This window comes from Papio anubis, chromosome 14, assembly GCF_008728515.1.
Source record: "Papio anubis isolate 15944 chromosome 14, Panubis1.0, whole genome shotgun sequence".
Taxonomy (NCBI): domain Eukaryota; kingdom Metazoa; phylum Chordata; class Mammalia; order Primates; family Cercopithecidae; genus Papio; species Papio anubis.
In genome coordinates this window covers 100,011,510-100,133,405 of record NC_044989.1, presented here as the reverse complement: position 1 = coordinate 100,133,405, position 121,896 = coordinate 100,011,510, and the positions used below count along the sequence as shown (strand labels likewise).

At 40.2% G+C, this 121,896-nt stretch overlaps 2 protein-coding genes across 8 annotated transcripts; one reads left to right on the top strand and one right to left on the bottom strand.

Annotated features, from left to right (window-relative positions):
- Window positions 1-3,129: 3,129 nt before the first annotated feature.
- MFSD9 (major facilitator superfamily domain containing 9) lies at window positions 3,130-25,120 on the bottom strand. 5 transcript variants are annotated; one of them, XR_002516896.2, is made up of 7 exons: window positions 24,894-25,120; window positions 20,520-20,607; window positions 19,249-19,292; window positions 15,092-15,221; window positions 11,959-12,168; window positions 5,194-7,381; window positions 3,130-4,535 (listed from the first exon to the last, which is right to left on the bottom strand). XR_002516896.2 is itself a non-coding variant. In XM_003909065.4 (6 exons), exons 1-6 carry the CDS (start codon window positions 25,056-25,058, stop codon window positions 6,594-6,596), a joined length of 1,425 nt encoding a protein of 474 aa, XP_003909114.1. In that variant the 5' UTR covers window positions 25,059-25,120; the 3' UTR covers window positions 3,130-6,593. The 5 variants fall into 5 exon arrangements, 4 of the variants coding, with proteins under 4 accessions (XP_003909114.1, XP_009183126.1, XP_009183125.1 ...); XM_003909065.4 differs by having other exon boundaries at window positions 3,130-7,381; XM_009184862.4 differs by having other exon boundaries at window positions 3,130-7,381; window positions 20,520-20,624; window positions 24,894-25,091.
- Window positions 25,121-25,166: 46 nt separating this feature from the next.
- Window positions 25,167-108,414, top strand: TMEM182 (transmembrane protein 182). 3 transcript variants are annotated; one of them, XM_003909067.3, is made up of 5 exons: window positions 25,167-25,268; window positions 51,765-51,864; window positions 53,500-53,598; window positions 88,982-89,119; window positions 105,496-108,414. In XM_003909067.3, exons 1-5 carry the CDS (start codon window positions 25,266-25,268, stop codon window positions 105,714-105,716), a joined length of 561 nt encoding a protein of 186 aa, XP_003909116.1. In that variant the 5' UTR covers window positions 25,167-25,265; the 3' UTR covers window positions 105,717-108,414. The 3 variants fall into 3 exon arrangements, with proteins under 3 accessions (XP_003909116.1, XP_009183129.1, XP_003909117.1); XM_009184865.4 differs by lacking the exon at window positions 25,167-25,268 and adding an exon at window positions 51,130-51,499; XM_003909068.5 differs by lacking the exon at window positions 25,167-25,268 and adding an exon at window positions 51,139-51,526.
- The last annotated feature ends 13,482 nt before the right edge of the window (window positions 108,415-121,896 follow it).

The window sequence follows — 121,896 nt, the reverse complement described above, 5'->3', positions numbered from 1 at the left end:
GAGGGTACAGAAATGTCACTGCATGAGATGCCCAGCAGACACAATACCGACACAGAGGCTGTGATTTTTCTGATTTCTGGAACAAAACATCTTGAATTAAAAATTCAAATATTTTTATCCTTTTTTTATGTTATTGGCTCCTGTTGATTCATAAGTATGACTGGAGACTAAATTTCTAATTTAGATGAAGCTGTTTGTATCCAGTTAGGATAACCTTGCTTACCAAACGAATTTTGTATATGTACATGGACGAAGGAAATTTTTCCTTGTTTCTATGAAAAATCTTACCAAAGTTTAAATATTAAATCACATGTGGCCGGGCGCGGTGGCTCAAGCCTGTAATCCCAGCACTTTGGGAGGCCGAGACGGGTGGATCACGAGGTCAGGAGATCGAGACCATCCTGGCTGACACGGTGAAACCCCGTCTCTACTAAAAAATACAAAAAACTAGCCGGGCGTGGTGGCAGCACCTGCAGTCCCAGCTGCTCGGGAGGCTGAGGCAGGAGAATGGCGTGAACCCGGGAGGCGGAGCTTGCAGTGAGCTGAGATCCGGCCACTGCACTCCAGCCTGGGCGACAGAGCGAGACTCTGTCTCAAAAAAAAAAAAAAAAAAAAATCACATGTAAACCTTTAATCACTTATGGAGAAAATGGTACATACGTGAAAACAGAACCATCCCAGTTTTTATATTTGTGTATGAAACCACTCTCATTTGTGTTGAATGGGATTGTGATGGCTAAAATTCTTGAAAGGTAAGAGCTTCAGAGTGTTGAAAATTTCAATTCTTTTAATTCCAAATGCATATATCTCAGACTAGGCTAACTCTATTACAGTGTAACAGAACCTGATTAGAGGAATAAACATTTTAATTGGTTCATTAATTGTTATATCTAAAAAGGCTCTACAAAAGGGCTCAAAGATGGTATATGCTTTTAAACATTAAATACGGCCTTCCCATGCAAACGTAAAGAAAAAAGTTAATTCCAATTATTGCCTTACCAAGTAATTTTTAAAGATTATGCAAAAGACATGTATTAACACATCAAATTTTAGGTTTCCATGAATAGTTTGGCATCTGACTAATAAACAGTGGATTTCCTACCATAACCATATCTTACTATTGAACCTTTAGTTTAAGTCCTTTTTACAATAAAGTAAGCTAGAGAAAAAGTGTTAAGAAAAAGAGAAAGAATATTATGAAGTGGAAATGGAATCATAAGGGTCTTCATCCTTGTCACCTTCATTCTGAGTAGGCTGAAGGGGAGGATTTTTAGCTAGAAAGTTATTTTGAATGGCAGTTACAGTTCATTCATTTCAGTGTTCCAGTTCATTCCAGAGAGATACACAGTGAAGGTACTTTGAAGGTGACCCAAGGAAAATGCTCACCCTTGTCAGTGATGTCACAGTCTGGGCCTGACAGATGTTAGGCTTTGTGATGGCCAGGCCTGTGCTTCAGCCCCACAGAACAGACAACTTAAGGCAAACGCCTACCTAGTCACGTACATACAGACCCACAAGGGTCCAGCCCCAGAGTCAGCGGCGGAACACCTTTATTAGGTTTGCCTTGGATATTTTATGTGGTTTCAATTTCATTAAGCAAACTTGGGACAGGTGTAGGTAGGTAAGCTCCCACACCAAAAACTAGTTCTCAGTCTGGACAAGAGGCTGCGTCTCAACTACTCAAAATGGCATGGGGATTCTTTGGTAAGCCTGAAGGAAGACTGTCTTCTATCCATGTTATAAGTTGCAATCATTAATAGGTATTTTAAGCATTTTCTTCCTCTACAGTGGACGCTTTGAAAAAAGAACTGTATCAAGATGTAGAACTGATCAAAATACAATGCTTTGTTCAAACAAGATCATTACAGTTCATTCTTATGCTGTGTGAGTTATCAGCAATAATTAACACTCCTTCCTTAATGTTTATAATTAATTATCTTCTCCCTGGAAGGAAAAATACAAGCTGTGTGAAGTCACTTTTAAAAATAAGAATCAGTGGCCAGGAACCGTTGCTCATGCCTGTAACCCTAGCACTCTGGGAGGCAGGCAGAGGTGGGTAGATCGCCTGAGGTCAGGAGTTTGAGACCAGCCTGGCCAACATAGTGAAACCGTCTCCACTAAAAATACAAAAATTACCCGGGCGTGGTGGCAGGTGCCTGTAGTCCCAGCAACTCGGGAGGCTGAGGCAGGAGAATTGCTTGAACCCAGCAGCAGGGGTTGCAGTGAGCCAAGATCGTGCCATTGCACTCCCGCCTAAGCGACAGAGTGAGACTCCATCTCATAAATAAATAAGAATCAGTAACGTTCCTTATATTGAATCAGGAAAACAGAAGTTTTGCTTTTATTGTTTTAGTAGACAGCTATCTATAAAATGGTGTTCAGATGCCTGCTTGGGAAAAATAAGAGACCTAAGTATTTGTGCATCTACTTAACTAGAAATAAATCCTATTGTGAGACATTACCTTAAAACTACAGTTAACCCTTCAACAACAGATTTGAACTATACAGGTCCACTTAAATGGGGATTTTCTTCCACCTCTGCCACCTCTAACACAGCAAGATCAACCCCTTCTTCTCCTCCTCCCCTTCAGCCTACTCAAAATGAAGGTGACAAGGATGAAGACCCTTATGATTCCACTTCCACTTAATAATATTCTTTCTCTTTTTCTTAACACTTTTTCTCTAGCTTACTTTATTGTAAAAATATAGTATATAATACATGTAACATAAGAATACATGTTAACTGACTATTAATGTTGTTGGTAGGGCTTCACGTCAACAGTAAGCTATTAGTAGTAAATTTTTAGAGAGTCAAAAGTTACACTCAAATTTTCTACTGTTTTGGGGGCTTGGCACTCCTAACCCCTGCGTCGTCCAAGGATTAACTGTCCTCTATTTACTGGCCCTCAGTATAAATGTCAGATTACGTATATATTTGGTATCTGCATAATGGTTTTAAAAGCCAAAGCCTTGTTTTTACTGTTATGATGTGTTCTAGCATACTGGAGATTACATTTTTCAAAGCACTTCTGGATCCTGAATTGAAATACGTGGCAAGATACATCAGTAACTTCTAAAAATACAACTTATAAGAAGAAATGATAGTACCTCATTACAATTATAAAGGAGTTTTTTTTTTGAAGAGAATTATCATGTGACTGGCAAATTCAAGAACAAATAATTAGGGCTGAAAAAAAAAATTATTTTAATTCACCAACCCGTCCCAAGAAAAGCTGTGTCACACATCATCCTGGCTAAATCTGTGGTAACTGTCTTAGAGACTTCATGAAGGCTATTATGAAGTTAGGTTTGGGGTGCAAAGAGGCATGGAGATTCAGTCTCATGGCTTTTACTCCAAAAAAATGGTTTTCTGAATACAGTTGCCCAAATGCCTACAATTTTCTGACTTGGCTGATTCTCACTCTTGATAGATTTCTAAATATCTTACAGAAGTGTCTTCAGGAAAAGATGCCAAGCAACGAAATTCCTCAAAGCTGCACACTCAGCATCTGGGAATCACTCAAAGCCTCTCCTGCAGTTTCCCTGAGGGCCACAACCTCTGCCTGCTGTCCCTGTCCTCACAACCAGCTCTCCCTTAGGGACCCCCTAAAGTTACTGCCCCAGAGTCCAGACTGCTCCTTGGGCCCCCAGTGAATCCACCTTGCTGTGGCTGGAGAGCTCTTTCTAAAACGTGTGTCTTCAGAGCACTCTACCGCAGGAATTCTTCCATCGTTCCCCTTCATCCGTCCAATCAATCTCAACCCCTGAGCATGGCAGCCGAATTCATTCTGAACTCAGTGATTTCCAACTCCAGATGTTCACAGAAACACCTGGGGTGCTTCAGAGTCTGGTTCCCGTGGTCTAAGGCATGCAGCCAGGATACAGAACTAGTGATTCCAGCTCCTTCTGTTGGCCCCAGGTGCAACTCTTGCAAAATTCACTCCCCAAGGGGCCATCCAGCCTGAGTTTGGAGCCTTGCAGGTGACTCCTGTGACCAGGCACACCCTGTACCTTTTCAGAATTTTATTCATCCCTCTAGACATGAGGGCAGAGGCACACTTTCCGCTCTATGGAACCCAAATCCCAGAGACCTGTTCCCAAGCAGTTATGGCTCGCAGAATGTTGGAAAGGGTGCCATTTCCTTCACAGACATTTCAGGAAAGTTCAATACTTCTAACACAAGATCCCATAGAATAGTAAGTTGAACCCTATGAAGATATTTGTGACTTACAAAAATAGCGACTTCATGTGGCTCAACCTGACACTTTGGAAAGGGCTACAGAAGTGATTGAAGAGAATTTAAAAAACGAAACACCACAAATGTTAATTGAGCAGATTTAATTTCCCTGAGATAAATATTCCATAAGTGATACAAATGCTACCCATTAGACCAGGGGTTTTCAAAGTTTACTGCGCAAAAAATCAGCTAGGTATCTTATTAAAATGGTCCCCAACACGTCTGAGCTGGAGCTTCAGCGTTCATAGGTCTCACAAGCTCCCAAGTGATGCTGATGCTCCTGGTCTCCGGGTCTACACTTTAAAGTAAAAGGAGTCATGAGAAAAGGTGTACCTAAAAAACAGCACCTAACAAAATACTAAAGTCACTAGTGGAGAATAACAAACATGTCTCTCTATTCTATATTCTAAGATCAGTCTTTGGTTTTCAATATTTCCATGTGTCTGATTATAAAGACTCATTACGTTTATGGGCTTTTTAAACTTCAGAAATAAAGTGCTACGATTTTTAAAATACAAACACGGCTATAAGGGCTTTTAAGAAACTTGCCTATTTCTAAGAGTGAGGGACAATCTTTGAGATCCAAACTCTTCTGAAATTCTATTTCATTGCATAAACCCTTGATCATTTATTGCCTTTTGAGTCTAATCTTCATGACATTTAGTTTGCTCCTTAAGGGCAAGGCCATTTTGTATATTAATAATAGTTTGGTCGCCTCAAAAGCACCTAACATTTACATAAAAGTTCACAATTGTAAAACCTAATCAGAAGTCCCATTTTTCCTTGAAGTAAGATAGGTAAAAGGACAATCTTCAAACTAAAACATACTTGCAATTATTTATCATAAATATTTGATTTTACTCCATGACTTCTAAAATACAGAAATGTTTACTGCTTTACAAAAACAATAAATATTAAAGACATGACAAATTACTGTAGTGTACTAAAATACTTACATTATGCATGTGTCAAGTTGAAGACAGGCATAACATCCTAGTGGACTAGTTGAGAAAAGTAATGTGAACTTCAACTGTCTGAGAGGAAGCCCTTAAGTAACTCTGATTAATACTTGATGTAATCCCAGTGGTCGTCCTGCCTGGCGCATGTCTCCCTGCAAGGCTGTGTTCACCTTCTCTCTGGCCCTCTGCCTCTCATGGCCCCCTGGGCGCTGTATATGAAATTCCAGTTTAGACAAGAAATGGCGCATCCAAATATTTCCCTGTTGATCAACAGAGTGCTTGTGTTTGCAAGCATAAAACTGAAAATAAAATAAAGGAAATGATTCTTAACACAAGACACGGTAGCATCAAGTTCTTCTGGTCTGGCATGCCACCTGACCCTTATTCTGCATAAACTGTTCATTTTAAAAGCATTCCTGTGCTTTGGCTTCACCACTGGGTTCTGTCAGCACCACAAGCAACCCGACTGGAATGCAGGCTTCCAGGAGCAGGCTGGCATGCCCAGCATCCAGGTGGTTTAGTCCAACTTCAGAGCAAGCTGGCAGAGGCCGGGAGCACAGGGAACAGGCCCAGGGGCCTGCTGCTCCATCATGCAGTACAACTGCTGAGAGCTGGGAAAGGGGTAACACACTGTGATTATGAACACAATTTTAAGAGTTCCAATTTAGTTAGCTGTGTAAAAACAGCCAAGCCTATGTACTTTAATCAAAATCAGTGCAGTCTCAGTGTGGTCCTTTTTACCGCCATGAGAAATCGCCAGCGGTGCTTACGAAACACCACGGATTTCTTGGCCCCACCCAGGCCCACTGAATCATCTCTAGGGGGGAGGTCAGTATCTGATTTTTAAGCAGCTTTGAAAAGCGAAAGCCTGGTTCTAATAAACCAGCTTCTTCAATCTGCAGGATTTTGATAGAAAACTCCCTCCTAGTGTATGGAATTTAACTGGAAACTCCAGTTCCAGTTGATCAGAATTTGACTGACATGTCACCCTGTTTTTTAGTAGGGAAATGCTTGTGGTTTCTTCCCTTCCTCCATGTATCATGTTCTCTTATTCCACCACCACTTCCCTACCCTGTAGCTGGTAGTTTTTTTACCCTTGAAAAGTGTAACCTCATTAGCCCAGGTGGGAAGAAGAGACTTTCAGGTAAACGTTGAATATATGTTCGCCTTGGAAAAGCTTCGCTCCAGTCTTAACCTTCCCATGAGTTGCCGTGACTTCTGATCATCCTGCAGGCCTACCTGCGTGGCCAAGGGCTGACCTGGAAGCCCAAGAGCTCACACCCACCCAGAAATATTTCCCTTCCACCCCAACCCTTCCCAAAGTGACCTTCTCCTCATGGCCGCTGGCCCTCATTCAACCACCTCAGATTTTGTTGCTTTACGTTATCCAAATCCATCTACTCACTTTTTAATTTACCATTCCTATCACCACTAGAGTGTGGTCTGTTTAGAGACATTATGAAAATGGCCACTAAGGCTAACGCAGCGCCCAGACTTGGGGGGCCGCAAGGGCTGACCTCCTGGGCGACCCCCGAGAGGAGAGGGGCAATGACGCGGCCCACCGCAGTCACAGACTGCCCCACACCAATGAGGGTGCCGCTGGCCTGGGCCCCGCCCACGGTCAGCTGGAGGTCCGTGATGCACGTCCTGCCGATGGCAGTGGAGAAGGACAGGAGAGTGGAGGAGAGGACAACTGCACCCATGGTGGGGGCCAAGGAGTAGAGCAGCAGCAGTGCGCAGGTGAGCATGCTGGAATGCAGCAGCAGTACCTGCGAGTTGTGCTTGTACAGCCGCAGGATTGGCCCCAGGGCGAGGCCGGCCACGGCCCCCAGCATGCTGCTGTAACTGATGAGGTAGCCTGTCACCTTGGGCCGCACCCCAAAGCGCTCCTCCAGGGCCAGGACAAAGTTACTGTAGTACAGCATGACTGCCACGGCCATCAGCAGGCGCACCAGAAATATGTCCCACATTTCGGAAAAGAGCAGGTTCTTCATGTTCCGCAAGGCCAACCCCACTTCGACCCAGGGCCGGGCAGCCTTCTTGCTGGCCCTGGCTCCGCAGTTGGTGGCTGCCTCCTGCACTGCGTCATGGCTCCTTCCCAACAGCACGTGGGTCTTTCGCAATGGCAAGCCCTTGTCTGTACTGCCCGGTTTTGCTTCCCTCCACGGAAAGAACCAAACGAGACCTGTTAAAACGGCACGAGACCCGTTAAAGCACTGAATGCACTGAACCCAAAAACCACCTCCTTGGGGAAGGGACAATTATTTGTGTTAGATTACTAACCTATATTTTGATACTAAATTTACTAGTCTGTATTTTTGTATCTAGTCTTTCACCATTCCTATGGCTTTATTCTGACGTCAGGATTCTGGCAAAAGACTCTTCGCCTTTAAAAAAGAACATCACGATACCTACAAAATACTCACTGCTTTCTCCCAGCTCAAAAGCCTCCCTATGATAGTTTTCTACATTTCATCATTTCATATCTAAATTGTTATAAATTTAAATTCTTCCCTTATTAACTTTCTAATTATCTGCCTATTCATTGTTTGTCTGTCCGCCTAACATCCATCCATCTATCCAACCATCTAGACATCCAGTATTCTTGGAGTGCTTCTTAAGTGCTAAACACAGAAATGTATTAACAAAGACAAGGCCTCTGAAAACACTGTACTCAAGACACTAAAACTTAAAAAGGGGTTCAGATAAGAAAAGAGGCAACCAGATTGCGATACAAGGGCCATGCTGGGGCAAGTGTAGGCTGCTACATATGTGACGGCCTGCCTTGGCTTGACCGACGGACAGGGACAGCTTGGCCAACTCTCCCTGGGAAGCACCTGCTTGGATCTGCTCCAAGTCAGGGTTACCTAGTGCTTGTGCAGGTCACACCTGCAAAACCTCAGGGGGCACCATTTTCACAGACCACAACATATACAACCTTACGCAGCGGCTCTAACCACCACTCAGATGATCCCACCTCTGTCCTCATAGGACTAGCACATTCTTGCCTGTTGATCTCTTGCCAATCCATGCCCAAAAGTATTCTTAAAACTGAATTCAAACTTGCCACTCTAGGACATCCTTCCAAACTCTACCCTACTGTTTTTTCAGTTCTTTAGCACTTAAAAGTTCCACTCAGACCAGTGGCTATTCAGAGCCGCTTCATGTTGTTTCCAGCAACTTCATTTGTGTGTCATTTCTCCAAATATCGTGAAAGTGCTTCAGCCACAGACAAATTTACGACGGAAATCCAAACACATGAGAACGTGGATGTGGACTTTTGATAATTCAATCTTAAAAGGGCCCTTGAACATTACACAGAATATTGATAAAAATGTGAAAGAATTATTGCTGATGGACTAAAAAAGTAGAATTAAAATAATAAAAAGGATGATGATGACGGCAACTAACTTCTGTTGAGTGCTTACTATAAGCAATCCACCCACCTACCCATCCATCTGTCCAATCTTCCAATATTCATGGAGTTCTTAAGTGTGAAACGCTAAGAAAATATTAACAAGACAAGGTCTATGAAATCCTACCTCAGGCACTGGGGTAAGCTGCTTGTATTCAGAACCTCTTACAGTTCTCATAACAAGGCTATGTGTTTTGTTATCCCATTTTATAGATGAAAAAGTGGGAGACAATTTGCCCAAGGGTCACATTAAAAGCTGGCAAAGCAGGGATTTGAACCTGAGTCTGTCGGACTCCAGAGTTTTGAGTTCTTAACCATAAGAACAGAAATCACGATGAAAAGGCTTTCTCAGGCAAAGTGGCAGACCAGAGGAGGATATAAGAAACTAACGGGTGCAGCACACCAACATGGCACATGTATACATATGTAACAAACCTGCACATTGTGCACATGTACCCTAGAACTTATACAACAAAAAATAATTAAAAAAAAAAAAGCGAACGGAGTAAAAGCGTTGAGGAAAACAGCTATAGTCACTGGGGGGTAAAGGATGGCAAGACTGGGATGAGAAAGCAGCACAATATTATGTTCATTGCACTGAATGGTCAAAGCCCTAAGTGGGACACTGTGTGCTGCCTAGCCAGGTCCTCCTCCCTCTCCTCCTCTGCTATTCTATTGGCCCCAGCCTGCCTATCCTCAAGTTTCTTACTTTGGCCCCAGCCTGCCTATCCTCAAGTTTCTTATTTGGGAAAAACAAGTTCCTCTTCCTTGAAGCCACTGTGGTTGGGAACACTTGCAGCAGAACCTTTTCCTAACTGCTTAGAGCCATTTACAGGCTTAAGATAGGGCAACGTATTAAATGGCACTGTTGTTGAAGGATCCAAAATAGAAATCCATAACCAATTTTTTTGTTATATGCGGACTTTCAATTTTGAGTGATACCACATTCATGTACCTTCCTTTATATGTGAAGATACCTGGTCACATCAATGAAGCACGTGTTTGAGACTGTTTTATCTAGGTTTATGTGAATCCATTAGGCCTCCCCTCCTGATTCAAGTTACAGGTTAAGTAAATTCCTGGCAAAAAATCATAATGTATTTCTGTGAGGATGGAGAATAAGCTCATGAACTTTGCTTCCTGAGTCTGACATCCTAACCCAACATGGAAGGCATCATGCAAAACAGAACCCTGAATATGAAGATTCAAAAAGCTGCAGTAAAGTACGATATCATTAAATGTAAGGAAAACTGCCTAGCATGAATTCTCGTTTATGAAGTCATTTATCCAAGGGCCAGCCATGCACCACTCTCTAAGCGAAGAAGATGAAAGACATTTTAAGCAACTAGCCCTGCATCCAATATGCATCCATATATGTATGTATTTATGTGAGACAAGATCTCACTCTGTCACCCAGGCTGGAATGCTGTGGTGTGATCACGGCTCACTGTAGTTTTGACCTCCTGGACTCAAACAATCCTCCTGCCTCAGTCTCTCAAGGATTTGGGACTACAGGTATGTGCCACCATGCCTAGCTAATTAAAAAAAAAATTTTGTAGACTCTATCTTTCCCAGGCTGGTCTTGAACTCCTGGGCTCAAGCAATCCTCCCACTTCAGCCTCCCAGAGTGCTAGGATTACAGGCATGAGCCACTGAACCCGGCCCAAAGTGTATTCTGCACAGGGGTGATAACAGTGAGTAAATAGGACAAAATCTCTTCCTTCATGGGGTCTGCCTACTGATTTGGGGGGACAAACAGAATGTAAGCAGTAAAACAAATTAATAACATAATTTCAGGAATGCTGTGAAGAAAATTAAGCTATTTTAGGCAGAATGGTCAGAGAAGGCCTAAGGGAGCAGATATTTCCGTCTTGAATGATGAAAAGAGAGAGTCGATAACAGATGTGGGATGAATGTGGCAGGTAGAGGACTGGTCTGGTACAAGGCCCTCCTATGGGAATGAGCCTGGCATGCATATGGTTGATCAGAAAGCCAGCGTGGCCAGAATATATGGAGGGAGGCAGAGACAGGGGCAGGGTCTGCCCATCACCTACCACTGTGCCAGCTGTGAGGCATGTGCACCATTGTGATGGAAGCCACTGGGGGTCTGTAGCAGGAGACGGCATAGTCTTTCTTTCTTATTTCCATAATTACATTTAAATTTACATTAAATACATTAAAAATAAAAGATTTCCCTTTTAAATTGCAATTAAAACATGTATCATGCAGAAGAATAAAATTAATCCCTTCCTCACACATGACAAAAATCAACTTAAATGGATTAAAGATAAAAATCAACTCAAAATGGATTAAAGACAAACATAAGACCTGAAACTGTAAAACAGAAGGTAGAAGCTTCTTGAATTGGCCTTGGCAATAATTTCTTAGCTATAACAACAAAACCAATCCAAAAATAGACAAATGGAACTACCTGAAACTAAAACACTTCTGCACAGCAATGGAAACAAATCAGCAAAGTGAAAAGACAACCTGGAAACAATCCGTAAAGCCAAAAGTAACCTGCACCGTGGACATGATTTGCAAATCATTCAACTGATAATGAGTTAATATCCAAACTATGCAAGGTACTTCTTCAACTCAACAGGAAAGAAAAAAAAAAACAACAAAAAAACTCAGTTTAAAAATGGGCAAAAAATCTGAATAGACATTTCTCCAAGATGTGGCCAATGGGAAAACAAAAGGTGTTCAATGTCGCTGATCATCAGGGAAATTCAAATCTAAACCACAATGAAAAATCACCTCGCACATGTTAGGAGGGCAAATACAGACACATTTTTAAAAGATAAGTGTTAATGAGGATGCGGAGAAAAGAGAACTCTTGGGCTGGGTGCGGTGGCTCATGCCTGTAATCCCAGCACTTTGGGAGGCTGAGGCGGCAGATCACATGAGGTCGGGAGTTTGAGACCAACCTGACCAACATGGAGAAACCCGGTCTCTACTAAAAATACAAAATTAACCAGGTATGGTGGCGCATGCCTGTAATCCCAGCTACTCAGGAGGCTGAGGCAGGAGAATCGCTTGAACCTGGGAGGGGGAGGTTGCGGTGAGCTGAGATCACGCCATTGCACTCCAGCCTGGGCAACAAGAGCAAAACTCCATCTCAAAAAAGAAAAAAAAGAAAGAAAAGAGAACACTGGCACACTTGGGAATGTAAACTGGTACCGGCCACTACGGAAAACACTAGGAGGGTTCCTCAAAATGACTTTCGCTTTTAGACGGTGAGTCTGTTCATTCTGATAAAAACTAATTGCAAAGAAATAAGAGAAAAGTAGGTAGATTGGTCAGTATGAATACACAAAACAATCTTCTCATGACTGTCAACTTACCGGCATTGAGAATGAAGACCAAAAAGCAGATGAAGGCTGTGAGATAAAACCCATCCTCCAATTCAGTGAGATAACCACCGACCACGGGGCCCAGGATGAAGCCCACACCGGAGGCTGTGTTGAAGTGTCCGATTACAAGCGGCCGTTCCTTCTCTGGAACCACATCAGAAAGTAGAGCCCTCGAAATGGACAGTGTGTGTTTAAAAATACCTGCAAGGGGATGGGAAGCAGTCTCTGTAACTTTGTCCAGACCACAAGTATCTCACTTATGATCCTGTGCTTAACCTTTATCCCGATGGAGTTCTGATCTCCGGTTTCTTTGGAAGGCAGCTATGCTCACCACTTTACAACCAAGGCATCTGATCTTTCCTTTGAACCTCTGAGGTCCGCTGGTTCCATCCCACCATAATTGGACTCCTGGCCTAGCACTCTGATCCTAGTCGGTCACCTTATCTCTGGCAACCAAGTCCCTTAGCCCTCAGCTTGCCCACCTCCTGTCATGACCTCCCAGGTGTCTCCCAGTTACCCAACTGCATTTCACGGTGGCTTCCATAAAGCGAGTTTTCCTTCTTTACACATTAACTCATTGAGCCAATATTTACTGCATGCCTACTGTATGGCCAGCCCTAATCTTGACCCTGAGGATAAACCAAGGAACAGAGAAACGGAGCTGGGGAGAGGACAAGGAGTGAGGAGAAATCTGATAGCACCATCACTGAACCAATACCAATGGATTTTCTACCAGTAAGAGGCCTGTGAATTTGTTGAACAAATTGAATGCTGTGATACAACCTCTAATAAGAAATAAAAGTGACTGACAACTATACTCCTCATATCTCTGCAGATGGGATTTGACTCCTATGTCCCCAGACCCCCATGTGCAGAACAACCATACTTGCAAACATGCTGACAGACTCTGGTAACCAGCAGCCCACTATTTTGATCAACACATAGTAGAAACTGAATAAATGCGGCTGGCGGATCTGCGTGAATCACTCAAGTGTGATGTGACACAGCGTTTCTCCGTGATCTCCCGTGGGCAGTCCCACTCTGCACATCACTGTGCTGCCGCCTAGTGCTTCAACACACTCGTCCTACTAATCTATTCCCAGCTCTGCCTCAAAAGTAGTGTGGTTGTGTGCCTGATAGCCAGACTCTTTGGAAAGCAAATATGTAAATCTCTTTTGGAATTAGGTAGATGGACTCTCCCTAGACCTGTTTTCGTAAACATCAGAGAGGACTGGGCCAGAACGTGATTTCGATAGGTCTTGCAGGAATTCTATGATTCTTTTTGAAATTGTATTGATGTCAGGTTCACTTTACATACATGCGGTAAGAGTCTCCCACAAGCAACCCAGCCTCAGCTTCTCTTGTCTTTCAGAGGTTGGGGTGGTGGACAGAGTGGAATGGAAAATGAGGTGTCCAACTCAGGCACTTAAAACTCAGGCACTGACTCGAAGTCAGTGGCTCATTTTTAGGACACCAGGATCTGAATCCACAACTGACTTTGTGAAGCAGAACCCTGTGAAGCCCCCCATGGCTTGCTCCTGTTCACAGACCACTAAACACTGTGGAGGTTACATGGGCAAGGAGGAGTTTTTATGTATAGCGCTCATTGGTGAAGATTATAGTGACAGTTCGTATAAGAGAACTCTCACTACTTAAGCCCAGGCTCATTTCCTATTAAACAAAACATTTTAATCCTCCCCATAAATCTCAATGCATTTTGTAACAACTCTAGGTTCTTCTTCATCTTCCCCATCTGCTTCTTTAGAATTATCAACAGTATACACCACGTAATGGTGGAGTGTGTTACACTGCAGAAAGGCACGCTGCCCACCAAGAACAATAAACTCAACACCAGATGCACGTACAATGGCTATCACTTGGATTTTGTGTGTGGTACTGGGGTTTGTAAAGACAACTGACCACATTCAAGCAAAGACCTTCATAAAGCATTTATCTAGTCAACAAAAAGGCATGGTTAAGAACTTTGGGGGCTGAACTCTGCAGACTTTCAGAGTAAATGAAAAAAGTATATATTCCACAGAAATGGTGTGGAAATCCCAGGTGAGCCAGCTGATCATCACATCTATGTTAAAATGAGTTATCTGATGCTCTATTTATTCGGGGAGTCAATTAAAAGCGAGCAGTTTAACAAAACTCGGGATGGTGCCCAGTGCCCTGACTTGTCGAGCAGGGTAGCAAAGCCTGCCAGTGCTCTGACAGGTACAGTGAGAGAGACATTGAAACTCCTCTCATTGCTAAGAATGGCAAAGAGAGAACAAAGAGCTTCTACGGGAATAATCTACCCACCAAGCACTACTCGGCATTCACAGGAGGTGTTTCAAAAAATGGACAAAATAAAAGCTAGTTCAAAATGTTAAAAACAGCCCAGACCAGTCTAGAAGTAGCAAACTCACCCATGAGCTGTTGTATCATAATCCCAGTGTCCCCCCTAACTGACGGTCAGACAGAAGAAGGCCACAGGAAAGCTAAAGAGGTGAATCCCAATTTGATGTGAGGAAGCCCAGTTACAAAACTACAGGCTCACCAAGGGAGAGAACGGGACCCTCAGTGCTGGCCAAAGACACTTCATAAATTCTTACTGACTTGATGTAAAGCAAGATCAACAGGAAGGAGACAAGTCCCAGTACAGCAGTGTGATCATCCACGCTGACAGGCTCTGAGGGGCAAGGGGCTCCGTCAAGTACAACTCCAGGTTTGGTCAAGATAGCGGAGTGCCTGGTCCGTGCTAAATGTTCAATGGCCAGCAGCTGCTGGTGTCACTTATAGCCACAATTGCCATTGTAATGAGCACTTTATGTAAGTGCTAATCAAAGAGGCAATGTCCAGCAGGAACAGGCTTTAGAGAGAGACACACACACACACACACACACACACACACACACACACACATATACACACGGCCAGCATTTCTGCCTCTTAGAAGTCCCACATTTGGGAAGCCTCAAAGACTTGCCAGGCACGGCTCCCTTCTGAACACTCTTTATGCAAGGAAGGATGTTGAGCATGACCACAGAGGCGGCCCAGGAGGAAGCCTGCCATTTCACATATTGAGGTTTTGGAGGAAGCTATGTTTGGGGGGAAAAAAAAAAAAAAAGTCACTCACCTACCGGGACTCTAGCCAGGACAAACAGGAACATGTTGGTGGCTGCTCCGAGAAGGAGATAGCCCAGGGCACTGAGTAGAATGCAAGTCAGCAAGGAAGACCGTTTTCCCACCACATCGCTCCAGCAGCCCTGAGGAAAGCAAGAAAAAGCCCTTTGACCCCATCCGCAGTAACAACTACTACCATGCAAATGACCAAAACAAAGTGACCAGTGGAAACCATTAGAAGACGCAGTGTCAGATCCTCAAATGCTCAGTTCCATGATGCCATTTGTCAGAGTAAGTTATTTTCTCTGATCTTCACACACAGTGAATGGAAAAACACAATGTATTTTTCTTTGTCCAAAAACAAACAAACAAAAAAGTCTGATGATCTGGTAGCTAAGAAAGGCAGGAGAGATGATAAAGTATAATTTATAAAGCCTCATTCTCTTCACTCTCATTACTTTACACAACTATGCTCTTCAGACACCATGTACATTTTTAAAAAATTTAGAAAATACTGAAAAACAAAATGAAGAATATAAACATACCTCATAATCCCAAATGCACCTATATTTTAACAAAATGGTCATACAATATGCTCTATTTTGTAACGTGCTTTTTCACTTAATATGACTTAAGCATCATTCCATGTTATTAAAACTTTGCCTTTGTTACCATTCTAATTATATTCCTTATTCCACTACATACCAATATTTATTTAACAAACTGTTTTGTTAGATTTTTGCTCTTTAAAAATTTGTCAAAAATATAAATAATGCTACAATAAGCATCTTCACAGCAAACTCTCCACAGATACCCTTAAAAATTCCCTTGGAACAAACCCCTAGAATTAGAGTTGCTCCAATTCTATGCAGGCATTTTTTTTTTAGGCATTTGCCATATACTGACCAATTACTCTCTGGAAAGATTTGTAATCCCATATATACTGTAATTAGAACAGTAACAGTCTCCAATCCCCCTTATTTCAACCAGCACTGTTACTGTCAATGTTGAAAATCTACAGATTGGTTAAGCAGCATCTTTTAAAATTATGTTTGCCTATTTTCTTGATAATTTTTTAAAAGGTTGTGTACTATTTGCATTTTCTCTCGAGAGAAGCACATAAGGCAGCATTTCTGCTCCTTAGAATTCCCACATTTGGGAAGCCTCAGAAACTTGCCCGGCAGAGCTCCCTTCTGAACACTCTATGCAAGTAAGGATGCTGAGCAAGGCCACAGCGGTGGCCCAGGAGGACGCCTGCCATTTCACATACTGACGTTCTGAGTGAAGCTGTGTTTGAAAAAAAAAGTCACTGCCTTAAAACAACAATTACCAAACAGTATACTATCAATGGAGCACGGTGTAAAAGGGTTAAGAACAGGGTCCCTCCAGCTGTATGAAACCCTGGATGACCCCCAGTTCCAGTACAATGGGCTGGTCTCCATTAGTCCCGGCTGGGAGGCGACTGAGGCTGGCTCCTGCGTCCCTCCTTCCTCAGCGATGTTCCACAACCATTCCTCACCCTCTCCACTAACCGTGGAAGGAATCTCAGCAGGCCACTCCTCCATGCTAACTGCCAAGTGTACCTATTCATGGCCTCTCCCCATTTTTATTGATATGTTCATCTTTTTCTTAAGGACCCGAAAGATCACTTCACATAAGGATGTAAACTTCTTCTATAAAGTATTTTTAAGGTAAATCTTCCAAAATACTGTCATCCTCCTACAGGTGTCTTCAATCCTAATCCCCAATTTTCATTTCAACGAATTTTAGAAATTCCCCACACTCCTTTGATCTGGGGAAGGGGTCACCAGCCTCCTTGTATTCACAGGGCAGTGGGATAATCTGGGAGTTACACCCTGGACCCCGAGCCTGGCTGCCTGGGCTCAACGCTGAACTCATCATTCCTTCCACCATGACCTCGGACACAGGAGCTAACCTCTCTATGCCTCAGTCTCTCTACCTGTAAAACAAGAATAATAATATCTGCCTCAGAGATTACCTTCTCCACTCAATACTTTCTATACACTTAATATAAAATGAGTCACTAAAGAACCACAACCACCCTCTGAGGCTGGTTATTATAAGGATTAGAGGAAATAAAGTTCTCAAAACAGGGCCTGACACATAGGTACTTAATAAATGGATCATTTTTTATTAAAATACATTTATTTAAAAACATTAGACAAATCTGACAGAACATACTTTTTCTTTATAGAGATTTGTTCTCAAAATTAAAATGTTTTTAGTAAAATTTATAATTAAAATACGTGCTTACAAAAGTATGGGTTAAAAAGGAAATTTTAACTGGACATTTCTGTATCTTAAGGCTTTCTAAGAAAGGTATTCATTGAATTTCAGCTAAAAGACATATGAAATGTTCCATGTAAGTACAAACATAAAACAACAAAGGAAAATCTGAAAAAAAGGGCAGAGTCATAGTTAGCAATAAAAATTCACATTCATAAAGTGCTAACTATTGCCAGGTGCTCTGATAAGAGTACAAAAAAAATTGAGCAAGTAAGCCTGGTCTGTATCTCAGAAAGACCAGAGTTCAGAAGGAGAAACCATTTAAAGAATTAACATACGCTATGGCCTAATAGCTCTAACAGACACACACATCAGCTTTTTTGGGAGCGAGTTTATAAATAAAGAGAAAAGGTGTTTACTAAGATGTAACTCAAACTTTTCTCTCACAAGAAAGAACATGAAATAGGACATTCTGCTTGACAAGCAAGCATACTGCTCTCTTGTACAACCTGATAACTCGTTACCTATTTACCATTTTATTACCATTAAGGCAATGACAGATGACTCCTAGAAAAAAAATAATATGGGCTTAGAGTCCACATACTGAGATTAGGTGGCTTAGTCAAATTAACCTATGTGGGTCTTAATTGGTCTTAATTTCCTCCTATATAAAAGGAATATACCTAACTACTTTGCTGGGTTACTATAAAGTGTAAATGAGGCTGAAACTATTATTGTTATGGAAATCTAATATAAGAAAGACTTCAATAAAAGATAAATCAGGAAGTAGTTGTTTACTTATTTAAGAATTTATTATGGAATCTGACTGAATTTCTTTTAAAAATGTATTTTACAAGGAAGCAACTCTTGTAAGTACACTTTGTGTTCTTTAAATATGAGACCCCCAGGTCAGCTATTGAGACCAAAGTCACTACTGAACAATTGTGAGACTAAACAGGCTATTCTACTGAACTGCCTGAACCACTGGACACTGAGGTCTCCAGACCAGAGGGATCACAGTAGACTGCACAGGGAGAGGGAAGGGGACGATCAGGTAAGGCCTCTGAAATTCAAACAACTGAGTGGTCAGAAGTAGGGCAGTGACAAGGTCACCACTGAATCTGTGTTTCTTTCTTATTTCTTAGAAACAGGGTATTACTATGTTGCCCAGGCTAGACTTGAATTCCTGGGCTCAAGCGATCCTCTGACCTTAGCCTCCCGAGTAGCTGGGACTGCAGGTGCCGGCCACCATGCCTGGCCACCTCTGGATCTTTCTACTCCATGCTGCAGATATACAATCAGCCAATCCAAATGTCCCCTTCTGTCTATACACTTAAGTCTTATACAAAAGCTTTTACTGAGTTCAAACTACACAACTTTAAATGGAATAGCAGAAATATAAATGGATTTGATTACTGTCAATGAAGTGAAATAAATAACAAAATTGATAATAACTTTTGTTTTGAGACAGAGTCTTGCTCTGTCGGCCACACTGGAACACAGTGGTGCGATCTCCCGGGTTCACACCATTCTCCTGCCTCCGCCTCCTGAGTAGCTGGGACTACAGGTGCCTGCCACCACGCCTGGCTAATTTTTTTGTATTTTTTTTTAGTAGAGACGGGGTTTCACCGTGTTAGCCAGGATGGTCTCAGTCTCCTGACCTCGTGATCTACCCACCTCGGCCTCCAGAAGTGCTGGGATTACAGGCGTGAGCCATCGCGCCCGGCCTAAAATTGGTAACAACTTTTGTTTACATTCTTTTTGCCCGTAAAATGTAGGGAATTATAGGAAGAACATATTACAATTTAAAGGTGTTCTCATCCCAAATCTATCACTTTTTGCTAAACTTCAAGTCCCCAATTTTACTACATCTGTGATGGATGAGACACGTGATTATGTTTCACCCAATGGAAGATAACTTACCACGAACGTGCTAGAAAAGAGTTGCAAAACGCCATAGGAGGAGCCTGTAAAAACATATCAGTAACAATAAAATCAGCTAGACCTATCACAAAAATGGATTAATGTGATAACAATTACACAGAAACCAACAGAAGAACATTACGATAAGAGACCTTTTTGTGTTAAATTATCTCACGTCTTTTTTTTTCTACATGGAAAAATGGAAGTAATACAATTTCTAATAAAAGGTTTTCAAAAAATTGAGGGTAAACAGAAGAGAGAACAAAGGCAAAAGGTGACCTTATGGACGCTCTATGATTGTCTTTCCATCATATGAGATTGTGTAGCTTCAACTTATGAAACAGCATAGAGAGTACTCAGGGGAATAGAAACGTAAATTCTGGAAAAATCCTACTAAGCCTTAAAATCTTAACATTGTCTCTTATGTTTCTAATGTTTAACAGTTTTATAAAATGATTTAATTTTATAAAGAACTTACATTTTTTTTTACAGAGTTCTTTTACCCCCATTATCATGCAACATGCCCCATCTGCTTTTCCCAAAAAACTTCACACTGCCGGGTGGTTCAGTGTAATTACAAATACATTTGTCAAGGGAAATACAAATCATGGCTTGGACCACGATTTAACAAATATTATGTACAAGACCATCTACAAACACTTGCTCGTGTGGCTTGTGAAAGATCAAGAGCTGTTAGTCTCAATAGTTTCTCATTAGTTAGCATAGTCCGAAGCCCTGCTATCTCTTGCCTTTTTGGTAGATCAATGACTTCTGCATAGAATTTTTATGCTGCACAGGCAGAGAAACCCTACAGTCTCTATGATGTGTTGGTGATGGTGTGAGAAGCTTGCAACTAATTGGCTAATGTTCACCCAAACCCTTTCCCACAGGATATAATTTCTGCAGATTATGTTTTCCTGGTCTCTCACATTAGTTTAAGGGTTCCTGTAGGCAGGAGTCCACATACACCTACCCTTTTACACACATAGCCAGTTCCTTGCAGAGGCTCCATAAGTACCTGTTGCCACTAGTGGCATGGGACTTGGTTATAGTGCTCAAACCTCAAAATCTCTCTGAACATAGGTCGTCTAGAAAAAAAGGAATTGCATTTGCTATAGGGTACTATTTTAAAATATTCTGGAAATTTGTTTTATCTCATTTCCCACTTACCTTTGGATAAAATTTGGCTACATGACTGAACTGTTTTCAGGTACTTGGTTCAGAGGATTTAAAATTCAGCGCTCTAAAAATGAGCCGTATCGACCACTCACCTACTATTCCAGCAACGGTTGGACTTGCTCCAAGGGACTTGACATGAAGACTCAATACAGGCACAACCATGCTGACACCAAACAAATCCTAAAACAAAATAAATGCTGATGGACTCAAATTAGTATTTTTCAAACTAGGAAACCTAAAATTTTAAACTAATTTAAAAATTAAAACCAGTATCTAAAATTTTTAAGAAATCATAATTGGATACCATAGCATGCCATACAAATCCGCTGCCACTTGCAAATGCCTGGATTAGTCTGACCTGGGATCCATTTTAACTTTACAATCGAGGAGGATATGCTACAGAAGTTCCTCAAACAAAACAGATAAAAAAAAAAACAAAAAACCCCCATATTTTCTGTGGATAAGTCATAAGAAAAAATGCAGTCATAATTTGTATTTATTGGTGAACTAGTACTTCCTTAAAAATATGTTTCGTTCTGGAGTTGGTGAAAGTGGCTAATGTCCTAGGACCTGTGGTTTATAAGCTTATAAAAGAATACCTGCGAAGAAAGGCTCAGTAAAGCAGGAAGGAAAAAGTTGGTGCACTGGGGAAAGGCCAACGTTTTGCAGCTAAGTCACAGAAAGTGAATGGGCTTTGGGGTCAGGCAGACAGTTCCCAATTCCAGCTCCATCACTTACTAAACATCTGTCTTTGGAAAGTTACTTAAAGTTATCAAGCTTCCGTGTTGTCATCTGCAAAGGGTAGAACAGTAATACCTGCCTGGTAGAAGTATGATGAGCATTAAGTGGCATAATGCTTGAGAAAGGCCTGATAAAACAGTGTAAGCTCAAACACGTCTTCTGCCTTCTTCAGTTCTGGTGATAAGTACAGGTCCTTTTTGCTAGGTATTCTGAGTTAATAGACAGACTATTAACTTTTCCTTTAATTTTGTTCTTATTCTCACTTCACTAGGTTACCTGCTACAGTTGGTTTAGTGCGAGAAAAAACATTGCACACACACAGTTTTCATTATACTTGACCTGAATTCCTTCTTTCGTAAACCTGGTTAGTTGGAAAGAAAGAACTCACATGAAATGTGTATTTTCCTTGAGCTCAGAGTTAATCTTTTGTTCCCCCTTTCCTGTCCTGGTAGCTGTGCGTTCATATAACTATAGATATATAAATTTCCACATACTCTTTTCAGTGGGCCTTTTCCACGGTTACATCTTTAGATGACCCTGTTATCTAATATCAAGTGACTATAATTAGCTCTTAAAATTACATTACCAGAGTGATGGTTTATTATTTCAATATTGTGATTACTTAAAATTTCCTTTGGGTCTGAGCCAGTTTCTTTTGGGCTTTGCTGTCAGTTGCATCTCATCAGCCCACTGATGTTTATACATTTAAAAGACTCAAAATGTAGCAGCCAGAATCTTCTGGATCTTTCAGAAAAGGAAACTCGATTGTCCAATAACATTTTTTTCCAAAAAAAAAAAAAAAAAAAAAAGTCCCAGTACAACATATCATTTAATAAAATGGTTATCCTGAATAAGAGATGGAGAGAAATACTTAGTTCAAGAGGCTGAGATCTATGAAAGGTAAGTATGAAAATACAGATACAAAAGCAATAACTGATAGTTGGTATTACTTTAGCATGTGGTAAGTCTGAAAAATACTATATTCTTCCAAGGAGACCTCCCACTGAATCTTTCCTCTCAGGAAGTTCTGTTCTAAAATTGTCTTCTCCTTTACTATAAAAGACCACTCCTTTCTGCTTCTGAATCCACAGCTTCTTCAAAATCACTGCATTTGGCAGCTGGTCATGTGCATGTCACCACTTCATAAAAAGATCATGTCAGAAGGGGCCGCTTAAACTTTCACTGAACATGAACATTTTTCAGTAAAAATTGATGAATATGTACACTCAAAAGTTTCAGGACTCTTTTCAGGGTAGGAACCCCAGTAATTATTGATGACTGGACTATCTCAACAAAAACGAATTATCACCTGAATGAAGCTGATGGGATGGAAAACAAATCTCACCAAGTATCTGGAGGGAAAAAAGTGGTTGAAATAATAGATCTCATCACCATCTAAGCATCCTAAACAAAATGGGCCTCAAGGGTCATCTTGGTCTTCCCTCCTAAACAAATTAAAGCCCGGAAGGACACACACTGCTAAAACAGAACAATTTGGCAAATGACTTCTCTAATCTTGTTCCCTTCCTTTCCCATTCGGAACCCATTTGTCCAAGAATCTTAGAGGTCTCTACATCCCTAAATACGTCAAAAAAACCACTAAATTATGTATAATATTCCTTAGATGTCACCTAACAATTACCTGTTAGGTAGCTTTACGTGACTTTCATATAAAGCTTCATATATTTTAATTGTTTACAATATTTTCCATTAAAAAAATCCCTACTCTCTCAACTTTTGGAAAACCATAAACTTTTCCCGTAAGATATGAGACACCTAACGCTTCCCTTGAATATATTATTAAAGTTATTAAAACTCTGTATCAGGCTTGCTAGATTAGACTTGCCAAGTGCACAGCATAAACATTTGAGAAACTGTGAATATTCAAATCTGTATTGGAAAGTAGACCTTAACAGATGATCTGTGAATTGCTTTTTTTATTCTAATACTAAAACCATTTTGAATTCTAAGTCACGTTCATTTCCAAATTCTCTGAACCCTAGTCTGGACTTTCCAGGTAAGGGCTCGAATGTTTTCATCTGGCTGAACCAGTCCAAGTCCCTTCTGAGATAGGACAGCAGTAGCTTGGGACCCATATCTAAAAAGGCAGGATGTCAGCCAACTCCTCTCCAAGAACCACCCATACTTACCGGTTGTGAATTCTAGGTGCCTAGACTGAAAAGTGGAATTAAGCATCCCCATACCGAGAATGAACTAATAGATTCAAGGATAGTGGACAGAAGGAGTGCCAGTCTCTGAAGTTAAAGGCAAGGAGCTGGAGGGTGGGTCCTGCAATGGCCCTAGAGGCAGAGAAATCCTCTCTAAAAAGCCACCCTCCCTGAAGGCCTTGTGCTTCTGGGCTTGCAGCAATTTGGTGAAAATGCTTTCATGATGGTCTTAACTATTAACATTAACTATTATCAACACACAGTTGTTACCAACGGTTGAACACGTTGCATGGAGGTGGGGGGCATGGAGACTGCATGAGACTGGGAGAAGTGGTGGTCTTGACCTGCATCTGGGCAGAAAACGACTCCTCCTCGCCAGGGTCCAGTGCCAGATACTATCTTCACGGCCTCAAAGGTAGCCTTCTCCCATTGACACTTATCTCAGCTCCCTTGTCCTCAAGATACTGGATTAGCTCACACCCAGGGTTACTGAATTAGGCCTAGCCTTGGAAAGGGAGGAGTGCAGAGGTGGATCTAGGGTTCTTGCAGATAATGGCCCAGAAACTACCAACATCAGCTTACTTGTAAGACTAAATTCTTTGGTGGCAGAACTGTGGATTACAACAGTGGAGCTCCACAGCACCTACCACATGGCAGGTGTTCAGAAATGCCATGAATCAGCTTACTGAACTTTCCATTCTACGTAGGAAATTAGCACTCAGGGAGCAAACCAGGACACGCGCGTGCACACACGCACGCACACACACATGCACACACACACTCTCACCATGATGAAACCAAACCTACATTGTGCAATGCACACCTACTGTCCAAAGGTAGATGGATACAATTCACTCTGATTTGCGTGTTTAAACATTCAAGTCAACCAAGAGCTCTAGTGAAAATGCACCCAATTCTGTACAAGTGGGGTCATCAACAGCGGCTTCCCCAGCCTGTTCTGGTAAAAAAGCAAACCACACGCACACACGTCACGATGAAACCAAACTTATGCTGTGCAATGCGCAGTTTGTCGAAAGGCAGATCGGTAAAATTCACTCTGATCTGCGTTGTTTAATATTCAAGTCAACCAAGAACCCTAGTGAAAATGTGCCTAAATCTGTCCAAGCGGGGTCATCAACAGCGGCCTCCCCTGCCTGTTGTGGTAAAAAGGTTTGCGTGTCTCTACCTCACCAGCAGCCGCGCAGCAGCTGGGCTTTTCCAAGCTTGCCCAAGTCCCTGTTCTCCGCCCTGCAAAAGCTGCACCTGCCACAGCATTTAACACCTGGTCACACCTGAGGCTGGTACCAGGGCTTCTTTAAAGGCAGGGAAGGGAAGAGGCTCCGCGAACGGGGAGCAAGCGAACGCGAGAGCGGCGATAAAGCAGTGTGGCCAGATGCAGACTGAAGTGGGTGATGCGGCAAGAGTGGAGCTTGATAGGTAGTGAGGCACTGGCCAGGCGAACTGCGGGTTCCCACTCCCTGGGAGCTCCAAGAACCGCCTGGGTCCCGAGGCCCGAACACAGTCAGCACTTGGTCCCAGCCCCACGCTCGCACTCACCAAGAAGCCTACCAAGTAGAGACAGAGCAGGAAGCGGCGGGTTCGGACCGCACGGGAGTCGGCAGCCCCCGCCTCGGTTCCTGTCTTCCGCTCCTGTTGCGGCTCTGCGATCTCCGAGAGCAGCCTGGGGGCCGAGCTCATGTCCCAGTGACCCCCAAGCTCCATACCGGCGCCTGCCGGGGGTCGGAAGCAGCAGCAGACGCCGACCGGCCCCGGGAGCCCAGCCCAGCCCCGCCCCAAGCGGAAGCAGGAGGAGCGCGCCTGCGCAGAGAGAGGGGGCGGGTGCTACCTGGCAGTTCCGCGGGTGTGTGGCTGGTGCTGTTGCTGGGAGTTCTGGTCCCAGGCAAGGTGGGGACTGGGCACGTTATCAACATGGTAAGCACAGACCAGTTTGTGATGCTCTTTGTTTCCTCTGGGTACAGACCCTGCTGCCCCTATGGTTGGAGGACAGCAGGGAATTGTAATGAGCTTCACTTCCTCCTACGGAGTTATCCTAGGAGGTGACCAACTCCAGCTTGAAGATCCACAGACCGTGGCTACCAGTTGATTGTGACAGACCTGGAATACGTTAACGTGGCTCTCCAAGCTTTCGTTTGCCTATTTAAAAAGCAGTAGGAAATAATGTAGGCCAACTTCTAGAGGTGTGAGAATTCTACATATGCTTCTTAAGGTCTTTCTCTGGTGCACTGCAATGTGAACAAACCATAGATGGTCTATGCCTGAGTTGAGGTTACAGTCTCATGGAGTAAAAATAATAAGTACGCACTAAATAAACATAAATAAAAATACTAAACATGCAATAAAAAAGCATACAATAAGTAAAATAATATAGTGATAAATAATATATAGAAGCACGGTCTTTTTTTTTTTTTTTTTTTTTTTGAGACGGAGTCTCGCTCTGCCGCCCAGGCTCGAGTGCAGTGGCCAGATCTCAGCTCACTGCAAGCTCCGCCTCCCGGGTTCACGCCATTCTCCTGCCTCAGCCTCCCAAGTAGCTGGGACTACAGGCGCCCGCCATCTCGCCCGGCTAGTTTTTTGTATTTTTTAGTAGAGACGGGGTTTCACCGTGTTCGCCAGGATGGTCTTGATCTCCTGACCTCGTGATCCACTCGTCTCGGCCTCCCAAAGTGCTGGGATTACAGGCTTGAGCCACCGCGCCCGGCCAGAAGCACGGTCTTGATGTGGAAAGTAATGAAGTGGGGGAGTGAGCTACATTAGAAAAGCAGGTTGGAGGAGGTGAAATGTAAGCTGAGAAGAGTGGAAAGAAGATAGGTGTGGCTGAAACTTCCTCATCAAACTGAGAGGTCAGCAGGAGTGCAGACCATTTAGGACCCAGAAGGCCATAACAGAGATTTGGGGTTTATTCTGAGTGCCACGAAAGGAATTAAGTGAGTGAACGGCACCAAAAGGTGCCTTTGAATTACTTAGCAAAGCCCATGACACATGGTAAGTAATAAATACTAACAATAGTGACCAGCCCCTCTTTTCTTTAGAACTTGTTATTCCTCTTTTACTATGGGATCGAGAAGAGTCTGACATTTTACTGAGATTTTGCTCAAAATCTCAATTTACTTGTGTAGGTTGCTAAATTCTGAGATCTGTTAAATTCAGTGTTGCAAAGTTTCTCACGGGAGGGGGCACTGAGTAGGGAGGAATGGAATACTGATACTTAGAATTAAGACATATAATTGAATCCAGGTGAAACTGTCAATCTTGAACCCCCAAGTTATTCTGAGACTCCTTTGCAGGAGAACTAGTTTGCTCTCCTATAGCTGAGGAAACTAGTCTTTTTGTGCTTGAAATTTTGTGATTAGCTCATCTGGGAAAGGCGCCTTGAAGGGGCTGCTCATGTTAACCTATTAAAGCCGCTCACTGTGGCTACTAAATACATAGCTAGGGTGAAATTTTAGCATGTTCTGGTGACAGGTACACATTATAACCTAGGAGGACATCTCATACATACCAAAATAATTGGAAGTATTGGCCAGGCACGGTGGCTCACACCTGTAATCCCAGCATTTTGGGAGGCCAAGGTGGGCGGATCACGAGGTCAAGAGATTGAGACCATCCTGGCCAACATGGTGAAACCCCATGTCTACTAAAAATACAAAAATTAGCTGGGCATGGTGGTGGGCGCCTGTAGTCACAGCTGCTTGGGAGGCTGAGGCAGAAGAATTGCTTGAACCCGAGAGGCAGAGGTTGCAGTGAGCTGAGATTGCCCCACTGCACTCCAGCCTGGCAACAGAGCAAGACTCTGTCTAAAAATAATGATAATTTAAAAAAAGATTTGGAAGTCTCTGCTAATATATAACCAATGTAAACTTTAGAAACGTGAGGGAGAGATTTCTAAGGGTGTTAGACAAAAAAAAGGGAAAAATATAACACTAAATTAGGCAGAACTCACTAGTATAGGTGCATTTGCATCAGATACCAGATGTAATATATTAGCTTTTGCAGCTGGTGGCAGCTCTAATAGTTTACTCAGTTGGCTGAAATTTAGACTCAATGATGACCTACATTTAGTGATGTTCAGATGCCACAGTTTTCCTGGCAAAATGTGGATAAAGGACTCCAAAAGTTTTGGAATAATGACAATGTCAGAGTGAATTTATTGTGTATGACCTGCAAGCCTAATACTCAAATCTATTCCACGAAGAGGCCAGGAAGGCACTTCCTGCACTAAGGCACTGAGGAATGTGTTAGTGAGAGATGCACTTGCAGTTTTGCTGAAAAATAAGATTTGCTATTGCTGTCTTTTGTAGGCCAGGTGTAGCCATGGAGGATACCACCATTAAGATAAGCTCCCTTATTATATGAGGATAAGATTTCCAGATTATCAGAGGCCAGGTCACAGCACTTAAAAGACAAGGTGGACACATGTACTTTTAAGGTCAGCAGGAATGTACCAGTCACCAGAATGCCTTGACCTGCAGGGATCTTTGACTATGGCTAATTGACTATAGTATCATAGGAATGAAATAAACAGAAAGCCTACCAGAGAATTGATTAAGTTATATAACAGAATAAACTCTAGATCTGGTACCACAAATTTAGTTGGTCTAAATTTCAGCCAACTGAGTAAACTGTTAGAGCTGCCCCCAGCTGCACAAGCTAACATATTACATCTGGTGTCTGTTGCAAATGCACCTAATTTGACTTACCATAAAAGAATCACAGCCTGTTACACAATTACTAGACAGAATTCAATTCAAAAACAGTCCCTTGATTCAAGGGGAGTCCAGGTAACTTTGAGGAAGGATATTGTGGCATTCACATGAGTACATTCCATAAATCTTCCTTTTAGCTTTCCCCTAAGGGACCTTCAGCCATTTAGCAGAGTGACTGTGCACTGGGAAGAAAAGGAATAACCAGTTCTTTGGGGGCATTACTAAATTCTGGCTCTGAATTTACACTAATTCTTGGGGACTCAAAATGTCACTTTGCCACACCAGTCAAAGTAGAGCTGTTTTGGGAGTCCCTGAGACCATTCCTCTCAGATTCAATGAATCGTGAGGAGATAGAACTCAGCGTATAGTCATACTTGTGGCTAAGATTTATTATGGTTAAAAGATACAAAGAAAAATCAGCGCAGTGATTTGCATGGTGTGAAATCTGAAGGAAAGTAGGCACAAGACTCCAAGAGTCTTCTCCCAAATGGACTCACATGAGACATTAATTCCTCCAGCAATAAGTTGTGAAATATTGTCTACCAGAGAAGCTTAGAGACTTAGTGCCTGGGGTTTTTTTTGTTTTGTTTTGTTTTGTTTTTTGAGACGGAGTCTCGCTCCGTCACCCAGGCTGGAGTGCAGTGGCCGGATCTCAGCTCACTGCAAGCTCCGCCTTCCGGGTTTACGCCATTCTCCTGCCTCAGCCTCCCGAGTAGCTGGGACTACAGGCGCCCGCCACCTCGCCCGGCTAGTTTTTTGTATTTTTTTAGTAGAGACGGGGTTTCACCGGGTTAGCCAGGATGGTCTCGATCTCCTGACCTTGTGATCCGCCCGTCTCGGCCTCCCAAAGTGCTGGGATTACAGGTGTGAGCCACCGCGCCCGGCGTGCCTGGGGTTTTAATTGTGGCATGGTTATATAGGTCCTTCTCTACTTAGCACCTATCAAAACTCCAGACTCCCTGGAGGAAAGCACGTGTTTAGTTTAAACCATATTGTTTGTACAAACAGTTTAGACACAGTTGACCACTCTTACAAGTTAGGATAGTGAGAACCCTACCAAAATCTGAGTTCCCAGATGCCAGCCAAGCGATAATACTTTAAGCAAAACTTGCAAAGAATAAGAGGCCTACTCTGTTAACTCTTTCTTGCACAGAAGCTTAGAGTAGTCAGATGATAGACGAAATCTTAGGTCTGATTCATAGTGGGCCTAGTTGATCAATGTATTTCCTGAATTCCTGAATGTATAATTGAAATAGAATATTTGACAACTGACAGTATTCATCAGTTAGCTCTCTGACCCATGGGTGATCTCCTTTATGGTAGAAAAGACTGAGTGGAAATACCTAGAACTTTCTTACCAAGATAGTAAAACGGAAGAAATACTTCATTCCTGGGAGAATTAGAGAGATTGAGTCACTGTAAAAGGCTTAAAAGAAGTAAAGGTGGTCATTTCTGTCACATCGCCATTTAACCCTAATCTGCTTGGCCTGTGAGGAGGGTGGATCATGGAGAGTGACTGTGCATCATCATAAACATGATCAGGCGTGACACCAACTGTGGCTGGTATCCCAGATGTACCTTTGCTTGAAGAAACGAGCATAGTCCCTGGTATATGATAAACAGCTACCATCCTGGCTAATGATTTTTGCTTGTTTGTTTTTGGTCCATACTAATTTGTAAGGACAAACTAAACAAAAGCAATTTGCTTTTAGTGTACAGCATCAACAGTACATACTCACAGTATTGCCTCAGGGATATGTCAGTTCTTCTGCCTCTTGCTATAATAAAATAGTTCACAGAAACTTTCATTATCTTGGCATTCTATATAACATCCTGTATATCCAGTACATTTACAACTTGATACTGATTGAATCAGATATGCAGGATATAGTACTTTAAGAAACTGAGTAAGTTATATGCAAACTAGAGGATGGGAGATAAACCCCACAAAAATTCTGGGCTCTCTATGTTGAAGCTTCTGATGATTTAAAGGTCTGAAGCATGTACAAATATTTTCTGCAAGGAGAATGACAGATTACTGCATCTCTTACCACCTACCATGAAAGAAGAGACACCATGTTTGGCAGGCCCTTTTGGGTGTTGGGGGCAACGTATATCACGTAGGAGTGTGCTACTTCAAGCAAACTAGATATATCACCTATAAGTCTGCCCTTTTCAAATGGTGAACAAAGAGAAGGCTCTGCAACAAGTTCAGGTGACAGTACAAGATTCTCTGTTGGTAGGGCTTTGTAATTCTACATATTCGGTGATTCTCATAATATCTGTGGCAAGTAGGGATGCTGCCTGGTGCTTTTGACAAGCTCCAGTAGTATAATTACAGCACAGATCTCTAAGACATTGGAACAAATATATTCCCGCTTTAGTGGAAGTATATTCTTCTTTTGAAGCTTCTAGAATGTTCCTGGGCCCTGGGGGAGACTGCACAACTAACTGTAAGGCATGGGTGGCCATGCGGCCTGAGTTTTCCATCATGAACTGGGTGTTCTCTAACCCACTGTGTTAGTTTCCTATAGCTGCTGTAACAAATTACCACAAACTTCTTGGTTGAAAACAATAGAAATTTATTCTCTTACAGTATTGGCAGCCAGGAGCCTGAAATCAGTATTACTCGAAGAAAATTAAGGTGTCAGTAGGGCCATGCTGTTCTGGGGGCTCTAGGGGAGAATCTACTTCTTGTCTTTTCCATCTTCTTGTGACTGTCAGCATTCCTTGGCTTGAAACCCCATCAATTTAATCTTTAGGGCTAGCATTTTTAAATCTCTCTCTGCTTTACCTTCCCATTGCCTTCTCTTTGTATATGTGTCAAATCTCCCTCTGTCTCTCTCTTTTAGGGATACATGTAATTGCATTTAGGGCCCATCTGGATTATCCAAAATAATCTCCCCATTTCTTGATCCTTAATCACATCTGAAAATAATCTTTAGCGTTTGCCATACAATCAAACACTCATAGGTTCTAGGGATTAGAACATAAACATTTTTTGAGAGGCCACTTTTCAGCCTTTCACACCCACCTAGACATAAGGTTGTATGTGTGCATCATCAAATGGAAGTTCAAATTGGGGCCATTTCAGAATGTATAAGTAAGTTGCAGAACCCTGTGGCTTGACTCAGAGTCCTTCAATAATAACACCTGTTGCATTGTCTCCTCTTCATTCATATCCCTGACCTCCTGGGAAGTTCCTTACAACCAGCGGACTGAGAAAGAAAAAAAGTTGAGCTGATTTACAAGTAAGTCTGCATGATATCCTGGTGCCACCTGAGAGCGGACAGCTATAGTACTATAGCATTCCACTGGGTGGCTCTGAAGGATGGTGGTAAAGGAAAATATTCCCATTGGTTGAAACTTCCAGATGGCACTGTGTTGTCCACTTTGCCTGTAGTGAGAAATAGCCAAAAATAAAGTACACTATTCACGGACAGTTTCTTATAGATTGGGTGGAACAGAATAGTGGCAAGGAAGTTTGGATAAGATGTGGATGGATGACTCAAAAGGAACACAGAATGGAGAAGATATTTTTGTCTTATGTAAACGCTCACCAACGGGTTTCCACTGCAGAGGAGATGTAATGATCAGGTGGACAAAACAATGTGCTCTTTGGTCACCATCCTCACAGTGCTTCTTCAATAGGCCCATGAATAAAGTAGCTGTGGTACCAGAAATAGAGGCTGTCTGTGGGCTTAATGACATGGCCTTACCCTTACCAATTCCATTTCTGGATATTTAATCTGCCAACCACAAAGACCAACACTGACTCCCTGCTATGCCACTATTTCCTGGAGGAGATGAATTAGCAACCTGATGGAAAGTTGATTATATTAGACCTCTTCCGTTGTAGAAGGTGCAGAGAGCCATTCTCAGTGGAATAAACAGATATTCCAGGTTTGGATTTGCCTACTCCATTCATAATGCTTGTAGCATCACCACCATCTATGGACTCACTATGGGAATTTACATAGCATTGTGTCTGGTCAATGCACTCATTTTACTGCAGAGAAGGTCAGTGGGCTCATACTTATTGGATTATTACATTCCTCATTACCTAGAAGAGACTGGCCTAATTGAATGGAGAAATGGCTTACATAAGTGTTAGTACACTGCCAGTTGGATATAACACCCTAAAAAGATGGAGCTTTGTTGTAAAGTATATAGTAAAAGCTTCAAGTCAGAGACCCATTTGTAGTGCTGCCCCCCACAAAGCTAGAATATATAGGTTTGGGAATTAAGGGATAGAAGTGGTTGTGGCTGCTTTCACTGTTACGCCTAATAGTTTACTGACAGAATAATTGCTTCCCAACTTGACAATGTTCAGTTCTACTAGTTCTGAGATCTTAGATCACAGGGTGGCTGGCAATTTTTCTACCAGGAGGTGTAGCGAAGGTTCTATCAAGTAAGAAGATGAGACTACCACCTGGAGATTTTGGCTTCTTCGTGCCACTAAACCATCAGGAAGAAAGGGGGGTTCATCTTCTGGATGGAGTAATTGATTCTGATTACCAAGGATAAATTAAGTTTAATGCAACATAACAAGAGCAAGAAAGACTATAACTGGAAATCTACAAAAACATACAAACAAAAAAGACAAAATGATTAAAGAATAATGTATTTCATGAACAAAGGTTTTTTCTTTATCATTGTATGCCATAAAAATGCTGACCAGCTAATATTTTGACTGAGAACAAGTGGCATATGAAATACCCAGCAAAAGAAAGAAGCTATAGGTGTCAAATAAGATGTCATGCCCAATTACAGAAGTGAAGACTGTGAAAGCTTTGCATATTTCCTCTTTGCTTATTATACACACATGCTTATTTGTATATGCTAACAGTTTTCTTCTTCTGTCTATTTTCAAGTATAATTTTATATACAAGTGTGGGAGCTTAACTTTACAATTGGGTCTTTAGTTAATAGAATATTCAGTGAGACTGTAACTAAATTCGAGGAGTCATTGATATAGCCAGCGATGTTGAGACGTCTTGTATTTGTTGTTGTTTTATTTAGGTTTTATTTGTTGTTCTTGTTTGGTGGAAACAGAGTGGTTTCATTTGTTGTTGTTGGGTGGAAACAGAGTTGTTAAGTTGTTTTAAGGAAGTTGAAAAGTGAGTAGAAGGATGTATTTGGAAGCTGAGTAGCCGAAGTGTGTACTATGCCAGTTATCAATGTATTGCTCTCAGCTCCACATATAGCCAACATTGTACTCCTTTGTGATACTGGAGCCGGATTCTGTAAACATTTCTCTTTTACTAGATCACATGATGTTAAGCTTTGTCAGCAGATGGTGCTGAGGGACACTGCATGAGGAAGGGGCTCCTCTTCCAGCTTTGTTTGTCTTTCTCTGTTTTTGCTCTTGTGAACAGTGGCAGCCAGTAGAGTGCAGGATACTTAGTGGCCGCTAGTCCTCAGCACTTTTTGGTGGTGCCCATCCAGGCAGCCAAGTTCCTTTGGCAACCCAGCTGGTTTCCAAGTGAACCTCCCAAGTGCGCCAGCAAGTGGCTTCCAAAGCCATTTCCATGGGCATCTCTGCTAGTGGCTTCCCAGTGAGTTTCATTAGTGCCCCAGCTGAGTGCAATAGAGGGCAAGAGAAAGATATAAAAGACATTTATGTTTGAAAGAAAGAAGTAAAATGGCCTTATTCACAGACCACCTGGTCATCTATGTAAGAAATTCTAAGGAATCCAGCAAAAACATCTATAAAATCTAATAAAGTGGGTTGGGTAAGGTTGTAAAGTATGAGATCAAGATATAAGATTATTTATATATGCTATTAGACATTGGAGTTTAAAAACAAAACCATTTTGAATATACTAAATATGAATATTAATAGAAATAAATATGACCCAAAAATTTCCAGAGGCAGTCCTTCTTTTGAACTCCTACACTTCATGGTGGATGCACCAAGATGGTAAAGTTCTGACAATTATTTTCATCATTTATCGGAGATAATTTTCAAGCTGTTAACTTGGAAAGATGAGGTAATGTCTCCTTTCTGGTCAAGGAAAATGCTTACTTACTGCTTACAAAAGGGATGAATACCCCAAGCTCAATGTTTCTCAGTTGTGATGTATGGCATTCATATGGGTCCACTGCTGACATGGTTTGGATCTGTGTCCCCAGCAAATCTCATGTCGAATTATAGTCCCCAGTTTTGGAGGTGGGGCCTGGTAGGAGGTTATTGGATCATGGGAGTGGTTTCTTGTGAATGGTTTAGCCCCGTCCTCTTGGTGCTGTTCTCGTGATAGTGAGTTAGTAAGGGAGTTCTTGTGAGATCTGGTTGTTTAAAAGTGTGCAGCGCCTCCCCTTCCCTCTCTCTTGCTCCTGCTCCTGCCATGTGAGATGCCTAGCTCCTCCTTTGCCTTCCACCATGATTGTAAGTTTTCTGAGGCCTCTCAAGAAGCCAAGCAGATGCCAGCATCATGCTTCCTCTACAGTCTGTGGAACTGTGAGCCAATTCAACCTCTTTTCTTTATGAATTACCCAGTCTCAGGTATTTCCTTATAGCAATGCAAGAATAGACTAATACAACCTCCAGAGGATGTAGAGGCATGGAAAACTCATGCATATATACTGATGTTTATGCTGCTTGCTGTGTCATAAGTAATAAAATCCTTTGTCTCTGATCCAGTAGTCTTATGTCTTCTGCTGGCATTCATGAAATTGTAATAGGCTAACTTAGTTCTTATATGGGGTGAATGGGGTGAGATAAAATCAAAGACCCAATAGAGACCTGTACACTAAAAAACATTGTTCAGAAATAAGAAAGAAATTCAAAATAAATGAAGAAATATAACATGATTGTGAACCGGGAGACTAGATATTATTAAGATAACCATTCTCATTTATGGTACACTGCATGTAACTATGTGTCATTTTATTTGCTAAAGAGTAAAATACTGTGGCAAGAATTGGTGGGAATATGAACTGATACGTTTTGGCTTTGTGTCCCCATGTAAATCTCATCTTCAACTGCAGTTCCCATAATTCCCGTATGTGGTGGGAGGGACCCAGTGGGATGTAATTGAATCATGGAGGTGGTTACCTCCATGCTGTTCTCGTGATAGTGAGTGAGTTTTCAAGAGAACTGATGGTTTTATAAGGGGCTTTTCCCCCTTTTGCTCAGTACTTCTCCTTACTGCTGTACCCCGTGAGGAAGGACATGTTTGCTTCCCTTTCCACAATGATTTAAGTTTCCTGAGACCTCCTCAGAAATGCTGAACCGTGAGTCAATTAAACCTCTTTTCTTTAAAAATTACCCAGTCTTGGGTATGTCTTTATTAGCAGTATGAGAAAGGACTCCACATTTCACCAATACTTTTCACTTTCTGTGATTGGATTATAGCACATTCTAGTGGATGTGAGGTAGTATCTCATTATGGTTTTGATTTACATTTCTCTGACAGCTAATGATATTAAGCATTTCTTATGTGTTTATTGGCCATTTGTATATCTTGTTGGTAGAAATACCAGTGTAGATAATTTTCCTGTTTTTTAATTGTTATTTTTTAAATTATTGAGTGTAAGAGTTATTTATATGGTCTAAATACAAGTCCCTTATCAGATATGTAATTTTAAAATATTTTCTTCATTTTTGTGAGTTATCTTTTATTGATATCAGTGTCATTTGATGCACATATGTTTTTAATTTTGATAATGTCCAGTTTATCTATATTTTGTTGCTTATGCTTTTGCTGTGATATCTAAGGAAACATTGCCTAACCAATGACAATGAAGATTTGTTCCTATTTTTTCCTAAGAGTGTTATACTTTTAGCACTTAAATTTAAGACTCTGATCCTTTCTGAGTTTAATTTTTTTTTTTTTTGAGACCGAGTCTTGCTCTGTCACCCAGGCTGGAGTGCAGTGGCGCAATCTTGGCTCACTGCAGCCTCTGCCTCCCGGGTTCAGGCCATTTCTTGCCTCAGCCTCCCGAGTAGCTGGGATTATAGGCACCCGCTGCCATACACGGCTGATTTTTGTATTTTTAGTAGAGATGGGGTTTCACTATGTTGGCCAGGCTGGTCTCGAACTCCTGACTTCATGATCTGTATGCCTCAGCCTTCCAAAGTGCTGGGATTACAGGCGTGAGCCACCATGCCTAGTGTTAATTTTTGTATATTTTTTGATGGAAGGAAGAAGGGGTTGGGCCCTAGGTCAAATATCACAAACTCTTGCTGTTCTTACTGAATTTTAAAAGATTTTCTTTAATAAATGTTTTATAATTTGCTTTATGCCTTTAGGACAAATTACTTAGACTTTAAATGGTTGGATATCTTAAATGGTTTTCATCAGTTATACTTTTTCCACTGGGGAGTGGGTCATGGACCGCCTCACGCTGTCACCTTGGAAGTGGAACTCAGATTCTTTTTATTTTTTCCTTTTTTGGTATATTCTGTAGTATTTTGTTGAAAGCTTAACATGCTGCATAGGACAGTGCATAGTGAGATGTATATATATTTTTGGTTGGAGATGAGTCCTTCCTTTCTGCTGGTTCTTCAGTGTAAGGATGTGTGTTTATCGAGTCTCCTTGGACATTGTCTTTGCCAGGGAAAGTGTCATAATCTGTATAGTCTCAGTTATGACAGGTGAAGATAATACAGACCCACTAATTCTATGCCTTTGAGTATTGTTTTAAATATAGGGAAGATCACTATCTAAATATTAATGAGCAAGGAACATGCATATTAAACTCATGTCTAGTCCCAGATGATACTGACATCCAAATTGCTGAATATGGTGGCAGAGGTCATGACAACAGGAGCCTCTGCACAGTAATTAGTCAGGCAGGTATACAGTAGGTAGAAAAGTGGTCTTCCCATGTTTAGTTGAGAATGCCATGTAACCATGAAATGTAGAGCCTATGGGAAAATTTTTTTAAAAAAACAGGATCCTTGAAAGAAAAAAATGAGGGAGAGCTAGATAGGCTGCTAAGTGAGTCCAGAGGGTCTTGCATAGATAGATTTGGCTGTGACAGAGTCCTGGTGGTTTTAAACATCTTAAATATCTTGACACTGCCATTATTAGGAATTTCAGTAACTATTCTTTGTTCGAATAATATGAATCTTCAAGAGCTTTTGAGATGGAAAATGCATTTGTCAGAATAGGCTAGCTCTTCTGATGTCTTTACAAATCAAACCCTAAAATCTCAGTGATTTAAGACAGAAAGTTTTTGTTTGTTTGTTTTCTTTCTCATATAACGCTACAAAGGTCAGGCAACTGCCGCAGGTAGCTTTTGTCCCTATGGTGACTTAGAGACCCATGCCTCTTCCATTTCGTAGCTCTCCTATCTTCGAGGTTGCCTTCAGAGGCAAAGTGAGAGGTGAATAAGCCCCATTCATTCTTAAAATCCTTGGTTTGGAAGTAACTTCCCGTGTATGCACAAACAACCAAAATCCAGAAGTGCAGCTCCAACCTAATGACAAGGAAAATGGGAAATCCATGGACACTGATAGTCTGCCACAGACAGTTCATCCGCCCCTCAATGAAATGCCCTTGATCAGCTGGTTCTCTTGACTCTGGGTCTATCTAGTCCTGTGAGTGGCCCTCTCACTGCTGCTGTCATTGGTCCCACTGCTCCTAACCTGTTGCTGCTCTGTGCTATGTATAATTCTAAGTCAATTTGATAAAGCACATGTTTTGATCTAAAGAGAATTTAGACATACTTAGGTTAGAATGAGAAAGGGCACAAAATCACTTTTTAATAGATTATCTGCAATGCGGTGGGTCTTATGGTAGGCACTTTACCAAAGTTATCTTTTGTTAATTGCTTGAATTCTATTTGTTAGTCTAGGCTGGATTTAACTATGACTAAAACAAAGAAAGCAGAGCCCTTAATTGCATGTCACCTCAGTTTTCCTGATGTAAGATATTAGCAATGTCAAGAAAGAAGCATTACTATTATAAGTGCTGTGACCTCCTAAGTTAAAAGGGTATTTTCTTCTCGTCTTTTTCCGTTTTTTCTTTTCTTTTTTATTCTGAGTTCTCAAATTAAGCTGATAACGTAAAAATGACATTATCTGAGAAAAATTTACATTAATTCTAACCCAGGCTTCTTTTTGCTCTTTCATTAAGATTCATCTTAAATTATTTCTCCAGTTATCAAAGCTTTGATTCTCCACCACTCTTAGAGCTCTGGAAAGGAAGAATGTAATTTCAAGCAGTCTGCATGTTCAAGGATAGCTCTAAAATAAATAATGTATGACGCAGATCCAAGATTGCTGGAGGAGTTTATCACAATAAATGGACCAGATTCTTGGATTTATGCACTTTAAAGAGATACATTTAGTACCCTAAAATTGGACATTTTCCAAGAATTAAAACTTGATATTCTTACTTATCTCACTTTGGTTTACAGTGTAAAATCTTGAACCTATTTTCTAAAAAGTAGAAGAAGAACACTTTAGCTTTAAAAGTATAATATTATTTCTAATAATATTAAGAGCATATAAAACAGTAAAATATTACATAGTAATAAGTAATGAAGTATTGACACATTCTACAACATGAATGAACTAGAAAGCATTATGCTAATTGAAAGAAGCTCATCATAAAAGACCACATACTGAGTGTCCTCTATATGTTCCATTTAGATGAAATACATGGAATAGGCAAATACATAGAAACAGAAGGTAGATTAGTGGTTGCCTAGGGCTGAGGGTGAATTGGGAATGAGGAGTGACTGCAAATAGGCAATTTCTTACTGGGAAAGATGAAAATGTTCTGAAATTAGATTGTAGTGATGGCCACAAAACTCTTTAAATATACAAAAAATCATTGACTTCTATACTTTGATCAGGATAATTTTATGGTATATTAGTTATATCTTAATAAAGATGCCTTAGAGAAAACTTTGAACCAATCATCTGCTGTGAAACAATTTGGAAACGTAAAAGTACATAATTATGTAGAAAAGAGCATTTATAATATATATACCTGTACATATTTCACATAGAATTAATTTCATCCTATTCAAGAAAAGATCATTTTCCCTTTGCATGACAATATAAGGTTTCAAACACAAACTACCTCTGTAAAATTTTTAAATTAACTATAATTTTTATGTAAAAAATACAAATACTTGCTTCCACCCTATACAAAAAAATTAGATGTATGTTTATATGAATAATACAAGGAATGAGAAACATACTTCAAAGTGTTTCCAGTGATTACATTAGGTGGTGAGATTACCCTTTGTTTTCTTCCTTTACATATTTTTCAGTTTTCTATCTGCAGATCATGTTAACTAATTTATAATAAATAAATGTGTTTTTTTTTTTTTAAAAATGAAGCAGGAAAAGATAGCTGCCTAATACCTCAATAACAAAAAAAATCATTTTTTTGCTTAATTAGTATGCTGCTTGCACAGATTCACTTTCGCTTCCACAATGTTTCATTTTCTGGTTTGAACTCTGATGCAGTTGCTTTCTGCGTATTGGTCTGATAGTGAAAGCAGATTAAGCATTTCTGCTATCAAATTTTAGAAATTCAGTGTTTAAAAATGTGGCATAACAGAAGCTTTGCTAGACCTTTCCAGAACTGTATCATTGTATAATGTACGAGATTTGGAAACGGAAATAGACCCACTTGTTGTGCCTCCCATGGCTGTAAGTGGGACGATTATTCCTATACCTGCTTTTTGCCAATGTTGCTTCTGTCCTAAGGAATTTCTGCCATCTAAGTCTTCCTTGAAGCAAACGTACACCTTCCCAGAATCATGTTTTATTCCCTCGTTTTGTCCATCTCCCTGATTTGCCGTAATAGGGCATTCTCCCAAATGTCAGACAGTCAAAACCTTATGACGGTGTTTCCGGGTATCCAATGGGTGAATGAATAAGAACTTGAACACACTGGGAGTCTGCTACTGGGAGGAGTGTCACTTCAGCTCATTCTCTCTCAGACTCTGCAGAAATCAGTTTTGTGATGATTCCATAGAACAGTGGTTTCCAAGGGGACATTTGGTAACCTCTGCATATATTTTTTATTGTCCCAACGTGGGTGAGGTGTGATTGGCCTTTTACCCACCCAGTGTGTTCACAGGGCTGTATGAGTCCGCTAGGGCTGTATGAGTCTGCTAGGACTGCCACAACAAAATACCACAGACTAGGTGGCTTAAAAACAGACATTTTCTCTTAGTTCTGAAAGCTGGAAGTCCAGATCAAGGTGCAAGGAGGGTTGGTTTCTGGTCAGGCCTCCCCTCCTGGCTTGCATATAACTGCCTTCTTGCTGTGGCCTCATTTAGCTGCTTCTTTGTGCATGCTCAGAGATTTCTCTGGTATTGAAGCCACGTTGTTGTCTGGGGTAATACCTGAGGTTCATTGCCTCATGCCAAGAAAATTGAGGACATGGACACACACAAGGAGTGAGTTTAGGAGCAGAGGTTTAATAGGCGCAAGAAAGAGAAAGGAGAATAGCTCTTGTGAGAGAGAGGGTTGCAAGAGTAGGTCTTCCGGCCCACTGCGGAGTGCACCGGATTTTACAGACAGGCTTGAGGAGGTGGTGTCTGATTTACATAGGGCACACAGATTGATTGGACCAGGTATGATGTTTACATAGTGCATGGGGAAGCTCCCCACCCCACCCTAATCTTATTATGCAAATGAACTTTCCATTTGACCTGGGCTGTGTCATCTGCTGCCTACTGCAAATGTGGTTGGAAAGCAGAAGGAAAGACGGAACCGCCATTTTGAACATGCAGAGTCCCAGGTGGCCCTTTCCTATTGGCACAGCTGCCTGGCCTTCACCTGTGCAAACTTGTAGCCTGCCTTTCTATGTCTGCAGCTCGATTTTATAGGCTACTCTTTGTTAGCAAAGAAAATGATTTTGGGGCTGCTTTTCATTAAAAGGAAAACCTTACCAAGGACCTTCCTGCCCTCACTATCTGCCTACATAACTTCTTCTTAACTCCTGTGTCATTATGTTCTTTTTCTTTCTTTCTTTTTACAGACAGGGTCTCGCTCTGTTGCCCAGGCTGGCACTCACTGTCACCTTGAACCCCTGAGGGCTCAAGCGATCCTCCTGCCTTAGCATCCCAAGTATCTAGGGCTAGAGGTGCATGCCACCATGCCCGGCTAAGTTTTAAATTTTTTGTAGAGATGGGGGTTTCATTATGTTGCCCAAGCTGGTCTTGAACTCCTGGCCTCAAGAGATCCTCCTACCCTGGCTTCCCAAAGTGCTGGGATGACAGATGTGAACCACTGTGCCCAGCCTCTTCTTATGAGGATACTAGTCTTGCCAGATCAGGGCCCACCCTTTTGACCTCATTTAACGATAATTGCCCACTTATAGGTTCTATCTCCAAATACAGTCCCACGGGGATTAGGGCCACATACGAATTTTAGAGGGACAGGATTTAGTCCATAGACAGTGCTTAGGCCAAAAAAGCCCTGCCATAAAGAGATTCAGAGTTGTCTCAGTTTCCTCATCAATAAAATGAGGGCAATCCTGGTGCTTATTGCAGTGGATGATTGTGGAGAGCAAAAGAGCTGACAAACATCAAGCACTTAGAACAGGGCTGGAGACAGTGTGAGAGCTTGCTATGTGTTGGGCATTGTTACTTTGTTACTTTTGACATTTTTGTTATTTAGCTGTTGTGTCCTTTGGGTATCCTGATATACTCTAATTTTTATGTGCTTACCCCATACCATGTATGTATAATAATTAAGCAGAATTTAAGGGACCTGGCTGAGCAGAACATGAGGAGAGGGCTGTGGAGCGGTCTGTGTAGAACCTGTGGCAGCACCTTCAGCAGGCCTGGGACAATGACCTCTGCCTGGACCACTTCTGACTATTTTACGGTGATGCAACACCAATGGCTGTTTCCTCTTGGAGACATGGTGGCACTCTGGTGACACCAGCGTGTCTCCTTGCATTTCACTCTCTTTCTCACGGATTAGGTTGTCTTTCCTTTGGACCATATGACCTGAACTTGCTGGGTCATTAGAGACTCTTACAAGCACCTCCTCTGGAAAGTCAGTTGGAAAGGAGTTTACAAGTCCATTACATGTTTCCTGAAAAAGAAGGAACTAGTAACATACCCCAGAGACAAGGATAAATCAGAATTTCTTTCTCTAAATTAAGACTCAAGTCATTCCACATAAGAAATATGCAGAGCACTTTTATTACTGAAGGACAGAAGAGGAGAACCTTTTCATTCACACAGCTTCTAGCTTATGAAGTGTAATATGCAACCTTAGAAAGAATTGTTTTAACTCTAAATGAATGAGGAAATTAAATTGAAATTACAATAGTTGAAAATGTAATTTGTTTATAAAATAAATATCTCCCTGTAAGTCACATCACTTTGATTTCTGAAATCCTCCAAATTCTATGTTAAATGATTTCACTGTTTGGTCCCCATTTTCTTCCCCCTCCTTTCAAGAGTTACTTTAATTACATGCACTAATAGAATTCTTTATGAGATAGAGCCTGGAGCTAGGTAGCAAACCTTTTGCAGAGGGAAGGGTATTTTGGTCATATACCTCCCTTGGTGTGAATTACTTGTATAGGTAACTCTCAATTTAAATGAGCATAAACTACCTAAATTAATGAAGTGAATGAGCTTATGGATCTTGCTGTAGTAATGTTCTATTTGTTGTGTAACTATTCATTGGGGTCTAGATGCTTAGATGAAACCATCTTAGTTAAGGCTATTCAGCATCAAATAATATGAAACTAAGTCATTGTTCTATATATGTTTTTATTATAAAAAAAAAACTTGAGATGGGGTCTTGCTGTGTTGCCCAGGCTGGTCTAGAACTCCTGGGCTCAAAAGATCCTCCTTCTGCAGCCTCCCAAAGTGCTTGGATTGCAGACATAAGCCACCATGCTCAGCCAGTTCTGCATTTTTGATAGATTCCCAACAACCGACCGTAATGTACCGTGGAATGCAAATTGTGCCTATGGCCAGCAGGTGGCAGTGTTCAAACCAATTTAATTAAGCTCAGTAAGATAAATAGCTACATTTTTACTGAGCACCTACCTACCTTACAGCATTGTGCTAGGTGTAAGAGATGCAACACTAAACAAAAACTGAACCACTTATTGCCCCACATAGTTTATTTTTTGTTCTTGTACTATGTGTGAGACTAGAAAACCTGTGAATAACCCCTCAAAATGCTTACAAAATGACCGTGTTTTATATCGATGGGTAAGGGAGGTAGTGGAGAGGATGTCACACAAGAATCACGAACTATAATACAAAACTAAGAGTAAGGGGTCATTAGAATCACAGAAAAAAAAAAACATTTTTACTGCTCATAGGCAGTAAAAATCTGTTTCAATAATGATCATAGGGAAGCAATTGTTCTTTGAGTCGTCTCTCACTTTACTGTCCTGTGTCTAGGATGATGGGCCACAATCCCTTATGTGTAATCCTTTGGGCCAGACGTGTTTAGAACTCAGAATTTTGGTGATTTTAGAAAAGTAGCACGATACATATACTGTGCATTACCTAACACCCACTCGTGGAACCTGGGGAACCTTGAAATAAATAAAACACATTCATATTTATGCCATAAAATATATGAGAGTCCACTCTATATGGCCTCATGTTGGTCAGATCTGCTTTGCCAAAAGCTTTGGGTTTTCAGAGACTTTTGGATATTAGGGTGGCAGATGAAGTATTGTAGACCTATAACATACTATCCCATGAAAAAGAATCTACCCTAAAATCTCCAGAAAAGATGTCAGAACTTTCTTTGGTAAACCATTCCAATTTTCTAGAACATGGATTTGCAGTGTGTAGAAGCTATGGGAGTTTGATTTCTGCATTTCTTTCAACATTTGTTCAGCATTGTTGGGTGTTGAGCAATGGCATGCTTGTGTTAAAGTAGACTAGAATTAATTTTGTTTTGGGAATGTTTAAATCATTTCATTAGATATTTTGAGTTGATAAAGAATGTTGTAACATTAGGATTAGAAATTTTGACTATAGAATAGAGAATCTTTTGCTCATGATCACTTAAAAATGTGCCTTGAGATTTCTGCTGAGTTTCAGTGTACCTACTAATAATAAAAACAAGTTAACTAAAAAGCTGAGTAAAAAAGATACTGCATCAAAGCAGGCAAAGCCTTCTGTTGCTTATAGTCATCCAGCTGTTGCTTATCCAGTTTTATTTAACTTGTGAAAACCAAGGGTAGAATTTATCATAATATCTTGGAATGTTATTGATCTTAGTTGACTCCGGATTTTAACAGATTGCTTTTTAATTTTGTAATTTAAGAAACAAACTTAGAACATTTTCACTGCAATTTCTCTAAGTGAATAGAGACCTTAGCAGAAATATTATTTCCAGGAAGCCAGAAGAATCTCCAAATGAAGTTATGACCGAAATAAACAGCATAAGAGGGAAAAAAGGGAAGGATAACCAATGAGGTCACAGAGCTTTTCAAATGGAAGAACCATACCAGTGTTCTCAGCCAGGCATGTTATTCCTTCAGTTGCCTGATTTTACAAATTGCCTTCGTTGGTTTGTTTTATTGTTGAGTCTTTTCCTTGTTCTCAAAAGTATTCCAAGCAGTGTATATAAACACATACAAAAATGTGAGGAGCATAGGAAGGAAATTAGGGAAGGCAGGGTGAAAGCTAGCACATCACCGTTTGTACGTAGCCTCTGATCTCACCAGGTACCAAAGTGAAGAGAGAAGCACTCTCAGTTACATGAGAGTATTACCTCACTGAGGCCAGAGAGCACATTCTAGTCACTGTATCCACCCGGGGCACAGCATGGTATGTCTTGGAGCAGGCCAGTGATATATGCTTGATATTACAAGTATTTGTCAAATGAATCAAGATTTATAGTGTCTTTATGATGAAAAATAACTGTAGTGCTCTGTAGAAATTCAGCTTGTATTTAGCTTTCAGACATTTCCCTCTGGCCTTCATAAGGGGATGCTGTTTGTAGGGACCACTGTCCCCAGTAACGTCGTTAAGAATAAGAGGGCAAAGTGTATATGGGCTTTTCCTCATTGGCTCATTCATTATTAAACTGATGTGATTGTTGAACAAACATTTATTGACTCAATTTGTTCCACAACATGTGGATTCTAAAAACTGTCTGGGAAAGGGAGAGTGTAATTAAATACATACGAAAACTTGTATGAGTTATGTGAGTGACCTTGCAGAGTCTTGCCGTGAACACTTAAAGAACATGTAGCCCATCGTAGGCACTTGGTAAATATTTGTTGAAGGAACTAATGAAGAGGTCACCAGGTAGATGGAAGAGAAAGGCATTCTAATCAGATGGGGAACAAGCAAAGATTTGAGGAGCTACTGGTGCTCCAGGAGGAAGGATGATGTATGTGTATTGGTGTGGGAGCACTGGGAACACCTCGTGAGAAATTAGTCTGGTTTGGTGAAATAGATTTAAATCAGATTTGCAGTGCTAGCAAAGGAAGTTTTATTTTATTGTGATTTTTGCTTTTAAATTTTGTTTTATTATTTGTTTTTTCATTTCTTTGTCAGAAATGTGATCTCCAGCTAAAGTGAGATAGAAGGCTAATATGCAGAAACACCAGCTCATTTGACACACGTCATCTTACCAAGTACCCCTAATAATCCTCTGAAGCAGTGTTCCCATTTTCCATATTAGAAAACAGAAACCTGCTGGGTGCGGTGGCTCACGCCTGTAATCCCAGCACTTTGGGAGGCCGAGGCGGTCGGATCACTTGAGGTCAGGAGTTGGAGACTGGTCTGGCCAATATGGTGAAGCCCCATCTCTACTAAAAACACAAAAAATTAGCCAGGTATGGTGGTGCGTGCCTGTAGTGTCAGCTACTTGGGAGGCTGTGGTGGGAGAATCACTTGAACCCGGGAGGCAGAGGTTGCAGTGAGCTGAGATCTTGCCACTGCACTCCAGTCTGCACAACAGAGCGAGACTCCGTCTCAAGAAGAAACAAACAAATGGAAACTCAGAGAGTTGAGCCATTGGCTCAAGATCACTCATTAATGAAAGGAAACTCCAGCTCTTCTTAATTAAGCGAAATCCCATTCTTTTTTCCTTTTTTTTTTTGAGATGGAGTCTCACTCTGTAGCCCAGGCTGGAGTGCCGGGACGTGATCTCAGCTCACTGCAACCTCTGCCTCCGGGGTTCAAGCAATTCTCTGCCTCAGCCTCCTAAGTAGCTGGGATTTTAGGTGCCTGCCACCACGCCTGCTAATTTTTGTATTTTTAGTAGAGATGGAGTTTCACCGTCTTGGCCAGGCTGGTCCTGAACTCCTGACCTCATGATCCACCCACCTCGGCCTCCCAAAGTGCTGGGATTACAGGCGTGAGCCACCGGGCCTGGCCAAAATCCTATTCTTAAGATTGGCAAGGAGGGAGAGTAGAGTATCTACATGGGGAGCAGACCTGGTACCGGCAGTTCCTATTCTGTTCCCCAGACTCATCTTCTCTTGGACGATCACTCTGCAGTCCCCACTCAGCCACATTGCCTCCTCATTTAGACTTGGGAGCACAGTGAGGACAGGCTGGAAGTCTCAAACAAACATTTAACGTTTAGGAAATAAACATAGTCATTACCCATAAATTATTGTGAGCTGCCTTTAGTTGTGAGACCCCGTGGAGATCCCTCTTTGCTTACCTCTGTCCTTCTTCGTGTCACAGAGAAGATCTTTAACTCCTACAACCATGAAGACCTTCAGAAGATGAAATTCCTGCCCAAGAGAGTGGATGCCCACAGAGACACTGGTTGTTTCATATTCTGCCTACTAAAGACTTATCTGTATTCAAGGTATTGGAGTACTCGTCATGGTGCCTGCCACTTGGTAGAGGCTTATGCATATTAGCTACTATTATGCACCTCAGTTTACATTTTTGACAATCAACTTCTCCTACAGGATTGATCCTGAGACACCATGCTTATTCTTGTGGCCCTGATGACTCAGTATTTTATTCTGTTCTCACGCTGCTATAAAGAACTGAACTACCAGAGACTGGGTAATTTATGAAGAGAAAAGGTTTAATTGACTCACAGTTCTGCAGGTTTAACAGGAAATGTGACTAGGAAGCCTCAGGAAACTTACAATCATGGCGGAAGGCAAAGAGGAAGCAGGCATCTTCTTCACAAGGTGGCAGGAAAAAGAGAGTGAAGTGGGAAGCGCTGCATACTTTTAAACCATCAGATCTCATGAGAACTCACTATCATGAGAGCAGCAAGGGGGAAATCCAACCCCATAATCCAATCACCTCCCACCAGGTTCCTCTTCCAATTTGACATGAGATTTGGGTGGGGACACACATCCAAACCATATCACTCAGTGTGACAACCTTATTGATGTAAAGATAGAGTCAATATTCCCATAAGGAATAGATACATAGACTAGCAATGGGGCTGTTTTACTATAGGATTTTTAGGAGTTGAGGTTGAGGCTTAGCCAGGCCTTTCTATTGAAAGGCCCCTTTTCCTGGGCTTTCATTAGAAAAGAGAGAGAAAGGGAAGAGAGAACCTATGTCTCAAGTTGTAAATTTGTAAAGAACACCACAGCTGTTTAACAGCCTTCCTAGTGCATGGACATTTTCTTAGGCTTCTAAGATTCCTTGGGAAAGCAACACTGAATGGCTGTTAAAATGCCTTAGGAATCATGGAAAACTAGGAGACTTTGAAGTGACAGGCAAATGTCCAATTTTCTGAAGAAGAAAGACACGTTTTGCCTCCTCGATGGTAAGCCCCATTTCATGTCTTCATTAGCAGAAGTCTAATAAGGATTTGTTAAAAGATGGTTTGAAAACATCTGCGCAGGAAACATGCACCCTACTAAAATCCGGCTCTCCAGAGCTTAACAAGGACCAAGCTGAGCCAGATCAGCACTGTTTCTTTTGGGGGTAGATTGCCAGTTGGATGGCTCAGGAGGTCATGTATTTGCATCTCAGCCAAGACTCCTAACACAAATTGATTTCTATTTTATGTCAGTGCCTGTTGTGTGCCAAGCCCTATGTTAAGCATTGAGAATTATCAAGCTAAAATGGCTCAGTTTTATGATAGCAGAAGTATTCTGTTTTTCTCAATAGATGCACACATATGAATGGTTGGAAATTCTGAAGTTAATAAAATTAATGGCAGATTTAATATATTGAATAAACACACCTAGTTCCTGAGGCATTGCCCCCCTAAAGAGTGGTCTTTCATGGCATTTATCCGGGCTCTGCCCTGCCTTGTAAATGCTCTACCAACATTTTTATGGTGATGTTTATGTATTTTTGGATAAACCAAAAATGGCGAGAAAAACGTTATTCATTGATGAAACTAGTCCAGAAAGATGATCCTTTTCTCTGACAAAGACCAAAATTGTGATACATAGTAACCACAAAGTCTTATACTCTTTTCTACTAATTAAAAAAAACATCTACTTTTGTGTTTGTGTGTGTGTTAAAGATTTAGTATTAGTGCATGGAATTTTAACCATAAACCATTGAAATATAAATAAGATAAATAAAATCTTCCTATCCAACAGATTTCTCCTTCTTTCCAAACAACCAATCTTTGTTCTAACAAAATTTGTTCTAACAAATCTTTTCTTTTGTTTTTCCCACTAGCTCATGAACTCCTCAAAGTCAGGGCCTGTATATTGTAGCCTCAATATCTGATAAAATGCCTGGACGCTCAAAAGTCCACAATAAGCACTTCCTGAAGATGTATTCCCCGCCCCTGCAGAAAACTTAATTTGCTCTAATATTGCATTAATTATAGAATAGCATCTGTATCAAGTTTATATTGCTACTATAACAAATTGTCCCCAAATTAATGGCTTAAAACAACACAGATTTGCTATCCCACAGTTGCAGAGGTTGGAAATTCCACAGGGATCTCACTGAGCTCAAATTTGTGGACAGGACTGCATTCCTTCCTGAAGGCTCAAGGGGAGAATCTGTTTTCTTTCCTCTTCCTAATTCCAAATGCTCTCTATATTCCTTGGCTTTTGGTCCCCTTCCTCCGTCTTCAAACCAGCAATTGTCTGACCCTTTTGCTGTGGTCACGTTTCTGTGTCTGTCCACTCGGCTAGGACAGGTTCCCAGGTTTTCATGTAAGGTTTCCTGTAATAAGATTGGGACCACTTGTGTAGTCCAGGATATTGCCATGTAAAATAATGTATTCATAGATTAGGATTAGGGCATGAACGTTGTTGTGAGGCCATTACTACTCTTAGCATAGTATCCAGATAAGAACGGCAGTAGTGTTAAGCTATTAGAATATGCCCAGAATATTTTTACTATGTCTCACTGCAGTCGAGCACTTGAGAATTGTGGGAAAGAACCAGAACAGGGAGGAGGAGGTCTGGAGTTGTACCAATCTCAAGGGCATTTGAAGGAATAGAGTGTTTGGCTTAGAAAAATATAGCTTAGACCTCTATTTAGGGGTAGGGGCGGACTGTGATTGATGAGGCCTGAAATGACGGCTGTCTTCAGAATATCAGAAAGTTCTGTCACAGACAGAGGATTGAAACTTACGCTTCACAATCTCAAAGAACAGAATAGAATAAATATCTGGAAACTCCTAGAGTGCAGCTTTTGGCAGAAAATCAGGCAGAGCTGTTATGGCTGTTACTGATGTCCTTAAGTGCCACAGGCTAGAAATGTCATAGCTTGATGGTGTGGGAAGTCTTATAAAAAATATTTAAGTATGAGATGAGGGATCATCTCAGATGAACCCTTAACCTAAATCTAATCCTCATAGTTAATCTCGTAGTTAATGATTGTGTAACATTCTATATGGCTTAGAATTCTTTTTTTTTTTTTTTTTTTTTTTTGAGAGTTTTGCTCTTGTTGCCCAGGCTGGAGTGCAATGGCACGATCTCGGCTCACTGTAGCCTCAACCTCCTGGGTTCAAGCGTTTCTTCTGTCTCAGCCTCCTGAGTAACTACGATTACTGGGATTACAGGGGCCCACCACCATGCCTAGCTAATATTTTGTATTTTTAGTAGACATGGGGTTTCACCATGTTGGCCAGGCTCCTGACCTCCACCCGCCTCGGCCTCCCAAAGTGCTGGGATTACAGGCATGAGCTACCGTGCCCGGCCTTATTCATAGCTTTTGAATACCTCTGATTGCATATAGCTACAATCTAACAGGGCCCTTCATCTTTATTGAGGATCATTTTGTTCTCACAAAATCCATTGTAAGAATCTATCCCATGCCACAAAAAGGAAGGAGTGAAGAAAGCTGGTAGAGTTCAGATGCCTCCTTGGAAGGTGAAGTGGTCCAGGTTATTGTTGAGAATATAAAAACAATGACCAAAGGAACGGTGCAAGATTTTAAATGCACACAAATACTTAGAAAAATACTCTCCTCTGGCGTATCAAACAAAACAAACAAATAAGCTTTAAAGAGTCAAGGCTTGAAGAAAGTGTAGATTCATTGCTATTAGGTGGTCTGTGTGAGTATTAAGTATGATTCATCTTTTGAGGAAGTTAGATATTTTAAAATGAAGGAAAAAGAAGTAGATAGGGTTATTTCATCTTAATTCAGGAAATACATTTTTGAGACTTTTTTCGTCAATCCACTTTGGGGATGATTATTTGGAATAATTTGTTTAAAATTCATGAGACTGCTGTAGAAAGTATTGTTTTTTTGTCACTAGTGTATGCTGCATAAAAGCTCTTCTTCATACTTTTTCAAGAATTACCTTACCATGAACATTCTGGACCTTTTAAATATACATCTGAATGTTTAGATTATAAACCTGAACTGTACTGCGTTATGTTAGACTATTTGACCAAAAATGTATTTTCTACCACAAAAAAAGTCCAAAAGGAATTAATTATAACTTCATTTGTATTCAAGATCAGTCTTAGTGGTTCTTTATATCTGTGATTTAAGTATCTTCAAAGAGAGTCTTCAGTGTCTTTGGGACTGTAATGGGCATTCTAGACTAAGAGGAGCTTGTTCAGACACTTAAGATTTGGGACCAATGCTTTCAATGACTTCATAGCCATTCCATCTTCTTTCTACTTCTGTGGATTACCCAACAGCAATAATGATAATCTGAGCCAGCTCCTGATACTTCTCTCTATAGTCAGGAGAAGGTCAGCTATTTTTTGATCCCCATGGGAGAAAGACAGCTCCTCAATCACTATCTTAAAATAGCCTGCAATTCTCAGCTGCTGGGCTGGAGTCCCTCCAGGGGAGAGCAAAGGGAATATGAATCCTGCCGGCGGGGCGTGAGCGAGAAGCCACCAAAACATGAGCTAGGACAGCTTTCTCAAGAAGATTCTGCCGACTCAAAAATATTATTCTTTTTTTTTTTTTTTACTGTTGTTTCTGAGAAACTAGGGGTCTTACCATTTTAAAATTTCGTATTTTATTTAAAAGGAAACCAGTGAATTGAAAATGAGACTAAATATCGCTATCTTCTTTGGAGCTCTCTTTGGTGCTTTGGGGGTGTTACTCTTTTTGGTGGCTTTTGGATCGGATTATTGGCTTCTTGCAACCGAGGTGGGGAGATGTTCAGGTGAACAGAACGTGAGTCTCTTCTTCAAAATAGTGATGCACATGGTAGTTAGGAAGATAGTCTTATGTGTGCTCTTGAAACCAGAGAGTAGTAGTGGAGTGTCTGTTTCTTCATAGAAGAGATATGTAGAAAGCTACGGAGCTTTGTTATTTGGGATAAAATACATGTCCTTAAAAAACTTCCTGGCTGTGATGATTTTGATTCTATTTCTCGTACTGATGGCAAGTTACTTCATCTTGTTCTGTTCAGATAGAGAACGTCACTTTTCACCATGAAGGGTTCTTCTGGAGGTGTTGGTTTCATGGGATTGTGGAAGAGAATGACTCCAGTATTTGGAAGTTCTGGTACAGTAAGTACAATTTAGCTTTATTTTCCCCCTTGTCTTTAAAATAAAAATGAACAATCTCTTGCATAGTATATGTCACTTTGAGAGGACTGGATTGTGAGTTACAGAATCTCAATTAGATGTCTTTAAAAGGTTCCTCATGTCGAGATTCCTTTTCAGTAAGTAGACATGGCTATAGGAATAATTATTTTATCTTTTAGCATAAAACAGGAGTCTGAATATTTATGGCAAAACTGAATTATCCAGTATTTCTCTGCTCCTATTTAGAATACACTAACTCGAACAAACAGAACAGGTACTGTCTATAGCATTTTTTCAAGTGTCTGTGAATACTATGTTGCAAATAAATGAGATGTTTTTGCTATCAGCCCTTGGCATCTCAAATGTAAAAATCCATAAATAGAGATGTGTTATTTTATATTCATAGCGTCAAAGTTAACAGTATCTTTTTTTAAAAAAAATGATAATTACCAGCAATGGCAGATGAAAGCTTATATTATTTGAGCTTTAACCAAGTTTGTTGGCACTATCAAGAAATGCGTTGCTTTTGATGTTTGTGTTCTCATTGAAACTTTAAAGTCACTTTTTAAGGTAGCGTAACTTTTAAAAACTATAATGCATTCCTTCAATTGTGTTTTTTATATTGAATTATTCTTTGAAAATCCATTTATTGAAAATAGCTAGCACTTATTTCATTGTATTCAACAATGAAAGAGCTTTTTATTAGCCTAAAGCTTATTGAGAATTGAAATTATTAGTCTTCTTATCAAAAATCAAAGTATGGTATATACATAATAGGATCATGGAATATTTAATAAAAATAGGAGGTCCCTGAAAACTTAAGCAAGCTGGTGGTAAGTTGGCATCTATAAGGAACAAAGTAGTGATGAAGCCGCCTTTTGAGGCAAGTACCTGATAGACTATCTTACAGTGGATTTAGGGGCAGGAGAGTAAGCATACAACTTGCCAGTGGAAATGATTTAGACTTTGGTAAAGGAAAGTAAGTCAGACTGTGCAAGAGGAAGATTTTGCCAAAGACTTTGAGAAAGAAAGAATATTTCAATATTTCAGTCCACCTTAAAGTGTACATATAAAAATTTTAATTTTTCAGACAACTTAAAAGTACCTTCTTGTGACATTTTCAAATATTAAAAATTTATTTGAATTATTGTATAACTTATCATTTACATTCTTCCCTAAAATAAAATGGATATAGAAGAAATTTTTTTATTAATTTGAACTAATCAAGGTTAAACTTAAGTTTATTAGATTTTTAAAACAATTATTTTTTTAATCCCTACTGTATGCTAGACACTGTTAGGTACTGAAGAGTATGTGAAAATGGATGAAATGTGGTACCTTAAATCGCAAGGTGATATAAAGGGCATTTGCATTTATTCCATTGAATTATGTCATGTAGCTAGATGTTCTGGATGAATCCACCTTCCAAGTCTCATGTGCATCTTGATATGAGTTTCCTAGAGGGCCCTCCTCGCAACAATTCTCTGAATTTGCTGATGGAACCAGTAGTTTTATTTTGCTTGTGTAACCCTTGTGTTCTGTATTTCTGTTCCATTAAGGATGAGTCATCACTGAGTTTTTCAATAACAGGTGCCATTTTTTTGCTCTCCTTCCTAGCCAATCAGCCACCATCCAAGAACTGCACACATGCTTACCTGTCTCCATACCCCTTCATGAGAGGCGAGCACAACTCGACCTCCTATGACTCTGCAGTTAGTAAGTACCTTCTGTCCTCAGCCTACCTCTGAAAGGGTTTTATCTTTCTGGAGGATGCCCAGATCAAAATTGTTGAGAGCAATTAAAAAGCAATTTAAGACCTGTAATTTCAACTTTTTTGATCTGTTAGATTAAAAAATGTTATTTTTAATGTGCCATTTATAATTTTAAAGAACATAACTTTGATCTAAAAGTAAAGTCATTGTAATTTACTAGCTGCCTATTAAAGTATTTTAAAATGTGCTTTCCCATATGAAGATAGTAATATTTATTAAGAAGAACTGCTTCTTAAGGTTTTAACAGACCTAAAATGAGTCCTACAGTTGAAAATATTGTAATATACATCATACTTCTAAAACTTTTTTGTAATCATTACACATGAGAATATAACAGATAAATATATATAATATGTATATAACACATATATATGATATAAATATATAGTTACGCTACTGTTTTCATACAAAATGACTGAACTCTGTGTGTGTAATATCCCATAGGAGAAAGACAGACAGATATCATTAACTTAAAATCACATTAAGAACATGAAATTTGTAATAACTTGCTCAGGGTTGGTACAGACTATCAATGTCATATATAGAACAGAAAATTGTTTTTCAAAAAGAATAGCTATTATATTTAATGTTCTCAATAAATTAATATTAGTCAAGGTTCTCCAGAAAAAAGAGAAACAATAGAACACATAAATATATATTATATACACACATATAGGTATATACATATGCATGTACACATACACACATACACTTAGAGTGAGAGAGAGTGATTACGAGGCCTGGTAAGTCTGAAGTCTACAGGGCAATTGGCAGGCTGGAGATTCAGGTCAGAGCTGATGCTGCAGTCTCCAGTCTGAAGGCTGGAGACTCCAGTAGAATTTTTCTTCTGCAGTCTGGAAGCTGACTTTCTTCTTTCTCAAGAAACCTGTTTTTTCTCTTTAGATCTTCAGCTGATTGGATGAGGCCCAATCATAGTGTGGGGTAGGGAGTAATCTACTGTACTCAAAGTCAAGGAATTATAAGTGCTCATTGCATCTAAAAATACCTTTACAGCAATATTAAGCTATTATTTTACCCAACAACTTGGCACCATAATCCAACCTAGTGGATATATGACAATAACCATCACAGAACTCAACACATCTTTACATGTAACTATTTTTCATCTTTCTGTTAAATATGTAATTCTATACATTATAATTTTGTTTTAGTTTTGTCAAAGAATGTAGCATTTGCTTGTATTACATCATGAATAGGACACTTATAAAGAGAGTATGAGATCTGGATAGGGAAAGAGGTGAGCTGACCCGCAGCTGTGCTTGTCCACCAGGGTTCCTTGGGTTCGAAGGACTGGGGCCACTTTCCTTGAAAACGTGTAGTATGGATGCTCCTTCCCATTAAAAGCTGCAGAAGACACCTCACTCACATTTGTCAAAACCTTGGTGTCATGTGGAATGGACTTAGAAGTATACAAGCCTACCTGTCTCTAGTAAGAGAAGAGATGGATGGTATAGGAAAGAATAGGAGAAACTCTTTTGTTTTACAGACAAGTTACAAAATGATGCTCCTTCCCCAACATTCTTACTTTTATAAAATGAACTGAAAAGTAATACAAGGTTGGCTTTCCAGAACGTTAGGTATTAGCATAAATATTAGTATTGTTGTTATGCATATAATGAGGTCCTGTGATAAGATATGTATTGTAGGCACCGTATATTTTAAAATGATCACATATTTGAAAAGCCTTTGCTTCAGGGAGATAGTGGAGAACTTGAAAAACAAAGTAATGTAATCTGTGCGTAATAATTATGATGGAGATGGATTGTAAATACGTGTCAGAAAAATTATACTGCAATTACGCTTAGAATTATTATGTGGCACTGCATTTAATTAGTGTGTCACTTTTTTGATCTGGTGACAAAACCAAATCCAATTTTTTTAAATTATCAAATTCCTCATTGGCGCACATACTGGAACTCATTCACTTTCAGAAACTTTGTCAATCACTTTAGGTAAACATGATTGAGATGTGTTCTACAACAGAAATGCTATACCCAAGTTTCATTCATCATCATCGTAATGTACAAGGAAATTTGATATTACGTTTGTTAAATTTATGGGGTTTCTTTGTTTGTTTCTTTCTTGTATCCAAGAGAAAGGTATAGATTTCATTGGAAGCTTTGTACCTGACTTTTCAGTATGGTTTCCTAGTTAATGAGACTACATATCCTTCACTACGCTTGAGAATCACTATTAAGTTTCATGTAGCTTCACAATTACCCAACATCAGATACTTGCCAGGTCACCTTTGGTAAATTGAAAGTATCATTTATAAATTCTGATGTATTGTGGCCTGGCAAAGTATTGGTGAAATGGCTTTGTAGTGTCCTGAGCTTTTACAATTACAGTTAGCCAACGTTGAATTCAGTGAAAATAATATAGTGAGTGTATGATTTTTCTGGAGTAAAATTTTAGAATTATAGGACACTACCAATGAAATTATCCTTTTATAATAAGGAGACTGGGAATTAGAGAAATCATGTGATTCTGTCTTCATACAGCTGCTTATTGGCAGAACGAGTGCAAAGAACCAAGTCTGCTTTTGTTTTGTTGATAATCTAATAAACTACAACGAATGAAAAGGCTAATTGTAGTGCATACTATTAAAAAATATAAGTCTTTTATTTATATCTTTACAAAATAACAAATTAAACTTCCATTGGCTCTTTCTACCTTTATATTCGAAGCTGACACACGAGTCAGCTGAATCAGGCCTAATTCAGTGTTTTCTTTCATTTAAAAGAATCTCAAATACATATTCTGAAATTCAGTTATCCTCAAATCTAGTTATTTGAATGACTGGCCAAGCCTGGTGAGGGTGGTCTAATTCGCAGAATTGCTTTTGAGGTAGGCTTGTGTACTTCTAAGTCCATTAAACAATTCTGTTACCTTTGGAAACTTGTCAGAGTCTAGATTTTCTGGTTTGTTTCATGTTTACATTCAGTCACAGTTCACTTGCTTGGCATCATTTGGCAATGATGTACTGAACAGAAATGAATTTTCAAGACAATTCCACCCCGAGTGAATTAATTTTTTGCTTTCTCAGTGTCCCTATATCCTTTGATGACCCCTCTATCAGTGCTCATTATGCTTAACTGCAATTGTTTGTTTACCTCACTTCTTACATTATGTATTCGAGCTCTCCAAAGCATAGTTCCTGGTAATTACTAGATGCTTAAAAATATGTCTAGAATGACTTTATGCAAAATTACAGTTACTGTTTTCAGCAATAAACTAGTTTGATTTTATTTTTCCAAGTGGAAATGTTTATAAACTCAATTGCATACTTTTCATTTCTTCTGAAGCAGAATGCAATGAACACAGTTTCAGCTTTTCTTGATGAGTGGGAACAAATACGTACTTACAGGGGTGAGCTCTCTGACCTTCTTTAAGGTTATCCGTCTCAGTATCTGTCCCCTTGCCCCAGGACCTGTGTATATGCCCTAAACTTCCCCAAACGGTGTTCCTCTCTTCCTTCCTCCTCCTCTGTTCATTTTTCTAACAGAGCAGGTTTATCCCTCCAGCCAGTTCAAGCTTCAGTTTCCCAAGGAAGACTTCCTTACCTGCCCCCTACCCTACTGGTACCTGCGCTGGGCCATGCTCTCCTTTATAAAACCCAGTCTTTAATCTGTCAATTCATAGTGCAGTTTTAAACTATGTACTCATGTACTTATCTTGTTCATGTACTTTCTTTCCAGTTCAATCCTAAGCTCCATGAGAGTGGGGGCCTTGTATGTTTGGCTCTCTATTGTATCCACTGTGGACCAAAAGCTGAATGCATGTTTTGGGGAGACTTCATTATTACACTGTACTGTGGTATGAATACTGATGCCCTCAGTCACTATTGATGTGCAGAATTTCTTTAGCCCTTTACTAAATTGACATACACTTTAAAAATTTAAAAAAAAAAAAAAATTTGTTTGGCCAGATGTGGTGGCTCACGCCTGTAATCCCAGCACTTTGGAAGGCTGAGATGGGCAGATCACTTGAGGTCAGTCAGAGACCAACCTGGCCAACATGGTGAAATTCTATCTCTACTAAAAAAAAAAAAAAAAAAAAAAAAAAAAAATCACACATGCACAGAAAATTAGCCAGGCGGGGTGGTGCACACCTGCAATCCCTACTACTCGGGAGGCTGAGGCATGAGAATTGCTTGAACCTGGGAGGCAGAGGTTGCAATGAGCTGAGATCATGCCCCTGCACTCCGGCCTCGGCAACAGAGCAAGACTCTAGCTCAAAAAAAAATTTTTTTTTTTTGCATACTTTCTGTAATTTTTGGTCTTCCACGTTGTTTTCGCCTGCCAGCTGTCTTTTGTTTTTATTGTCAATGTTTATTTATCTAGTACTATTTTCTGGTCTTCTTTCACCCTTATAAAAGTGTAAGCTGAAGTGAATGATGTGAGGCTACAAGCAGGGAGGCTACAAGCGAGGCAAGATGTTAGTTGACAATGCATTAGTCTGCAAGTAACAGAAAACAAACTGTAGCTCAAAAGGTTATTTTTCTCCTGGAACAAGAGGGTCAGAAGCACCTTCCACAATGATGCTGCCAGGAACCCAGGCTCTGTCAACTATTTCTTCTACCATCCTTGGAGATGGATAGTCTTTCATTCTAAGGAAAGTGGAAGTGCTCCTAGAATTTAACAGTCAGTTTCTGCCCAAGTTTTATTTATCAGAACAATGTCACGTATCCCTCTGGTTGGTACACATTGTTTTGGGCTGTCTAGCAGCATAGAAGGGAAATGGAGAAAGCCTGGGAGTGAATGAAAATCAAAATCATTCAGTGAATCAGTATCATCAGGGGTTGAATGAAGATGGGACCATAAAAATGGAAAGGAAAAAAAGAATATAATTGATATGTGAGGAGTTCACATGTAAAATTGGTAGCCAAACAAAAAAGAGCTGGAGGGATCAAGGATGATGAAGTAGTTTCCTTTTCAAATAGGTGTAATTCAGTTTAAATAACATACAGTAAAAAGTAATGTGGACATGTACCTTCAAACAATAAGTATTATTTTAGTGGGTTTTTAATCCTTTTATATGCATATTATATTCTGTTTTAATCATCATAAATACACGTCCATCTTGCTTTTCTATTTTTATGTTAGCACACATTTCCCCATGTATTTACTTAGTGATTTCTCAAATTTTAAACATGTTAGTTGCTACCTCTACATCAAAAATAATTCTATGTATGTAGCTTTTTTTAAAATAATTTGCATTTATTCTTTGGGTTATATTTCCAGAAGTGTGAATAGTGAATCAAAACATAGGAATAAGTTTTCTTTGACATTGTTATTGTGCCATACTATAAAATTGCTTGCCAACTGGTACTAAACTGTGAATTACTTTCAACTAAGAAAATTTGGTATGGTGGACAGAAATCTGAGGGTTAAGAGGGGGCATGTTTTGAAGTAGAGCATGGCGATTTACTTTGGTTTGGACGTATTAGATTTGAGTTGATGGTGGAGTAACAGTTTGTAATAATTCAGCAAGTAACTTGATATGCAAAACTGGTTTTCCTGAAAGTCATTAATTATCAGTTGATATTGATGAGAAATTCCAGAGGTGATTTTTGATATCAAATATAATCTTTAAGGAAAACAATCGTAGGAAAGAAGACAGTAAAATATCAATTATTCTTAGGGGAAGAAGGGAAGAAGAAAGACAGCCCACAAATGAGGGAGAGAAAGAAGCATTAAGTAACAAGTCAGTGAGCAGTCTGGTGCATTTTCTTGGGAAGGAGGCCGTGATCTTCAATGTCAAACGCAGAATGAATGGACATGAGAAGCAGGCAGGAAGGAATTGGGTCATAAGCCAATGATATAAAAGTTCTTGGGGCCTAGTAGCTCCGTCTTCTCCAAGGGCTCAGCTACAGACACCCATTAAAGGCTCCTTGTTCCAGGCACCTACTTCTATCCTAAATCCACCTAAGGCTTCCAGATAATCTGCTGTGTATCCCACCTCGGTTCACTGCCCATTCTCTTAGGTAGGACCTGAGGACTCTTTCCTCTTTACTCTACAATGCCCTTCCTCCCTCAGGGATCCCATTCCATTTTCCTGCACATTTTGTCACCTGAGGATCCTCCTGAGAGCCAAACCCTACCTCAGGCTTCCTCCTTTCTTCTCTTCTCACAGGAAGAGAGGTCAGACAGCAGTGATCTCACAAAGAGGTGGTATCAGAATGATGGGAATGTGAAACCACACGCTGGGATGCTTGGGGAGTGAGTAGTGAGGAAGCAGAGACCTTTTCAATCAGCCAACACGGCGGCTTGGAATAGCCACCAACAGAGCACAGCATGGTGGAGGATACAGCGTCCTTATACAGACAGCCACATCCACACACACCTACTTGCTTTACCATACAAGGCAAAATAAAATACAAACATGAATGTCCTGACATTTGACAGTTTGAAACAGCCCAGGAAGAATTAAGATTTGAGTCTAGAGTTTATATAAATGTAAATTCTTAAATAATTTAGGAGGCACATCAACCTGTTGTAGGTACCTAATCTCATTGAGATACCCCCACCTCAGCCGCCACCCTGGCTTACAGATCGATCACTCTGTCGTAGCTGGGTCTTATTTATCAGTTTTTTGGGTGTTCGTATGTGGTGATTCTGGACATTGTCCTAAATACAGCAAATCATTCCAGATACTTCCACTCTATTTTAGTTAGCTAGAAAAAACTACACACCACAAAATTTAATGGAAAATGCAATTTAGTCTCCTTTTCCTGTAAGCGTCGAGTACTTAGATATTTGGAAATGCCTAACATTAACTTAATTTCCCGGTATTGGTTCAGACATTTGGGATCACACAGCCATGACCACAAACACAGTATCACATTACAGGAGTGGCTGCAGTTCCCGAATAACAGCTGACTTTCATCTGGGACCCCAGCCCAGGCTCCCTTGCATGCAGGCTTGGGGCTGCTCCCAGGGTGGCTCACTGGGCTTCCACATGCCCTAGCTCTTGAGGGTAGAGTTGGCTTGAAAGTTCTAGGGCACAACATCAAGGCTGTACTTAAAACTCACTTTTTTTTCAGAGGGTGCCATTTCGTGTTCTGTACAATTTATTTGTGGGCTTCTCAGAATTGGTTGGCAATTTATGTAATATCCCTGCAATAATGGGAGGCAATTGCTTCCTGAAAACAAGACCTGTGATTATCCCAGCAGCATGGCCTGGGTTCCCTTCGCCAAGGGCAGGCTTCCACCTCCACAGAGGCCTCAGTGATCCTTGAACATGCCTGCCACACTCAGAAGCAGAAACCTCCTCTCACGCTAGGAACTCCTGATGCGTACAACAGGATTTCTCATCCTTGGCACTATGGACATTGTGGGCCAGATAATTCTTTGTTGTGGGACTGTCCTGTGTATCGTGGGATATTTAGTAGCACCGCTTGCCTCTACCCAATAGATCCCGGTTATGATAACTAAAAATGCCTCCAGACATTGTGAGGCGTCCTGGGTGTGGGTGGGCACAAAATCACCCTCTAATGAGAATCGCTGAGGCCATCTAGACATTTAGTCCCAAAACTTCTAACCCAGGCCCAGGATCTTCTTTGAAATTATACTTATACTGCTTATACCTTGTGCGCAGCTCCAGGTCTGGGCCCGAACACCACACAAGAATAGCTTCCTTCCACTGCCTTCTTTCATGCAGGGTATACAAACCCTAAAGGAGCAGGGAGCTGTCTGGGCCTCTCTTATCTTGAAGCGTTATTGCTTCTGCCTGAAACTTTGGACCTTTCCGTAGGAGAAAGCATCAACTAGAACCAGGGAAAAGCAATTTTTGAGTGCCTGCTGTATACTAAGCACTGTTCTGGATGCTTCAGAATCAGCCCTAAATTCTTGCCCTCATGGGACTTTAATTATAGTGGGGAGGCTAAAGTAAACAGTCAGTCAAGTACTTGGAGGAAAGTAAAAGATGCGAGGGGTGTGTATGTGTGGAGGGGAATTCCACGCTAAGTAGGGTGACCAGGGCGGCCTCATCAACAAGTAAGGTTTGTTTTGAGGTAGACATCCCTAGGTTAAATGTGGGTCCTGCCATCCCATAAACTGTTTTGGAAGCTCCTCTAGTCCTTCTTTCGGAGACTAGATGGTGCTGCAGAGTGTTTAGCACAGGGACTGGCTCATGGTAAGGGTTCTATGGGGGTACAAGCTGGGCTTCTGGTCTGCATTCCTCACCTGGTGCCATCACTTTGGCTAAGAGCACTCAGGCAGGCTTCTTAATCTCCACAAACTGGTGTGTAAAAGGGAGATAAGAATAGTTTCAACCTCACACAGTTGTTTTCAAAATGAAAAGACATCATAATACAAATGCTTGGCAGAGTCGTTGCCATGTAGTTGGTATTCAATAAATGCCAGCTATTCTTATGATGATACACCAATTTAGAGCACCAAAAATAAGACATCGTTAGGGCACATAAATTCATCATAGCTTCTCCAAACACTTTCTGCTGTCTGAAGGGTGTGTGTGTGTGTGTGTGTGTGTGTGTATCTGTGTGTGTGTGTGGCCACATAAGGCATTTGGCAGACTTCCCAGCCAAAAGCTAGTGCTTCATAGACACATGTTCATTATTGGTCATTATCACTGTCATCCTAGTACATGGTAGTTAATATTATGTCATCTGTACTGACCAAGATATGCCACTCTTTAGCTGGTAATTGTGATTAACATTTACTCAACAGATATTTTTTGAGCACATACTATATATGCCAGACACTTATTGTAGGTTCTGGGAAACAGTAGTCAAAAAAAAAAAAAGGGATAAAAGTTCCTGCTGTCATGGGGCTGACATTTGGGTGAGGGGAGTCAGAGGAAGCAACATAGCTTGGTGGATTACACGGCAGTTACAAGATGACACGTGCTCTGGAGAAACCTAAGACATGGACAGGGCTGGAGACGAAGGGGGTGGACATAAATAAGAACTCCATAATGTGGCCAGAGGAAAGCACATCTCTGACATTGGAGCGGAAACCAGAAGAAAGCAAAGGAGTGAGCCATGTGGTGAGAAGAAGGGTGTTCAAGACAGAGGGAACATCAGATGCAAAGGCTCAGAGGTCAGGGCATACTTGATGGGTGACAACAACAGAGGAGAAGGTGGGCAGCTGGCAAAGAGCAAGTGAGGGGAGCATAGAAGACATGGTCAGAGAGGCAACTGGGGAGGCTGAGCTATTGAAAAGACATCGGCTCATTCTCTGAATGAGGTGAGAGGGGGAACTAACGAGTGCTTCCAATCTGACATGTTATACAATAACCTCTCCAGCTTGTTGTATCATTAGCAGCCTATGGAAAGGCAAGGGAGGAATCAGAGAGTCCAGTTAGGGGACTTGATGTATTCCAGACGACTAGGACCAGGATATTAGGAGGTAAAAATGTGTCTCATTCTAACATAGTCCTATTAAAATTATTTAACCACCATAAGGGAATCTATCAAATGGACATCGCCCGTAAAAAACAAAACAAAATAAAACACCAAAAAAACTGTGTATGTATGGACTGCTGTGTACTTTAAAATATCAGTTCTGGAATTTTTTTTAATTTTGGACTTTTTAAAAAACTATTTCATTTTAGAAATTTTTAAATTTTCACAGAAGTAAAGAGTATAAGGAACTTATATGTTACCATCACACAAATTTAATAATTATCAACATATCTTATTTATACATCTATATAAATCTCTGTAAATAAATTCACACTGAATTATTTTAAAGCAAATTCCAAACATCATATACTTTCTACCATAAATGTGTCCATATGTATCTTTACAGATTCTGCACTCTCTGATTTTTTTTAAACTCTTTCTTTCTCTTTCTTTCTCTCTTTCTTTCTTTTCTTTCTTTCTTTCTTTCTTTCTTTCTTTCTTTCTCTTTCTTTCTTTCTTTCTTTCTCTTTCTTTTTCTTTCTCTTTCTTTCCTTCTTTCTTTCTTTTCTTTCCGTCTTTCCTTCTTTCCTTCTTTATTTCTTTCCTTCTTTCCTTCCTTCTTTCTTTCCTTCTTTCGTTCCTTCTTTCTTTCCTTCTCCCTTCCCGTCCCGTCCCGTCCCGTCCCGTCCCGTCCCGTCCCTCCCCTCCCCTCCCCTCCCCTCCCCTCCCCTCCCTTCCCTTCGACAGAGTCTGGCTCTGTAGCCCAGGCTGGAGTGCAATGGCGCTATCTTGGCTCACTGCACCTCCGCCTCCCGGGTTCAAGCAATTCTCCTGCTTCAGCCTCCCAAGTAGCTGGGATTACAGGTGCATGCCACCATGACGGCTGGCTAATTTTTGTTGTTGTTGTTTTGTTTGTATTTTCAGTAGAGATGGGATTTTTTTTTTTTTTTTTGAGACGGAGTCTCGCTCTGTCGCCCAGGCTGGAGTGCAATGGCCGGATCTCAGCTCACTGCAAGCTCCGCCTCCCGGGTTCACGCCATTCTCCGGCCTCAGCCTCCCAAGTAGCTGGGACTACAGGCGCCCGCCATCTCGCCCGGCTATTTTTTGTATTTCTTAGTAGAGACGGGGTTTCACCGTGTTAGCCAGGATGGGCTCGATCTCCTGACCTCGTGATCCGCCCGTCTCGGCCTCCCAAAGTGCTGGGATTACAGGCTTGAGCCACCGCGCCCGGCCAGAGATGGGATTTTGCCATGTTCAACAGCCTGGTCTCAAACTCCTGACCTCAGGTGATCCACCTGCTTCGGCCTTCTAAAGTGCTGGGATTGCAGGCATGTGCCACTGTGCCCGGCCATTTTGAAATAATACACATTTACGGGTAGTTGCAAAAATAGTACAGAGGACCTCATGCCCCACTCTCCCGGTTTCCTTCATCGATTACATCGCTGTAATGCAATATCCACACCAGGAAACTGACATGGGTACCATGCGTGTGTGTAGTTCTGTGTCATTTATCTCATGTGTACATTCATGTGAGATCGCTACCCCTAAAATGATGCAGAACTATTTCATCCACACAAAGATCTCCCTCATGTTACCTCTCATAGTCACTTCCCCGGCCATTTCTCACCTTCTGCAACCACTAATCTGTTATCCATGTCTATCATTTTGTCATTTGAGAATGTTATAGAAATGAAATCGTACAGTGTGTGACCTTTTGAGACTGGCTTTTTTCTAAACTTATACCCTTGAGATCCATCCAAGTTGTGGCATGCATCAATAGTCATTCCTATTTATTGCTAAGTAGTTTGTTTAACCATTCACCTGTTGTAGGGCATTTTGGTTATTTCCGGTTGGGACTATTACAAAGATTGTGTACGGCTTTTGTATGGACATAATTTTACATTTACCCAGGATGAATGCCCAGAAGTACAATTGCTGAGTCATACGGTAAGTAAATGTATAGGTTTTTTAAAAACTGCCAAACTATTTTCCAGAGTAGCTGTACCACTTTACATCCCCACTGACAATATATGAGAGATTTAGGTTCTCTGTATCCTCACCAGGTTTTCCAATTGACGCTAGTTTTTCACTTTATTTTTTTAAATTAAAATTTTTATTTTTTTGTCCCAAGGTTTTTTACTTTAGCCATTCTTATAGCTAGGTAGTGATATCTCAATTTGGTTTTAACTTACATTTCCTTAATGTCTAGTGATGTGAAACATCTTTTGTGTTCTTAGCTGCCATCTGTATATCCTCATCAGTGAAATTTCATATCTTTTACTCATTTTCTCATTGGATTAGTTTACTTTTACATAGAGTTTTGAGAGTGCTTTATATATTCTAGATATGAATTCTTTTCAGTTATGTGGTTTGCAGTTTTCTCTCGTTATATCATTACATAGCATGGCTTTTCATCACCTTAACAGGAACTTTTGCAGAATAAAAGTGGTGAATGTTGGTAAAATTCAGTTTAATGATTTTTTAAAATAGTGCTTGCTTTCAGTGTCACATTTAAGGGCTGTTCACCATTTCTTGGGTCTTTTGCTTCTCTTTTCTTTTTTTTTTTTTTTTGAGATGAAGTCTCACTCTGTCACGCAGGCTGGAGTGCAGTGGCGCAATCTCAGCTCACTGCAAGCTCTGCCTCCCGGGTTCATGCCATTCTCCAGCCTCAGCCTCCCGAGTAGCTGGAACTACAGGTGCCTGCCACCACACCTGGCTAATTTTTTTTTTTTTTTTTTTTGTATTTTTAGTAGAGACAAGGTTTCACTGTGTGTTAGCCAGGATGGTCTCGATCTCCTGAGCTCGTGATCGGCCTGCCTCGGCCTCCCAAAGTGCTGGAATTACAGCCATTCCTTAGGTCTTAAATATTTTTCTCGCACATTTCCTTCTAAAAGTTTTATGAATTACACTTAAATTTCTGATACATTTTGAGCTAATTTTTGTATAAGATGTGAGTCTCACTCTTTTTTGAAGTTGTATGTCCAGTTGTTCCACCACCCTTTGTTAAAAAGACTGTCCTTCCTGCATTGAGTTGCTTTTGCATTTTTGTCAAAAAATAGTTGATCCTACTTGTATGGGACTAATTTTTAGATTCTAGATTCTGTTTAATTGATCTGTGTCTTTATTCCTCTGCTAGCACCACAGCAATTTAATTATTTATCTGTCTAGTAAATGTTGAAATTAGATAGTGATTCCTCTTATTTTCTTCTTTTTTCAAAAAAATTGTTTTATCTAGTCTAGATTGTTTTATTTAGTCTAGATTATTTGGCTTTCTGTATAAATTTGAGAATAATCTTGTCTACATATCTACAGAAAATCTTGCTGACACTTTGGCATGAGTCATATTAAACCCACTCGGGGAGAGTTGGTATTTTCATTACGTTCAATCTTCTTATCCATGGACATGGTTTATCCCTCTGTTGATTTAGGTCTTCCTTGATTTCTTTCATCAGTGTTTTGCAGGTTTTAGCACACAAATACTATATGTTTTGTTACATTTCCATCCAATGAATCCATTCCTGGAGCAATTGTAAATGATATTGTATTTTACATTTCATTCTCCATGTGTTTATTGCTAGTATATAGAAATGAAATTCAGTTTATTTTAAAAAGAGAATAAGACTTTTAACAGCAGTTTTATATTTACAGAAAAATTGAGTAGAAAGTACAGAGGGTTCCCATCCCACCACCTACACAGTTTCTCCTATTATTAACATCTTGCCTTATCTTGGTACATTTGTTACAATTGGTGAGCCAACATTGATCCATTATTATTGACTAAAGTCAGTAGTTAACATGAGGATTCACTCCTTGTGTCAGGCATTGAATGCGTTTTGACAAGTGTATAATGCCATGTATCCACCATAGTATCATGCAGATTAGTTTCATTACCCTAAAAATCCTCAGCGTACTGTTTATTTATCCCTTTCTGCCCCCAAACCATGGCAACCACTGATCTTTTTGCTCCATAGTTTTACCTTTTTCAGAATGTCATATAGTTAAAGTCACACCATATGTAGGCTTTTCAGATAGGCTCCTTTCACTTAGGAATATGCATTTAAGGTTCCTCCATGTCTTTCCATGGCATGATAGCTCATTTCTTTATTGTGATAAATAATTTCTCATCAGTGAGTATATCATTATTTATGCATTCATCTACTGAAGCACGTCTTGGTTGCCTGTAAACTTTGGCAATTATTATTAAATCCGCTACAAACATTTGTGTGCAGGTTTTTGTGTGGACATAAATTTTCACCTCTAGGGTAAATACCAATGAGTGCAATTTCTGGATCATATGGTAAGAGCATGCTTAAAGAAGCTGCTAAGCGGTCTTCCAAAGAGACCATACCATTTTGCATTCCCAGCAGTAATGAATGAGAGTTACTGTTGTTCTATATCCTTGTCAGCATTTGGTGTTATCAGTGCTTTTGGACTTAGGCATTCAAATAGGTATATAGTAGCATCTCATTGTTTTAATCTGCAGTTCTCTAATGACATATAATGTTGAACATCTTTTCTCATGCTTATTTACTGTCTGTATTTCTTCTTTTGTGAGGCTTCTGTTCAAATTCTCCCAGTTTCAAATTGGATTATTTGGTTTTTTATTCTTGAATTTTAAGATTTCTTCGCATATTTTTCAGTACCAGTCCTTTATTGGATACATGTTTTACAAAAAAAAAAAAAATTCTCCCAGTTTGTGGCTTTTCTTTTCATTTTCTTAACAGTGTCTTTCACAGAGCAGAAATTTAAAATTTTGATAAAGTTCAATTTGTCTTTTTTTTTTTTTTCTTGGGTGATGCTTTTCGTATTGCATCTAAAAAAATCATTACCCAACCAAGAGTCCTTAAAGTTTCCCTTATTTTCAAGGAGTTTTATGATTTAGCATTTTACATTTAGATCTATGACTTATTTTGAGTCAAATTTTGTGAAAGGTATAAGAGCTGTGTCTAGGTTCATTATTTTGCATATAAATTTTCAATTGTTTCGGCACCATTTATGGAAAAAACTACTTTCTCCATTGAATTCGCTTTGCCTCTTTGTCAGATTAGTTGATTATATTTGTGTAGGTCACTTTCTGGGCTCTCTTTTCTGTTCCATTGATCTATTTATTGTTTTACCAATACTACAATTCCTTTGTTATTCTAGCTTGATAGTAAGTATTGAAGTTGGATTGTGTCAGCCTTCTGTCTTTGTTTTTCTACTACGATAGATTTTTAAATGTTTAGCTTGCTTTCCTGCAAATATGCTGAATTTACTTATTAGTTCTAGGAAATTTCTGGAGATTTTTGGGTATTTCCTACGTAGATAATCATGTCATTTGCAAATAGGGACAATTTTATTTATTTCTTATTTAAATGTCTTTTATTTCCTTTTTTTTTTTTTGCCTTATTGCACAGACCATGACTTCCAGTACCATGTTTCTGTCATTGATTTCTAGTTCATTCAATTGTGGGCAAAGAACACAATCCATGTAATTTCAATTCTTTTAAAATGGTTGAGATTTGTTTTACAGCTTGGGATGCGATCAGTGTTGGTATATGTTCCTTGGTACTTGAAAAGAATGCATATTCTGTAGTTTTATTGTGTTCTATAAATGTTCATTAGTTAGATCCTGTTGGTTGATGTTGTCTAGTTTTTCTATATATTTTCTAATTTTCTGTGTAGTTGTTCCATCAACTAATAAGAGAGAGGTGTCAAGGTCTCCAACTAAAATTGTGGATTTGTCTATTTCCCTTTTCAGTTCCATCAGTTTTTGCTTCACATATTTTATAGCTTTTCTTTTTTATACATACATACTTAGGATTGCTATGTCTTCTATGTCCTATAAGTAGATTGAGCTTTTTATCAATATGTGATGTTTTTAGTCGTTTTCTTTGTGGTGAAGTCTACTTGATCTTGTATTAATATAGTGACTCTTACATTATTTTAATTAATATATGAATGATATAACACTTCTTCATTCTTTACCTTCAGCTTATCTATATCACCAAATTTGAAGTGAGTGTCTTATAGACAATGTATAGTTGGGTGATTTTTTAATAAAAATCTGGTCTGGGAAGCTGTGCGTTTAGTTGATGTATTTAGACCATTTATATTTAACATTATTATTGATATGTTATGGCTTAATTCTATCATACTGATTTTTGTCTTCTGTATTTCTCTGCCTTCTTTTCCTGTCTTCCTAGGGGTTACTTGAAATATTTTTAGAATTCTATTTTGTTTTATCTATAGTGGTCTTGAGTGTATCTTTTTGTATAACTTCTATAATCATCGGTTCAGCTATTACATCATAAATATATGTTATTATGGTCTTTCGATGTTGACATTTACCAATGCAAGTAAAGTGCAAAACTTTACCTTCTTTATGTTCCTTTACCTTCTAGCAATTATAATTCTCACATATTTCTTCCACATATGTTGAGAACTGCATACAACATCTTACTCTTTTTGCTTCAATCATCAAACATCCTTTAGAAAACTTAAGAGGAGGAGGAATATACATTATATTTACCCATATTTTTACTCTTTCCATTGTTTTTGCCTCCTTTCTGGTGTTCTTCTATTATTTAGCTTTTGTTTAGAAAACTCCTTTTATCTTCTTAGTAATTCTGTTGGTGACAAATCTTAGTTTTCATTCATCTAAGGATGTCTTGATTTCCCTTTCATTCCTGAATTATATTTTTTGCTAAGTCTAAAGTTTGAGGTTAGCAATTTTTTTTTTCTTTTAGTGCTTGAAAAATGTTATGCCACTTTTTCCTGACCTTCCTGGTTTCTGATAAAATATCCACTGTCATTCAAGTGGTTTTTCCTTCTATATAAGATGTTGTTTCTCCATCCCTGCTTTCAGGAGTTTTCTTTGCCTTTAGTTTTGAGAAGTTTAATTATCACATATTTTGGTGTGTATTTATTTGGGCTTATCCTGTTTGGACTTTGCTTAGCTCCTCAAAACTTTAGATTTATGTCTTTTGATGACTTTGGAAATTTTCAGTCATTATTTCCTTGAATACTTTTTCAGCCCTGTCCTATTTCTTCTGCTCTTCTGAGAATTAGGAGAAATGAATGCTAGATCTTTTGTTATAATTCTAGACATCTGTCAGTTCTTGTTCATTTTTTAAGTCTATTTTCTGTTTGCTTTTTAGATTGGATAATTCTCATTACTCAATCTTGAAGTTAACTTACTGTTTTCTCTGTCCTCTTCATTCTGTTATGAAACACGTATGTTAAGTTTTTCATTTTAGTAATTATATCTTGCAATTCTAAAATTTCCCTTTGGTTCTTCATACTTTCTATTTTTTTTAATGTGGTTCAAGGCCAGGTGTGGTGACTTATGCCTGTACTCCCAGCACTTTGGGAGGCCGAGGCGGATTTGAGACCAGCCTGGCCAACATGATGAAACCCTGTCTCTACTAAAAATACAAAAAAATTAGCTGGGTGTGGTGGGGGCAGGGTGCCTGTAATCCCAGCTACTCGGGAGGCTGAGGCAGGAGAATCACCTGAACCCAGGAGTCAGAGGCTGCGGTGAGCTGAGATGGTGCCATCTCACTCCAGCCTGGGCAATAAGAGTGAAACTCTGTCTTGGGCGGGGGAAATTGGTTCAAGCATTTTCACATTTGCCATTGAAGCCATTTCTTTCTTTCTTTCTCTATCTCTCTCTCTTTCTTTCTTTTTTTTTTTTGTATCATGGCTGGTTTAAAATCTTCATCAGATAATTTCATCATCTCTGACATCTCAGCATTAGCGTCTAATGATTATTCTTTTTCACTGAAGTGTTGAGTTTCCTGGTTCTTGGTATTACTAATGATTTTTTATTGAAGCCTGAACTTTCTGAATATTATATTATAAGACTATGGATCTTCTTTAAATCTTTTGTTTTAGTTGGCTTCCTTTGATACCATTCCAGTGAAGGAGGAGTAGGCATTGCCTCATTAATTCCAGGCACCCCCTAAGCCTCTGAGGCTCCCTGTTGCTGCTGAATGCTAGTGAGGGTTCTGGCCTCCCATGATGCTTCCTCTGATACCACACTAGATGGGCAAGACCTCATTACAGCTCTAACCATAGCTTCCACTGACAAAGGTGGTGGAGGGCATTATGCAGTGAGGGTGGTGAGGGTTGTGACCCTCCACTAGGCCTCCTGTGATACCACTGTGGTTAGGAGGGGCTACCTCATTTCTACCTCTTAGGAGTAGAAGTCTTAGCACCCTATATGGTCTCTACTATCACTGTGGAGGGTGGCCTCATTGCCATCCTGCAGGGATGAAAGTCCAGGCTCCTTATTCAGCTTTCTCTGATATTACCTGGACTTGTGGGGTTGAAGGGGATGCGGTTGAGACACCTTGTTGCAAACTGTGGAGGAGAGAGTGTACACTCTCAGTTTTTGCTTGTGGCGGTGGGACTGCAGTATTTTGTAGTGTGTGGGCAAAGTAGGGGGGTTATTTTCTAAAAGTTTTTTTTGCCTTGGCATGCTATCCTTTACCTGGTCCTTTGGAAGGGCATTTTGTTTGGTTTTTAATCTGTGTCCATTGTTGATTCTGGCTTGCTGGCTTTTCCATCACTAAGTCTAGAATACATGCGCAATAAGAAAACCCAGGAAATTCACCAGGTACGGTGCTATTCCTAGGGTCCCAAAGTCCCTTGCTGGCCTGTCTTCTGCTGTCCTCCTTCTAGAGACTTCTTATGCTTGTTTTATAGACAATGTCCAGAGTTATTAGTTGTACTTACCAGAAGGAATAGGGACAAGTGTGTCTACTTCATCTTTCTGGAAGCAGAAGTTAACTTTATCTGGTTGTTTTCTGAAGGAACAGCTGACTGGATTAACTGATAGGCTGGGTATGGGGTGTAGGGAAAGAGCAGTCATTAATGACTCTTTTTTGTCCTTAGCAGCTGGAGGAATGGAGTTGCTATTAGTAGAGATGGGGAAGGAAGACTGGGGTTGAGCTGATTTTTAAGAGGATGATTTGTAGTTTTTGAACATGTTACATGTAAGATAAGTAGTGGAGTTTTGTGGGCTTTCGTTTTGCAGAGTCTGGAGTTAAAGCTGGAGATCTGGGCAGGAACTGTGCATTTAAGGGTCATGGCATGGAGGTTATAAAGCTATGGGATAAGACTAAACCACCTGAGAGTGAGTGCGGAGAGAAGGGGGATCAGTCTAAGGGCTGAGCCCTAGGATGCTCCATTGTTACGAGGTCAGGAATAAGAGTCAGGACCAGCAAAGGAGACTAAGGATGGGCAGCTTGGGAGGCAGGAATCATGATGAATGTGTTCTCAGGACAGGGAATGATGAGATGGACCCAATACTGCTGAGAAGTAGAGGAACGTGCAACTGAAATCTGATCCTTGGATTTAGTAGGTTGTCCAGAGCAATGTAGAAAAACGTTTGACCTAAAGTTTTGCCTCATAGGATTTTTACTTGTCAAGCTCACCATCACATTTTATATCATTCATAAAAAGTAAACGTTAGTACTGCTTGAACTCCAGTGCTGGGATGAGGAATTTGACCCAGTGAAATTATCGACAATTACAGCCATAAACTGCTCAAAGGCACCATAGTAATTTCATCAAAGCTATTTATTTATTTCTTGTTTCTTCTGTCTAGTTATTGAAACCTACTAACATATTGGCCGGGCGTGGTGGCTCACACCTGTAATCCCAACACTTTGGGAGGCCAAGGCAGGTGGATCACCTGATGTCGGGAGTTTGAGACCAGCATGGCCAACGTGGTGAAACCCCATCTCTAGTAACAACACAAAAATTAGGCAGGCATAGTGGCCGGTGCATATAATCTGAGCCACAGGATAGGCTGAGACAGGAGAATCACCTGAGAGGCAGGAGAATCGCTTGAACCTGGGAGGCAGAGGGTACAGTGAGCCGAGATAGCGCCATTGCACTCCAGCCTGGGCGACAAGAGTAAAACTCCATCGAACAAAAAGATAATAATAATAAAAATGAAACTACTAACATATTGATCATGTATAAAATAGAAAAGTAATTTTTATTGGCTATTTTATAAAAAGTATTAATATCACAATAAATTACTATTTCGTTTTTGTTTCAAATTAAATGGAATGATGGAAACATATGTGGGGCTCATATTATATGCAATCATACTTTACTTTTGATATATTGCCCCCTTGGATCTTAATATATGACCTCATAGTACACCAAGACTGGCTTGAAAGCCAAGGATTTCATCTGAAGCCAAGGAAACAAAGAAGTTAGGTCTCTCCCCCAAAGATTGGCGAGCTGCCTCCATTTCCATAACTTTCTTTATAATCAACTCTAGTAACATTTAAAAAATATTTATGTTTTGTGTTCCTCATGAGCAATAGTCACTTTAAAACAAGATCGATTTGTTAATCAGGGAAGATTTGGTAAGTTGTATTATTTTACTTTTTAGCTTCAGTATAGCACGTCAATATAATCTTTTATTTTCTATTGAGAAACACGTTTGGGGACGTGGAGATAAAATTACAGCGACCTTTAAACGTAAATATTTTTAAATATAACTGATTTTTATCAAGTGCTTTTCCTACTACCCAAATTCGTGGCGTCAAGTCTGTACATAGCCAAGGCCAAGGCTGTTATTTACGCCAATAAATGATAGATTTAATATTGTTAAGGAAAGTGAAATGTCTTATGGAAAGCAAAGTGTTAACTTGTTTCCAGAGCAACAGCTGTTGTTGTGCACTATGGAGGGTATTTGCTGTAACAGCTTGCTATGTTGAGTAGCTAGAGAGGAAGTCTTCCAAAGATATATCCTATCACTGCAAATAAATAAGGAAAATGTAACCCCCTCCTAAACCGTGTACAGAGTAGCTATGGGAACACTATGTTTGATTTTTGCAATGATTTCCTGCGTAAAATGGGCCATTTTAGATGGCTGGTTTTTTCAAATAGAAACTTGAAAGTTCAATGTATGCAGTTCATTATCAAAAAGAAATATTGACAATCTACATGCTGGGACTCTAAGCAGAAGAATCAGAAGTGACTTCTGATGCTGTTGATTCTCTTTTTCATGGACAGAAAACTAAGCAAACAGAAAACTAAAAGGGCTAGTTAAGTGACTTGCTTCTAAAGAAGACACACCAAATAGTTGTCAGGTCAATGAGGACAACTCAAAACTACCAGCAGACATTTCCACAACATTCCTTTAGCTCCATCCCTAGAAGAGCCAAGTCCATAAAAGATGCCCAGGGAGGTACTGCCCTCAGTGAATGCTGACATTAAACACCAACGATCTGTTGGGTGCAGTGGTGTACTCTTTTAGTTCCAGCAACTCAGGAGGCTGAAGTGGGAGGATCTCTTGAGCATAGGAGTTGAGGCTATAGTGAGCTATGATCATGCCTGTGTCCAGCCCTGCACTCTAACCTAAGCAATATAGTGAGAAGCTGTCTCTAAAAAAACAAACCAAAAAATACCAGTGATCATGTTTCTTGATAAGTAAAGAAAATGCAACTCTCAGCCTGTGAGTAAATAAACTGCACACATTTATTCCAGGATAAGGAGGTATGCCTGCCCTGCCAGAGATGTTAGCTATGTCTCAGCTATCTTGTCTGTTCCAACGAGACACTGATCTTACCCTGGCTGTGCGTATGTGGTTCACATCCCAAACTACGCAGGACCTGATTCTAAACTGGCCAAGTATTTTTCCAAGGCATCTGCTGGCAGGCACAGGGCACTACTTGCGGCACAACCCTCTCAACCCATCAGCTGATAGCTACTCTCTGTATCTTTGTTTTCTTCTTAGAAACTTTTTGTACCTCTTTTTTTTTTTATTATACTTTAAGTTCTAGGGTACATGTGCACAACATGCATGTTTGTTACATATGTATAAATGTGCCATGTTGGTGTGCTGCACCCATTAACTTGTCATTTACATTAGGTATATCTCCTAATGCTATCCCTCCCCCCTCTCCCCACCCCACAACAGGTCCCGGTGTGTGATATTCCCCTTCCTGTGTCCAAGTGTTCTCACTGTTCAATTCACACCTGTGAGTGAGAAAATGCAGTGTTTGGTTTTCTGTCCTTGTGATAGTTTGCCGAGAATGATGGTTTCCAGCTTCATCCATGTCCCTACAAAGGACATGAACTCATCCTTTTTTATGGCTGCATAGTAGTCCATGGTGTATATGTGCCACATTTTCTTAATCCAGTCTATCATTGATGGACATTTGGATTGGTTCCAAGTCTTTGCTATTGTGAATAGTGCTGCAATAAACATACGTGTGCATGATTTATAATCCTTTGGGTATATACCCAGTAATGGGATGGCTGGGTCAAATGGTATTTCTAGTTCAAGATCCTTGAGGAATCACCACACTGTCTTCCACAATGGTTGAACTAATTTACAGTTCCACCAACAGTGTAGAAGTGTTCCTATTTCTCCACATCCTCTCCAGCATCTGTTGGTTCCTGACTTTTTAATGATCGCCATTCTAACTGGTGTGAGATGGTATCTCATTGTGGTTTTGATTTGCATTTCTCTGATGGCCAGTGATGATGAGCATTTTTTCATGTGTCTGTTGTCTGCATAAATGTCTTCTTTTGAGAAGTGTCTGTTCATATCCTTTGCCCACTTTTTGATGGGGTTGTTTTTTTCTTGTGAATTTGTTTGAGTTCTTTGTAGACTCTGGATATTAGTCGTACCTCTTCCTTTTTATTCAAATTTCTCTATAAGGTCCCTTGATCATGTCAATTTCCCCACTGGGTAGACTAGTTTATAGAAAGTATTGTCAGAGTTTTCCATGCCTTTGTCTCACAGTATTTTACCACTTAAGAAAAAAGCATCAGGAAAATATAAGGCTTTATAAGAAAGAAATGAAAGTATGTGCTTTTCTACCTGTCTGTGGTCTAGTTTTCTTACTGAAAACACTCCCATGCAAAACCAGACTGCAAGTATTTTATTATTGGTTTTGATATTGATGGATGGAAGCTCCATATGGACAAACAGCCAATGTTAAGTTAATCAGTGATTTTTTAAAAATATTGTTATAGGAAAGGCATCCAGGTCCAGACCCTAAGAGAGGGTACTTGGATCTTGTGCAAGAAAGTCCATAGAGTAAAGTAAAAGCAAATTTATTAGGAAAGTTGAGGAATAAAAGAATGGCTACTCCATAGACAGAGCAGCCCCTAGGGCTGCTGGTTGTCCATTTTTGTGGTTATTTCTTGTTTATATGCTAAACGAAGGATGGATTATTCATGCCTCCCCTTTTTAGACCAGTAACTTCCTGACGTTGCCATGGCATTTGTAAACCGTCATGGTGCTGGTGGGAGTGTAGCAGTGAGGACAACCAGAAGTTACTGTCATTGCCAACTTGGTTTTGGTGGGTTTTAGCCAGCTTCTTTACTGCAACCTGTTTTACCAGCAAGGTCTTTATGGGTTGTATTTTGTGCTGACCTTCTATCTTATCCTGTGACTTAGAATGCCTTAATCATCTAGGAATGCAGCCCAGTAGGTTTCAGCCTCATCTCACCCAACTAAAGATGGAGTTGGTCTGGTTCCAACATCTCTGACAGTATCATTTGTATGAAAAGTTCATGCAACTTGGGCCAAAATGTTCCACTGAAAAATGAGCACATCATGAAAGGACCATTATGATGTGTTCCTTACTTTCTCCCTCCAGCTACTTCCCTGAAGCCAAAGCTTTTCACTGTTCTGCACCTGCAAGCTGAGCTCCTCCAAGCACCACTCCCCACTCCCCCTCAGTCCCCTTTCTTCTTGCTGCCTGCTCTGCTGCTTCTATTTTCAGGCCATTCCCATTCTCCCCTTTAAGAATCACCTCCCCCAAAGAGCCTTTATGCAGTATACTAAGATTGCAACAAGCACCCTTTCTCTATTCTTGTGCATAATAAACCATCCATACTCTTTCCTTGCACTTGGCATAGCCAATAGCCATCTAATTGTATATTCCTTTCCTCTTAGACTGCTTGGTGGTACATATTGTACTTTTTCATAGTATATCACCAATAAATGCTCACCTAGCCTAGCACAGTAGCTGATACAAGGTAGATTTTCAATCAGTGCTCAAGCATATACATGAGAGTGTGGAACTCAATTCAGTTGTTAAGCACTCCTTTTGCTGGGTGTTTTATAATACAAATAGAGGGGAAATATCAAATCATTTTAGTACTAGGAAATTTCTGAACTAACTTTTCTGATACAGAAATCGTAGAAACTGCTTTTAATTCATATACCTAAGAGAAAGATTCCAAGATGCATAATAACAATATAATAAAAGACTGTAAGTTTTCCTGGGGAAATGCGATTTCTTGGATGTTAGATGTTTATGAGGCAAATCATCTAAAAATTATGAAAATGAAGACTTGGGGGTCCTAGAATACTTACAGCTAAGTAAATAAGCCTTTGCTATAATTTTTTTCTACTGTCTGTACAAAAGCCAAAGCCAGCAGATTCCAATTCAGTGTTTAAAAAAGTAGAAGAATAAAGTGGTCTTAAAATGTTCCTATCATGGCTTAGTGTAAAAGATCACAGGTCTTTTCAGGTATAGATCAAAACCAATTTTTTTTTAAGGAAATCAGTGACTGAGGAAATTTGTCTTTTCTGGCAGTTTTAGAATTGGGCAGGAGCATTTACAGAGGTCCCTGATGTTCTTGATTCATTTGAAGCACTAGAATTCAGGCGCGTGGAAAGGAAGATTACATAGCACTCAGCTCTCTGTTCTCTCTGTTTTGTTTGTGTGTGTGTGTGTGTGTTTTGAGACAGAGTTTTACTCTGTCACCCAGGCTGGAGTGCAGTGGTGGGATCTCGGCTCACAGTAACCTCTGCCACCCAGGTTCAAGCGATTCTCCTGCCTCAGCCTCCTGAGTACCTGGGATTACAGGCGCCTGCCACAGCGCCTGGCTAAGTTTTGTGTTTTTTAGTAGAGACGAGGTTTCACCATCTTGGTCAGGCTGGTCTTGAACTCCTGACCTCGTGATCCACTCACCTTGGCCTCCCACAGCGTTGGCATTACAGGCGTGAGCCACCGCGCCCGCCCAGCCTCAGCTCTCATACTTAGTACTCAGGTGTTAATCTTGGATCCCATGATGCCTCAGCTCTTCTTTTTCCAAGGCCTGCTTCTCTCTCATAGGGATTTACATGATAAAGACTCCCCAGTCATTGTGACAATGAGGTCAAGATCCTGAATTCATTTCCATTTTGAATGAGTTTGCTTCACTCTGTTCCATGGCCATTGAATATCTCATTAACCTTGGGATTACAGGGGGTATTGAGTGGTAAATTATTGATTCTCTACTTACTGATATTTTATTGAGCACCTATTACATGCAAACCATAAAGCTTCCACCGGGTTTAGAGAGATGAGCAAGACTGAGTCCCGGGCACTCACAATCAGGAAGGGGAAGGGGATTGTACAGGGAATGGCAGTCAGTGCTCAGTCCAGTGACCAGCATTTGGTTACCGCGAACCTTCATCCCAATCATCCTCATTGTAAAATAGGTATTATCATCACACTTTAGGGAAGGAAACTGAGGCATGGAGAAGCCAAGTAATTTGGCCAAGGTTGCACACTTGGTAAAGGGTATTCCAAATATTGAATGTACCTCTATTCTGACTGATTCTTTAGTGGAGGTAAGGAAGTAACTCTTTCTGTGATGTCCCTTTAAGGAGGGGAGAATGCTTTCTCAGATGAAGGGGAAGAAGTGTTTTCATCAACTTGGACTGCTGTAACAAAATACCACAGTCTGGTGGCTTAAACAAGACATTTGTTTCTCATCACTCTGAAAGCGTGAAGTCCAAGATCAGGGTGCCAGCGTGGCTGGGTTTGAAGAGGGCTCTCTTCAGGGTTGCAGATAGCTTTGTATTTTGTACTCTTGCTGGCAGAAAGACAATGAACTCTCTCCTCCTCTTCTCATAAAGTCACTAATCCCACCATGGGGACCCTACTGTCATGACCTCATCTAAATTTATGTACTTCCTCAAGTCTCCATCTTCAAATTCTCTCACACTTTGGGGGTTAGGCGTTCAACATATGAATTTGAGTGAGTGAGCACATTCAGTTCATGGTAAGTAGGAAGGCTATTTATTCTAGTTAGAGGAAATGGGGTTGCAAAGAAGAGCCTTGAGGGATGGTAATAACTTTTCCTTTAGAGGACTTCAGCATTTTTTCAAAATTTCTAGCAGATATAGTAGGAGAAGCCAGAATGGGAAGATTTGAACCTAGAAGGTACAGAGGGATCAGTGCCAACCGACTTTGAAAAACACAGCAAACCTAAGACTAGTGATAGTGGACTCTCCAGACAGCTGTGAATTACAATCTTGACCCTACCCTTTACTGGCTGTTTAATTTCTGGAATGTGCCTTGACCTCTCTGAGCCTCATCTGTGAAATACAACATAGAGACTGCTGGGAAGACAGAGAAAGAACACGTATGAGGGCTAAGCCATTGCCTGACTTGTAGAACCTGCTCGTTAAAAGTAGCCGCTCAGCGGGACCAGGAGTCTTACCTTTCGTAATCTGGCTGCGAATCACAGTGTCCCAGTGGGCTTTATTTTTTAAAATTTATTATTAAAAACATTTGTTTATTTTTGAGAGGCAAAGGTGGCGGTGGAGGATGTCTCGTTATGTTGCCCAGGCTGGATTTGAACTGCTGGGCTCAAGTGATCCTCCTGTGTAACAGGGATTACACAGTGTGCCACTGCACCCAGCTTTATTCGGCTTTTGAAAAGACTGATGCCTGTGCCTACCCTTAGGGATCCCCATTCAGCTGGTCTGGTTTGGAATCTTAACATGGGTGTTACGTTTTGGTTCTCCAAGTGGTTCTGATATGTGGCAGCGATGGGGGCCACTGACCTGCCTCCCTTCCCTACTGAGGGAGACGCGGGCAGGCGAGGACCTTGGAGCTGGAGATTAGGCCCTGTGTGCTCACCTGGTCCCCTGGGGTGGGCACTGAGTGGCTTTGTACGCAGGACCTCAGTCCCCTCAGCTCTGTGACTTTGAGGATGCTGGTGGCGGCTGTTTCCAAGTTGCATTGGACTATTACTCCTGTTACTGCAGCCATCACCCATAGGACCACTAATACTGCAAAACCACCCTTCCCAGCACCCAGGAAGCCTCCCTCCTAACCCCCAGGCTCCTTAGAAGGAGCAAGTGAGATAATGAACATGGACGTGCTCTCAACCCTGTGTGAAGAAACCCAAGCTTCTCCTGCTTCAAGGACTTTCCCAAGGTCACTGCCGGAGTGGAAGGTGGAATCCCTCCCGCTTGTGCCCAGTGTGCTTCCTCCCTGAAGCATCTCCTGAATCGGGCAATGTTTAAGGGTGGGAGGTTAATAAACTCCATCTGATCTCAGAGTTCTTAGCGTCCAGAAAACAAATCAATGGGCCATGCTGAGCACTGGACTTTGCTTGGCATGTTCACGATTGTGGGGTTCAGATGCAGAGATACTGTACAGCCTGTCCTTCTGCTTTGGTGCAGGCACTACTGTATTTTTAGACCTGCCCGACACTGCCAAGACAAGCAGTGTATGGAGATGAAGGCCAGGCTTGCTGGCCTGCACAACAGAAGCACATTGCCTAAAGCGAGGCGACATATGCTGGCGGCCCTCATTTGCTGCGAGGGAGGTGGGGGGGAGTGGCGTGTTTTGTTTTGGCTTCATTTGGAACATTTTATAGCACTTCACACTGCGTGTGCTTGAGGATGTGTCGAAACACAGGATTAGCTTTATGAACTAGCTTTGTGGGTGTCTGAGGCAATATAGCAAGTTTTGAAAAATGAATAACACTTAAGTTTATCTTTAAGCTGCAAATAAAATATTTACAGTTTTGTATGTACAACAAAATCACTTATCAAAACACTACAAATTTGGAATTGTGATCATTTGGGTTGACTTTTCTCTCTATACCCTCTATGAAAGAAGGTTTGTTCTGCAAATTATATTATGCAAAATCGAGAGGAAATGTTTAAATATCTTAACAGAACAAACTGGTTTTGCTTGCAAATGAAAACCCGTAGAGACACTCTTGATTCTTCCTGGTTTCTCACCACCTGTAACAACAGTAACAGCAAAGCTTACGTCATCTCCATCCCAGCTGCTCAGCTCTGGGTGAGTCTTTTATGAGCTCCCACTTGGGTTTGCTACAATAGCTACCTTAATTAGAAATTACCTTTTCCTTGTTCTATTCTTCTTCCTGGCAGTTCATTCTCTGTATACTTGCAACAGGGATACTCTGATACCAATTGGATTGGTATCTCTGATTAATGGTCTTGAGCACCCCCTGACACCCATGTGCTAGGGCACCGGCTCCTTGGAAGGGAAAACAAAGCCTCAACCACTTTTCCAGGTTCCCCATTTTCTCTTCCCCTCATCCACCTGGTGGCAGCCGCAGGGAGCAGCTTCCTACCCCACGTTCCATGGAACTCTTTCCCTCTCTGATTGGCATGGCCTGGCTCCTGCCTTCTGCCCCATGAATTGTAGGCAAACGCTGAGACCCAGCACCATATGCCCTTTCTCACTGCTACTCAGCCCTGAAATCATGGCCTTTCCATGCCATTCAACACCGTCATATTCAAGCATACCTCTACTAGGTACGTTTAGTACCCAGCGTTAAGAAAAGCAAATATGCTTTTCCTTCTGGGGAAGAGAACTTGCGAGGGCAAGGATTATGTCTGACTCTGGCAGTTTTTGGTGCCTTGCACGTAGAAAGCCCTCAGCATATGTTTGCTAAATAAAGTGGCTTCTGGTTGCCAGCACTGTGCCCATTTGCTAAGCAAGCCTGGCAAGGCCCCTCTTAGAGGCCCCTGATGAGACACCAGTTTGAGTTGTTGGATGGATGTGGATGGCTTGGAATGGAACTTATTCTAAAATCAGTCACAGTTAAAACGTCAGGCTGCTTTTGCCTGTCATCTAAATTAATGAGGTTTTAGTGCATATTTTACTCTTTTTCTCTGGAAAAAGAAATACTATGGGGCTTTACTTTCCTAACGTTTTCCATTGAATTCAGAACAGATTCCCATTCTGCCACTAGCTTCTTGCCTGTGGTAATCTTCACACATGCACAAAAAGGCACGTAGATACCGCGTAAGCACACTCATACAGACACACACACGTTAGTGTGCATCATTAATAGTCAACTTGACTTCATAGCCTTCATGGTCCTGTAGTTTTTGGTTATTTTTAAATTTCCTTCCTGAAGGATTTTTAACAGACGTTTCCCTATACTGCCTACTCACATCACTTTGAATTTGACCTTTCAGGTATACGCAAGACATGAGTTCCTTTGACCTATGCTTGAATCTGAAATTTGAATTTGTATGCAGTTAATACTCTTTCTATTATATATTTTTATGGATAAAATTGAGACATCAGGAACATAGATTTGCATTCCCTATATGCTCTGTTTAACAAACTAGACAATCTCTAATGATTCAATGACTGTTTTATTTTATTAATTTATTTATTGAATTTTTTTTTTTTTTTTTTTTTTTGAGATGAAATCTTGCTCTGTTGCCTAGGCTGGAGTGCAGTAGCACCATCTTGGCTCACTGCAAACTCCATCTCGTGGGTTCAAGCTATTCTCCTGCCTCAGCCTCCCGAGTAGCTGGGATTACAGGCATATGCCACCATGCCTGGCTAATTTTTGTGTTTTTTGTAGAGATGGGGTTTCATCATGTGTTGAACTCCTGACCTCAAATGATCCACCCACCTCGGCCTCCCAAAGTGCTGGGATTACAGGCGTGAGCCACCGTGCCCAGCCTGTTTTATTTATAAATAAACAACAGAATACTTCTCGAATAATTACTAGAAAATACTATGTTTAAAGGGAAATGTTAGAAAAATATGAAATGATATAGTTACACAGAATATGTTGATATCATATTTCAGTACACTTTTGGCCGATGATTTTCAGTCTAGATCTACTAGAATAAGGTTATGAAATAAGTTGCTAGAAAATGTAATTCCGTAAAAGTTTAATCTGTTTGGGAAAATAAACTGAATTCCCCAGAACTATTTATACAACATCTGTTGTTGGACTGATTGGCCGCCATCCTCAGTTCAGCACCTGCCCAAGGAGCTCTTCATAGGCCAGTTGACCAATTGATTGAAAAATCAACAGAACTTACTCTCTTTAAAACCAGTCTTTAATTCTTTAATCCTTTCACAGATTCACACATGCTTTCCTTTAATTATCCACATTGTGATTGTATAGATTACATGTAAATGCATTTCCATTGTAAATCTTGCTTCGTGTTCTAATAGGCACTAATAGAAGTTCAATATTATGTAAGTTAAGCATTGAACTGTATTTAATGAGACAAATGGATTTTTAGAAATGCTTCTACTAGGCACAGTCCTAAACCTTGAAAGACGAGGCTGTGTAGTTTTACAAGCTCAAATAAACAACAAGAAAACCAACTCAGTTTTCTCTGAGATACAGTCAAGATCTAAGAGATTGAAATGATATAAATCACTAACCAAACAAAAATATCCTCCAAAAATTATATAGGTATATAAAATTTTATATATATATCTAAAATATATATCATTATATATGTGTGTATACACACACACACATACACACCACATTTATAGCCTCTAAGGACAGTCTTTCAGTTTTCAGTGTTAATATATGTGTGTGTGTGCATATGTGTATGTTCTTATATATATATAGATAACTTAAAGCCTATCTCCACCCTGGATCCATGAGATTAGATGATATTTGTTAGTATCAGCCACATTGTTGACAAGACCATTTTATTACAAGGTGTCATAATTAATAATAATCATAGCAAATATACTTGAGTGCTTACTGCATACAGCCACTTTTCATATATTATATCAATGAATCCTCACTATAAGCCTACGAAAAGAATACTGCTTTCTGTATTAGAAAACTAAAGTCTATCATTGTCACACAACTAATAAGCAGACGAGCTCCCATATCATGTTTCAATTCCCAAATGCATGCACTTAATTCACTCTGTGTTGAAGATTCTCTGATTGGCTCAGTTTTGCTTCAGAGAGTGCATGAACTCTACGCAATTCTACAAGACAATTCTTTATTATGACTGAGGATTTTAATTCTGCAATCGAAGTGTGGTACCTATGAAGACTATGGAATATAATTAGCTAGAAAATAGGAAATTCCAACAAATTTTGTAATATGCTTGATGTTATGCACTTTTGAATGTTACAGGCATAGGCAGGAAACAAAGCACATGGTGACGGCACTCAGGCATCTGACTTGGAGGCTATTTCTATGTGATCAAAGCTCTCCAGGCAGCCAAGGCCCTCCCTTCCTTTAAATGCCAATCTGTGGTTCCTGCCTTGTGCGGGGGATTCAGAATCAAAAGCTGGGCTCCTTTGCTAGAGCAATTGAAAGGGCAGGGATTCGCAGTGGTCAGGAATGACAGCAGCTCTGGGGTGCATTGTTCCCCACTTCTGTCTTACTCTCTGTTTCTTCCTCTCCCTCATCGTGAGTCTCCTCCTTTTCTTACATCCCCTCTGCTGCCCGCTGCCTTGAGGCTCCTGCTGCTTCCTCTGCCCTCTGTGCGACCTGGTTCAGGATCGCTGAGCCCTTGGCTTCCCTGGCTCATCTGGACCTGGACCAGGCTATCAGTGCCTCCCATGAGCTTCTGCTCTGCTGCTCATCACCTTGGTTTCTCAGTGTTCTGGTTCCTAGGGGATCACAGGGATGATTCCAACTCATCTTTTCAAACTGTTCTTCAGAAGACATGGGTCAGAGGTCACCTGGCTTTGTGTCAGGTGTCTGCTCCCATTTACTGATGTTTTAGGTTTGTAGGAGTAGAGTCATGTGATATGGAACGTGGCTACTGCCTTTTTAGGAGGTAAATGGACAGAAAACGTTCCCATGGGAGATGGTATGAGAACTTTGTAGAACTTTCTGTATCAGTAGTTTACTTTGCCCGAACATGACTACTACACTCTAAGCTATCATTTAAAGAGACGTTCCATCCTCAGTGGCACATCAGAAACAGTGTACAGCCATCCAGCTGTCCCACAACATCCATGGATAATTGTTTCCCGGACCCATCCCCCTGAGGATATTAGAATCTGTGAACACTCAAGTCCCTGATATAAAATGGCATAGTATTTGCATATAACCTATGCACATCCTCCTGTATACTTTAAATCATCTCTAAATTGCTTCTAATATCTACTACAATGTATGTACTAAGTAAATTGTTGTTATATTGTACTGTTTTAACATTTGTATGATTTTTATTGTTGTGTTGACATTTTTTGTGGTGTTTTTCCTAAATATTTTTGATCGATGGTTGGTTGAATCCACAGATGCAAAACCCAGATACAGAGGGCTAACCATACAAGCTAAGGGAAAGAATGCATTTTCCTATTGCTGAACACAAGACCCCCTGCTGTGCAGTGATAATGCAATCTTGATAATAATAGCAGTAAAAGACACCACACGTGGTGGCTCATGACTGTAATCCCTGCACTTTGGGTGGAGGAAGCAGGAGGATGCTTTGAACCCAGGAGCTTGAAGCTGCAATGAGCTATGATTGCACAACTGCATTCGAGCCTGTATGACAAAGCAAGACTCTGTCTCAAAAAGAAAAAAAAAAAAAGAAACGCCTTTTACTGGTTTCTTATTATATGCCACAGACTTCACATACTTTGTAAGTCATTCTTCTAATAGTTCTAAAGGATAGATGCAAACATCCCTATTTTACAGGAAAAGAGACTTCTAGGAGCTTCAGTAACTGGTCGAGAGTTACCTTGAAGGAAAGTGGTAAATACTCAGGTCCCTCTGATTCCAACACCTATGTTTTTCTACTGTATTAATCTGATTTTTAAAATTCTAACCAATATCTTTTAAAGGAACTAAGACAAGAAATAGAGTCTACTTTATTTACACGGATATTAACCAGTTCTGCTGCTCTTCCTCCATTTCTAAAGTTTCACGTGCGCTCTGGTGTCATTTCTCTTCAGCCCGAAGAACTTCCTTTAGCATTTCCTGTAGAACAGGTCTGCTGGTAACACATTCTGCACTTTCCTTCTTCACAAATGGCTTTATTTTACCCTTATTTCTAGAAGATATTTTCACCACGTGCAGAATTTTAGTTGAAGGTCTTTTCTTTCAGCACCTTAAAAATATTTTCCCGCTGTCTTTTGGCCTCCATCATTCTTGACGAGAAAGTTAGAGTCTTGGGATTGTTTCGGCATATGTTTTATGTCATGATTTTTTCCACTGGCTGCTTTCAAGACTGTTTCTTTGTTACGGGCTTTTGGTAATTTTTTTATTTTGTGTCTTGACTAATTTATTGGGGGAATTTATTATCTTTTGGAGTTTGCTGAGTGTCTTGTATCTGTAAATTTTGTGTTTCATCACATTTGGGAAGTATATCTAAATCATCTTTGGGTTGGCTGTCTCTTTGATAATTGATCAGATTTTCATTATTGTTGGTATGTCAAGTAATTTCAGGTTGTATCCTGGACACCTTCAATTTTATGTTGTCAAAATTCAACGTGTTAAATTCACTGGAGAATTCACTGTTAAAATTCTCTGGATAATGTTGATTTTTTAAAATTTTATTTTATTTTTTCAGCAGGCAATCAACCAACCCAATCTGTCCCTTTCTTCTGTGGTGGCAGTTTCAATGTCAATTCAGTTTTCAAAGTCTGTGTGATGCTCTTTGTGCCCTGCACCTGGGGCGCACACCACTCAGGGCTTGCTCTGGAACCTGGATGGTCTTCAAACTGTAATTTGGTTCTCAAAGACTTTGCTATGCTTCTTGGTCTATTTCCTGTGCATGTGCAACTTGGGGGTATGCTTGGTCCTTGTGTAGATTCAAACATAGAATTTTAGAGTCTTTTCTTTAGCTCTTTTCTCTGTGAGATTTTGTTTACACCCTCTGGGTCCTCAGACTGCTTCCCAGTTTCTCTGGCCAGAAAGGTTGAATTCTGAGTTCTGGCCTCCTGTGCTGTGGCACATTTCCATGCAGCCGTGACACACAGCAAGCAGCAAGAGAAAAGGGAAAAAGCATGACCATGATTCCTCCCTCCTCTTTGCACAATGAGGGTTCCTTTTTGTGGTTCCTCTATCTAGAGGGTTGGGTCATCATTTGGGATCTTAAGTGCCCACGCCTCCACTGGGGCAGCAGTGCAGACCTGTATTTAAAGCTGATCTGGAGGCAGGACTAAGGGAATAAAAAGAGGAAAAAATAAACATGGAGATTTACTCTGGCTTTCAGGGGCCTATTTTCCTAGATTTCTAGAAAATGAATTCAACTAAAGATGTTTGTTATTCACACCTTTTACACAGTTCCCAATTGGCTTGCCTTCAGGCCAAATCCATGAGGGAAAAAAAAGAAGAAAATCAGATAACTCTTTGCAACTTCATCTTTTGTTAAGACTTGACTTTCCTTCTCACCCCACTTGCTATTATTTACTTTCACTCCTTATATGGTTGCTTGTCATACTTACCTAGTTTTAGTTGTGATCAGTGCAGCCGTGGAATGAATTTCTTATTCTCTGAGCTGCTGCTTTTTAGTAGTGATTATACCCCTAGCACTTGGCATGGAAGCTGTCCTGTGAAAGATAACCTCAACCTATTTCTAAATGAAGTAAATGAAAATGTAAAATGTGAGACTCACCAATTGCCTAATAAACTGTGGAAGGACAAGGACAGCAAATATTTGGCCCACACTCTGCAACTCTTGATTTCCATACTCAAAGTTGACATTAGTATCTCTTCACTGCCCTGTTCCCTGCTGCATCTGAATACAACTGCAGAATGTTGTCTGACACAGCAGCCCTGGAAACCATGCCAAGTGGCCAGCATTGGTATGGGAAGTGAAAACCTATCAGGTATTCCTGTCTTCAGGACTTGGTTATTCATATAAAAATCTGAGCCTTCCTTTTCCATTTAACCAAGGTGACTCCTCTTCTCAAATTTCCATCGTCCCATCCTCTTTCCTCTAAGACTCCAGTTGGTTGATAGATTTCTTCTTTGCCAGGAAGGTGTGTTGAGGAAAAACATTCTTTGCCTTCTTATCAAGTTTTATATTTTCTTAAAATATAACTTGACTAATATGTTTCACTAAGCATTCCCCCATCTATACCATCAAGAATTTATTTTAGCATGTTAGCCTTTTGGAAATGATGAATTTGGTTAAGGTTGGTAATTATCCAACTTAAAAATGATTGTGGAATTCCTTTTTGTTTGATTACCATATGTCACCAAACCTGCTATCTATTTTTCACCAGCTGTACCATTAACTTAGCCTTGCTTGTCCTTGATGCCTATAGACTTCTATACCTCTCATTTTGAATCTTTCTAAGTGAAAATATTAATAGAAAGAGGTAGGCCTTAAATAAATCTGATTTAAATTCTCAGATTTGCTTGGAAAGCATAGCTGTTTTGCTTGTCATTTTTCATTGCCTTAGACTATTTTCTATAGAGCCAACAATCTAAATAGAAGCAGATATTTTTGTTGTGGTTAGGGGCTTGGGGTGACTGTTATCAGCTCTCAGAGATAATCATGGTGCAAATATATCTTAGCAGAAGATGTGAAGCAGTGTTTGTAAATAATGTGAATGCCTTTACATGTGTTTGGACCTTCGGTGTGAAACACTTCTATGCTATCCGAGTGGGCACTTAAATGGGGGAACTCTTTAGAAGCAAGAACCTTAGGTCTTCTTGCTTCTAAAGTGGAAAATCTTGATGGAAAAAAAGAGCTCCCACAGTATATTAAGCTTGTGTGTAGTACAAACATTGAGCAAGAGGAGTTGATTGAAAGTCACCGACACGGACATCACTGATTCCAAGGTCATCTGATAAAATCTCCTGTTTGTTGAGACCCATCCCTGGCATTCTATCTAGCAGTGCCCATGGCTGAAATTAGAAAAATGAAGATGACAGCAACTGATTGTGTGGCAATCTGCTGTATCCATAATCTAAGTGTATTTTTCTTTCTTTTCTCTTTTCCTCCTGGGGGCTCCAGTTTACCGTGGTTTCTGGGCAGTCCTGATGCTCCTGGGGGTAGTTGCTGTAGTCATCGCAAGCTTTCTGATCATCTGTGCGGCCCCCTTCGCCAGCCACTTTCTCTACAAAGCTGGGGGAGGCTCCTATATTGCTGCAGGTACGTACAATTAAGTGGGTATGACTTTCAGCCATGGTTTTTCTTCATGTCTTTCGATTTTTCGTTTCTATATTCAGGCAACAGCCTTCTAGTAACAGTAACACAATAATATTTGTATACAATACTTCTTGAACACTAACTAATAATATTTGTATACAGTACTTCTTGAACACGAACTAATAATATATGTATACAATATTTCCTGAACACTAACTATGTGTCAGACACTTTTCAGGGACTTTCCATCTTCCACATGCTGACACATTTAGCCATCATGATAGTCTCTGCTCACTGTAAGCCCATTATTATAAAGAGAACACTGAGGCTTAGAGGAGAAAACTCTGTCACTGACTCGCTCCAAGGTGCACAAGAGACTGTTAACCTCTTACCCTATTAATTTGCCGTCTGTAAATGGGGATTGTAACGTATGTCTCTGTAACATGTCAGGTTATGATATGGGCAGGTATTTTCTGAGCTCTTCAAAGATAGCCCTGTGATGATATTTATGACAAACACACACTCTTGATTTATCATAGGTACAAAAATATTTTTCTACATCATCACCATTCATTTTCTTAATTGTTTGTTCATGCCAGGTGTGGTGGCTCACACCTGTAGTCCCCACACTTTGGAAGGCTGAGGTGGGTGCATCACTTGAGGTTAGGAGTTTGAGAACAATTAATTAATTAATTGTGGTTCACGTGAATTATCTGAATATATTATTTTCTGTGTGAAGCTTGCATTTATTTTAGTCCGGTTTCTAACTTATTTGATTCCTGCTAAAATGATCACACTGCAAATAGAAAAGTAATTTGAAGAGGTCGCACCGTAGTGACAGTTGAAGGAAAGGAACAGAATGGAAAGGATTGTTGTCCTTCTAATCTTTGGAAAGATAGCTTGTGACGCTGCCCAGTGTCACTTCATCAGTGCTCAGGTAACAACAATACTTTCTGCATAAGATGGTGCTTAATTCTGTAGAGGGAATAAAAAGAATAATCAGATCTAGATCCTGTGTTTTATAGGGGCCAAGAGGAACAGAAGTTTCCCTGAAAAATCGACTTGCAAAAGGCAGATTAATTGAAGAAAAGGCATATATATTTGTTTAACATGTGTACACGGCAGCTTTCAGATTGAAGACCTAAAAAGATATGGGCAAGTTTTCTAGTTTTATGCTTAAGTTCCACGAAGGATGGGCAGCTGTGTAGAAATATGATTGGACAAAAAGGGTGGGATCTAATGGTCATAGACTAAGTGGGGAACCCAGCGAGGCCTGTCTGTTTAGCTTCTTCTTGGCCTCTGAGCAGCACGCCTGCCTTCCGGGTGTGGGGCAGGACCCTCTCTGGAATAGGGATCTTACGACCTATTGGCAAACAACGTAGGTCAGGTCATTCCTTTGAGGCCAGTTTTTACCCAGAAAGGTGGAGGGAGAGTTAGAGTCATATGTTCAGGTTTCATGGCTGGCTTTGGGGAAAGGAGTTCTGGTTTCTATGATTCACCTTTGTGGAGAGGGGTACCTTTATGGTTTCTAAGGCCAGCCTCGGGAGAGAACAGGGCTGGGAGGCAGGAGGGCAGGAGAAGGTCAAAGGAAAACTTTTGCTTCTGAGGCTGCTCCTGGGGCTTCGTTTTGGGGTTTTGTTTCCTGAGCCCCAGCAGTTTAAAGAGCTCAGAAAAATCTCACTCTGAGAAGAAGAACCCTGTTTAAACCATTCTTTCATCTTTTATTTCAACTGTTTTCTTTCACTGGATTTAGCCATTAAAGCTCTTCATTACAAAAGCCTTTTGTATTGAGATGTAATCAACATACAGCCTACCATTTTGATGTGTATAATTCAGCGTAGGGTTTTAGGATGTTCACAGAGTTGTGCAAGAATCACCACTATCTGATTTCAGAATATTTTTATTACTCCACAGAGAAACCCTGTTTTTTGTTCTCCTTCTCTCCTGACCAGCTCTAAGAAACCTCTAATCTACTTTCTATCCGTATGAGTTTGCCTATTCTGAATATTTCCTATGAATGATATCACACAATATGTGGACTTTTGTGTCTGGCTTTTTTCACTTAGATCTGAGAAATTATAATCCCTGCTGCTTGAATTCATAATTCCTAGGACCAGATCCCATATCCTTATATCCCTTAAAACTGAGCATCTTCTTGGCCAAATATGTTTTTTTCACCCAAACTGCACTTTACCCTTTTCCGTTTCAAAGTTCTAATGAGGGTACATATTTTTCTATGGTCTTCCCAGAAATAACAGTGCTCTATTTACACGTGTAAATATTTGTTTCTTCTTTTTCCTTGCTTTTTTTTTTTTTTTTTGTAACCACATTTTTTCAATAGAGGGAACATGTAATAAACATAGTTTAGTGATAATGTATTATGGGCAGCATGATTGTTTTAAACTCAGAACTGCTTTGATCCTGGTTTTGGTCCCGGTTTTTGGACAATTTGTGTGTGTGTGTGTGTGTGTGTGTGTTTGCGTTTGTGTGTTTAGTAGCTTTGAAAAAAATTGTTGGTCTTTTTCCATTTTGCAATTTGTGCAAGAAAGCAATATACGCGAAGAATTATGTTTGGCTGAGAACTGTGTAGGAGGATAAAGCATTTAATGTACTCATATATCCATACACCTGTAACTGGTAGATTTTTTCTTTTTGCCTTTATTATTATTTTTAATTGACACTTAATAATTGTACATGTCAGATTTTTAAAAAATGAACCTTGTGTTGCTTATGGTAAAGGGCCAAGTGTTTCCTTGCTCAGCACTTCATGCAAAAGCCCCGAGCAGTTCTGAGGTGTCCAAGGTGTTGAGGGAGCCCATTTTCAAAGCCATGAAACTGGATGATTCAGAGGACGTTTACTTTACATTTGCCTTTTATTAATAATTTCCTTTGTGGCACTGTTGTGGGAATCAGGAGGACCAGAGAGACCTCAGGGTAAACGAGGAGGATTTTATTGAGTGCACTCAGATCCAGTGGATTAACATCCTGAGACTGGGCCCAGAACAAAGACAGCTCTTGAACTTTATACAACTTCAAAAAGGGGGTGGGCTAGCTTGAAGCAGGCTTTCGGTGGCATGAAAGCAATGAAACAGAGGCAGAACAGAGACAGTTAATCAAATTGTGGCAGGTGTGTAACTCAGGATTACATATGATGGTTGCTATGCAGCCCAGATGGCTGTTATCTAGGTTTGCTCTAGTGTCTAGCATGGGCTTATCTCATAACCTTCGCTATGGCGCCCAGATGGCTGTCGTTTAGGCCTGCTCAGGCTTCTCATGACCTTCATCATGCCGCTTAGATAAAACAAAATACTTGAAGTTACGAGTTACAGAGAACAGGAATCTATAAACTCATACTAAAAAGAGAAAGGAAAATTTGTTTTTCTTCTCCCTTTGCTGAGGGAGTGCTGGGAGAGTCTCCAGAGCACGTTCTTTGTGTCCTGGCTTCTCAGATAGTGTTTATTGAGACTTTTCCTGGGTCTGGGCTATGTCTGTTGCTGCCCTAATACAAGAAAGCTTATTTATTTTTCTACTTAATTTTATTTTTATTTCTTTAATTTCCGCCTCAGTACAATTCTACATTGTTTGTGTATGGCCATTTGTTTACCAAGAGCAGGGAGAGCTACCCTGTCGCATGGGATGGAATGTGACTGGTCACTCGTTCCAGAGGCTCCCATGCCAGCCCTGGGCCAGCACATTGAGCTTTGCCCACAACTAGGAGCAGGTGCAGCCTGGGCTCCGGCTTGTGGTGGCTGCTTTTTCAATGCCACAAACAGAATTGGACGCTCTCTGTATTTTTGGGCAGATGGTGTTAGGGAAGGGCAGAGCTAAATTTTCTATGGCCATTGCTGAGTGTGTGCACATAGGAAGACTCTTTGGCATCAGCAGCCCTGTGTTTAGACATTCCATGCATGGCAGAGGGATGCTTATATCAGGGCTGTGGGGTAGGAGGGATGGGGCCCATGGTATTCCCTTTGCTGGGTCAACAGGCTCAGAGCAAGGCTCAGAAGGCTTGGAAGGTGGATATTGCGTCTCCCTACACTTGGACAGAGACTTCCTCAGGCAGGCCAGGCCACCTGTTTCCAGGGGAGTCAGTTCTGGGCAAAGTGTAGTCATTGTCAGGACAATGACCGTCAGCCATAACTGTTTCAGCGAGTGATCACACACCTCTGCAAGATCTCAACTGCCCCCGTTTGTTTTAATGTGGACTCACAGAGAACTCTTAGATACAAATGGGTTGTCACACATCTCCTCCTGCCCCATGGCATTGAATGTGATAGGAAAGATGCAGGAAGTGTTAGGATACGTAGGCATGGCATTCTCAACATTGGCTTATATGAAGAAAATTACCGTAAAGCTGAATAGTCATAATCCCTGGGCAAAGCAACACCAACACAGCAATTTCTGTACATGAGCAGGACATCTACGTGTGTGAAATGAGTAAGGATGTGGCCTGGACACTCAGGACACTGGCATTGGGAGATCAGCCATAAAATTCACTATCTTACCAGCACATCAAGGTAGAAACATTTTTCTGCCATAATTGAAGTAGCCTTTTCTTAAATGGCAAAGTGGGATGTGTGTGGAATTTTGCTGCAGAAAGTAGAAACAGAGTCTCTCTGGGTGGAGGAGACTGCAGAGCTCTGAACCTTGGGCTAAATCCTTTGTTAGACTCTCAGGCTGGTGAGACTACCTGGACATCTCGAGAGTAGAAGGATTCAAGCAGCCCTATTCCAGGTCCAGGGTGTGCTCATGGAAGCAAAGGGTGTCTTTGCAGTGTACCTTAGTCCCTTGAAACACCACAGAGGCCAAGTTACATCTTGATTCCTGCAGGTGCCTGCTTGCTCTGCACCATTCCATGAGGACAAGGTGAGCTCTTTGTCCCAGACAGCTGCTTCACAAGCTACTTCCTCTCACCAGGGAGATGAGCAGGGCTGGTTGGGATGAATTGTGTGAATCCTCTGCCATGTGTGGCAAAAAGCCTGAAGCACAGCTGTCTGCAGCTCACCCATCTTTCCTGCTCTGGAGGCAGTGCTTTCTGTAAGTGTAGGGTTGGAAACAGTTAATCTAGTGTAGGAAAGGTCAATAGCTAGAAAGGGAATAGAAAGTCCCCATCTCTAGCAAGTTAGACTGACTTAAAAGGAAGTGGGATTTGTGGTTTGTTTTCCTTTTTTCTTTTCAGAAGATCAAGAGAAATGGCAATAGCCCATCAGTAAACCACATTTATTTGCAACTAAGATAAGAGAGATATGATGGACACATAATATGTAACTCAGGATGTTTTCTCCTTAATCCTAGAAAAAACAGCTCGCAGAAACCAAGAGATGTAGTTCAGGTGCTCATTTTCCTTTGGCTGAGACTGAGCATGTGGCTCACAGAGGCTCCTCGTGTTTTCCTCCAGGTAAAGGAGGATGTGGCAGCCATCAGAGCAGAAGAGTGTGTGGGGCAAGGCAAGAGCAGGACAGCTTAGGAAGAACTGTCAACAGCCTGGAGGCAGGCTGTCTACACCTGCATGCAGGTGCAGCCCTGCCATCCACACCTGCAGGCACACACAGCCCTGCCATCCACACCTGCAGGCACACGCAGCCCTGCTGTCTACACCTGCTGTCTCCACGTCCATCCAGTGAAAGATCTGGGCTATAAACAGCTGCCCACTGTGGACAAGCCCAGGGAACTCCCTGGGAGGGGCTGGCCAAGGCGTGGCTACAGTGGCTTTTCTTTTTTTCTTTTTTCTCCTTCACATTTTAGTTTTTTTAAATTATTTTATTTTTAAAACAATTTTTCCATAGGTTATTGGGGTACTGGTGGTGTTTGGCTACATGAGTAAATTCTTTAGCAGTGGTTTGTGAGATTTCAGTGCACCCATCACCCGAGCAGTATACACTGCACCCTATTTGTAGTCTTTTATCCCTTGTCCTCTTCTACCCTTCCCCCAAAGTCCCCAAAGTCCATTGGAGCATTCTTAGGCCTTTGTGTCCTCATAGCTGAGCTCACACATATCAGTGAGAACGTACAATATTTAGTTTTCCGGTCCTGAGTTACACCTAGAATAATAGTCTCCAACCTCGTCCAGGTCGCTGTGAATGCCTTTAATTCATTCTTTTTAATGACTGAGTAGTATTCCATTGTGTATATGTACCACAGTTTCTTTATCCACTTGTTGATTGATGGGCATTTGGGTTGGATCCACTACAGGGTTTTTTTGTTTTTTTGTTTGTTTGTTTGTTTGTTTGTTTTTAAGCTTCTCTGACTTTCCCTGGTGTGTGACAAGTAGGCTTTCAGGAGAAAATCAAAAGCATAGCTTCCCAGTAGGAAATCAAATATTTCACCCGAGTTCAGAACTTAACATATTCAGAGCTCTGGTGTGTGGGAGGTAGGTGGGAAAAAAAAGTAGTTAATACAAAGTATTTGTTACTGATATGCCAGCCAGATGCACCTCTTGTGGTAGACTTAGTGTCTTCAGTTTTGATGATCAAAAGGCCCAGGTACACTAGATCTGCCTTCTAAACAGGAGCGTAGACTAGTCACACTCCTATTTCGAAAAGTACCTGGTTTGTAGACTCGCTTTGTGCCTTCCATTGTCACAGTTGGAATATATCTAAAAAAAAAAAACTGTCATCCAGTTACTGATCCTATTATAATGTGAGAACACCTTCCTTCAGATTTTAATGTGAATTTGCCAACATCCTTGGTCTGACATTTTCCATAAATGTCAAATGCCAGCATTAGTCAGCCTTGCTTAATGTTATATAGAAAAGAGATGTGATGGCTTTTATTTACACAAATATTTTAAATGTTATTACTTTTCTTTCTCTGATTCTTCCTTGCAAGTTTATTTGCCCTGCATTCCTCTTCAGTGGAAATGTGTCTAACTGGTTGTTAGAATCCGTTTTAAATGGGGCAGTAATATGGGAGAAAATGAGGAAATCAAATCCCAAAGCCTGCTCCTTAAGTCTGGAACATCTTAGTTGGGTGAAGGCCGTGAATGGGAATGAGAATGTGAAGAGAGGAGACACAGAGCCATTTCTTTGGAGAGAGAAATTGCTTCCCTGTAAGTGTCCACCCAACCTGACAGACCTTGTTGTCCACCCAACCTCCAACCTTGTTGGAGATATTCTGGGTCACGGTCTAACTCCTGCCCAGATAAATCGCCGTCTCAGGAATACCTTTGGTGGAGCTTTTCTGAACAACCTTAAACTTCAAACTTGAATAAATGCTTCCCCACACTCCTGTCATCCCCTCAAAATAAAAGTAAGTGCTGTTTTTCTAAGAAGTAAGGTGACAGGCCTGGCAAACAAACGTTTTTACTCATATGACATAGTGAGGCATAATTAATCTTTATCCTGAAAGAGGGTTTTCAGATGTGCAAAGTGACAAGATTATTTATTTCTCTGAACCGAGTGTGGTGGTGGTGCCTGCAGTCCCAGCTACTCAGGAGGCTGATACAGGGGGATTGCTTGAGTCCAGCAGTTCGAGGCTGCAGTGAGCTATGACCACACCACTGTACTCCAGCCGGGCAGAGGGAGACCCTGTCTCTAAAACAACAACAACAACAAAAAACATACTGTCTCTGGTCTGGAATTAGGTTTTGTCACCTAAGTGGAAAGGCAGACCAAGTTTCCATAAGCTTTATTCTCCTTTTTCAAAATATGTGTCTTGTTACTATCTACTATTTACTCAGTACTAAGGGATTTAATTTCCTTGCAAACATTTCTTTTCATTGAAAACCATCCTATCCCCCAAATGGTTACTTTGCTCAGAACTAACTAGCAGTGAGTGGCCAAAAAATATTGTATTGTTTTTTTCACTAAGTTTTATAATTTTTTTTCCTGAGACTTTTGTTTTCTTTACATTTTTGTATATGGAAAGACAAACCTAATGTGCTTGACCTAGGCTAAGAGTCTGTCCTGGAAAGAATTTTTACTTCCTAGAAATAAAGGGCTGATGGGCAGGGGAAGGCGGTTGGCTTGACTGGACTCTCAGAGAAGAAGTTGTCCTCAATACAAACGAGCTTGAGCCTGGATTCACCTTCTGTTCTTGGCAAAACGTTTTGTCATGGGACTATGGGGTGACTGGTGCCACCTCGTGGAAAGTTCCAGAAAGACACTGGGAGATGCATTGGAGGTCATCATTCCCTTACTCCTCTGAAATCTCAGGACTAGAAGACACCACAGCGAGTTTATTCTTTTGCCTCTTGGCCTGTCCTGAGATAGTCCAGACACATGAGAACCTCTGATGCTTTAGAAGATTTGAGAGAGTAACATTTGCTAACCATTAGCAGGAGCTCGTGCCAAAGTTTAACAATAATGATAACAAAATTAGCCAATGCTTACTAGGTGTTTGTCATGTTCCGGGCACTGTTTTCAGTGCTTTTCCTCTGTTCGGTCCTCATGACTGCTTTCTGAGGTAGACACTTGCATCCTGCCTATTTTACCAATGAAGAAACTGAGACAGAACAGTGCGAACATTGCTCGGGGTTATTCAATAAAGTGTGAAGTGTGAATCTTTGAGGCAGGATTTGAACCAGGAGAGTCAGAATCCAAGGGTGTGCCCTCAATCACATCCTACTTCCTGAAACTCAATTCTTGTGAATAAATATTTCCTTGGCATTAGATAAAACTCTCCTTTTCAGATTAAACCCCTAATTACTTGTAGAAATAGATAAACCCCCATGATCATTCTCTGTTAATAACTGCTTCACAGTAGAGTACAGAGCACTGGGTATGCAGGATGTTTAATGATAAAAATTATATGACAATCTAAGAAAGTCATAAGTGCTTGAGAAACTCAATCAGAATTTTATATATATAGTTGACTACATCAAACTATGAGTCCAGAAAATGAAAGGGAAGAGGCAATTAATGTATTTGGAAAGTAGAATGCTGAAGTGTGTGCAGCAGTGAGCGTTTGGAAATCAGAAAGGTGTAATCATGATATAACAGCAGAAAGAATTAAGGCTGTCTCAGAAAATTGAAGAAAAAATGGAAAACAAGTCTGAGAAAATGAAGAATGGGGATAAAGAATGTGCACGATTATGCATTCATTGTTCTATAATCTGAAGCATGATTTTATGAGAAAACAATAGCATACTAATGTAAAGAAGAGCAAACTAGTTTTTCAAAAACACAAGTTTAAATCATTTAAAATAACTTCTAGCTTTTCTCAGAAAGACTGTCTAAATATTTTAATGGATGCAATAATATTTATGAGACTACTTTGAAAGTGCATTACAATACTATGACAAATATTACTCTTTAGCAAATGCAGAAGTGGCAAATTTCCCTTTTCCCAGAATGTAATATGGTGGAAGTTAAGAGTATATGTTGGACTCTGGAATGCACCTGTGATCCTCGATCATGCTGCGCTAATCCTCATATTTTGTCCTTTAGCAAGACACAGAGACTTCACGGAAGTAGAGAAAGCCCTCAGACACTGCAATTTTTAAGGTTCCTCATTGTCAAAGTTAATACATATGAGAACAAGTTTGCAAATATTGTAGCATTTTAAGTGTTTATGTTTAATATAGTAAGGCTCTATGCTTTTACAATTCATACATAAATGAATTGTAACATTCATCCATAAATGAATTGTAACCCTATATATAACATGATTTGTAGATATCATGCAAAGGCTAATTGGGAGTCTTTTATGAATGCAGGGCTAAAGTCAAATCATCCTAATGGACCCCAATGGCATTCATAGCATGAGGGAGCATTGAGATTCCATCCTAAGAGGTTAATCAGCTGCCTGTTCTCCCACAGCCAGCTTAAGAGTCTAGCTCTTTCTCCTTGGTTGTAATTTTTGACCCCCTAAATTAAAGCCTAGAGATGCTCCTTAAATATTGCAGGGGGAAGCCTCTTTCCAAAGGAGTTCCAAAAAGAATGCTGTAAGGGTGGGTTGTGTTCTAGGTGGCTGAACAATGAAAGCCGAATGAGCCATTCAGCTTTCCAAGCTCATAGAATAACTGAGCGCTATGGAATAATTGTTAAAAGTTTTGCTGAGGAATTAATGTTTGAGGAAGACAGTTAAGTCAGTGTTTTATTAAGAACCGTGTTCTCAGTTGGATTTAGCAGAGCTGCTTGGGGGTGGGGAAAAGGGAGGAAGCTTCAGCAGGTGCAGTTTAGGTGCCTGCCGTAGCACCGACAAGTTCCAGTGCCATTTTATCAGTTTGGCCTAAGACTGTGCTCCATACACAAATTTCATTACCATATTTTTCTAAAATCATTTGTCTAAGGAAATGTTCTCCATCCTTTCAAAGCTTCATGTATGAGTTAGAACATCACAGAACAATATATTCCCCATAGTTTAATTCATAATAGAACAACAGAAGTGTTTATCAGTGGATAAACAGATAAACAAATTGTGGTATACTCATACGATGGGGTAATGCTCAGCAATAAAAAGGAATGAACTGTGAACACATCTTAAGAGCATGCATGCATTCTCAGGCATTATGTTGAGTAAAAACATTCCCAAACAAAAGACCGTATACTGTGATGATTCCATTTATAATGACGTTCTAAGGGCAAAACTAAGCTATAGCGATAGATGCTTTGGGTAGGAGAGTGAAGAGGCATAAAGAACCTCTTTGAGTGATGCATACATTGGTTGTGGCTACGTTGATGTTTCCATTTGTCAAAACCCATCAAATCATATACTTGAAATCCGTACATTTTACTCAATGTAAAGTATATGTCAGTTAAAAGAATGAGAAAGAGGAACCATAAACCTGGAGTGTTTTTACCCATTAGGAAACCCTTCAGACTATGGTAGTTTAATATCATATCTTCAAACATTAGGTATGGGCTGATTTAAGAAATGTTTGTATGAAGATGATTTATGTATTTTCTGCAAGAGCCTTTTGCAGGGGTATTGTCAGTCATGGTATTCAGTGTCCCTGTGCAGATCTGCAGAAGGCATTTCCAGTATCTCCCTTGATGCATTGCTGTGTTTCTTCTTCAAAAATGATAGTAAATGCACAGTTTATCAAATTTTTTTTGTTCTTTCTTCTGGACACATCTGCTCTAAATTCACCATTTCATGAATGCTGCTATCCTTAGCACACTTACCCAGGCCCCAGATTTTTTCTTTGATTCTATACTTAGCACAAGCGTGCCCTGCTGCCTTCCAGGCAGCTCCACCTAGAAAAGTAACCTAGTCCCCCAGTGCTTCCTGGAAACATTTTCCCTGTTGCAGAATGGGTTTGGGAATGTTTTCAGACTAACGTATGAGACTCCTGCTCTCAGGGTTCAGTCTGAGTTATTCCACAGGCTTCAACGTTTGACCTTGTTGGACAAATAAGTGGCTGGAAACCTCCTTTCTATCCCCTGTTGAAAATAGCCACAATGAGAAAGCCGATGCTGTCATCCCTTACATTTTATGATACTTACTTTCTAATTCTATGTAGATGCCATGCTACATATCGCCCTACCTTTAGAGTGTGTGCAGCCTTTATGTAGAAAAAGGACGATTTTGCTTTCTGATTCGAGTTTACTTTTCACCTCAACTTCATAATGAATGTGCAGTTCTATGGCTTTTCTTATGCCGGTAGAAAACTGAAATGAGTTGCCACTGCATTTGTGTGGAAGCATGACTAAAAGAGGCCAGTGAATCATTTTGAATTTATGATTCTTCCCCGGGTAACCTATAACTGCTCATGATTCCCGTTGTGAAAGCCCATTTAAAGGCAGTCGAGTTACATCTAATCAGTGAAAGATCACGTCTGTCATTTTTAAGTAACTCCAAAACACTCTCTTAAAAAAAAAAAATACATGTAAGAGTATATGTACTTCTATACAATAATAAAGCAGTTTGATAATTTGCCCAACTTTTTTAGGAAAAAAGTTTTCATTTCTGGGGCTAAATTTTTTTCTTCTATGGATGTGTTTTTAAATCTGGTTCTTACACTATAGTGAGAAGATCTTTAGAATATGCCTCCATTTTTCATTCTTGTGTTTGTGAAACAGTGAGGATATACAATTTTATGTCTCAGTTTTTGACTTGGTCTTGGGGAAATCTGTTTTGTTTCCATACTGTGATTGTTTCCATATTGTTATCATCAGCAATTGCATTCTCAATGGCCATTTGTCACTAAATTTTGTGTGCCCTTTGTTTCAGAAAGAGAAAACATGCTTTCCGAATTGAATTCATGGCATTTAAAGGGCGAAGTTTTTAATTTTTTAAGAGAACCCATGCAAAACGATAAGTTTCCATCATTGTTTCACATACTGCCAATAACAAGAGATTCAACATGGTCTTGGTGTGACTCAATCATCTGTTTGCAGTTTCATTGTGGTCACACATCTTCGTGGATTCAGGGCTGTGTTTTGATTCTGCCTCTAGTGAAATATTGTATACATTTTCTGCACTTCAAAAAAATAGATATTATAAAATTCAATTGGAAATAAATTTGTGCTTTCCAAATGTATGACCAAATTTAAATGTAATTTTATTTCAAAACAATTTAGTACCTGTATATTGCAGTATTTTCTATTCTTGCTAAAGTCACTGTGGCAAGTAGGTTTGTAACTCATTGTTATTCAAGCCAGCTATTGTTTATGTTTTTAAAAGTCCTAAGATATCAAAATATAGATGTTGTAAATCCTTTTACCTAAAGACTCCATTCATGTTTTTCTAACTATTCTATTAATGCCTTCTATAGCCAAAAAAATCCAATTCTGAATCATGCTTTGTATTTAGTTGTTTCTTGAGTCTCCATTAAACCAGAGGAAGTCCCATTTTTGTGCCTCCTAACCTTGACACTTTTGAAAAAAGTACAGGCCTGTGATTTTGTAGAAAGGTCTTGAATTTGAGTTTGATTTTTTCTTTAATGATTGAATTCAGTCTCTGTATTTTTGGCTCTAAGATTATAGCATTGATGCTGTGTGATTCTCACTGTATCCCATCAGGTGACGTGTGACATCAATTTGTCATGTCACTGGTGATGTTAACTTTGATTACTTGATTAAGGCAATATTTGCTGCGTTTCTGCAGTATGAGGTTACTATTTTCTCCTTCAAAATTAATAAGTGTTTTATTGGAAGAGATTTTGAACTTACGTAAATATACTCTGTTTCATTCAATTTTATCCACTAGTTTTAGCATTCATTTTTGTTCCTTCTCTGAATTATTTTTAAGTGATTGTCAAATGGCGATTTCTAATTCTGCCATCCCTCTACGCTTATAAGTTAGTTTTCTGTTGTAAGGAAAAGCTTCCCTTCTTCCTATTCATTTATTTACTCATTTATTTATATCACTGTGAGTTCCTATTTTATTAATCAGAAAAATGTACCACTATCATTATTCATTTGGTGATCAGATTGTTTCAGTTTAAGTTATGGGAGGCCCCAGCTAGCTGGCTTCCAAACACCCCTGTCATTCTTTGAACACATCTTCACTTTCTGGGGTAACAAGATTTTCCAGGTTCATCTTATATTTTACGCCTCAGCCTGGATTCAACAATTTCTTTGAGAAGCCCTGTTTCATGGAGTTTAGGAGTCAAGATCTGGACACCTGGTGTGTTCTGTGCGACTGGATGTTGGTGCTGCCAGATGCTCTCAAGAAACGGAGCCACGAAATATATCTAGCTATATACACACATGTGTATTTTAAAACATGCACACACACACATTTACTTCTATATTTATTTCTGTATTATCTATCAATGAAAAACCATGAAGTCACACTGATATATGCAATTCTAATCAAATTCTAAGCACTGTAGGGCTTATTTTAGCCTTCCTCCTTTTCAGATTTGTAACTCTGTTTCCAGGCAGTGAAATACATGGCTCCCATTGGCCTTAATCCAATCACTTATTTGATCAGTCTACCTGAGTACAGTATCCTTCTGTTTCCTCTCTTGGCCACATGTCTCATGCAGGCCACCATGATTAATTCTTGCTTCCATATCCACTAAACCATTGGCCTTTGGTGTAAATTCCTTCTCATTGTCTGTCTGTCTGTCTGTCTCTCTCTCTCTGTCTACATACATACACACACACACCCCCCACACACACAGGCTTACCCCATGGGTGAGATATAATCATAAACTAATCTGATACAAATTAAATGGACAGTATCTTCAATTAGTGAACAAGTTAAAGACTATAGCGATAAAAATGACTATTCTTCCTTCTTTTAAGATGGAATTCCTCTTCAAATAATGACAATATTTAAATATAAGTTAATTCTTTCTTATTAAAAGTCATCTACCTGATTACCTGCAATATGTTTTCCTAATACTGAAAATTCATTGGTGGGTTTTTCAATTTTTGAAAAGATAAATTTAAAGCTACTGGTTTTCACAAAGGCAATTTCCTTTTTCCATTAAAATATCTGAAAGCACAAGAGATTCACATGATGCAAGGAAGATAAAAACCCTATCAACAAATAATACAAAGTTTTGCAAGGTGTTTGCATAAGGCAAATGATATTATGCAAATGCCTAAGCCAAACCTTTACATCAGCAGAGAACACTGTGTATATATTTGCTGGCAAATGTATTGAAATGCACAGAGTTGCTAGACAACACATGGAATTGCCATATTGTTGTCAAAATCTGAGGTACGGCGTTGTAAGGAGTTTGCTTGCAGGCTATGGCTTTACTATTTCTCTGTGATTAGTTGTTTCTCAGTGCCTACATTGCTCTACTCTGTGAGCCAATATTTGCATTTACATTACAGACCATGGTGTGAAGGATGTTTCTTATTAGCGAAGCATCTATTTGATTCTTCATTGCTCTGTAGCTTGTATCATGATTACAAGGAAATTGAAGCTCCACTACTGATACACCACAACGTATTTATGAGCCCTTCTTCTTTTGTTTTTACTTTTCAAGATTCTTTATGAAATCGATGACGCAGGAGAGAGAGGGCATCCTAAATGCTGTAGGACCACAATTAATGTGAGAAATGTAATTGATGACTGGGCTCTTAAAAGCTACTCTCTGCTGATATGCCTCAGTCTCTGCTCCTAGTCCCAGACTTGCATTTAGCTTTCAGACATTCTAGCGATTAGACCATGGAGATTTTATATACCTAACAGTTCAACTCATTAATTCAACGAGTGTAATAGATCCTTGGCATGTTTGGATTGAAATTTTGGACAGATAGCAAGTGCTCTCAAGTAGATTTTACTTTAGGACAAATTTGAATCCGTCAGGCTGTGTGTGCGGTTTGTGTGTGGAGCCTGTTGCTTACTGGTGAGTCTGCCCAGCGGACCCTGGAGCCTGCTGCTCAGCGTAGTCGCATTGTTTGCTTCTGGTAATTACAGTAACAGTTACATGGGAAAGGACATGCTTAGTGGTATTCTCAAGTTTCAGAATTCACAGAGCTTTTCTGTCACTTGTTAAGGTCAGTGGTCCAAAACTGTAACACTTCATCTAATTCCAACAGTGTTTGGAACCAGTGGATTATAGTTACATTGTAATTGTTGCTAAATTGGGATGTTGCCTTCTAGTTAGTGGTTAGGGATTTGTTCTTTCCCTCCCTCCCTTCCTCCCTGCCTCCCTCCCTCCTTCCCTTCCTTCCTTCTTTCCTTCCTTCCTTCTCTCTCTTTCTTTTTTTTTTTTATTTAATATGGCTGTTGATCTCTAATCTATGATTTTATATTCCAAAGAATCTTTTATCATTAATCTTCCTCCCTCATTTATTCAAGACAATGTTTTCTTTATGCTGTAATCAATCTTTAGAGTGTGTGTGTGTGTGTATGTGTATGTGTGTGTGTGTGTGTGTGTGTGTATATATATATATATTCTGAAGAATCACGTATATTCTTTTATGTTTGTTCAGTGTTTTCATCTCTGCTCTTGTCTGGTGCTTACTTTGGTTTCTATTTTTATAACCGTATTTAATTCCAGCATTAGTTAGCTGGGTTGTCATAGTGTAACAAGAGTCAGAAAGACCTGGGCTGAAAATCAGCTCTGAAAACCACTGTCTTTGTCTCTGTATATCTAAAACCGGGTGATAAGAGTACCTATTTCAATGGTTTATTCTATGTATTGAAAGAAATAACATAGTATAGTGCTCATCCCAAACCAGTTGTACAGTTAAAAAAAAAAAGTTAGAATATAAATTCTAGAAGTGCTAAGATTTTCACTAATGTTCACAAGCACTTACTACAGTCCCTGGCACACAGGAAGCACTCAATAAATACCTCAGTGGTTGCTGTTCTTAGGCTACTATAGCCCTCCCGTCAATGCTTTGAAGATGAAAGATAAAAGAAATATCTATAAAGTACATAATAAAAGACCTGACATAGAGTATTTGAATTTGCTAGAAATATATTTGCAGGAGCTTGCCATTCTGGTCAGTGATTGGTTTAGATAGTGTTCTTGAGAAAACATCATCAGAAAGGCTAACAGTCTTTTGTTTCATCCTTCTCAGGCATCCTATTTTCATTGGTGGTGATGCTGTATGTCATCTGGGTCCAGGCAGTGGCTGACATGGAAAGCTACCGAAACATGAAAATGAAGGACTGCCTGGATTTCACCCCTTCTGTTCTGTATGGCTGGTCATTTTTCCTGGCCCCAGCTGGGATATTTTTTTCTTTGCTGGCTGGATTACTATTTCTAGTTGTTGGACGGCATATTCAGATACATCACTAAATCAACCATTGCCCCGAGTATTTTCTTGAGAGATTTTAAAACAGGGAATACTTTTTTTTTTCCATCTTGTTTCATTGATCCCAGCATAAAATTAGTGGATATAACTTTTTAGTTGCTATTCAAATTAATCATTTTAGTAAGATTTTCTTCAATCAGAAGGTCCTAGAATCTATCCAGATACCAACAAGCCTCCATCTTGTTTAAGTGCTGTCAAGGACCTAGGTCTTTAGGGAATAGGTAAACAGGTCTCCCTTTCATTGAACATGTTAGAGTTCATGCAGGTTGCAAAGGCCTGATAATAGCTTAATACCGTGACATGGGGAGAATCTAGATAGATTTGGCTTAAAGCCTCCTTGGCATTCACTTCTGCTAATTAAAAAAAAAAAATCCTTGAAGAATAATTAAGAATGGGCAAGGTTGTCAGAGAATTTATTTCGTTTCTTCTCCACACACATAATACCCACATACACATTCACTGGCTCTTGTGAGCAAATGAATTTAAAAATAGACAGCAGTTGTTCTCATTAGTGGGAGCCATGTACTCACCAGTTAAAATGGGCCACAACAAACAAGACTGAGAGCATATACTTATCTTGCTTTTTCACCAACAGTGGTTTGGTTACCTAGTTTTATTCACTTAATTGTGCATGCTTACATAAACTTTAAACTACATTTAAAACTAACTAGTCTGCATACCAAATTATATATAATCTAGATTGATTTTTTATGAACTTAAAGTGAGTTAATTGTGTAATGTAATATTGTTTAAAATACATAAAAACCAAGCATGTCAGCTTGGTCCATAATTCTATTTGATATTTTAAAATTCTCATTTAAAAATTATATTGCTAACGTTCAGCATGTGAAAATTTATTGATAAAATGTGATTTTAATATTCTTTAGCTATAAACTTTCAAGATACTTCCCTATGAGGGTTATAATAGCCCTGCTTTATTAAAGACCATAAAATATTAACTTTCCCCAAGATGTTATGGGTTCCAGTTCTTCTGATCATTTGATTCCTTTAATTCCTATCCCTCAATGTCTTCATCTTTACAATAGGTATATTAACATTTACAGATCGACTGTTTCCTTTCACCTCCTAGAAGAAACTTTACGTGGGGAAAGATAATTCTGTATTATTCAGTAGCATAGACTTTTTGTATATCAAAGATGTTCCTTTGGCACTAATGTTGATTGAAATCAGATCCATCTGAGATGCCTAGCTTGTATTTGCATTCTGGAAGCTTCCATCGCAGGGGAGCTTGGCAGGGTATGCGAGCTTTGTTGGAGGTGCGGTGTTTCATTCTGCAGCTGTTGTGAGGACAGACAGACATGGCCTACAGGCAAAAAAAGTCACCACCTAGAAGATGCTCTGGGAGAGAGGAACTGCCCCTTTTTAGCAGCTCTTCCAGTGCCGTGGGAGAGGTGATCCCAGTCTTCTCTGTACATCTTGTGCTTTTCCATTAAGATTTGTTCCAGTGGGAAGGAGCTTTGGAAAAATTGCAAAGGTCTGAATCGTGAGGGCGTTTTCATGACAGGACTTGCCAATAATAATAATAATAATAATAAAGCTCCAGGGGTCTAACTGGTTTCTCAAGTCATTTCAATACTATCATAAACGTTTTTGTGGTACTTTCCTTTGTCTTTCACTGTTTCGTTTTTATATTGCTTCATTTGCTTCTTTGCTTTTGGCTTAGTTATTAGAAAAAATAATTATGAGGTCTGTTCTGCACGTTGACTGTGATGTTAAGTTATGGCATGCCATTAAGTTTTCCAGACGATGCTGGATGTATCTGATTAGTTCTTGTCATCTGTAAATACAATTCTTTTTTGTAGTACTTTGGAATGGAGCCTTTTTCTGGTGTACTGTATGCCATTTAAGTTTCACATACAAGCTGCTTTCGGCAAAGGCTTGAATATTTATAAATTTCAGATGGTTATCCTCACTTTATAGTACACTTATGTGGCTACCATATATTTTTCATATGACAATTGGCTGAATAGCTGATGTGTATGACACTTTTACACAGATTTGCACTTTGGAAGTATTTTATAGTTGTAATGCATCAATCAAATAAATTTCAAGCACATTTCTTGATCAATTTACCGGTAACCCTCTGAAGGAACGAACGTGAGTTGTGATTGCTATGTCAATGAGTGAAATATACTTTAAAATGGCGGAGATATATAGTACATTATTGTAGCAGCCTTATATCTGATTTGAGATACTGTGTTGCCAAACGTCCATGTTACGTTTATTTCTCTATTGGTTGTATTTATTAATTTTTAGAAGCCTTTAAACTGTGTTAGAATCTTTTTGAAAAGTGTTGATTTTGCATCATAAAGTTTCACTTTAACAAATAGGTATCTTTTCAGTTACACTTTTAGAAAGAGAGAATAAAAAGGGCAGTGAGTTATGCTCTTGGACTTGGTGAAAGCTATCATCTCTCCATATTGTATTTGTTCAACTGGTTTAATTCACTCAGGTGGATGATTGCATATACATTGGAACTGGCTGGAGAGACTATACAAAGAAGTTTAATGATTGTGTACAATTTGAGGGTTGATGGTAGGACTTTCTAAAAAAGCAATATCAAGTGTGTTGTTAGTGTTCCTTTGGTCATTTTTATTACTAATCTATAAATATATTTATTAAATTTGAAGATTAAATGGAATTATAAAGGAATATATTGGAGGAAGTGTCACTGTTGGTAATTCTTCATCTATTAATTTTGTCTGTCTATCATCAATATATATGAGTGCATGTCTGTGTATATTTGTGTGTATGTAAGTGTGCATGTGTATTATACGTTTGGGTAGAAAGAGATAAATTGAATGATATAAATCAATACATTTGTGCTAAGCAAATTTTAAAAAATCAGTTTTCTTTGGGGAACAGCAATCTATTATTGTTGTTTCCCTGAGTGCTACTTTAACTGTTTCACTCAACGGATGGTGGTTTATTCGTTCAACATGTAATTTGATTTCTGTTTTCTTAAAAGTAACCACGTTGGACTTACAAAGAGACTTAGAATGTCAGAGGTGTTAGGCAAATATTGGATACCAGTAAAATTAGCTGAATGTAAGTCTGAAGGTTGGTGGAATTGTGAGAAAGACCAATGGTGATGGGGTTATATTGAAGAAAATATAAGATGAGCTAAATCAAAACCAGATTTGATTTTTGTGGGACTTCACCAGAAATGGAAACTCATGAGCAATAGATGAAACAGAAAACTAAATTTTTATTGATTGTATGAAGTAGTTAAATATATGGAGACATTTCCTCCGTAGTAGATGGAGAAATTCCAATCAGAATGTAGGATGACAATACCTTTGATATGTTAAAAACCAAGGAGGTTAGGGATATACTATTTTTCATATTTATAATAAGCATGAAGTTAGCAAAGGGACATTTAATGTGGTTAGCAGGGAAGCTAGGAAAGAAAGAAAGGAAAACATCCAGTTATAGATTATACTTTCTGAACTAACTTCCCAGAGCAAGGGTTAGGGGCTCTGTCTGCAGATCAGTGAGACAAACCTGGACTAGCCTGTGAGAGTGGGATGTATCAGAGACAGCAAGTCTGGAACGACAATGGAGACACCCTAAGAGACCCACTCAGCTTTTTGAAAGATCATCCCTCCTGCCCATAGGGTTCAGCTATGACTGAAAAATTGAAGGGGCAATTGGACAGTTGAACTTTATAAATGATCCACTTCTAGATGTAAGGAATCATATGATATATCTAATAATTCTATTTAATCCTATCTATCATCTATCTATATATAAATTATACAGTTAAATTGATCTCTATATAGATAGATACTGTGTCTATACATTGTCTATATAAGTAACTAAATTAGAACAATTTGGATTCTTCAAATGATGATGGTTTTCACAGTTCACTCAAATGACAGGATAGTTTACCCTGGGTTTATGAAATAAGCATGGTTGAGGTAATTGGTATCCTGCACAGATTCTGCATATTTTGCAGATAATTTAGGGAAGGAGAGGACTCACTGGGATAAAATAAGTGCACATGCAGCAAAGATTTTAATATTCTCATTCTTCTGGATGTCTAGGAATTATAGTGACATAATTCACTGAAAATATAGGATAGTTCTCTTTTTATATGACAATTCATTTTTTCTTCTCTTAGCATTTTTTCCCATTAATTCTAAAGAGAGACTGCCACTGTTAAAAAATTCACCAATGCTTGCACATAGTATTGATGTTAAAAACTACCTAAATGAATAGATATTTAAACAACATAGACTACAAAAGAGTGATGTGTAAAGAATAATGCTTATTGCCTCATATTTTGGTCTAGCATATATAAAGGCATTATAAGAAATATTGATGTATTGTTTTCATCCCCTGAAAATTCAAGGGAAATTTTTCTCCAAAAATTTTGTGGGTATATGTAACTATCTGAAAGATATGTGAAGTAGAAAGTTGGATTAACATGTCTGTGGTTACCTATAACCACATACCTAGGCATGTATATGTATATATATGTCTGTGGTATGCATGTATATGTATATATGGATTTGGATACAACTGTATACATATGTTTGTGTGTATGCATATAGAACTATATACACACATGCCTATATATCTGATTACACATGCATGCACACATATATACACATAATGTATGTGTATGTATGGAAAAATAGTTTATATGCTATAGTGTATACATGAATGCATAGAAGAAATGCTTACATTATATTATATGTGCACATACGCATATCCAAATATTTGTCTCAGGCATTCCCAAACTCTTAAGTTTTGCTGGAAAGGAGGGCATATTTTATCTTTCTGCTATTGCATGCTTGTTGCAGTGGTGAGTGAGGATGGGGGCAAACAATAAGTGCTACCATGGCCTTCTCTTGCTTGGATCCAGAGCATATGTGGTGGTGCATATGCAATGAGCTAGTCGTGTTTTCCTTGTAAATGCCAGTGGTCATGATTGTGTCTTTGAACATGTTCTGCACACCACCTGGCAATCGATAGCTGTCAATAAGTATTTATTTAATAGTTATAAACCTTTTTGGGCAAAATGATTTCTTTCTAAAGCCACGTGTCTTGGTTGGCTTATTCTTTTAATCCCGTTGCAGAAGATTATACTGATTGGTTCCCTGTCAACTCCTTATTTGAGTCCCCTGAAGGGAGGCTCCTAGGGTGTTGTGTGGAAGGTGATGAGCCTGTGTTTGGAGAGCTGATTTCAAATCCTTGATTTTAAACTTGCCATTTGCCAAATCATTCTACTTCACTTTGACTCAGTTTCTTCATCTGAGATGCTCACTAGTTTATTCAGCAAACAGTAATTGCATACATGCTACTTGTCACAAATGGCACTCGATGTTAGATACATATTACTGAACAAAACAGACAATGTCTTTTTATTCTTCGAACTAAGATTCAAGCAAGGGATACAGAGAACAGATAAGTGAGAAAAATAACTTTGACTTTATCAATTGTGATAAATCCTCTAGGGAAAAATACATAACAGACTAATGAGAGATGGAACCGTGCTTGTTGGATAGTAAGAGAAATTCTTTCTAAGGCAAGAATTTTGACTATTCCAACACACAAAATACATAGAGGGGCTAACTGGGTAAAAAGTGGAAACGAAAGGATTTCAGGGAGAAGGGAGCAAGTGGATGAAAAGGCCTGAAAATGGAAAAGAACTTGACATGTTCTAGAAATGGCAAGGCAGCTTTTGTGGCTGGCCATTGAAGCCGGGAGCTTTGTGGTGAAGTTGGAGAAGCAGGAAGGGCCTGATCATTTCAAGCCCTTGCGTTGTTATAGTATATTTTGAGGGTAAAGTTGAAAGGACTTGCTGTGAATTAGGTAGAGGTTGAGGACCGGGAAGAACCAAGAATGACTTCAGATTTCTAGCTTAAGCAAATGATTGGATAGAGAAGGCAGGAGGAGGACAGGCTTGAGGGAGAGAGGAATCCATGGTTCATGTTCATGGTGTCCTGTTTGAGATGCCTGTGACATGTCCACGTTTCAACCCTGGTAAAGAGTTGGATTTCTCAAAGTCCTACAGTGGCCACAGGACGCTGTAGAAGCTGACTCCTTTGCTTACTTCTCCAACCTCATTTGCTACTTTTCCCCACACTCACTCTGTGCCTCAGACATGCCAAGGTGCACTCCTGACTCAATGTTCTTGAACATAATGTATAGTCCGTATTATGTTGTCATAATCGAAATCTTTAAAATTAGGCAACTATGACCTGCCTAATTGCACACAGTGATTGATACAGTTTGAGTATTTGTCCCCACATCTCTTGTTGAATTATAATCCCCAATGTTGGAGGTGGGGCTTTGTGGGAGGTGTTTGGGTCGTGAGGGTGGATAGCTTGGTGCTATCCTTGCCATACTGAGTTCTCACGAGTTGTCATTGATTAAGTGTATGACACTTCCTCCCCCACTTTCTCTTGCTCCCGCTCAGTCATGTAACATGCCTGCTCCCTCTTTGCCTTCTGCCATTAGTAAAAGTTCCCTGAGTCTTCCCTAGAAGCTGAGCAGATGCCAGTGCCATGCTTCCTTTGCAGCTTACAGAACCGTGAGCTAATTAAATCTCTTTTCTTTATAAATTACACAGTATCAGGTATTTCTTTATAGCAGGGCAAGAGTGGCTTAATACAGTGGTCCCTACTCAGTCTCTTATCTCCTTTAGGTCTTTGTTCAAAAGTTACCTTCTCAGGAAAACATCCCCTGACCATCCTATTTAAAAATAGAGGCCGAGGCGGGCGGATCACGAGGTCAGGAGATCGAGACCATCCTGGCTAAGACAGTGAAACCCCGTCTCTACTCAAAATACAAAAAATTAGCTGGGTGTGGTGACAGGCGCCTGTAGGCCCAGCTACTCGGGAGGCTGAGGCAGGAGAATGGCCTGAACCCGGGAGGCTTGCAGTGAACCGAGATTGCTCCACTACCCTCCAGCCTGGGCGACAGAAGCAGACTCCGTCTCAAAATAAAAACACAAAACAAAACAAAAAACACTTAAGGTAAATGTTTGAGGAGATGGATGCCCCTATTGCCCTGATATGATAATTGCACATTGTATACAGGCATCAAAACATCACGTATACGCCAAAAATATGTGCAACTATTATATGTCAATAAAATTTTAAAAACAGTTAGATTAGGCAGTTAGCTCAGAGAAGCAATGTGGGCCTAGAGGTGCACACTGGGGAGTCACAACATGTAAAGCCATGGCAAAGATGAGACCCCTGAGGAGGAGAGCTAGAGAGGTTGATCCTCTGTGCACTGGAGAACAAAACAGGGGAGGATAAGTGGAAGACGGAGCCTGCGGAGAGGCCAGAAATAGACAATGAAGAATTAATGGGAAATGTGATATCAAGGAAACCCAGAAGGAGGATGTTTCGAGAAGTGACTGAGTTTTTATCTTTCCCAGTGGGGCTGAGGGGATGGGTAGGACAAGGGAAAAAGGTGACCTTTGGAGATGGAAGCGTGGAGGTGGTTGGTGATGGTGACTGCAGAAGTTTTGGTATGGGGTGGGAATGGAAGCCAGATGTGATTGATTTAAAGAGTTAACGGGAGGTAAGAGAGTGGAAAAGGCTGTTGTGCAACTTCTAAAAGCTGACTGTCCTTGAAGCAGAGCAGAGCCGTGGAAATGGGTAGAAGAGAATGTGGGATCAAAAGAAAGCATTCTGAAGACCCGGGAAAACAAGGGCAAGTGTGTGTACTTTGAAAATTATTTTGTACAAAGAAGTTGATGATGTGAAGAGGACCATGAAAACAGTGGAGTGCGGAGCCTGCCAGTGTATGTGTGGAGGGACGGTGGTGTCTGCCTCTCCTCAAAGTAAACACCCAGAATGTAGAAAGCACTCAGTACGTTCAATTTGATGAAAAAAAAAAAAACAAAAAACAAAAAAGAAGAAGAAGAAGAAGAAGGAGCAAAACTAACCAACCAAACAAAATCCCTGTTGTTCATTTATTATGTACTAGTTCCAGCATCAGGTGTTGGGGTCGTCTTTTACAAGCCAAGTGCAATAGTATTCACTGCTCATCCTCAAAGCGCAATAATAAGATCCCCGAGAGTCAACACAGTTGAAAGGTAGGTCTTTTAGCACCGTGAGCAGTAATAGAAAATGACAGCATCTCAGTCTGTCAGGATGTTAGTGTATATCTGGAAGGTTCCATCTTGCGAGTGAAGTTAAATGTTCCCCTGACTTGATTCTCTAGATAAGTATTTGAGAAGGAAATTTAATTTCTTATTGATTTCTGATGGCATGTGGTTTTTAATATCTTAGAAAAAATGTGAAGTGTATTTCAATAGCATGTTTTCAACACTAGATTACAGAGTTCTTCCTTTTTTTTTTTTTTTTTTTTTTTTTTTTTGAGACAGAGTCTTGCTCTGTCGACCAGGCTGGAGTGCCGTGGCACGATCTTGGCTGACTGCAACCTCTACCTCCTGGGTTCAAGCGATTCTCCTGCCTCAGCCTCCCAAGTAGCTGGGATTACAGGTGCCTGCCACCAAGCCAGCTAATTTTTTGTATTTTTAGTAGAGACAGGGTTTCACTATGTTGGCCAGCCTGGTCTCAAACTCCTGACCTCGTGATCTACATACCTTGGCCTCCCAAAGTGCTGGGATTACAGGCGTGAGCCACTGCACCCAGCCAGTTTTCTCCTTCTTTTTTTTTTTTTTTTTTTTTGAGACGGAGTCTTGCTCTGTCGCCCAGGCTAGAGTGCAGTGGCCGGATCTCAGCTCACTGCAAGCTCCGCCTCCCGGGTTTACGCCATTCTCCTGCCTCAGCCTCCCGAGTAGCTGGGACTACAGGCGCCCGCCACCTCGCCCGGCTACTTTTTTGTATTTCTTAGTAGAGACGGGGTTTCACCGTGTTAGCCAGGATGGTCTCGATCTCCTGACCTCGTGATCCACCCGTCTCGGCCTCCCAAAGTGCTGGGATTACAGGCGTGAGCCACTGCACCCAGCCAGTTTTCTCCTTCTTAAACAGTTCCATTCACTGAGAGAAAATAGCACTGAAGGAGATATGCTTAGGTTAACTTTTAAACGAGATATGTAAACCCATTCAAATGAGGCCTCAGAAAGTAAAGAAATGTCACGCAATAGCACATTCTCAACATTAGTTTAGTTTTGCTCCTACCTAGAAAAATCCCAGCGACTGCCCAAAAGCCATCCACCGGTTTAATGGGAATACTCAGCTTTCTGTCTAAGGCCAATCAAAAGGCGTATCAGATTATTGCAGTAGAACATCGAACTTGTTCCACATCATTGAAGTTGTCCATTCTTGAGCAAGAAAAATCCTTTAAGATAAAAGGAAAGTGCAGCTTATGAAAGAGGGGTGATGAAATAAAAGATTCAGAAAGAGGGTTTTACAAATGGACTCCATTTGGATTCTGAACAATTCTTGTACTGAATTTTTTCTTAATAAAAGCAGGAGATTTGATTCTTAAGAGGTGACGTGGGAGAAGATTTGTTTTTACCACTCTCTACACCTGGCTCAGTTGACTACATCACAGTAAGTGACTGTGTCTTATGCTGACAGATACTGTGGTTTTTGACTGATCTTCACCATCTTCACTAGTTGATAATATTTAATACTTTCACCTGTCCTCAGTGGTTGTTTGTGGAGAGCAGCATTTTGACATGGTTTGGATTTGTGTCCCTGCCCAAATCTCATGTCGATTCCTAATCCCCAGTGTTGGAGGAGGAGTCTGGTGGGAGGTGTTTGGACCACGGGAGTGGACTTCCTCTTTGCTGTTCTCATGATAGTGAGTTTTCCCAAGATTTGGTTGTTTAAAAGTGTGAAGCACCTTCCCCTTCTCTCTCTTCTTCTCTGGCCATGTAAGATGTACCTGCTGGCCAGGCGTGGTGGCTCATGCCAGTAATCCCAGCACTTTGGGAGCCCTAGGTGGATGGATCACGAGGTCAGGAGAGCGAGACCATCCTGGCCAACATAGTTAAACCCTATCTCTACTAAAATTTAAAAAAAAAATTAAAAAAAATTAGCTGGGCGTGGTAGTAGCGTGCATTTGTAGTTTCAGCTATTCAGGAGGCTGAGGCAGGGGAATCACTTGAACCCGGGAGGTGGAGGTTGCAGTGAGCTGAGATCACACCACTGCACTTCAGCCTGATGACAGAGCCTCACTCCGTCTCAAAAAAAAAAAAAACAGTTGTGTCTACTTCCCCTTCACCTTCTGCCATGATTGAAAGTTTCCTGAGGCTTCCTTAGCCATGCTTCCTGTACGGCATGAGGAACTGTGAGCCAGCGAATCCTCTGTTCTTTATCAATGTCCTAGTCTTAGGTATTTCTTTATAGGAGTGTGAGGAGGGACTAATACAAACATATTCCAAATTGCTTTCATAACATTGTTGCTTTATAACATATTATTTTATGTTGTTTTAATCATGAAATCATGAGCCTCAAAGGCAAAAATTTCAGTACCTATCAAGCTTTTAGAAAAACACATGGTATCTGAGGTCTGTTATGGCCTCTTGGAAGACACGACAGGACAGAAAAAGAAGATGTTAAAGAAATATTTTAATTTTCCAAGCTGTTTTTCTTTGTAAAAGTAATACATATTCATTAGACAATTCAAAGAGGACAAAGGAACAGAAAGGAAGAAACAGCTTTTACCTATAATTCTACCCTCAGACTCAAGTGGTGTTAATAGTTCTAATAGGTAACAAGAAGCGGGTAATACAGAGCAAAGTTTCCTAAACTTAGTTTTTTACTTAATGGTATCGTTTTAACATTTTTTGTGCCTTTAAATATTTCCAGTATTATCGAGACTCTTTGAATCACAGCCAAGCCAGCATAGCTCAGACACCCACTGACACGGTCAGTGTTTGAGTCTTTGGCCTTAGGAAGCCCATTGAGTTTTGGAGTCACTTTGCTGTTTTCCAGGTGACCGTATTTAAACACAGAGGAATAATACTGATTACCTATCTGAAGTTACTGTGAGTTAAATAATTGTGGACAATTGAAATCCTGTAAGAAAAATAAAATGTGCTCTCTAAACCGCCACTGACTGAAAGTCAAGAGAAGGTTCACGGTGGCAGTAATTGTGATGTTCGGGCACTTCTACATGCCAGTAGCTTTTCTTACTTTGTCTAGTGGTGTTGGTCCCATTGGAGAGTTGAGAGAACTGAAACTAAAAGAATAGGTAACTCGCCCAAGGTCACACAGCCAAAAAGCACTGGAGGTGGATTTCCAGGTGTTTGAGTCTCCATGTTCTCTCCATGATACCAACTGGTTTCTTCCTAATAGCAGAGAGAAGATGTTTCGAACACTTTTGAATGAAAACGGAACAATTGCTTGAGGCTACATGTTGGGTTAGTTGCATGAATGAACAACTGAATTGCATAAAGTCAGCCACTTTTAACTTCTCCACTGGCCACTCACTGTGATTTAGTGCTTGGGTTTGAAACATTAAATGGGACCATGGAGTATGTCATGGTGCAACGACTCACAACATTCATGAGGGCATCCAGGTGTGTGGTAGGGAGAAAACTTCTGCATCTGAAGCCTACCCAGATGGCCTCAGGCAAGTCACTGAGCCTCTTCATTTTCCTCCAAGCAAAATAACTGGGCAAAGCCCCAGTGCAAGGTGCAGTGTGCAGCTGGTTTATTATTATTATTATTTTTAGCAAAGTTCCTAATCAGTGTTCATTAGAGCTGCAATGGGGGATATTATGGTTTAGAGAGAGGTCCCTGGAGAGAGAGAGAGAGCCAGGGCTGGGATCCGACTTCCACCATTGGCAGTGTGGCATTGAGCAATTGTGTAAACTTCCTGTGCCTCAGTCTCCTCATCCATGAAGCAGGGACAGTGAAAATGTTCATGCAACATGTTTGCAAAAGTATCTGACACAAAGTAAGTGCTCAATAAATGTTATCAATTATTGTTATTATTCTAGTTTTGAATCACCGTACCATGTTTTTAGGGTTTCTGACCCAAGATTTCTGACCTTACTATTCAGAAGTCACTGGATAGCGTTTCTTCAGTACTAATTATTTTTTCCTCATTCCCACACTCATCTTAGGGACTTCTTACATCTCACTGCTTCTGCATGTCAAAGATTGCCCAGGAGTGTGATCAGACCTGGGAAAACTTGAGGGAGGGGGTGGCAAGAGTAATATCATGTCCCTTTTGGAGAAAACAGACCACCAAAGAAGATAAATCATCCCACAAATGACTTGGATGCGTTTCCAAATGTGGTTGGTTGGCCAATCAAAAAAAAAAAAAAAAAAAAAATTCCTAATTGAATTAGTGCCCTTTTAAAATGAGGAATACACTTTAATACATATAAAAAGGAAAACACAGCAAGATAATGAAAAACTGCTCCCCTGCACCTCAGCTTTACTTGCCCTTGTAGTTTGTGGCTTCCCTTTGTAACGGGTCGCTCTCATCACAACACGTAGCATGCTGCCAGCCGCCACATGGCTATTTGGTAGCTATTTATAGCACAGATCATGTTACAGTGCTGCAGCGCCAGGCACCCTGTTCCAACTGGTGTACCACTGAGCTAAACAGAAATCAACTCAGGTCTTCTCTGAAATTCGATGTGAAGCCATGATCTCTGGAACCCTCCTCCGCTTTCCTTTCTGTATCATTTCTTTTTAGAAGTGTCTTGCTCACAATGCAGGGGAAATTCAGTTGGATTGTCAGTCTGATATACTATCCTGCCAGATATGTTAGCTTTTCCTTCCTTCTACATTTGCTTAAGAGCTTATAAACCACAGTGAATAAAAAGTGCTAAGTGGAATGAAATGACCTGTCAAGGGGTAGATGCAGCATTTGCGAACAACTTCAAAACTGTTCTCAACTTCACGGCCCTCCAGTCTGGGTTTCTGTGCTATCTCGAAGCTTCCTTTTCCTTTGCTGTCTTCTCCTTTCTCTCACTCCTTTCACATCGAAGTACTTCGTGCATCACTGATCTTGGAAGCCTGTTTCTTGAAAAGAAACCATTTTGCCCCTGCCTAAGCAGCCTGTGACAAGATTTGGAGGTGCGGCTGAATGCTGAGTGTTAGAAAAGCAGCTGTTAACCTCGCCTTCGTTACCCTGCACCAGACGGGAATTTCCCAGAATATTTGAGAAAAACAAACAGGCAACTTCCACAAAGATTTGGCTAATACCTACACTGGATAAAAATGACTTGTGGCTTAGGCCGGGCATGGTGGCTCACGCCTGTAATCCCAGCACTTTGGGATCACCTGAGGTCAAGAGTTCAAGGCCTGCCTGGCCAACATGGCGAAACCCCGTCTCTACTAAAAATACAAGAATTTGCCAGGTGTGGTTGCAGGCGCCTATAATCCCAGCTGCTCAGGAGGCTGAGGCAGGAGAGTCATCTAAACCTGGGAGGTGAAGGTTGCAGTGAGCCGAGATCGTGCCACTGCGCTCCAGCCTGGGCAACAGAGACTCCATCTCATAAATAAATAAATAAATAAATAAATAAATAAACAAATAAATAAATAAATAGTGACTTGTGGCTTTAAGTGTAGACCAATAAAAATGTTTCGAAATGTGGCTTGGTTTGGAGACATGGCTCTCTGTAGTTACTAACCAGGGAAGAGAAAACAAATCCCCACCCAATGAGTAGTCAAAGGATGTGAACTGTGTCTCAGGAGATCATGTGTAACAGAGTTAACCCCTGTCGGAGCAAACTGATAGAATTGCTAGCACGTAAGGGAAAGTGGGCCTGGAGACACTGTCTCTACCCAGGACTGATATGTGTCTTAATCTTAGGAAAACTATTAATTACTTTTTTCTGCCTGTGTAATTGAAATAGTGAAATAGAGACTTTGAAGAACAAGGTAGCCAGCTCAAGTCCCAGGTTGCCACATGATATCTTTGCAAAAAAAGTCATTAGGAAAACTGTTCATGGTGTCAACATCTCTTCTGATTCTGGTAGGAGATAACCTGTTGCTCAAGGTTTCCATGGCAGTTAACGCTTCCAAGTGATGGCCAAGGTGAGGGAAGTGTCTCTGACGGTTTGCCCAAGATTTCTGGGGCCCTGGGCTTTCCTCCTCACTTTTCTAGCTGAACCTTCTCTGACCAAGTCTCCACACTAGGCTGCACCACAGTAGGAGCTCAGTAGATGTCAACTGGATGAATGACTGCATGGAGTGAGTGGGTCGGGCTGCTGTGAAGTTTTTGCCCAGGGCAAGGCCACTCGTATTGATGCCTTAGAAGAAACTGGAGAATGAAAAATGAAGGCGTAACATCTAAAAAGACTGTAAGGCTAAACATTTAACCTGAAATTGCCTGAGAATTGATTTCCAGCAAATAAGGGGTATGAAGAACAGCCTGTGAATATGTATATTGAGCAAATATTCTGTCATCCGTTTATGGTTATTTAGAAAAATAAAAGTTCATTTGAATGGTTGGAAAAGAGCAGAAGTTAGCAAATATTGTGGGTTCCATCTTTCTCTTTTAATGCATCCTGATGAGAAAGTTATTCCTTCAGTTCTCAGCATGAGAAGTTTAAGTGGAAGGCTGAGGTTATGGAGTAGCTGGCATTCCCAATCAGGTAGCACTGATCCCTTTATCTACACTGAACGTTACCGGATTAAGCATTTTTTATTGACTTAGAGCACTCCACTGAAATACACTTCATAAGGAAAGGTGCTTATCAGCACCTTTTTGCATCATGTATTTTGACAGTGATGGGCTATACGTGGGCAGAAGGCTTAGGGGACAGTAATGTCACGGACCTGGCTCTTGGTATAGTTTCTAGGGGATAGGTCCCTAGTTTATGCCACAGGATCCGTATGCTAACTGCATCAGGGTGGGACACCTGACTGGAGGACAGCCAATCCATAACCTATCCAACGACTTACAAGTTATGACCTATAGCCAATGGCTAAAGAAAGGTGGGTTGGGCAGTCAGGTTCTTCTCCCTCTCCCACCTTTCTTTCTCATTTTGTCCCCATCTCTACCCTAACAGCAATTTATACTGGGGACATATCAGAAGGTGTTAGAAGTAGACAGAAGCCTGAAGGATGCACCAAGAGTCATCATGGAAAGAGTAGAGACAGTGATGAGCTATGTATGGGCATGAGGCTGAGGGGACAAAGACCATGAAAAAGTATAGGAGCTTTTGCCAGCAGGTCAGAAAGCCGCCCACACAGAGAGTGTAGAGGAGTCCGTTGGATAGCAGAGGGTCCTTGAGAGGTCTAGGTTGGAGCTTCCCTGCCTCCAGTGCCAGGATCCAGGCAGCCTGGGGCTTTATGATTCCTATTCTTGGCTTTTTGTGAAACTTTCCCTTCTTGCATCACGTATTTTGCTTGACCACTCTCCTCCCCCAATTAAACTGGATTGAAGGTTTCCCCATATTTGGAAACCAAAGATCCAAACCAAAACAGAAAAGGAAAATTTAGGAGCAGTTTTCCCACAGTAGTTTACTGTTCATATTACTGGTAAGAGTGAGAGTTGAAGGGTAAGGGGAAGTGTGTTCATATTGCTTGTATACCATTAAGGGAGTGGAGAAAGCTGTTTGTTGAGATGTTGGTGTTCACCCAGTTCTGTCTAAGAGTTTTTGTCTTCTGCAGTCTATGTGATTTCTCGTTGGCCCGCCATTCCTTGTTATGGTCCCAGAGATGTCTTATTGCTTTTGCTGTTTTCATGTGTCTAAATCTTTACCTATTATTTTCAGAACTAAAATACTCAGACTTAATAAACTATCAAGTTTTGACAACCACTTTATGTAAATGACTATGATTTCTCTATGGAGTGGAAACTTAACACTCAAGTGAAGGGTTGAATTGCTGGCATCAGGCATTGATGGCTGTGTGAACTCATGGGGCTTTCAGCACTTGGGTTTTAAGGGTTCTGTGTATAGATATGGTCAAGGCCATGATCCTAGCTCTAATCATGAATTTTGTGGGATAACATGGGAAGTAAGCTTTATTTACAACACTGGGACTTTGAAGAACTGAATTCCAAGTGCTTTTTTTGGCTCTGGATTTTATTTTTTATTTTTTATTTTTGTGGGTACATAGTAGGTATATATATGTTTGGGGTACATGAGATGTTCTGATACTGGCGTGCAATGTGAAAAGAGCACATCATGGAGAATGGCATATCCATCCCCTCAAGCATTTTATCCTGTGAGTTACAAACAATCCAGTTACACTGTTTAAGTTATTGAAAAATATACACTTATTATTGATTATA

Excerpts from the sequence above, each read along its gene's own strand:
- MFSD9 (XM_003909065.4), bottom strand. The coding sequence starts at position 25,058 with ATGGAGCTTGGGGGTCACTGGGACATGAGCTCGGCCCCCAGGCTGCTC. Across the intron at positions 20,608-24,893 it reads TCTACTTGGTAGGCTTCTTG|GATTTGTTTGGTGTCAGCAT; the intron begins GTGAGTGCGAGC and ends ATTTTGTTTTAG. Across the intron at positions 19,293-20,519 it reads AACCGTTGCTGGAATAGTAG|GCTCCTCCTATGGCGTTTTG; the intron begins GTGAGTGGTCGA and ends ATGTTTTTACAG.
- TMEM182 (XM_003909068.5), top strand. The coding sequence starts at position 51,395 with ATGAGACTAAATATCGCTATCTTCTTTGGAGCTCTCTTTGGTGCTTTG. Across the intron at positions 51,865-53,499 it reads TATTTGGAAGTTCTGGTACA|CCAATCAGCCACCATCCAAG; the intron begins GTAAGTACAATT and ends TCTCCTTCCTAG. Across the intron at positions 89,120-105,495 it reads AGGCTCCTATATTGCTGCAG|GCATCCTATTTTCATTGGTG; the intron begins GTACGTACAATT and ends CATCCTTCTCAG.